The sequence below is a fragment of the Python bivittatus genome, unplaced genomic scaffold (genome assembly GCF_059951505.1).
Source record: "Python bivittatus isolate LINGU-HERP-01145 unplaced genomic scaffold, Pbiv_v1 ctg000310_np1212, whole genome shotgun sequence".
NCBI lineage: Eukaryota > Metazoa > Chordata > Lepidosauria > Squamata > Pythonidae > Python > Python bivittatus.
In genome coordinates, this window is record NW_028277054.1 from 573,018 (window position 1) to 678,692 (window position 105,675).

A 105,675-nucleotide genomic window follows, 5' to 3' on the forward strand; every position below is an offset into this window, starting at 1 on the left:
GTCCTTCCAGGAACCGGGCTCCCTTTCGCAGAAAGGCGGTCATTCCGTCCTGGGGCAGCGAGTTCCCACGTTAATGGCCCCGTCGGGGCACAGTGTTTACTTCTGCCACGGGATGGGGCGGCGTCGGGGAGGCGAAGGGCGCCTCCGTGGGCCGTGGAGAGGATCCCCACTCGCGCCTTGCAGCGCTTGTCCGCTGCGGGCAGAGAACGGTTTCGGGTTTTGAACGCTTACCCCTCTCCTTCTTCCCCTGCCCGCTGCGTGCCCGAGCTTTCATGCCATTTCTAGAATTATAGTAAAAGTTTCTATTAATAATCCAACAAAAGCAGCCGAGGCATCAGGGGGCGGATCAGCGCCGCCGCCGCCGCCGCCGCCGCAGCGCGGCTTAGGAGAAAGGGATTCCCTCTGACGTATTGCTAAGGATACCAAACAAACACAGCACAAGACCAAATATGGCTAATTGCGTCACAGGAAAAGCCGCGGGGCGGAGCGAGGGATCCCCTGCTTTCCCGCTAGAAAAGCTTGAAAAAGACCCCCTTGCCCGGGCCGCCGGGAGACCCTTCTGGGCTGGGGGAGCCGCCGGGACGGGAGGCAGTCGCCGCTCGAGTTTGGGGCGCGGGGACGGCCCGAGAGCCTCGCTTCGGGCAGCCGAACGGATCTCTCCCGGTGACGTTATCAGGGACCCGCCCCCCCTTGGATAAATAAGCCACGCTGCCGAGCGCGCTTCATTCATAAGATTTTGACCCGCGGAGGGAGACGGAGCTGGAAGGGACCACCGGCGGACTCCGCTTTCGCCCGCACCCCGTTGCCGCCCGGCCGCCCCGCCGGCGCTGCGGCCATCGGCAGGAGCAGCGGACTTGACCGGGCGCTCCGCCGGCGCTGCCTCGCCGGCGCAACACGTGGCTGGAGGACGGGGCGAGCCCCCTGCCGCTCGGGGCACCGTCTCCCCCCGGGCGCTGACAGCCGCAGGGGGAGGAAGGACGAGCGCGCCGGCCAGCAGTCCGAGGCGACTTCGCCAGCCCGACCTCGCGGCGGCGGCGGCGGCGGCGGCGGCATCCCGGCCGGCCGCTCGCTGGCCCTGCTCGCCCCTCACCTTGGCTTCCAGGCGACCCCCGCGCGGCCGCGGCCTTCTCCCTGCGCCCCCGAGGGAAATGTATCAGGGCTTCCCCGGAGACTACGACTCCACCTCCCGGTGCAGCTCGTCCCCGTCGGCCGAGTCCCAGTACCTCTCCTCGGTGGATTCCTTCGGGAGCCCTACGGCTGCCGCTGCCGCCTCCTCGCAGGTAAGGGACGGGCGGGACCGCCGGCTGCCGGCGCGCCCGCGGCTCTGCGGGTCGGGGCTCCGCTGCGGGATGCGGGATGCGGGATGCGGGATGCGGGCGGCCGCTTTCGGGACGGGCGCGGCGCGGCGCGGCGCGGCGGGGCGGCTGCGAGCCCGGCTCGCCTGCCCGACTCCTGCCTTCCCTTCGCTCCCCCCAGTTCTTTTCCTGCCAGACTTGGGGGATCCACTCGCTTTCTCCTCGGCGTCCCCCATCCCGGCGCAGCCAGTCGGCCCGCGCGGAGCCCCTCCTCCCGACCTCTGGCCACCGTTCAACGCGTTAAAGAGGGGGGTCGCAGCCCCCTCCCCAAGTCCTCCCCACGGTCCGCTTCCAACTCTTTCCCTTCCCTCCACGCATGCGCGCTGGAGGAGAGGCAAGAACACGAGCGAGACAGGGGGCGGGGTTGTGCGTAACGCATGACGTACTGGAACGCTCCGTGCTGACGTGAGGCACGTACGGCGCGTTTTCCTCCCCCTCCTCCTCCCCGAGGCGCGCGGGTTATTTTGGAATGCTGGCCCGCCCCCGTTGCTAAGGGGAGGGGCAGGGCCGAGGACCGCGCGGATTGGTCGAGCGGCAGCCGAGGTCGCGCCCCCTCCGGTCCGGTCCTGTGGCGGCTGAGCGCGCCGCGGCTGACCGGGGACGGACGGGATGCTGCCCTCACGGGGCTCGAGGCGGCGGGCGGGAGCCTCCCGAGGGGCCGCGGGGCCTCCGGGGCGTCCCGGGCGGGCGTCTGCGAGGCCGCCCCTGCCCGGGGGGCGCCCGAGGGCCCCTGCCGTCTCCCTGCGGGGCCCCGGGGCGGCGGGGGGGGGCTGTGCGGCTTGCCTCCCCCGCGGGCGCCGGGCTGCCTGCTCGCTGGGGATGATGGGCCTCGAGGTGCAGCCCGGCGCGGGAGCCGGGCCGCCTCCAGGCTGCGCTCCCGTCCCTGCCCGGGGAGGCTCCCCCTGCGGCTCGCGGCCCGGGGCTGGAGAACGGGGCCCCGAGGGGTCCCCGCCTCCCCGTCCGGGCGCGGGGGCTCCTGCATCGCGAGGGCGGCTGGCCCCCCGGGATGGTCCATCGCTGCCCAGAGCCCCGGCGGGCAGTCCCGGGCTGCAGCGGAGGCAGGGGGCCGCGGCGGCCGCCCGGGGGATGCGTCGGCGAGGGTCGCCCGCGGGCCAAGGTGACTGAGCCCTCGCCAGGCGCGGTTCGGGGTCTTGGGGGACCCCGGGGGCTGGACCTGTGCCCCGGGCCGTGGCTTGATCCAGCCTGCTGAGCTTTCTGGCTTCCGTAGCTGGCGGTGAGCTCTGGTCTGCAGAGCCCCGGGCATGGCGGTGTGGCCTGCGAGACAGGTGGCGGTCTCCGGAGGTCAGCCTTCCCTGAGAGGGTGCCCCCCGCGGGTGGAGGACTCCCCCAGCCACCGCCTTTCCCGGCCCGGTGGCTAGGACAACGCGCAGGACTGGAGGGGTGCGTTCTGCTTGGCCAAATAGCCCCTGACCAGCCGCCTCTGGCCGGGTTTGGGATCCTGCTGGGCCCGGGGAGCTGTTTGGGTGTTGAATGGGCGCTGAACCTGCTTGGAGGGGAGGGCTGGTACCCGACACCCATAGCTGAGTATGTGACCCCTTCGTTTCCCTCCAGGAGTGCAGCGGCCTTGGGGAAATGCCCGGATCTTTTGTGCCAACAGTGACCGCTATATCCACAAGCCAAGACCTCCAGTGGCTGGTGCAGCCTACCTTGATTTCATCCATGGCTCAGTCTCAGCAGCCTTCGGGGCAGCAGCCGCCCCCCCAGCAGCAGCCGCCTCCTCCACCCACAGTGGACCCCTATGACTTGCCTGGCCCCAGTTATGCTGCCCCTGGAATGAGCGCCTACGCTGCCGGTCCTTCAGCAGCCCCCATGGCTCCGGCCACCCCGCCACGTTCCACCAGGGCCCGGGCCCGAAGGACGCGGGAAGAAACGGTGAGTGGGGGGCTTCCTTTCCTGTGGGGCTTCCTCTGGGGACTTGGGCAGAAGGTCATTGACTCCATTCATTTTGCTTCCTAAAACTACTTGAGATCTCCCAGCATGCTGGAGTTTCAGAGAGGAGACCCCGGCCTCTTAACTGCTGTCTTGGGCCTGGGATGGCCCTCAGTGGGCTTCTGGTGTTCTGTAGCTAAAAGAAGCAGGGCTTCCTGGGGGACTTTCCTCCACTACCCCAACCACAACAGGTCCATTCACCATTGAGAACGTGTTGTGAGCGCTCTCACAAATTGGATGCCGTGGCACATGCCACTGGTCACAAAAACGTGCATTTACCTGAAGGAAAATATAGCGCCTGAAAGGCAGCCCCCACCATTCTATTCTCTGAGAATGTCTTTGAGGTCTGGAGGAAAATACAAACTATGGCAGTGGCTGGTGCTTTGCAATTTGCTAAGTTTCCTTTTTTTTTTAATTTAAAAAATCTGGAAAACACAACTTCCTAGGGCAATAAATTTGGTGGGTGCCAAGGATCATCTCAATGGGTCCTTTATTGCTTCCAAATGCTACTTTGAGGAACCAGGAAATGCAGAGGGCAGGGCCTGCTGGACCCAAATCTTGGGCCAAAGAGAAGCTGGTTCTGGTGACACTGAGCCAAACACTGGAGTAGCCAACACTGGCTATTGGGCAAGTTGCACGCGGCTATATTATTTTGATTTGATATGCCTTGAGGAAGAGACGTGTATCGTAAGGCATGCAGACATTCTTGAGATCTCTCCCCCTCCCCGTCCGTCACAGAGGAGGTGCCTTTAGCTTGCCCTCCAATTCTAAGGAGATGCCAGGAGCCCCAGAAGCCCCAGTGCTTGTGATGGCAGCCGCTGCCCTCTGAGGCCTGACCTCTCTCTTCCCCTCTGCTCTCCCACAGCTGACCCCTGAGGAGGAAGAGAAGCGCCGAGTCCGCAGGGAGAGGAACAAGCTGGCAGCCGCCAAGTGCCGGAATCGCCGCCGAGAACTGACAGATCGGCTTCAAGCGGTGAGTTTGGGTGCAAACGGGGATGGGAGTGTGAGTTAGTGGCGCCGTGGTTCTGTTCTTATGAAGCCCTCGGGGAGGGAACTCCGTGCCCTGTCCCTGCCGTGACTGCAAGGAGGATGCCCCCTGAGGGGGCACATATGAAACCCACCCCGTTTCATTGTGCCGCCTCTGGGCTCCGGGGAGGCCCTGGCTAGGCTAACCTTGACCGCACCCCTCAGATATGATTCCCGCTGTTAAGGCAAAGGCTTCAGCTATTCCCTTCAGGGAGCTGGATGGACGCGTCCTGACACCTGCTCTTGAGGAGGTTAGGGCGCAGCAATTGGAACGACAGATCCTGGTCCCGAAATGCTTTACCTGATGGGACTTGTTCTAGTCTGCTGTGGGCCTCATCTTCAGGAGGGCGGGCATTTTATTTTTGAATTAGAATGGAAGAGCTCATTCTTTTTATTTCAAGTGGGCACTGGTGTCCACAGGGGGCGGTCAAAAAGTCAAGAATGCGGCCCCAATGCTGCAGTTAAAGCTCATAGGAAACCAGCAGAGCTTCCAGCTGAGCTGTTGCAGCTGCCATTTTGACTTTTCTGACCACCCACTGCGGAAGTTCCTGAAAGCGGGGTTTACGGGTGATGCTGCTTTGCCACTTTGCCTGTCCTCTGAACTGGAGTACACCCAGGAGAGAGCGGCTTCTGTTGCACCACTTGGGAGGTGGGGGTTTCCAGCCGGCCCATGGGGATGGCAGAGGAAAGTGTGTCATCGGGTCTTTGGGCTAAGGAGCCTTTTCTTCTTTCTGCTCCTCCTCATGCCATTTTGGAAAAGGAGGAGGAAACAGCTTCCTGGGCTGGAGCAGAAGATGCCAGACATTCTGCCTCTGGCCAAGATTGTGCAGGGTTTGGCAGACCCGCTCCTCCGGCAGGCCAAGCCCCAAGTCAGGTCTACAGATTAGGATCACCAAAGCCCAGTGGGCAGACGGAGGCCTTTTCCTTGGAGAGATGCCTCATGCCTGTAGCCTAAACGGGGAGAACTGCCCAGACCTGGCAGCCTGGGGGAGTGCAGAGGGGTCGCGTCCATTAGCGCCTCCCTGGAGCTGTGTCTCGGATGGGTCGGGGGCAGATGAGATGAGATGGCAGAGCAGGCGGTGCTGCTCGGGGCCAGCTGAGTTGGGCAGCCCCAGTTTCTTGGGCCTCGCTAACTCCTTGGGCTCCCCGGCTGCTCCAGCCCCAGGCTGACTCAGGTGCTCCCCTCTTCCCCAGGAGACGGACCAGCTGGAGGAAGAGAAAGCCGAGCTGGAGTCGGAGATAGCAGAACTGCAGAAGGAAAGAGAGCGCCTGGAATTCGTCCTCGTAGCTCACAAGCCCAGCTGCAAAATTCCGTACCAGGACATAACAGAACTGAGTGGGCAGCCCAGCACCTCGGCAGAGGTGAGCGCCCTGGCCATGCCGGTCAAGGAGGACCCCTTTGGGCCCACAGTCGCCTACTCGTCAGTGCCCCTCCACTACCAGCAGACCCTGGGCGGACTCCCAGCCACAGCCCCAGCGGAGGTAGCGTTTTCTAGTTCTTACTTTACACATGGTGAACAGCTGACCGACCCGTACCCAGTTAACCCTTCATATACATCTTCGTTTGTGTTCACCTACCCAGAGGGAGCCACCTGTGGAGCCAGCCACCAGCGGAACGGCAGCAGCGACCACTCCTCGGACTCTCTGAACTCTCCCTCGCTCCTTGCTTTGTGAAACTCAAAACCCACAACTTACGCCTTTGGGCCTAGCCTGTAAGCCCACCCCTGCCAACACCGGGGTGGGCGAAGGGGGCCAGAGCTCCAATGCGCCTGTGCGCACACCTACCTAACCTGCCAGCTGTCTGGGAGCCTCCAGCCCACTCTGCTGCAGCTGCGGCCGCCACCTCTATAGCCATCGCAATGCGTTCTCATTAACTCATTGGGGGCGCAGCACGTGGTGGGGCGTCTCTGCTGACGGTTGTGGTCCTCCCTGGCCATGGCTGATTCCCAAATCGAGAGGAGAAAAGAGGACGCTTCTGGGCTGTGCGTTGGACCCACCACCCTGGAGAGTTCTGAGCCCACCTTTTTCCCTGGAAACAGGATTTGCCTTCTACTGAATTGAGACGCTTCGTTGATCAGAGCAAGGATGTTTCCTTCCATACCTTACCACTGTTGCTGTAAAAAGCCGAGCAAAGGGGCTGCCCTGCGGAGAGGAAAAATGGAGGAGGAAGGGCCCTCCCCGTGCTCCCCCCCACTCAGCTCTAATTTTGTGGTGGCTTTGTGAATTGTGTTAGTTGCATGGTTTAAAAATGGGCACTTTAATGCTTTTGCTTGTCAGCGTAGCATCCTGAGTTTTGGATCTTCCAGGCTAAGTTTGTACATGATCTCCATTCTGTAGGATGAAAACGTCACATGAAGTGGCCAATCACGCAGATTTTTGGGGATTATTTTGGCACATTCCTGCTGAAAGCTTTTGCCATATTAAAGCGGGCCAGAATATTGCGCCCTTGGTTCTTAAAAGCCCATGGATTTCAGCAAATTGTAAGCTTCTGGACTGAACTTAGGCCTGCTGACTCACTGACCTAGAGGTTGGTGGGTTGCATTTCTTCAGTGGGCATTCGGCTCTCACTGAAATGTACAGTGAAGTAGATTGATTGATTGATTGATTGATTGATTGATTGATGTGTGCCATCAAGTCAGTGTCGACTCTTAAACCCGGTTTCCGCTGATATGTTTTGGAAACAGGAAGGATGGGCGATATAAAAACGCTTCATCTGGGGGGAAATCATAAAACCTGAAACCTTTTAGAAGCCAAAGGAAAGCGATGCCTGCAAAGGCCAAAAGAAGCAGCGGAGTTTTGGTTTTTGTTTTGCTTTGCGGCTGCAGGTGGGCTGACCGCTTCCTGCAGGGCCCCAGGCGGTGCTTTCAATGGGTCCGTCCGTCCTGGAGGGCTTGACCAGTTGCCTTTCTGCATTCCCTGGGCTAAATTCTTTGGGCCACCTCCCTTGCTCGGTTTTACTGAAGGGCGAGGACCGGGAAGTGTCCTGGCGTCCCGGGAGGGGTTGTGTGGTGGGGACTTGGTGACAAATACTGTGAATGGACCTCTGTAAGCGATGATGCTTTCCCTGGAATTACGGGGCTGGGCCTGTCTGCTGCCCTTGGCAAGCTTGATCTCGAACTCCTCGCATTATGCCTCTTGGCCCTCTTAGGACGGCCCGCCTGCCGCCGCTGCTGCTGCTCCCCTTTCCTGGTGGCTTTCAGGCCAGGCCCCTGGGCTGCCCAGCGGTCTGGGAGCGGGCGGCACTTGCAGCCCTCCCCCTCTGCCGCTTTGGACAGGTAGCATCGATTGTGGCCCCTTCAGTCCCTCGCTGCCTTCCCCCTTCCCTGCCTTGGTCTAATCACGCCGCTGCTTTTCCAGGCCTGTGGCATGCAGGCCGGTTATCCTGGCTCCGTGCCCCATTGCTCTTCTTTTCCTGCCCTGCCGCACCCCAAGTCCTCCTGAGTCCCCAGATCCTGGCTGTGCCAAGCGCCTGTTCTCTGAAAAGCACCAGCCCTTCCAAGGAGCTCTGCCCTCCGCCAAGGGCCGCTTTTCCCTCTGTACTTGGGTTCTCAGCTCTGCCACCACTCTGCGTTATTCCTCATTTTTGTGCTAGCTGCTCGCTCTATTCTGCGCCCCTAATTAACCTCCGACTCAAGTGTGTTTATGGACCGGGAAAGCTGCCATGTTGCTTTTCGGATCTCTAGAGCTCGCCATGATGCTATACAGAATGTTTCCAAATTTTTTCTTGTGACCAAGCTTTTGATGTTGTGTGTTTTTTTTATTATTTTATTTTTTTAATCTATGGACCTTTATTTAACCAGCTTTTTTAAAAAAACAAAACAGATCCTTGTTTATTATACACTTGCTGGGGTTGGGGGAATATTTTTATTTTTTTTAATTATTATTATTTAACCCCTTGTGCTGTAATATTTTTTGTGATGTATTTTATTAAGCAATTGGGGGGCCAGTGGAGGGGGGAGGTTAGACTTTGGACCCTGCTACGGCCCTCCTGTCCTGCACTTAACTGGTTAGCAAAACAGCAAATAAAGACAGCTTTGAAAAAAATGCACTTTTTATGATGAATATATGATCTATTTTTTCAAATTCTTGTAAAGAAAAAAATGAGGTGCAATAAAAGATCTCGAGCCGTAGATCTGCCTGGCTTTCTCCACACTGAGACCTGATTGCCCATTGCCTTCACCCTCGGGGTTCCGGGTGGGCAGGCCTGGGTGGTGGGCTTGGGTTGAGTTGATGAGAAGCGCCTGCGGGGGACTCTTCGCCATTGTCCCGAGCTACACAGAGGCCTTGTCACTGCTGTTGAGAACGAGCGCGTTTGTTATTATCTTCTGGTAAGATCTGATGCGCTGCGTCGGGACCAGAAGTGATGTGCTGCGGAATGCGTCCTTCCATCTGGCGTGGAAGTAGAGTCTTGTTCCGTATGGAGGTTGCCTTTAGCAGCCAAGACCCACAGCGAACGTGGGTCTTGCGTAGCTGTTGGGACCTTGTGGAATCGTGGGCTGAAGGGAGCCTGGACCGTCCCAGATGAATGACTTGAAAACCCCCAGGACTCCGCGAGGCAGGCCGTCTACTGCTTAGTAGCTCTCCACCGGATGTGTCCGGCTTTCCTGCTCTGGTGTTTGACTAATGCTTATTTTCCAGGGTCCCTTGGTAATGTTAGTGCTTTTGCAGGTGTCGGCTGGGTTATTTCTTAAATTCCCTCACATCTGGGTTGCCATTTTCGTTGCACAGCTGACGCTGGTTGCTCACTCTGATGTTCTGTTTGCAGAGCCAGCAGGAGGGGCGAGTTCAGCTCTTCTCCCAGGCGACCCTGAAAACCAGCATTTTTCAGACTTGGTAACTTGGTGTGTGGGCTTCAGCTCCCAAAATTGCCCAGCCAGCATGGAGAAACATGGCTGTAAACAGCCACCTCTGGGCTTCAAGCAAGATGCAGGGCTCCTCCATCAGAAAGCCGCTTTGGGCTTTCCCCTCCCCTCCCCTCCCCTCCCCTCCCCTAAGTGTGGAGCTGAGCTGGAGATTCGCTTCAGCACAAGTTGGCCCAAAATGGAAGTGGGGAGAAAGCCCATTTTGCCTCTTCTGAAGGAGAGCTCTGGGAAGGGGTTGGGCAGCACAGAGCTTCCTTTAGCACCATGCCAGCGACCGGCTGGCTGGAGGACTTGGGTCGCCCCTTCCTCCTGCTCCAGGAAACGCTTTGTACCGCCGCGCCAGACCTTCTGCAGGCAGAAAGGCCAGCAGCAGCTTCCCTCTCGAGACGAATCCAACCGCCTCCCTGTGTCCTGGGATGCTTCCTGTCCTCCACCCTCAGGAGGCCACAAGGGGGGGACGGGCCAGCTCAACCCCAGGCCAGCTCCGGGTCACCTTTGGATAGACGGAGCCCTTCCAGAAGGGCTGTTGGCTACTGCGGCTTTTCAAGCTTAGTACCTGGACAGAAGCTCCCATTTTCTAAGCGAGGGAAGAGAGCATCTTCTTTGACTTGAGCCTGGCTTCTCGCGACAGCTTTCTTGGCAGCGTTATGGGAGCGGTCGGCTGTTGCCCCCGCTGCCTCCTTCTGGGACCCCTTTTCCACTGCCCAGCCCAGCCTACAGCCCTGGGAGCGCCTGGAGGTCTCCCGCCCCAGAACCAACCAGGCCTGCCCCCTCCCCACGGTAATTTTGAGCCCGGGCGATGGTGGCCAGCGCTGCCTTGTCCAGCAGCAGGCCGCCCAGCCGATCTGGGTCAGCTCTTCCCTTGCAGCCTTTCGCAAGTCCTGATTAGCCTCCAGTTCCGGCTGACAAGGTGTGTGGTCCTCGGGCTCCCCCTGCTGGCTACGCTCCAGCCAAGCAGCTTTTTACGGGAGGGAGTCGCCCGCGGGGGATGGACTGATGGTGCCATCAAGTCACTTTCGACTCCTAGCGACCACATACGTGGCCTCCAGGAGGATCTGTCCCTCGGCTGATCCTTCGCGTCCTCCAACGGTGCCCCATCGCCACCGTCGCGGAGGGCCTCCACCTGGCGGCGGGTCGCCTTCTCTTTCCTTCCACCCTTCCCAGCATCTGACCTTCTCTAGAGAGCTGGGCCTTCGTGGGAAGGTGGGTGCAATTCGGTGAAAGGTGGATTGTTACGGGCTGCTCCTTTACATCCAAGTGGCACATCCCCTCCTCCTGGTTTTTCCCAGCAACCACCCTGGGAAGTAGCTGGGCTGAGTGCATGGGGGGGCTGACCCAGAATCCCCCCAGGGTCAAGGGGGACTTGCACCAGGGTCTCCCCAGTCCTAGTCTGACACACACCTCAAAGGACCAGGCAAAAGCCGGTGGAGCACAGGAGGTGTGTTGATTCCATGACTGCAGGCAGTGGTTCTTTTACGCACACTCCTGCCATTAATGGCCCATGTGAAGACTTAACCATTTACAGAAGACCAAGACGGGATTTACACTGTTTAGGCAACATGGACAGCCAAAGTGCATTCAGGCCACCAGCGGCTGCAGAGGGGAAAGGGGGCACACTTCACACGAACACCATGACTCGCGTACTTGCATGAGACACTGCAATGAAAGGCCACAGCAGCAGCATTTGTGTGACGTGGCCCCTTGTGGCTTTATGCTGACAAAGATTCACAGGCTGGAATGGCCTCTGGGGGGTGGATCTAAGCCACTGCATTTTTGAAACTAGAGTTTATTACTTGGTGTGGAGGAGGAGCGTAAAAGGAATTTTGGTGAGGGGACACATTCCCCCTCCCCCCGCATGCAACGTGTCCACGAGTGAAGACTCAGGAGACCAAACGTCATGCATATTTTTTTTTCCCACAACTGTTTTTATTAAAGTGTAAATATTCAGGCAAAGTTAAAGAACTGGCTGCACGAAACCCACCACCTGATTAGCCAAGCCGCAGCCAGGCACATGATTAGGGGCAGGGAGTGACAGCTACAACATCCCACAGAAAGGGGGCAGAGGGGATGAGGTGGTCCTGTCCCACCTCGAGGGGCTCCCCCTCAGGAGGAAAGCAGGTTGCTCCAGGTTGGCCAGTGTCAGCTCAGAACCCGGGACGAACACGGCAGGCAGGCAGGCAGGCAGGCAGGCAGGAGCTTGCCGGGACACGGAGGGACCATGGGCTACCAGCCCCTAGGCTTTTGGTTGACAAGTCCTTGGATGTGGGCCTGGGGCAGGAGCTCTCTCAAGACCACCCCCCCAGCCACTTGCTGCAAGGAGGGTCAGAAGCAGCTCCAGAGACGCGTCGCTCAGCCACCATCATCCCACACCAAGCGGCCTGTGCAGACCGCAGGGCTGAGATGCCAAGGGACCGTGTCCCTTTTGCCCCCCGCCCCCCCCACAAGGGTTCTCCAATTTCTCAGACGCCCCAGGGCAGAGGGGAGCTGTATGAAAGGCAGCAGCTGCCTACCCCATCCAGGCCAAGGAGAATGGGAGGGGTGGTACATTTGGATAGGAAGGGTCACTATTGCAATGGCTGGGGAAGAAAAGGGACAAAGCAGGTGTGTGCGTTGGCATCTGTGTGCGCAGGGAAGAGAAGCAATGTCCCTCATTCTGCTTTTGCTTTTGCCGTTGGCAGTTTGGCCAGCATCCTGGGGAAAAAGAGAGAAACTGAGCAAGACAGAGAAAGAATTTGCTTTCTGAAATTTCTTGTCAAGTCTACCTTCAATTCAAGCATTAATTGGTAGAACAGGCCACATTGTTTAGTTGAGTAACCTATTAATATGTGTTAGACCCTTTTGGGTCAATCACTGCTATTTTTAAAATGTTTTATTTCTAAATTACATTCCAGTGTCCTTTCTCCCAACAAATAACAGCAAAAAAACAAACAATGCTTTGAGAAGCATTCTGTGGGCTGGCGTGCTGCATCCAAGAGGGAAATGAAATTTCTTTCACCAATAAACGAAAGAATGCAGCCCAAGCGGGCAATGAAATGGCTTATCCCCCCCACTCGCCCCATTCTATTCTGCTGGAGGAAGAGGAGCAAACAGGAAAAAGTTTCGGCACTCCTGGACTTACTTTGCTCTGAGGTTACTCAACTGATTCCTCACCAGCCCTACATACTGGTCAATCTGTGCCTGAAAGGAGGGAGGAGGAGAAACAGGGATGAGCCCCCCCAGAATAAGAACAGGTACCTAGCTGTTGCTCTGCCCCCAAGCGCTTCTTACTCATGTGCTCCCGAAAACCCGACACTCAGACTCAGGCCCTGAGCAGAGAAAGGTTTGGGGCAGTTCATTTTTGTGCCTTCTATTAATGCAGCTTAAGACTCTATTCGCCTTTTTAGCGGCTGCGTCGCTCTTGCTGGCCTGGCCTTCTTTCCTTGACGAAAAATGAAGGCAAACGTTGCGCTGCTCTTTGCCCTCGTACCGCCCATCCCATCTCCCAGGTGGTCCATCAAGCCAGAAGCTACGTCCAGTCCCACAGCTTCCTACTTTTTAAGTCACTCATTCAGGGAGAGGGTTACAAAAGTGAGTGTGCGGAGGGCCTTTTTCCAGAAGCAAGAAAACATCCATTTTCCAGCTCTCGCATTGGAGAGAAAAGGTACGGCTCCGGTGTGGGGTGCCACATCCAACCACGATGGACTATTCCATTGGCTTTCCACCCACTTCTTTCCTTGAATGCTGATATGCCAAAATGCAGGGCAGCAGGAACAGATTAGGCTCCAGCCCCCTTTTTAATGCCAGTCATGAATTTCAGCTCTTCCCTCCTCCCCCAAAGCCCAGATACACACCTGATGCTGCCTGTACAGCAGAGGGAAGGTAAATGCACTTATTACACCTGCAGAAGAAAAGGAGGGGGTGAGCCTCTTATGCCTGCAGGATCCCACCCCCGCCTGAAAGGCTTTTCCCTCCCAGACCCACGCCTTACCAAGTATAAGCAACGTCAGCCCGTTGAAAACAGCTCCCACGTAGGTGAGGACGTAGAACAAGAAAGCAAACTGAAACAGATAGACGAGGAGGAGGAGGAGGAGGTGAGGGGGGCACCCCCCCAGCCTCGCTTTGCCTCCGTTCTCCTTGAATGCAGTTTGAGTCAGAGAGGGCTGGGACCCCAGGGAGGAAAGACGGAGGGCCCATCCTGCCAGGGGTCTGGCAAGTTTGGAGCCCAGCCTGCGCCCCCCTCAGGAGGAGACATGCTGGGGGCAAGAGCAAGCCATGGGACACAGTCCTGGCACAGTCAGGCTCTTTGGCACTTCCTTGCTGACTCCGAGCCCAGCAAAGCATTTGTGGCAACAGGAATGGACTTTGCCTGCATCTCTGCAACCTTTTATTACAGCGTTTTTCAACCTTGGCAACTTTAAGACGTGTGGACTTCAACTCCCAACTCCCCAGCTCCCCTCACGAGGTTCTCCTGCCAGATGTTTCCCCAGGTGACTTTGGGGCAGTTACCATTAAACAGCCCAATCTACCTTGCGGGGTTGTTGGGGGAAAATCTGGAGGAGGGAATGCCACAGACAGCATCTAGAAAGGTGGCCTATAACGCAAAAAGATCTTAATAGAAGAACCATCCTGGGGGTCCAGCTGGATGTTGGATCCCCAGATTAGCTTGGCCTGATCCAGCAAGATTACATCTTTGTGGTCTGCAAACAAAGTTCTGGAGGAGGTTGGGGCTCCAGGGGGCTCTCGTCACGATACTCAGCCGAGACTGGCGTTCAGGAGTCGGCTCGGTTCGCGAGGCCAGGGCAAGGGGCTTACCTTGAGAGATTCCACCATGTCATCCACCAGGAAAAGGCGCTGCAGGGTCTTTGTGCCCGAAGTGACATGATGCACGACCCGCTCGGTCAGTCGCTCCAGCTGTTCTTTTGACAGCCCAAAGTCAGCATCCAGCTGGGCCCTGGCAGGGAGTTGGGGGGGTGAGGAGGGAAAGGCAAAGCCGTGCCCAGCTGCCTCAGCTTCCCCCTTCAGGACGGGGGTCCATGGCAGCCAGAGAGCCCGGGAGACCAGCCCGTCCCACTTGCACCCCAGACCTCCTGGGAAGGGGGGCAGCATCACTGGTGGCAGAAGGGGCTGCTCTGATTGTGCCCTCCAGTGGGAGCTCCCATAGGGCAGCAAGGCCACGATGCTGGGCAAGAAGAATCCCGCTGGCAGACTGTTCCCCCCAGCCGTCCTGTCGTCCCCAAGCCCCGCAAAGCGCCCCGGGCAGCCGGCTTACTCACTGGAAGGGATGGTGGCCATCTCCCCGGCGAATGAGCTGGAGCGCTTTGCTGTAGCCTCTGAGAGCGATGGTGATGCTGAGGGCGGCCAAGGAGAGGTAGGAGGCCACGCTGACGATGCTGAAGTGGAGCAAACACAGCAGGGCCACCATCAGGGCTGTGAAAACCAACGCGGATCTGCGGGTGTCCCGCCAATACACCAGGTCGGCCACTGCAAGAGAGGCATCGAAGCCAGACAAAGAAAACCTACGTTACTCCCTGGGTAGAATAATTCTGGGCTGGTACAGAATTCGCTTTCAAGGCAGACAGAAGAAAACATCCATGACCCTAGTCCTCATGACCACACAAAGACATTGACGCCACCGGGACTTATCATCTCAGATTCGGCACAGTGATGAATCTGCCACACAAATGCCTTCTTCCCCCAAATTAATGCACACCCTTCGCCTCCAGACCCACAGAACTCAGCTTAGATCCTCTAGAACTAGGACCTGGGTGCAGTGACATTTCAGATTTTTAAAAACGTCTGAACTTCCCCAGGAACTGCTCTCCTTGGAAATGTATCCCATCCTTTTGTCACTGTGTGAGGCTTTGGGGCTTTTTTTACTAGCAGAACTTGCAGACTTCTTCGCACCTGACTTTTTTCCTTCGAGCCTGAACATTCTGTGACATCACATCACCCAGGCGCGAAACTTGGTTTCACACAAGAAGAAATGGTCGGTCTGAACTCAGAACTGTGTGTGTACTGAAAATGGAGGGAGGCCTGAATGCCAAGCCTGCACCCCCCTACCCCACCTGCCCATGTTGAACGTTTAGCCAAATGTGCTCCACCTAAAAACAGGCACAATGGGACCGTGATAAATAGGACAAGGCCGCCATTTCTGTTTGGGCTTCCTGCCCCTTAAATGCCCATGCTTCTAGTCACAAAATGTCCATTTGTGGTCCAAGACACTCGGTTTCCCCTGAAAGATGCCAGTTCTGCTTACCCCCCTCCCGTTCCAGGATGGTGGGGGGGGGCAATTCTTGTCTCCCAGCGGTGTCTCCCCTCCAACCCAACCAAACCACGCAAGTGGAGCTATCTGGTTGCAAAAAGTCTGCTTGGGGGACCCTCCTTCCCCCTGCCAAGCACTAAAACCTACTGCCAATTTCCTAAGAGGGAGATGCCAAGCACTCCTCGCCCCACAGCCACTCCCTCCTGCCATGCACGGCTGCCGATGGTAAGCGTTCTGCACTGGGTGCAACTGCTTGGAGAGGCAGCTCAAGCTGGCTAAGAAGTGGGAGGTGGGCATTTGGTTGGCATCTCCACTTCTGTCCCGAGAGGGAAGTTGGTATCGCTCTGAAGCTGGTCCCAGGCTTTCCTGCTCCGCAAACATGGCGCAAAGGGACCCCACCCATCAGGGGTGGAGGAGGCGGGGATGGCGAGAGGCCAAGAGCCGCTGGTAGCTGTTGCAAAGCTCCCCCCCCCCGTCCCCTTAACTGACAGGCCCAAATGCAGTCCAGCCGCTTAAGGAATCTAGGGAGGCATGGAGGATCCTGGGGGAGGGTGGAGGTCTGAAACAGGCCCAGCCGTGGCAGTTTGGGGGTTTCCGGCATCTGTGCACTGCAAGACTCACGTCCTGCTCCCAAATCCACGTGGTGCCGCCTCACCTCTCTTCCCCCAAATGCTTCCTCCCTTTCAAGCTGGTCCCCCCTCGGCTAAACCCTAAGCTGGGTCACCCACCTCAAGCTGCTCTGCAGCCCTGGCCCCATGGGTTAGCCAAGATCCTCCCCTCCCCACTCCCCAGCCCTCCCTAGCAATGCTCACAGGGCATAATCCTAAGGGGGGGCCCACCTGTGCTCGCCATGGTGATCCCCTTTTCTTGCAGCTCCGAGGCTCCTTGCCGCTCTGCGGAGACCTCTCTGAGCACCAGTCCTGGGCTGGAGGGGGTGCCTGGTTAGGGGAGGGGGATGAGGAAGCGCAGGTGGGGGGGTGCTATTTATAGCTGACGAATCCCAGCTGCCTTCTCCCATCCAGATTCCCCTGCCTGCCTGGTGGACAGAGGCAGCTTTGCATGCTCACAGCCTTGAAGGGAGGGGCTGCCCCACCATCAGCAGGCCCGGGAGCCAGCCGCTGCGGGATGGCGTTCCAAAGAAGGTAGGAAGGTGGAGGAACAAGAGTCAAGACACGCTGGGGCTCAGGAGCTTTAAGCTACCGATTCTGGCTCAATGCTCACGGTAAGAGCTGGTGACCCAAGGAAGCGGGAGGCCCCCTTGCCTGGGTGAGGCCGGGCAGGCTGAGCAGGGGGGTGGGTTTGAGGGCCTCAGGGCCTCTGTCCAACTCAGGATCAGGTCAGGATTCCTGGATCTCAGACCCAGAAGAGCAGGATCAGGCTGGAAGTGGAGCCCAACACCATTTTCAACAGCTCCCCTGGGACTCCACGCAGAGAGCCCCGGAAGGTCTGTGAAACAGGCATCTTTCAAAGGGCTGGCAGACGGACTCGGCGGCTCTTCCTTGCCTTTTTTCCTTAATGTCAGAAATGCCTTTTTCAGATGCAGACCTCAGCGAAACTCCCAAGTTTGACATTGTTGGAGGAGAGCCTCGTTAGTCTACCTTAAAAGACTACGATTTATTATTATAAATAATAATATAAGGCACACCCTTATAAGGCCCCCACCCTTTTGAAAGTCTGCAGAGGTGCTACTAGATTCTTCCCTCGCTTTGCAGATTCTTCTGTAGAGTCTGGAAAGTGCACTATATTCCATTCTCCTTACGTCCATATTGCCTATTGACTACTTCAAGGTGTCAGTTTCTGTCCACTTAAACATAATTCAGAGGATTCCCCTGAGCATGTGCAGAATGCCCTTTCTTCATGGTTGCTGAAAAAGCACCGCTAGCATCTCTCCCATCAGAGATAAGGTGCTTGGATCAAGGGTGCCAGGCATCAAGAGCCGAAGCAGAGATTCTATAACACAATCAATCGTCTGCATGTGCAACTGACTCAGTGCCAGGCGTGCGATTTGGGGGCTGCTCCTTGGTGCTCACATTCCAGCTGTGCATGACTGCTTTCCAGAGTGGCTTTTTCCATATATGATGGGTCATGTAATTTCTTTCATCATCTCCAGGGTTTTGAGAACATGTGCTACTATGCTCTGAAACACAGCCTTGAGGACTTGAAACTTGGAAAACAACGCTCACTCTTTTCCAGATGCCAGTGAGATGGTCTTTGTGGAGTCACAATTTCAAGAAGGAGCCAGAAGGTGCTCTACAGAATTCCTTTTCAGCAGCCCCCCTACCCTTATTTGAGAGGGCAGGTGCCTTCGTTCCCACCCACCCCTTCTTTGGGCAAGGATAACACTGGAGTTGGTGTCTTGCCCTTTACCTGAGGCAGAGCTGCACGCGTGCACCATGCGAGCAGACCCTGCTGTAATGCTGCAAGTTCTCTGGCCCAGGAAAATGTTAGCTCGTGCGCGGCCTCTGAACCAAAGCCGTTGAGGAAGCCTCGGACTACAGCTGCAGTCGAGCCCGGCCAGTGCGGCTCCCGCTGCAATCCAGAGCGTTTGGAGGGCTCCGGGCAGGCTAAGACTGCATTGAGGCAGTGGCACTGGCGAGTCAGAACGTGGATTTCTTTTCAAAAATCCCGCCCAGCCCACCCTGAGCCCTGGAGGGGACACTGACCCCTGGACAGAGAGGCTCCTCTCAGCTCCTTCCTGAAACCACCTCTTGTGCTGGGGGGCGGGGGGCTCTTCAGCCTGTGCAGGCCACGGCTCCTGCAAGAGAAGCCGGGTGTCCTTGGCCTGGCTGGGGAGGCAGGGGCAGGCAAGCGGAAGGCTCGGCCGGCTCCAATTCTGCTCGGCTCAGCACCACAGCTATTTATACCCGCTGACTTGACTCGGCAGCAATTCTGATCCAGGCCGCTTGCCAGAGGCCGTGAATAAGGACCTTTCCTGGGAGAAACAGCCCTACTAGGGCCAGCAGAAGCACACGGCCAGCCCACGGCCCCCGCAGCAGGACAACTATAGCCAGGAATCCTCGACGACGGGGGAAATATGCCAGTGGGAGGCTTCTACGTAGCTCTGCCTCCGTGCTCCCTCCTCGGAGAAGGCGTTCTGGCTGTGCGGCCGAGCTCATCCTCTGTGTGCAGAAGGCTTCAGATCAAGTCCCTGGCGTCTCCGGGGGAGCAGAGGAGGAGCACAACCCCTCCCACAAGCAGGCCTGCCTTCCCCCTCCTGGCCCTGTTAGATGAGCTGGACTACTTCTCCCATCGTCCTCTGCCAATCTGCCGGTGTTGTAGTCTGACATGCCTGGAAGACGGCTGGGGAGAGGGCTGGTTGGGCAGACGGAGCAAGGCCTGACCACCTGTCAGCATGCTCCCCCAGCGAAGGCTGGGGCCAGCATTGCTCCTGGGCCTGCTAATGAGCAGAGCCCCGATACGTCCCACACATCCAGGGAGGGCAGCGGTCGTTAGCCTGGCGGATTCTAAATGCCACTTCTCCCACACCCAGCTTGCTCACCTATGCCGTTCCTCTCCAGAATGTGCTCAGACTGGTCTGGTTCAACGTGAAGCTGCTCAGAATGGGGTTCCTGGCCTGGTCCCTCTTCCTGTTCCTCTTCCTCAGGTGGGGGTGGTTGGCAGAACTCTGCTGAGGTCAGTGCTCGGTCTTGGGGAGTGTCAGCACCGCAGGAGGTGCCTGCTTCAGATTGGGACACTAAGGCAGCAGGCAGAGAGAGGTCCTCTCTGGCATTATCTGGAGCAGAGTTTAAAACCAGGCAAATGCAAAGTCACAGCCATTCTTCTGCCCTGGCCACAAAGATCTGCAATTGCGACCAGCTCCCCATTTGTCCTTCCCAGCCTGGCTGCAGTTCCTGGTTCCCTCCTGGCTGGCAGTCTGATCTTACCCTGAGCACCTGATCACAACTGTGCAGAGGGTTATTTATTTTTCAGAATGAGAAATTCCCTGGCATTTCTATAGCTCATACATTAGGATCCGCTGCTCTGCATTTCCAGCATCTGAGTTTGAGGGTTGATCCCCCACTAGGGACCACCTACAGACATGGAGTGACTCCCTAATGTAGGTTGGTGCCCTCACGGACAGCGCGGAAGGAATGGTGGAGCCCACACGCTGTCCTCAGCCACCTGATTGGGGTAAGCTGTGCCAACCCATCTCATTAATTTAACCAGAATAAAGAGCCAGGAAGTTTCTCTGTGGCTTTTACAGGGACTCTCTGGGCACTTCTTCTTCATATCAGAAAAATCAGAAATTTTGCTTTTCACATTGAAAAAATAAACACACACAGGTCAACTCTCCACACACTGAACAATTTTTGATTGATTTTCCCTTACAAATCCAAACATCCCAAATGACCAAGTCTTGCCACAAATATACATGACCCTGAACCCCACCATGATATTTCAACAGAAGAAATCCCACAAGGATTCCACCATTTACAAAATCCCTCCCCTCTTTTGCAAACAGCTAGCAGCCAGGAAGATGCTGGCCTCACTTTCTTCTGGCAAAGCCAAGGATGGATGGTGAGGGCAGAATTCAGCCTCTGCTGCCCTTCTGGGGTGCTCCGTCCCTACCTGTTCCTGAGCAAGCCGTGCTGCTACCTCCTTCCGCCTCCGCTGCCAGCGATGGGGGCACAGGACACCGAGTTGCATGTTCCTCACCTTTGGCTGCATCCAGTTCTCTGCCACAGCCCACGTGGGCATCCCAGTCCAACAGAAAGGCATCTAGTTCGTGGCCACTGCCTGAAGATGAGGCCACCTCTCCTTCTGGAGACGGGCAGAGGCTGGGAATGTTCTCCAAACTGTCCCCCAGCGTGGGCACAAAAGTTTCACACGTCTCCGTGCGGGGCAGTGAAGCCCGGGTCCGGCGGGTCTGGGAGTCACGTCTGCCCCGATGGCCCTGATCTGCTAAATTGGGGCTGCTGCCGGAGGGGGTAGCAATGGTGATATAGGAAAAGGTCAGCTCCCGTGGGGTCCCCCATTCCACGGAGCCCTCTTCCTCCTCCTCCGAAAACTCCCGCGCTGTCTGCAGTTCAGGGAAGTCAGACTCCTCGTTGGCCCCTACAGAAAGGAACAACAGCTTTTGCCGCTGGGGAGGCAAGAGCACCTCCATCTGGAAAGATGGCCAGTCCTCCCCCTGGGCCAGAGGATGCAGGGTGCACGTGGAACGACTCTAGGTCTGCAAATCCAGTCACATGCCCTGAGCCAAAGAACAGCTCGCTCAGCGGGGTCTTCCCCACCTGCGACCCAGTGCCTCCTGCTTCCCACACTGGGTGACATGGCTACAAACGCCAGAACCAGGTTTGGGCAACCGCAGGCCGGGACCTTTGCCCATCCCTTCACATGCACTTTGGACACTCACCATCCGTAGAATCAGGTGTGGTAGAGGCAGTAGAAGGAGACTCTTCTGCAAGAAAGGAAGACAAGAAAGGAGCCATTTCTGGACATGCAGCCAAGTGTGGTCTTCTGCAAGATCACACACAGGACGGCACTTGGCCAGCCTTGGCCTTCTAAGGGGCAGAAGAAGGAGGGCCATCTACTGTAATTCTGTTTGATACAAAACAGGTTGAAGATCAAAGCAAGTCCTGGATGATACAGAAAACTAGATACTAAGTCTTGCAAGTACCGTTACACAGTTCAGCGCTTGGCTGCGGCATGCTGGTTTGGACCAGCTGCATCTCCTGACTGCGCTAGGACACATCGACAACACTTAACGCATCGTCAAAAGCTACACCGTGGCTGATCTGATCCAACTTTCCACCCTTGTTCCTCCTGCTTCCATCAGCACTAGCAGCAGAAATGTCAGGGAATCAGATGCTTGGAAGCAGCCAGAGATGAGGAGGGGGACTTCGCTATGATTTTCCTCCTTCCTTGGTACTCACCAGTAGCCTCCCCAGGCCAAAGAACATTTCGAAAGCAGGATTCTCTCAGAGATCTAATTTGCCAAAGAATATCACTCTTTTGGCAAAGCACACTTTGACCTTCGCTGAGTTATACATCCAACCTGAGGCCAACCACCATCCATTGTACCTACTCTGGCTGGGAGATTAGAGGGTTGTAGTCCAACATTTTTCGAACACTAAGTTGGACAAGGCCAATCTACATATTTTGCTAGTTGTGTGTTTGGTGATTTTATCTACTTTATCCTGTTTTTTGTGCCTCATGAAAAGGGCTGTGTGGAAAATAGGTATTGACCTCAGAGGTCCATACGGGTCTCTGTCCGGGAGGGGGGGTGTCCAAGTGCATAAATGGCTCAAAGGAGGACCAACCTATCCAGGGCCGCAGCAGCTCTGAGTGCCCTCCGCTGCCCACATAGCAGAGCACCCAAGTAGAACAGATCCATACAGAGGCGGGGGGGGGGGGCAGTGGCCAGGGAGCAGTTCCAGGGATCCATACCATAATAGTGCTTCCACAGCCACAGAAGAGCAACGTTGCCCCAAGTGTACCCTTTCTTAAAGATCTGCACCTCAGCCTTTCCATCTCTCTGTCTCTAGACCTTCCCCTAAAGACAGGTGCGGGGCACAAATCTCCCCTCTCATTCCAGTTTTAGGGCAACCCCCTTTGCCCACGCTGCTCATCTGGTACCCCGCTCCAGCCATGGTTCCTCCAAAGTAAGTCTCAATAGGCTAGGAAAAGTAGGACAACCTTCAGCCCAGCGGCGCCGACCTTCCACTTTGGGCAGCCCGCACAACCCAGGCAGGGCCGCTCCCCTCCCGTCCAGACACCCACCGACGGCACTCTTAAGTCACCGGCGGCGCTTCCCGGCCTCGCCGGAGAAGGGCCTGGGAGGGGATTTGTCCCCTTAGCTCGAGCCGCCCCGCTCTGCCCGCGAGGCGGAAAGCAGCCGCCAGTCCCCACCCAGAGTCCGAGCAGCTGCGCTGGATTACACCCCAGCCCCCACAGCCCACTGACAGGGGATGAAGGGAGGTGTAGTCCGATGCACGGGGGGGGGGGGGGCGCCAGGCTGCAAGGGGATCTGCGGAAGCCGCTCCTGCGCTCAGGCCCGCGCAGCCCCTGCAAGCACCTCCGGCTCCTCGGCCCGGGGGCGAGGCAGCTTGGACAGGTCGCGCTCCGCGGGCCTACCCGGCGGGCCGCGGGCTGCCTCTGCCGGAGGGGAAGGCGCCTCGGTGACGGGGCGGGGGAACGGAAAGCGAGGGAGGAGACCCAGGCCCTTTACCCCCGCCCGGCCCGGGCGACACCTACTGCAGTGGGCGAATCCCAGGACTTGCCCCATCGCCCCGGCAGCCGGCCGCCTCGAGGTCCATGCGGAATGCCGCGGCGGTGAGCTCCGACCGCGCTGCTGCCCACCGCCGCCGCCCCCCGCTCATCTCCCCGGCAGCCCCATCCTGCCCGGCAGCGCCAGCGGGACAGGCCCCTGCGGCGCCCGGCCGCCGAGGCCCGGGGGAGGGTCCAGCAAGGCCGGTCGCGGGCAGCGGCGAGGCGAGGCGAGGCGAGGCAGCAGGGACAAAGGAGAGGCAGGGCGGCTGGGATGCGGGCGAGGCTGCAGGGATGGAGAACGGAGGCGGGCGCGGGAGAGCGCGTCGGGCCGCGAGCTGGCCGTCCTCGTGAGCCGGGCGTGCCTGGGAAGGGCCGGAGCGCCCCGGAGCCGCCGGGCGGCGCCCACGACACCTCTTCTCCCCACGGGCAGAGCAGAGACCCCGCCCCGCCCCGCCCGCAGAGGGGCTGCCTGCCTGCCACTCAGCGCGCGGGCCCGCCTCTTTCCCTGCGTCTCCCGCGCTCGGGTGGGGCGGGGGTCGCGCGCCAGCCGCGCGCCCCGCGCCGAGCTCCTCTGCCTGGCTCCGCGGCGGCGCTGCGCCAGGCACCCGGCGAGCTCTTCCGCAGCCGTCCGGTCAGTCGGGCCAGGGCGGGGCGGCGCGTTCGCCGGGATGGGCCTTTCCTCCTCAGCACCTGCTCGGCGCGAGGAAAGGCCTGGAGTCGCCCCGCCCGGCGTTCGTCGGCCGCCGGAGAGGGGCCCGGGCGCCCCCGGGCGCTCTCGTCGGGGCTGGAATCTCGCTTCCCGCGAGGAAGCCAAGGGGCTCCTGCGGTTGCGCGCGCCCTTGCCCGCAACGGCTGCGCGAAAAGCGCCCCGCGTGCCTCTCCGCGGCGGCCTTGCGGAGGTCCCGGCCCGTGGGGCGCCCCGAGAGCCGGGTTGGGGGCTCCCGCAGCTTCACCCTCGCGCCGGCCGGGGGAGAGGAAAGAGAGGGGAAGGGCTTCGAGGGCGCTCCTGCCTCCCCCGCGGGACGGGAGCGCTCAGGGACGTGGGAACCCGGCCCCTCTGCGCGCGAACGCCTTCGGCTCCGTCTGAGGGGCTCCGCTTTCCTGGGAAGAGTCCGTCCCAGGAGGCGCCGCTGGCCGGGAACGGCTGCAGGGCGCCGCGGGCTTGCGCCCACCGCTGGAGCCCGAGGGGCCGAGCAAAGCAGGGCCGAGCCAACGCTGGGCTGGGGGCTGCCAACACAGCCAGGGCGCGGCAGTGCCGGTCCCCTCGCAGGCCCTGCCCTCTTTACCTCGGGCGGGGAGAAATGCCCCGCACCCACGGCAAACAGCAGGGAAACAACGTCGCTGGCAAGACCGAGGTTCCCAAACCGGGGGCAGGTTTCCCAAAGGACCCTCCAAAGTGGGGGACGGCTATCCACAGAGGAAGCACCCTTCAGATGGACGTGGCACAGCTATGCTGTCCTGCTGTTTAAGGGGCTGGTCCTCACCCTGGGAAGCGTTTCTGGGCCGCAGCACTCGGCAGACGGGGGAGGGGTGCACCAAGCCCCCTTGGAATGGCTGCGGCTTTTTGCCTAAGAAGGGGGGGAATCCCCTCCACACCATGTTTGCTTTCCAGCGTGAGTTTTGTGTTTCCTGCCACTCCTGTCCTGCTTGTGGAAGGGAGAAGCAATGATGTCACTTTTGCAGAGTCATCCTGGATTAACTGCAACTTCTCTTTGTTTGATTCTGGTTTAGTATTTATAGTATTCAGGGTCTGAGAAGCAGCAGGCTGTCCTTTTCCTGGCATTATTTTAGTGCTAGGAAGAATCTAAAAGAAAAACTAGAATAGTAATAAAAAACCATCTCTTTATCTCTTAAACCATTGTTCAACCAAGACATTCATCCAGTCATAGTTTATTTCTTACCCAGAGGGAAACTGAAGGAGATGCAGTTGAGGTATAACAGTAAATGGAAAACCTTCAGCAGATCCAGAATCAACAACCTTCGGAGGAGGGTCTTGAGGGCACAACGTGCGCACTGCTCTTCTTCGCCTGAGCTGCAAAGTAGAACTTCCAGACATGGGGCTTTGGAGACCTTGAAGAGGAAAGTCCCTGCCCTGAGGAACTTACCAGTCTAAAATGTGTTGGCTTCACTGCCAGCAACTGTCACAGGCTGAATTGCAACAGATGCAAGAGTGAGAGTTGGATTAGGGAGGGATTGGAAGAAGCAAGCGATGGCTCTGGGGATGAGCTGCTCTGCCTGTTTACAGAGGTTAGTGCAGGGTTTCTCGGACATATGCTGGCTGGGGAATTCTGGGAGTTGCAGTCCACAAGTGTTAAAGTTGCCAAGCTTGAGAAACCTTGGGTTTGTGCCTCACCTAGGCTGGCTGGCTGGGCTGTTTCAGTCTGCACTTTGGATTCAGCCTGGAGATAGAAACGCCACGAGGTGGGAAAAAGATGCTGGGTCTGCGGCTACTTCGCTGGCCAAATATTGTCAGAAGGCCGCTAATGGCTCATAAAGTTCTGGTGATCTTGCCCCCACCCCTCACGGAATGCGAAAGGTTGGGGTGGGAAGAGACTTCAGCTGCCCCCTTCCTATCAGGCCACGGGGGCGGAGAAATAAGGAACACCCCCTGCTTTGCACCCAGGCCAGCACCTCTTCCAACCACCTTTCAGACCTTGGCAGGTGGAGATCCAGGCAGAAGGCAAGGTAAGGGGGGGGGCGCGGTTGGGGAAAACAGTGCAACAGCAACGCTTAGAATTTAGGCAGGGCTGACAAGTAGAAATCCTGACTGTCTGGTTTTGTGTTATTTCTGCACTGGAAAGGAAAAGGGGCTGAAGATTGAGAGGCAGCAAATTGTCCTGAAAACCTTTCAGTGAATGCTCCTGGTCTGGCCTTTCCCAGAATCCCCGTTGCTGCTTATAGCTTGCATTGCTCATAGTGGCATGACAGTTCTTCTCTGGCGGGATGGCGATCACGTTTTCCCAGTGCTCAAAGCTTTGTCACGGTGATTTTTGCCACACTCCCAATGCATGCGCCATTCAGAAGAGCCATTGGGGCTAATTCAGATATTCTACAATTAATTATTCCTTTATGTGGGAACAGCCAGCCAGCTTCTCAGCTGTTGACTTCGGTAACAGACGTGACTAGCCCACAAGTATTTTTACTCCCCAATTGGCCCGTGCAGCATAGAATGTCCTTGCCCCAAAGTGGGAGAAGACCGTTGCGTGGGCAAAGGTGTCTCTGCCAGCAGGGGGGCAGAAGGCTTGCTATGCTCAGTCGCCCTCAGGTTCAGCGGCAGGCAACTTCCAAGTGAGGAGGAGCGAAGGTGCTTCTCTAAAAAGTGTGTTTTAAAATCACAAGGCTGATCTGCCTTGTGCACATCACTGCCACTTTGTGAATTTCCTTGAGGATGGAGAAGTGAACAGAGATCCGTGCCGAGCCTTCGCTGGCCATAGAAGGTGGGCGCCATGCAGCCTTTGCAAACTGCCCTTAGCACAGCCACTAGTAAAAATACCCCCTGCTGTGACAGTCACGAACAAACAAGTCGGTGCCAGAATGTGGGGCATCCGGCAGGGATGAACTCTGAAACCTCCTTATCTTAAGGCTGCAACCCTTGTGCAAGCGTACGCCTCTCTCTGCCCAGACTTCACAAATACCTGAGGAATGTATCACTTTCTGGCAATCCTCTGGCATGGGAGCTGAAGGAGGGGGGTGTCCCCCTACAGCAGCGCAACCAATGGTGGCTGCTGACTCCTTGCTTGCGCAAGCAAACAACAAACAATTATTGCCTGTCCCGGTCCCTCCTTCGAAGCCCATCCCAGAGCCAGATGTGTCTGCTGAAGCTTTGGTAATGCGTGGGGGCCCGGCGTCACTAAGGCTGAGGGGCCAGCAGCTCAGTTCTCCCGGCTGGGGCTTGAGGGGCAGGGAGACAAACAGGGCCTGGGATCTTTGGCTTCCCTTGAAGAACAGGAGGCGATTCCGTCCCATTCTCCCTCCCCAAAAGGACTTCACTGCTAGCGAACCAATAAGGCACTCTTGGTGGGGGTAGCTGGAGGCGGGGATTCCGCATTACGATGACCCAAAATGTAGCCCTTTTCATCTGGACCTGCAGTGCAGTGGGAATCCAGCCTTCTGAACACGCCATGCCTAAGCAAACCATGATTTAGCTTGTTTGAACTCAGCTCCCCCCCCCCATTTTAATGGGGCTTGTGCAGAACGTCCCACTGGATCGTGCCCAGAGTGGTTCAGAGAGTTCATGCATTTCAGCGTCTGCATCGGTTGTCTCTGAGCTTCTCCGTCCTTGAAGGCAACATTCCGGTTCTTCCGACTCTCCCCTGCACTCGACAGCTTCGCGCGCCAAGGAGTGAACGATGGGCAAAGCGGAAGACAGCGCCACCCTCGGGCCCAGCGAGCACCGGCCCCTGCTGGGCAAAGCAGACCTCAGCACCACTTACCTGAGCCAGGAGGAAGTGGCAGAGCAGGGCAGTGCCGCTCCCTGGCCGGGACTCCGCCAAGCCTTGATCGGCCTGTGGGGAGGCCTTTTTGCCTGCATGCTCGCCCTGGCGGTTGTCCTGCTCCTCACGCTGCCCTGGCCTCGCCCTCCCCTGGGCTGGTGGCAAAAGGCGACCTTCTATCACCTGCCCCCCTCCTCGTTCCCAGACTCCAACGGTGATGGGTGGGGAGACCTGGCAGGTAAGGAAGGAAAGGAATGGCTTTAGAGTAACTCTGCTCAAAACCACTGGTGCCCCCTCTACCGTGAATGCCCCCTTCCATCCATCCCTCCCTCCACACAGGTGTGAGACAGGAGCTGGACCAGCTGGTGGCCCTATCCATCCAGGCCTTGGTGCTGGGCCCCATCCTTGCAGGCAGAGGGGCCAACCTGAGCCAGATTGTCCCTGCCCACGGATCCCTGGCACAGCTGCAAGCTCTGGCAATTGACGGGCACAAGAGAGGTACTGGGGCAGGTGGGCAGAACTGCTTGGGTGGGGGCCAGACACACCGCATGCTTTGCTTTCGGTCACCCCAGATCCAAGGCACTTAGAGGGGGCTGATCCCCCAAAAGGGGCTGGGCTGGGCAATAGCCAGAAGAGGGCTGTTGTGGCCTCTGCTTCGTGCCAGGTCTGGCCTGCTTAGGCGGTAAAAAGTGGGCAGTCCTGGAGAGGCAACATCACCAGGCCAGACTCGGCAGACGGAAACAGGATATTGATGCCCGGGGTGAGGAAAGGTGGGGCCTGGCTGGAGAAGAGGCAGGGCAGCGCGAGACCCCCTCGTCTGTTGCTCTCCAACACGGGGGCTTCTCTTCTCAGAAGATCCTGCAGCCAAGTCAAGCCAAAGGCCATTCCACTCATGCTGGCTGGGGAACTCTGGGAGTTGAAGTCCACACAGCTTAAAGTTGCCAAGGTTGAAAAAAGTGGATTTAACTGACTGCTCCGCTTCCCCAAAGGGCTAGCCAGGTTCCTTAGGAAGCCCCCACGCAATGCAAAGAAAAGGTCCTTTCCACTTTTGTGTCCTCCGTATCTCTTACTCTGAGGTAGACCTTAGAGGCTCCATTTAGTTGTTTTATATATCTATTTATTTCCATTTATTTATATGGCTGCCCATCTCAGCGTCATCATGACCCTGGGCAGTGAACAGTAGTTAAAAACAAAACAGTGACACCCCGATTTTGGCTAATAGCCGTGAATAAACCTATCCTTTACTTTGCATGATCCGTGTGCACAATCAGTGGTACAGCTGTTAGCTCAACTTTTAGCAGCAATGGCTTCCAGAAATTAACCTTAAGCCAACGGCTGCATGTTTTGCCACCCATATTCCTCCCTCCGTGACCATCCAGGAATCCGAATCCTGCTGGAACTTCCAATTTGGGAAGAAGAGATGGGTGTAACAGCTGTGAGCAATCAAACAGTCCAGCACCTCAAGGTATATTATCATTGGCATTTGCAGCCTATGATTTTGAATGTTCCCCCAGTTTCAGAGAGGGGCTGGGGGTGGCATTCATTCTCCATGTCAATTAACCCTGGCTTGGAATCGGGCCCTGCTAAAGCACACAACACTATGATAATAGATGGGCAGATCCATCACGTTGATTTGCTCAGTTCTGCATTTTGCCACCCTTAAGGTGGTTCTTTTCCATTTCCCCGTCCTGTTCTTTGCCGATGAACACAAGCCTTACCCAGAAGTAAGTCCAGCTGTATTCAGTTACTTCTAGGCAGGGAACCTAGAAGGGCTCTGCTGCAAAAGAAGCCTCCGTTCCCTCTTTTGGCCATATCCTGCAGGAAGCCCTACAGTTTTGGCAGTCAGAAGGCGTGCACGGATTTTTGGTGGCCAAGGATCCTGCCTGGCGCCTCGTCACAGTGAGTTTCACTGCTGAAATGCGGTCTCTTTGCAGTGACCACTTCAGTGGGATGGGAGTGGAACAAGATGCCCATGATCACGCAAAATCATAATGTGGCTTGTTTTGTTTGGGCTTAACATACTCTAAGAACCCACTGTGCTTTGTAAACCGTGATCTATGGTTTGATGTTATGTGGGATCCCAGCCTGCTGTGGCTTACTCAATAAACCCCAAAGAAAAACAGGTGCAAGGTATAAACCTAACTCCACACCTCGCTGGAATACAGACATCTACGTAAGGGCATCGAAAATTTTGCACACCACAGGCGTAATCACTTAGAGTTTTTATACCTCCTTTTATCCTCCTCCTGCATTTAGGTGCTTCTGAACACACTTTTATAAAACATAAAATAACATTTTATAGGGTCCAAGCAAGGGACATCATCCTCTTGTGGTACCTGCTTGTTTTTATGCTACTTCCAGCTGTTTTTTCTTTCTGCAGTATATCAGTAAAGGAGAAAAAACGTGGAATAGCTGCACAGGTATCTCATGGGAACAAAACACAAACTTTTATTTAAAAAAAATCTGTTTACATTTTATTTTATTGCCGAGAAAATTGATTGGAAATGTGGAAGTAAAGAGGCTCTTTCCAGATGGGCAGCTTTTGGTGTGAAGCTCCTGCTCTTCACTGACTTTCTGTGCTGCCGGAGATTCCGTTTTCCTTCAGTGCAAGTGCGTGCGCACGCGCGCACGCACACTGCATCCCCCCAGATCTGGGCTCTTTGGTGTGGGGCTGGGGAGAGAAGGGGTAATCCTTCCAAGCAAAAGTCTATTTAATTAATGCAGAGCATGTATTCTTTTGAGCTTCATTACACATGACTGATCGTGACATATAAAAAAGAGATCGCTTCATTTTTATTTCAATCAGAAGTATAGATTGGAAGGGTTTAATTTAAGAAACCGTACTGCTAAAATGACAGCCCAGTAGCTGGAAGGTTTTTTTATTTTTAATGATCCTTAAAGTACTGTGCTGTCTTTCATGTCAGCAGTTTTAAAAAATATTTTAATTCTTAGCTGAGAGAGCATTTTAAGGCAAATGAAGTATCGTTTTTTAACGGAGATACAAAATGCTAACCCCTGCAAATGTTGCAGTGAGTAAGGGTGAAAATGGGACCAATTTACTGTCCGATATTTTGCTGCCACGATTAAACTCTGAAAAAAGAGGACAGCAGCCCGGAAGACAATGACCTCCTCGTGAAAGCGATGCTAGGGTGAAGAGAGGAGACGCGGGGTCCCAGCCAAGGATGCCTGAGTTACTCCACCTTAAGCCGCGACGGACGCTCACGAACTCTGCCTGCAGGTGCTGAAGGCCTGGAGCGCGCTGGGCGGCCAGAGGCGGCCCGATCCGCGGGAGGAGCGGTGAGCGGGGCGATTCCGAGTTCCCCTTAGTTGGAGGGGAGCAGGGCCCCCTGGTGGCGGCACCCAGGGGTGCAGGTCCGGGCGCGGGTCTGAGGCGTCGGTCCGCTGCTTTTCCCCTTTCAGGGCCCTGATGGTCTGGGACCAGAGCGGGAGCTGCCGCGCTTCTCACGGGATGCCCAGCAGGGTCCTCCTGACCTGCCACCTGCCGGGAGCGCAGACAAACCTCTCTGCCCGGGCTCTGCTGCGTTTGGTGCAGGGATCCCAGCAGCTTTCTGGCGCGCCGTGGCCCAGCTGGGCAGTAAGGAAGGGATTTCAGGGCAAGCCCTGCCGCAGCACCAAAATTCGGTGGCTTGCCGGAAGCTGGAGCTGTTTGTATGAAGGGGGTGGGTGGGGTGGAATCCGCTTCTCACCACCAATGCGGAGTCCTGGATGGTGAGGCATCAGGACCCCGGTGGGTGGGGTGGGGACTGCCCATTCTGCTAAGCCAGCGACAACTTCTGAGAGGCCCCGGGACCTGCCCTGCTGGGTAAGGGCATCCAGGTAACTGTGCCAATGCAGGGGATCAAATGGATGAAGAAATGCCCCTTTCGTGCTCTCTTTCAGGTGCCCAGAGGGCTCTCACCCATTGGCGGCTTGGGGGAAATGCTTGGGGTGCTGCTCTTCACCCTTCCAGGAGCGCCACTGGTGCAAGGGGGAGCGAGATCGCCACTTCCGCTGGAATACGGGCTGATGGTGAGAAACTCTCCCCCCCGCCCAAGCCTGGCCCATCCTCAGCCTTTGTTCTTGGACAACTCCAGGGCAGGCCAACTGCGCAGAAAAGCATAGCCCTGTGGGAGGGGAGGGGAGGGGAGGGGAGGGGAGGGGAGGGGAGGAAGGCCTGCCTTTATCTTCAATCATCCCAAGAGAACCCAGGGTCCCTGGGTGTCGGGCAGCATATACATTTATTAGCACCACCACCGCCACCATCACCATCATCTTGGATTAGGGGCAGCTTCAGATGCTGACAACAGCAGTGAAATCGTGAACTGAAACCCGCTTCACACAAAATGAAAACTAATCGGATTCACTTGCTTTTGCCTTAGCAGGAATCTAGCCAAGTTTTAAACACTAGTTAAGCAAACTATGCGGGATACTGTTTTACTGAAAGAGGTATTATAATATTTTAGCCTCCTGAACTGAATTTCATAAGAACTCACCACTTTATTACTTGTTTTAGAAGTTTCTTTTTTTTTAATGTTACAGTTTTATGTCAGAAATATTGTTCTAATTTGGCCCAAGTTTTGATTAGCCAGAGTGGAATTAGAAGCTTAATGGGTGGCCATGCACAGTAGATACGACAAGCCACCCACATAGGTATATGAAACAAGTCAGGATAACATCATGCAATTCATGACATCACTGTGCATCTGACGTCACTTGGTCCCCCTTTGTGGATGCCCACGGCCATTGCACCCATCGAAGCCCATGGGCATGGATCCAGTTTCCAGGGAGCACAGATCACCCACTCAGGCTGGTGGCCAAGGACAGGCCTACTCCGATGTCACTCCTGGAGGAAGAATGGGGCTTTATTTCCATAAGAGGGCAAGTGGTTTGCGTTGGTGAAGTTCTCAGCGCAAATCACGCAAACCATTCCTGGGGAGGGGGGAACACTGGCCAGAGGACCACAGGCTCGGTACTTCAGTATCTGCGAGAGTTGAGTTTTGCTTTGTGTGATGTGGGAACCCAGCTGTCATCTGTGCAGAGCAGCCGAAGGAAGGCTGCAATTCCAGATGAGCCCCAGTGTGCTTTCTGGGGCCGAGAGGAGCCATTTCAGCTGCTGTGGGTCCCTCTCTCCCCTCCTCGCAGGAAGGAAAGCCCAGCAGAGCCCCACTGGCAGCCCTGTACCAGTCCCTCCTGGCACTGCGCGCAAAGTCCTTCTCCTTGCATGACCCCGACCTGGCCCTGCTGCCCCTCCCCAGCCACGCCGAGGACCTTGTGGCTTTCCTCCGGCCAGGCGCCTGCTCCAGCCTTCTGGTGATCCTGAACCTGAGGCTGCAGCCCTGCCAGCTCAGCCTGGAAGAACTCGGCTTCCCAGGCCGGGCCAAGGTGGTGCTCAGCACCCACCCCACACCCCAGAAGGGAGCCAGCGTGGAGACGGTAAGGCTGGTGCCACAGCAGGCCGTCCTGCTCCAAGTGCCCCGAGGATACCGGGCGTGATTGCTGCCACGGAATTCAGCTCCACGGGAGGCACCCAGCCGGCGGCCCACAGAATAAGAAAGGAACTCTTGCTGCCCCCCCCCCCACACATTGTGGGGTTTGGGCCAATGTATGTGATGCTCCTGCCCAATTGGCTGCTGTACTTACTCTTCTGCAAATTAGTAAAATCAGCTTGACACAACTGATTTCAAGGGATCTGTGCAGAATTGGGTGAAGGGAGGACGGATATGCCCCCCACATGTGTGCATGTGTAAAGTGTGTGTTCTGTAACGACATGGGAATCAACTGCCCACAAGAACCGGGGGTCCCTGCTGGCACAAAAAGGCCACCGCGCTTACTACTCTGGGGTGCCAACTCCCTGGGCTGGCCATGGCTTCCCTCCCACAATACAAACAGGAGGAGGCAGGTGCCTCTGGCAGGGTGCCCCTTGGACTGAGTTGGCATCTCCCTGCATTTGACTGGCAACTCAGGACTTGCAGTGGCTGAGGACAAGCAGGAGAAAAGCGTCCTCTGAGCATACATAGGCCGGAATCACTCAGGCCAGTCCACACGCAATTTAAGATGGCCCTCTCCTGCAGCCCCAGGAAATGGCGCTGCATATGCACACATGCGCAGGCAGAAAACAGAAGGTGAGGGAGAGCGGGGCAGGGGCTGAACTGTGCTGCAAGACCCCGCCTTGGATGGGACCAGGCCTCTTGCTAGGCAGCTGCGGAGCCAGGAGAGGCATGAGCGCGGGAGGGTGAGAGGACCACCTGGCTCCCCAGCCTCTCCCCCAGGACCAAGGAGCTGCCGCCTGACAGAGCCCCCAAAGCGGGGGGGAGGGGGCTTCAAGAGTGCTCCCAGCAGCTGGTACTGCTCCCCATGCCATAGCATCCACCCCCTCGGGGGTCCTCCTGGCAACTTCTGAGAGCCCATTCCCACTTTGATTCCCAAAGTGAGATGCGTCTTTCAGGCGGACCCAAAGCTCGCCTCGCTCAGCCCCACCGGGCCGTGGGGAGGCTGGCAGGAGAGGGAGGGGGAGGGGGAGGGAGAGGGAGAGCCGCCGCCGCCGCCGGTTGTGCAAGCGCAAGGCCCTTCTGCGCAGTTTCCGGCTCGGAGGCCAGGTGCCGCCAGGACGAGGCCCGGGTGCCTCTCGTTCAGCTTGATTTTGCCCTGGGCACGCCGCTCCAACCGCATCTCCCGAAGTAAAAACTAGCCCTGCCCACAATGAAGCTCCCAGTCGACGCAGAACGAGTGGAGCGGCACGTGTTTCGCGCCGCCCTGAAGGAGCCTGTCCTACCTCACAAGGCTGTTTTGCGGATTACAAGGAGGCTCTGTGCGAAGCCTTGGGAAGAGCTGCACGCCGGAGGGGTGGCCCCGCAACGCAGAGCCGGCGGCCCGCGCTGTCCCGCCCGGCGGAGAGCCCTAAGCCGACCAGCGGCGGCACGCGCGGTGGCCCTTTTAAGGCGCCGCCGCGCCTCGCCCCCTTTAAGACGGCCGGAGCGGTGCATTGTGGAAAGAGGGAGCGGAAGGTTGGAATGAAATGTAGCGCAGGAAGAAAGGGGGGAAGCCAGTTGGCAACACTGCCGCCAGATCAAAGCGCGCGGAGGGCGGGCGAGCGAGCGAGAGCGCGCGCGCGGCGCGGCTGGCCTGCCTGCGGGCGCGCGCCCGCCTGCCCGCCTGGCTGCCGTCCCCGCCCGCCCCCCGGCTGTGCGGCGCGGGATCGGGGCCATGAGCCCCCGGCGGCGCCGCGCCGGGCCGGGACCGCCGAAGTAGCCTCGGGCGAAGGGGCGGAAGGAAGCGGCCGGCGGGGGCGGTCGATGGGATTCCCGGCGGGGGCTGCCGCCGCCACCGCCACCGCCGCCGCCTGAGCCTGCTGCCCGCGGCGACGGAGCGGTGAGGCTGCCCAGCCGAGGTGGGGGAGCAGCCGAGCGCCGGCCCCACCCACGTCCCCACCCAGCCAGGTCTGGGAAGCGGAAGCGGCGGCGGCGGCGGCGGCGGGAGCAGCAGCAGCAGCAGCAGCCACAGCGGGAGCAGCCGCGGAGGCTGCAGCGCCGCGCACAAAGCCAGCAGACATGAGGTCAGTACCTGCCGGGCGCCGGCCTTTGTTGTCTGAGCCCGCGCCGGGCCGCGGCTGTCCGAGCCCGCCAGGAAGGGCTTCCCCGGGGAGGCGAGGCGGCGCGGCCGAGGCTCCCGGGTTGTCTCCGCCCCGAAGCAGCAGCAAGTTTCAGGTTGAATCGTCGCCCTCGAGCCGTGCCTGGCGGGGGGCGGCGGGACAGAGGAAGGGATCGCCTCCCCCCGCCTCGCTCGCAGCTTCGAGCGGCGGCGAGGGGGCTGTGGCCGCCCGCCCTGGAAAGTTAGCGAATGATTTCTGGGAGACCCTCCTCGGGCCGGAAATGGGGCGACTTTTCCGTCCCCGGCAAGGGAGGCCCTGGGGAAGGGGTTCGTAGGGCGGAGGGGGTGCGCCCTCCGCCCCCCTGCCCCAAGCGAGGAAGCAGAAACGGTCGTAGGTGCTGCCCCCCCGCAAGGAAAAATCCTGCCCGCTTTCCGGAATGTGCTCGCTCTGCACGCCCCTTCCTCCGGAAACGAGAAGTTGGGTAGCCCCTTCCCTCAGGGGCGATAGGACAGCGAGGGCTGCCTTCTGCAATCCGGCCCCCCTTGCCCCCCGCAAGAGGCACCCGGAAGCCCCGGATGACCGGCAGAATGAAAGCGCCCCCCTTGCATGGGGGAGCTCAGGACACGCCGGCTGATGTCCTACCAAGTGTTTCCTTTTGGCGTCGGTTCCCTTCTCTTCCGCCCCCCGCCCCCCGCCCCCCGCCCCCCGATCGGAGGGGCACCGGAAAGTTTATTGGGCTTGCTGGAGCGCAGCCGCTGGGACTGTGGCCGGAGCACCCTGGCAGAGGGATGCCCTGCGGGGCCGCGGGTCTCCCACGGGGAGCGCGCGCGCGCGCGGCGGGAGGTTGTCCTGCTCTCGACTTGGAGGTGGAAACCGGAGGTCCCCCTGGGGCGGCATGGCTCCTCGGCCGGGGGGCGCGCAGGAGATGCGAGGCTTCGGTGGCAGCCCAGCTCTCGTCTGGGGACGGCGCTGGCTCTCCTGACAGACGCCTCGTCACGCTCAGCCTGCTGCTCCTCTCCTGCCCGACCTGCGCCCGGGCTCGGCTTTGCTTGGCCTTTGTAGGTGAGTGGCGTCTGCCCTCCCTGCTTGGTTTCTCCCCCACCTGCGGCATTGCCCTTGCTTCTCTGCAAATGGGGGAGGCACCTGGCGGCCCCACCCCGCTCTGTTTCCGGGGGTGGGACAAGGGGCTGCTTCTTCACCTGGGTGTCCTAGGTCCTGTGTGTGGGCCTGTGGGGATTTGAGCATGTGCAGAGTGCTTTGGGTAGGCACCTCTTGTTGCAAGTGCAGCCTGTGGCCGAAGAACAAAGGCCCGCCTGCCTGCCTGCCTTTCCTGACTGGCGATCCCGGGCAGCAGGTCTGGAGCACTTCGGCCTCAGGCCCTCGCTCACTTCCTGCCTGCCTTCTGAGTCATCCGAGGCTGCCCGGTAGCCCTCCTCTGCCCCTCCCCCGCTTCAGCATCAGCTGTTCTCTGGGTTGCTCCAGCTGCAGCCTCCCAGCGCCCGCTCTCCGGAAGGCGACCCAGGTTGCAGCCTTTGGAAGTTCAGCCCAGGTACCAGCGGGCAATAAAGTGCGTTCTTCATGGCTGATCAAGGGGTTATCATGATTCGATTCACAGAAGAACTGTGACCAGAAACCTTGCAATTTGACCAGGTGGGGAGGAGCATTTGCATTATAGCCTCCCCCCCCACCCTGCATCAGGTTTGTCATGTCTGCAGCCCGCGGAGGCACCTTAGAGGTTGACCCGCTTAGAGGGTTTTTATAAGCAGCAGCCAGGAAGTTTATCACTGGGCATGATTCTTTGCGCTCCTGGTGCAGCAAATTTAGTTCTGATGATGGCCTGAGATTCCTGTCTGTTAGGAAAAGGGGGGTTGTCAGAAAAATTGGGCTTGCCTGCCCCCTGTTTTGCAGTGTGTCCTGAGACCCATCTTTTCTTTTAAATGGAACCACACAACTGGGTCAAAGGGAAGGTTGATATCGAGCAGCTTTGGACCTGAGTTTTCATTATCTCCAGTAAGAAAGCCCACAGACTTTCTTGTAGACAGGGAATTATGGAAGTCCGGGGCCACCTGAGAGTCCTAGTTTGGGAAGACTGACCTGCCAAACATCCTGGGTCCAGGGTGACCAACCACACGCTCTTAGGAAGCCTGTGAGCAGAGCATGAGGAGGAAACCAGCCCTTGCTCCTACTTTTGCTACTGGGTTCTAGAGTATACAATATTTGTACATGGAGGCTCTTATCAGCAGTTGCTGAAAATGGACGGTAGCCTTTCATGAACTTGTCTGATCACATTCTTGAATCGCATCTTGTACCAGTGTTTATCAAAAGTTTATGAGGAAATGTGAAAGGCCCTCTTTTCTTTTCACTTTTCTCTTTTCTTGACTTCAATGCGTGTCTGAGAAAAACACATGTCTTAGGAGGACTTGGCTGTTAGTCCACAATTGTTAAGTTTATTCTGTAGTTTTGGATGATAGGCTTGGTTCAAAGTTTTTGGGGAAGGCAGGTCTACAGTGCCAGCTGGATCACTTTTCATCCCATGTCACAGAAGGTTCCCTTGGTGGGAGCCATGTTGAATCAAACTTGCTACGGCTTTTTCTTTTGGCTGCTAAATAATTCTGTTTTCAATCATGCTTTCATCTGAATGGGTATTCCGATGATTGTCCAGAGGTTTCCCTCCCTTCACCACCTTCACCTGCCAGTCTTCTGGGAAGGAAGCCGATTTCAATGAAAAAATTATATATTTTTATTTAAAGGTTTGCAGTGTCACATTTTGTGTTCATTCTCTAAGCTTTGCTTTCCCAAGTTGTTCCTGAATGTGGATAGACCAGCCTTCCTCCTTCTGAGGCTGGCGGGGGGCGGCGGGTGCAGAGAAAGGAGTGATGGGGCTGGAAGCAGCCAATATGCAGAAACTCACAAGAAGGATATGGCTGGAGTTTCAGGGAAAGCAGAAATTGGTTATGTGTCGGTGTGCATAATGCAGTCAGAGTTGTTCCTCATTAGAGCAGCCTATAAGCCCAATGTATAAATAAAATAATACAGTACTTTTCTGCAACTTCTGTAAGGCTAGGTGTGCAGGCCAGCTCAGAGGCCTATAGCAGTGTTTGTCAACCTTGGCCACTTTAAGATGGGTGGACTTCAACTCCCAGAATTCCCCAGCCAGCAGGTGACCAAACTATACTCCCTCCCTTGTGGTCTCCAGCCTCCATGCTGGAGGAGAATTCTGGGAGATGAAGTCCACCCACCTTAAAGTGGCCAAGGTTGACAAACACTGGCCTATAGAAACTCAAAAGAGGTTTTGAAGCTGGCCCTGCAGGACCAGCTTTATTACAGATATTATCACACATCTTGCAGACAGATTAGAGAGGAAAGGTTTTACCCTTTTCTGTAGCTGCAGTACTGAGGCTACAGCAGTGAGCCACAACCCTTTAGACCGGTGTTTTTCAAACTTGGCTATTTTATGATAGGCGGACTTCAACTCCCAGAATTCCCCAGCCAGCATGGAGGCTGGAGACCACAAGGGAGGGAGTATAGTTTGGTCACCTGCTTTGTGTCCACTGACTTTCTGCCTCTCCAGCCAAAAAGTTCACTCATCCCTCGCTTATCAAAGAGTGAAGCAGAAAACCTTGGCCATTATCAAATCCATTTCCCCTCTCCCCCCTCCACCCCCCTGCAACTGGATGCCCAAGCAAACACACCGTGGAAGGAAAGGCTTGTCGTCCTGTGGAAGAAAGAAAGAGCTGTCGAAGCCTCTTTGCAGACTGACAAGCGATGGGGGGGGGATGAAAAACAGAGAATCCTGACTGCCCACGCGTGGGGAGGGAGAAGCGCAGCTTTCGTGACATGCACACCTCTGCTTTGTGGTCTGCATCTGAAGCAGAAGTTGTGGCTGCGAGCAGTTCCACCAATGGCCTCGGGTCTTGCAGCAGCCTTCTGTGGTTAGACTTCTGGGGAAGGAGGACACGTCTCTTCCCCGCCCCCCCCCCCCGGGCATGCAGAGCTCCTTTAGTGTCCCTCCACACCTGTTCCAGCTGTCTCGATCTACGTGGAAAGGGTTATACTGTGGTCTACTTTCCTGTTTTCTCTCCCCCCACTGGCTCTCTTCCTTCCCCCAAAAGGCCCAGCTGGCTAGGGAGGATGGAAATTGGAGTCCAACACGTTAGGAGAGGTTGCCCTGGGACATTTGGCAAGCTTGCTACTGGTTGGGGGGGAGAAATGGTGGCATTCGTGCTGAAAAAAGGAAGCCCAACTCAAGTTCTACGTACTATGCTAGGGTACGCACAGCCTTGTTTTCGGTTTGGTTTTTCCATTCTGCCTTACTTTTCCATTTGTCAAACCTCAGCAAGTGGGGAGGCTGGGCTGAGGGGCACTTCTGGCCGGCCGGGGTTTGGTGTGCTGGCTCTCGAGCCGCGAAGTCTGCTCCTTCCCGAAGAGCAGGAAGCGAGCCCTGGCAACTTCCCCCAGCTTCCCTTTTTCTCTCTGGTCTGGGTGCACTGTGTGGGGGGGAGCACCTTAACCCTTGGGCTTCCAGGGAGCCATGCTGTGATGGGGAGGGTTCAGCAAAGAACTAGCCTGCCATTGCTGATATATCTTAAAGCAACGTGCAGGGGCGTAAACTGGGCTCTTTAAAAGATTCCTGCTTCTCGGCGGCTGAGTTGGTGAGGCAGCGGCATGAAACCCAAAGGAAGGCTGCAGCATGCTGCTTCCCTGCCCGAGCAGAAGCTCAGCCAAGCAGCTCTGGTTCTGGATGCCACCTGGATGAAGCCCGCGTGCACAGAGCCTTGTGCCCCTTTGAACGAGAGGGTGAAAGACACAGGAGGCAAAGAGGTCTGTCAGTGGCGCTGGCGGTGGCAGCAGCAGACTCAGGGTGCCTTAATGGTGCCTTCCTATTTGGCGGTCATCTCCCCCCGAGGTTCAGAGAGCTGTTGCCCTCACGTCCCCCAGGAACCCCCCAAGCAGAGGCTGAAGAAGCTGGGTGGGAAGCAGGACTACTGGAGGGATCCAGCCGGGTGGGCAGACCATCCAACATCAGCAGGAGAGATGGAGACCCAGCACTCAGGCCAGGAACCGGGATGGGGGGTGACTTCACGTCAGGAAGGTAAGCAAAAGTCACGTAGGTTTACCTAAAGAGGGCCACGGCTTCAGTCACAGCCACCATCTTGACCTTTCTGGCCCCGCGGAAGCCCTTGGTCCAGACGTTGTGCTGAGCCATCCGTGGCCGATTAGACCTCAGGTGTGAATTCCTCGCGTGACTCTACCTGCCAATCCAATCATAGATTCAGAGAACGACAACCAAATGGTGGGTCAGCGAAAGGGCCAATGGAGGCAGCCTGGGGCTCCTTCTCCCCGCAATAAAGGGGGCCTGTTGCCGAGGCTGCAGGATGAAGCCCCCTCCCCGCCCTTCTGCTTCCGGGATGCTGCATTGTGACTTCATACTTGCTTCTTTGGCACCTCTCAAGCGGGTGGCGAGCAGGAGGACAGTCGGGCTCTGCCAACCATGGTTGCCACAAAAATGGGTCACTCTCAAAGGTTTGGGGGAGCCCGGGGGACAAGTGGGGGCTGGCCTCTCTCTCCAGGGCCAAGGGGGCTCTTCTCCCAATCCCCTTCCTTGCTCTCCTGGCTAGGCTGGGCGACCCTGTGGCACCCGGGCTCCCTCGTTGGCCCAGAAAGGGCGGCTCCCCAGGCCGCTGGGCCAGAAGCCCTTGTTCTTCTCCTCTCTTTCTCTCTGGGTGACTGACTGGTGGCCCTTTCCCTGGACAGCCCTCTGCCCCTTAGTTTAATGGGTCCCCCACTCCCAGAGAAGCGCAGGATCCCTTCCCTCCCTTGTAGGAGGGAGCCAGGGTGGCCCGTGGTGGCGAGGAGTCGGGAGGAGCGTCTTTTCCAGCTTCATTCAGAGGCAGAAGCTCCCGTGAGCTGCCCTTTAATGAAGTTCATTAGTCAGAAAGGTGCTCCCAGACTCCTCATTTCTCTCCTGGCTCCTTATCCTCCCCCCCACCACCATAAAGAGAGGCAACGCCTCCGGCCCGGCCCCTCCCCCCTTTTCCTAAAAAGTCCCAAGTTGAAGAAGCCGGAAAGCGCCTCTCAGGAAGTGACTCAGCGTCTCAGCGGCCGCTGGATGAGAGTGCCTGGAGGAGCCTGTTGTGGGATGGGGCGCTGCCCCCCATCGCCGCCTGCTGCCCCCTTGCTTCCCCCCATCAGAATTCCTTACCCTTCTTTGCCCCAGCGGGGCTCTCCAGGTTGTTGGGCTGCTCACGTGTGGACCCTGAGCCACAGCCGGCCCTGCCCCCCGCCTTCCGGCGCATCCTGGGTGCTGGCCCTGCCCCGGGGCAGCCCCTTGCTCTGCCCCTGCCCCTTGGCTCCTCAGTAGCATCCCTTCCCCGCCCCCTGCTGGGGCGTTTGGGGCTGCTCTGAGGAAGGGGTGGGGGGAGGTGTCCCAGCACCCTCCCCTGGGGCCCTCCTGGGAAGCCTGGCCCCCAGGGGCCTCCACGCCCTTCTGTGCCAGGCTGCTCTGCCACTGGCAGGGGTCGCGGGCTGGAGACCAGTGCTGCTTCTTTCCTGCAGATCAGCTCCAGCTCCTCTGAAGGAGAACAAGCAGGCCACGCAGCTCAGGTGTGGACGGGGTTGGGGGGGGAAGAGGACCACTGCTTTGCACTCCCAGCCCACCTGTGCCCCTCCCAGGGCTTCTGGCTCTCCCCAGAAGCTTACATGGGGGGGGGCGTAGGGAATGTCTTTCTTCCACTGGCCCTGAAGTTGGGGGCCAGGGAGGGAGCAGGCGGCCCTGCCCCGGGGCTCCAGCTCCGATGCCTCCTTCTACAACCCTGAAAACTCAGCCCCTGGCAGAACGGAGTGGGCATGTTTGCTTCCCTTTGGCAGGATCACGCTGGGCAAGCCAAAGGCCCCTGTGCCTGACCCCCCGAAGAAAACAGGGGCAAAGCAGCCGGAGAAATCCCTGGGCAGGTGAATGTGGCGCAGGAGGAGGAGCGGAGATGCCTCTGCCAGGCAGTGGGAACTGTAGCCCAAACCTCAGGAGAACCCGGGCTGTCTGTGGCTTCCTGGAGGGCTTTGGGTGGTGGGAGCCACATTCCCCCTCCCTCTTGGCTCTGCCCTCCGAGGGGCCTCTGGCAAGGAATCCCTGGGGCCCCTGCCCTGGCTCAGCTTTGCCATTCTTCCCAGTGCCTGATGGTGCGGGAGGGCAGTGGGCAGAGTCCCCTCTGATGGGCATTGTGGTCTTGGAGCCGACCTGGGCTGGTGATGCAGAGATGGAATCGCCCTGGGTGCAGCAAAATGTCTGGGCAGGCATGTCTGTGCAACAGGTTACCTGAACCCCAAACTGGGGGGGGGGAGTCTGGTTCAACCCCCCAAAGGAACCTGAATAGCTTTCCAGCTGGGGAAGACTCCTGTGGAAAGAGCTTTGGGGGGGGGCTGCGCATCTATTGAGCTCCTGCATGGTCCCTTTTATACAACCCCCCCTTGCACCCCTCACACCTCCAAGTCAGAGTCTGGGATCTAGGGATGATGTGTGTGAGAAAGAGGGTCCGTCTCCTATGTAAGACCGATTTGAGGGGCCAAAGAGCAGAGTGCTTTGATGTTGGGGCCACCCTGCTCGCTACCCTTGGGGACAGAAGCAGGAGGTCTGCGGGCCTTCCCAGCTGCCCCCTGGCATTCCCACATTCTCCACTGATCTGTCCAGGCCCTCCAACATACCCTTATAAGGGCAAGGCTGCTGTTTCTCTGCCTCCACCCACCGCCCGCTTCCCTTCCCTTCCCTTCCCTTCCCTTCCCTTCCCTTCCCTTCCCTTCCCTTCCCTTCCCTTCCCTTCCCTTCCCTTCCCTTCCCTTCCCTTCCCTTCCCTTCCCTTCCCTCTTCCTGCGCCTTCTGGCTGTTTCGTGCTCCCTTCCACCCTGTCCAGGTGCCCCTGCCTTGTTCCTTGCCTTCCTTCCTTCTTCCCCTAGCAAGAGGGGGCCAGGCCCCCCATCTTTGGGGGGAGAGACAAATCCCATTGTGTGTGTGCGCGCACATGTTTCCCTTCCACCTAGAAGGCTCTCTTTGGAGGGGCCTCCTCCAGCAGAGTCCCAGGGTTATAGGTGCACTGGGGGGCAGCATTGTGGTCCTCTGGCCTGAAATTGGCTTCAGGAGCCGTTTCCCTGCTCTGCAGAAGACTGGCAAGCTGTCTCCTGCTCCCCCAAGACGCAGCACCAATATCCCACTGCAGGTCAGTTCCACGCCCCCTGGAAGGGAAGCAGAGGGGTGCCCCCAAAGCGGCCAGGATCCAGGAGGGGGCGATCCCCCTTCCTTCCCTTTCCTTTCTCCCCAGCCCGCCCGCCCCCTTCTCCCGGAGAAGTCCCCGCAGGAGGGTGGCTCGGCGGTTTGCGTTGTCATCTCCGCGTCAAGCATTTCAAGATCGGGCGCATCCTTCCTTCCCTTGCGCTTGGTGGGCTTGGGCCTGCGGGAGAGCGTGGCCCGCCCACCAACCTTTGATCGGCTCTGCCCCTTTCGCATCCCTCGCCCGCAGGCAAACAAGCTTTCGCAAGGGCGTGAGGGGAGCCCGAGTAGAGTCCAAGAGATAAAGCGGCGGCGGCCGCCGCCGCCCTGCTGCTTCCCCCAGAGCGGGGGCTGGGACGCATCTCCACCCCGCTGGAAGTGCAGCCGGGGGCGCTTCTCGAGGCCGTGGGCTGCCTCCAAGTTTCTGGGGTGCTGGGGTCTGCAACTGAGGCAGCAGCGGGCTCGCGTGGGAGCACGCCTCCAGCCCCTCTGGAACCAGACCGAGAGATCAGCCCCGCCCGGCTGCAGGTGGGGGGAGGGGCTGCGTGGTTTCTGCTCAGTGGGCAGCTCTGCTTCACACAGTCGCTCACGAAGTACGTAAAGTGAGGTTGGGGCTTTTTCCCTTGTGCAACGTCCGGGAAGTAGGCTGGCTTGTGTCAGAGTGAGGCAGCAATAGAAGGGTTCCTCCTTTGCATCACTGCGGCTGTGGCTAGATGGCCCTTGGACCAGGCAGCGCAAGAACGGAGCATGGGATGCAAACTCAGATGGGTGCAGCGCTTAATCAACCGGGTGGGGCTGGGGGGGGGAGACGTTGCTGAACTGCCACTGTTGGGCAAGTTCGTGGCCTCTCTGCACCAGATGCACTCAAGCATAACATGTTTTCTGAGCTGGGCTTGGCCAAATGGGTTCACACAGCCAGTTCTAGCTTACGGGATGGAAGCGTGGCTTCGCACGATACATGAGCGCAGTGATTCCATGGAAAAGGGAGCCTCCGCCTAGGTCTGTCCAGCTTCACACACCCTGTATTTAGAACTGTACGTGGCGGTATTACTTTCAAAGAAGCCAGGTGTTTCTGGAGTGCATCATTCATGCAGAGCAGACAACATGTGTGTGGAATGGAACTGTGCATGATGCACTGGCTTTGGGAGTGGAAAGGCAAGGAATAGTGTTGGGAGCCGCAGCCTCACCTCTCGCTGCCAGAAATCCTTGCTCTTGCCTGCCCTCTCTCACCCTTCAGGTATTGCCACATACAGCCAGGGCTGTGTTTTTTCCTGGGGCTTAGAAACTTGCTCAATCTCTCTGAACGAACACTGCTGCTGTTTTCAGGAAGCTAAATTTTCTCAGTACCTCATTTTGGACTATTCTTTTTTTGTTTTTTAACCTTTGTGGAGCCCTGCAATATTTTTGGACAAATTCCTGTCTGCACCTTCTTCTTCTTCTTCTTCTTCTTCTTCTTCTTTTTTAAATGCCGTCTCCTCAGCGTGTTTAGGCTGCGCTGCTCTCTCGCTGGACCTGCTGACAAGGTTCAAAAGCTTAAGGCTTCCCTGGTGTTTGCGTTTTCAACCTGCCTTTCTTGCTGGACGAAAACCTTCAAGCCTTGAGTAGCACAGGAGCCACAGGAAATAAAAGTCCAGGTGCCCTGTCTGCCCCTCCCCCTTCTCTAGCGAGGCAGCTGTTGGCAGCTGGGCTGGGCTCTGCCTCCACCCGCCTGGAGGTCTGGCTGTCCCAGTTCAGGGGAGGGAGCGGCTGCCATTCCCACTTCACCTTTCGGGGCCTGGAGAGCAACTGCTTGGCGGGGAGGAGCTCTGCTGTGGCTGGGGGGGGGGCTTGGAGTGCCCCAGGAAGAGGGATGTGCCCTCCTGGGGGGGGCTCCTGTTTTTGGGCTGGCGAGAGCTGCTTTCACTGGAGGCAAAGGTGAAATGGCCCGGACAGCTGGGATTCCCCTCCTTCCCGTGTGTGGCTGTGGCTGTGATTGGCAGTTTAGACTTCATCTGTGGGCATTTCTTTCTGTGCCATGCTTTTGCCACCATCACCACCACCAAGGTTTCTTCTCTCCCAGCCCTCCTTGTCTGCGCCTTCTGTTTTTCCTGTTTTGCAAGTTACTACAATCCTTCCAGCTCCCGTGTCCTTTGAGGAGAAATTAGAAACTCGCCAGGCAGCTGGCTTGCCTGCCTGCCTGCCTGCCTGCCTCCCTCCCTGCATTTTGTCTCTGAGAAACCTTTCCATATTCCTCCTTTACCCCATAACACCAAAACAAGGAAGAAGAGGAAATGTTGGGGGAAAAATGGTTCTCTTTATTCAAATTTCAGATGGGGGGCAGGGCCACAAACTGTTCTTGTTTTTGCAAACAAGGCTGCACACAAAAATGCCTTTTTGCATACTTCATATTGAATCCTTTTTCTGCATAGACCACAAAGAGCCCCTCCCTCTTTGACAATGTAAATGTGGCCCAGACGATTATGGGGGACTTTTTCTACCCGGGAAGTGCTTTTATTGAGAGCTGCTGCATCTTCCGGACCTAATTCACCCCCTGGAACGGGGGACAGTTGCGTGGCTGTGCGCAGGCCCTGAGATCCAACTTGGCACTTTCTGACAGTCCTGCACTCTCCGGGGGGGCGGGGGGTATATCAGACGGTATTACACCCTGGCTTGGAGAAGCCAGTGGTCTGTCTGTGGCTCCCAGCTTAAGTTAATCGGGGGGGGGGGCTTGTGGGACAGTGAGCTCCCAAGACTCGCAGCTGGCGGGGCCAGTGCTGTGGCCCCTCGAGGACGATGGAGCTCCCTTACAGACGTCTGTGCCTTCGCCAAGGGAGCAGAACGCATCTCTGCTGCTGGGGCTGGGAGGACTCCTGGATGTTTTTCTGGGGTATTAATCCTGGATCATAAACAGGGAGAAAGCCCATTTGCATCTGACCGTTTCCTTCCTGCTCCCCCCAAAGTTCCCTTTGCTGTTTTGCGCTGCAGCTGTAAATCCAGCCCAGGGCCTTGCAAAGCCAGCTGGCCGATCTAGCCCGGGATGGGAAAGGGAGGCAACCGAGGTGGTCCCTCTGTGCTGATCTTCGGGGGGGGGAGAGCAGGAGAGTGGTCACTTTCCCCTGCAGTCTTTGCAACAACCTGAGCGGTAGGTTAGACAAGAAGGGGAGAGAACCCTGGATGAAGCTGGGAGAGCAAGCTTCCTTGCTGCGTACGATCTCCCTGCTCTGCCTCGCTGGCTCTGCTGCGCCCCTGCGCCAAGCCTAGTGGCTGCATTTGTGTTGGTTTTAATCGCAGTTAGTTTTTCAGGAGGGCCTGGCTTAATGTGTTGTGTGAACCCAGTCGGGTTGGCTAATTTGTGGTTCAGCATATTGTGCAAATTCAGAAGACGGGTGAATACAGCAAGCCCTTCGAGCGTGTTGTGCGAAGGCGGTCAGTATACACGGGCCTAAAGGTTAATCACATCGGCATTCCCCCCTCCCCCCCGCAGCCATACATTATCTTCCCAGAAGCTATGGGGACGATCCAGGCAACGTTCCTGCCTGCCCCCAGGAACCCCAGAACAACGGCACTCGTCTTACTGACCATGAGCTGCTGCGATTCGTGTGTCGGGGCGGCTGTGTAACTCTCCGTAATAAATACACAAACAAATCAATAAACGGGGCTGCAGGTTCTCCTCTGCCGAGCAGTTTTCTCTGGCAGCGCCTGCGATTCCTTGGACGAGGTTTTACAGCTGCGGAGTGTCCGTCGGGTGGCTTTGCAAGGGGAGTCGCGGGGCACGTCTGCAAGCTAGGTGGCAGGAAGGCTGAGGAGCGGGGGCCGGTATTTGGGTCAGGGGCTGTTCCTCAACTTTTGAGCGCACTGCAGAGCACGTTTTCCAGAGGGGCAAGAGCTGCTTGACTGTTCGTGGGGTGTCTTGTTTTATTGTCCCCCCCCTTGGCACAGTCTCCCCGTACACGCTTAATCTCACCCTCTCCTCTTGGTGTTGCTTCCATTTCTCCGGCCAGCGAGTCTGTGGTCTGCAGCACGCGGGCAACTGTTATGCTGTATGACGATGCCAATAAAAAATGGGTTCCGGCAGGAAGTGGTCCCCAGACCTTCAGCCGCATCCAGATCTACCACAGTCCTGCCAACAACACCTTCCGGGTGGTGGGTCGCAAGATGCAGCCGGACCAGCAGGTAACTCTCCTCTGGCCCCCCACCCCACATGAGCTGCATGTAATTGGGAGGCCTGTCCATCCAGCAGCTGGTCTCAAGGCTGTAATGCAATGTTTCTCAACCTTGGCCACTTTAAGATATGTGGACTTCAACTCCCAGAATTCCTCAGCCAGCCATGCTGGCTGGGGAATTCTGGGAGTTGAAGTCCACATATCTTAAAGTGGCCAAGGTTGAGAAACACTGCTGTAATGCTTCTCCACAGCACCAGCCTGAGGTTGAGTCCACTTTTGGGGAAAGGGAAAGTGTAGTTTTGTGCCTCCCCATTCTTGCCTTGGCCCACCCCTTAGATTACCCCCTAAGTTGATGGAGAAATTCCCAGATTACTTTTGCATCCTCTGATTTAAAATCCCGTTCTTACATTTCTTGAAAAGTAGCGTGTTTCCAAGTTGTTATTACATTCTGTCGTTAACAAAAATATGAATTCCCAAATCTGAGCAAAATATCGTGGGAATGCTCCAGAGCTTTACCTCCAGGCCTGGAGCTCCAAAAGCTTTCGCTGTGCTGTGGAAGGAGATGAGACCGGTGTGCCTGCTGGGGGGTGAGGGTGGGAGGGCTCTGCAGTGGGGCAGCCCCCCAAGGTGCCAACAGCCCTCCTGAGCTTGTGCACTGTCCGGCTCAGCCTCTTCTGCTCCTCTTCCCACGTCTCCAGGTGGTCATCAACAGTCCAATCGTGAAGGGGCTGAAATATAACCAGGCCACGCCGAACTTCCACCAGTGGCGGGATGCCCGCCAAGTCTGGGGTCTCAACTTCAGCAGTAAAGAGGATGCCAGCCAGTTTGCCAGCGGAATGATGCACGCCTTGGAGGCCCTGGATTCGGGTGAGTCCAGATGGACTGCTTCTGCCCCGGAGAACAGGGTGGGCACTGTGGTTGGGGGGCAGGGGGGATGGCCCTGCAGGGGGCCAGAGGCTGAGCCAGCTCCGGGGATACAGGGAAACGGCTGGGGTACAGATACTGGGAACTCCCCCAGGAGAAGCCATCCATGGCACGTGAGAGAGCGCGGCCTCCCCATTGGAAGCCCTTTCTGTGCCTCTCCCCAACAGGTGGGGTTGAGCAGTTTCCCTCTGGAGGGGACTGGTGGGGGGCCCAGTCAGGTGGGCCTCAGTGCTGGGGGGGGAGGTGCTTGGTCTGTTTTTTGCGTGAGAGGGAGAAGAGCTGAACTGCTGATTTGACTCAACAATGTGCTATAAACCTGTTTTTTGTCTGTTCTGTCTCTCAAGGAAACTCAGCACCCCCCCTGCGCCCAGTCCAGAATGGACCCACTGCTGATGAAGTCGCAGAGCAGCAGAAAAGGTACAGGAAGTACTGCAAGGTTTAAAGGTCTTGGGGGGGAGCAAGCGCTCTCCCAAAGACACTCACTGCAACAGGGAGGAAGTTTATTTTTCTCCTACTTCATCAAATATTTTCAGATACGAGAGAGAGAAAGGGGAAGAATAGGATTATTGTTCTCATTATACTCCCTCTTGTTTGAACAGTCCACACATTGAAAAACTTTCCCTTTCTCCAACCCCCAGTGTAGAAGGTGCCGTGGCTCCCATTTTGTGGCGGGGGAAGCTGTGGCTAGAAGGGAGCCACTGCCCCAGTTCTCGGCTCTGAGCCTCTCGGCGTTGGGCCAGATCTTGCACCCAGGAGGGTCCCCCCTTGGCCCCCCCTTCCTAGGAGCTACCATTCTTTGCAGCCAGAGTTGCCCAGAGCAGAAGGGAAGGGGTGCACGTGTGTGTGAAAGGCCTCCTTGATCAGATTAGCGGCTAATCGGCTTGCAGAGCTACCCGGGCAGGGGCTAGGCACTGCCCCTTTCAGATGAGCTCAGCTTCGTCGCCTCTCACAATGTGTGGCTTTGCAGTTTCTAGCCTCTTGCCCAAGCCACCGCAGAAGTGAGTGGGGGGGCTGAGCGCCTGCCGGGGGGGCTTGGGAACGGGATCCCTCGGTCCTCCCACTGGGGACTGAGGCCTCTTTCTGCCTCCCCTCCCTTCCGCACCCTTCAATCCAGGCACCAGCAGCAGCTGGAGAAGGAGCAGCAGGAGCAGGCTGAGCGGGAACGACGGGTGACGATCGGAGGTGGGTGCCTGGGCGGGTGACGACATCACCCCTTGCCTCCCCCCTCCCCCCAGGGTTCTGGGCTGGAAGTTGGGGAAGCCCGTGCCAGCTCTGCATTTGGGGCCCTTGGATGGCCTCCGCCTGGCTGGGTGAGGGCCCCAACACTGCGGGGGGTAACCACGCACCCGGGGATGGGAGGCCAGCTGCTGGGGAGGGCCCAAAGAAAAACCATTTGTGCCACTCCCCCATTTGGCGCTTGCCAGATGTCAGCTGCAAGACATGTTAGGGAAGAGGGTCCTCGGCACAGGGGTGGGTGCGGATAGGTGGAGGATCTCCTGATCAACTTCCAGCTTTTGGGAAGGGGGCGAGGCTGCTGGCAGCTGGGGGCCGCCCATCCTTCCCTCTCTCCTTCTCTTGCTGCAGCACCTTTGGTCGCCTCTCCAGGGGGAGGCCCTCCGCCACCCCCAGGACCACCTCCGGCCCCCCCCGGGCCTCCACCAGGACCTCCGGGGCCACTGCCAGGAGCCCTCACCGGCCCGCCCCCTCCTCCCGGGCCACCCCCTCCTCCGGGGCCACCGCCTGGCCTTCCATCCGTAGGAGGGGGGCCACCCCCAGCCCCGCCCCTCCCTGCTTCCCTGGGCCCAGGTGGAGGGGCCGGGCCACCCACCGGCTTGGCCGCCGCACTGGCAGGAGCAAAGCTCAAGAAAGCGGGCAGGGTGAGTCGGGTGCGGTGGGAAGTGCCTGCAGAAAGGTCTCCCCTGGCCCCCTGCGCACGGGACCCAGCAGGCCACGGGGGAGCAGAGGTGTGGGGGGGAAGGCTCTGCCTCTTCCTGGGATGAGAGCAGCCCCTTGATGCAGCTTCCCCGCCAGTGTCCTCCGGCACTCTGTCTGTGGGAGAGAAGGGGTGCCGCATGTCAGGAGGGCACTGGGCTGGGGGAGGCTGCCTCACCCCCGTCTTCTCCTGCAGGAGGAAGGAGCAAAGGCCACCCCTGGCAGTGGAGCTCCCCCCAGCGGTTCTGGCGGAGGAGGACTCATGGAAGAAATGAGTGCCAAGTTAGCCAGGCGGTGAGTGGGCACAGCCCTGGTGGAGTTTGCCCATTTTTGGAGGGCAGCCTGGCTTTGGTGACCTCTCAGGCTGTGGGACCTTGCCCCTCCCTGGCATCAAAAGGGCCTGTAGGGGATGGGGGAGCCCTGGCTTTGCCGGCCAGAAATGCCCTGTTTGGCCCTCCCAGCGTCGTGAAATGGTTTTGCCAAGCAGGGGCTGGAAACGCTGCTGTCAGGAGGGGGCGCTGGGCAGGACCCCCCTAGCTGGTCTGGTACAGCGCAGCCTTTGTGTTGTGGGGGGAGGTCTTTTTGCAGCTGGAAGAGTAGTGCTCTTGTGAAGGTCGTTGGCTGGCAGGACGGCGGGGGGGTGTCAAAGGGTGAGGGAGCTGCTTTAAGAGCCAGAAAAGGTTACCTAGTTTGCATCTTACTTTTACAAAAAAAAAAGGGGGGGCGAGAAATTGTGTCCCTGAAAATCAGTGATTTTGCTGCTGAGTTTCAGCTGCTTGGTCTGGATGGTCCAGTGGAGGCTGAGGTGTCACATGTGGCTGATGGCACACAGGATGCCTTAACCAGTGGCACCCATGTTGTCTTTGGAATAGTTCTTGGGCATGTGGCTCCCTGGCATTCCCCCATCCCTCCCTTTTGGGAGCAATTTAGGGTTCCCCCCACCCCGCATACTTTTAAACAAGCCAGCTGGCCAAGAACAGTTCTTCTGCTTGCTTCAAGCACTCGGGGCGCAAGCTTAGCCTCTTTCTCTCTCTTCCCCCAGAAGGAAAGTTGCAGAGCAAAGCGAGAAGTCCATTCCAAAGAAGGAGGAAGGCCCTGCGCCCGTGAGTGTGGGCGGTGCCCCTGAATGCAGGGCTAGCAGAACATTTCCCACCCTGGCAGCCCCAGATGCATTGGACTCCGAAGCCCGTCGCCAGCACGTTAGCTGGTGTGGGAGGGAGGGGGAATTCTTTCATCACAGCCCCCGTCCCTGCCTTTTCAAAACAGCGCTAAGCCCCTTTGCTCCCTTGGCTTGGCTTTGTGGCTGCAGAGTGCCAGGTGCCAAACAGAATCCAGCAAAAGGACACCCCCCCCCCGTGCCCTTTTGGTTAGGCTGCTCCTGCCAAAGGGGTCGCTGTGGGAAGGAGGAAGCAGTGAGTGGGCACAGCAGGCGAGTTGGCAGCCCCCTGACCATTTGCCCGTCTCTTTTGCCCCCAGCAAGAGGACGCTGAAGCCACTGGTGCCAAGCCCACAGGTAGGTGCAAGATGGACGTTTGCCTTGGCTGCTGCAAGACACCCTCCAGGGGACCCTCTGGTACCTGGGCTGCCCGAGAGGCTTCCTTCTGCTCACCCCGGACAGGCACAGGCAGAAAGGTTACGAACCAGCTGTATTCACACTACTTGCTTAGCCTGGTTATGGAATTGGCCCATTTGCTGGGTTGCCCGACCCATTAACCCAAGTAGCCTGGATTCATGCGACACACCAGAAACATAACCAGGATTAAAACTAGCTACACTTGGCAAGTTGTGTGAACACAGCCACTATGTTTGTAACTGGTTAAGTCAACACCGCCACTGTGGTTTGGCCCTAGGCTGGGACAAAGGATCCTTCGCCCCCCTCAGAGCAAATGGCCAGAACTCCCCAGAACATAGTAAATTTCAGCCTTCTATCTGGGTGGGATGCTCCCATTTTAAGACCCCCCCCCCTCCAAAAACAGCGGAATGCTTTCCATCGTTTCCTCCCTCTCACAGAATACGGTTATGGAGAATCTCTGCTTTCTTTTCTTTACAAAAAAGTTCTAGTCCCCGTGACTGAGAGAGAATAAAAGGGTGTGAAAGGACCTTCTAAATGTAACCCCATCACACTTTGACCTGGGTCATATATGAGAAGGTGAGAGCAGGTGCAGTGACGACAGGAAATAGCTGGAGTCAGCTCGGCAAGCGAGCCAAGCTCCGTGGAAGATATAAGTGAAATGTACGTGCTGGAATCCTGGAAATGGGGGAAGAGCTAAAGAGGACGTCAGTGGCGAGGGGCTGGGTGTTTCCCCTTCTGTTAGTCCCTTGTGGCTAGCAAAGTGAGAGAGTGGTATATGGGGGTTTCTGAGTGAAGAATCTGGATTGGAGCACGAATGGGGGAGACCTTGCACCCCCAGCACGCTCCCCACAGCCTTGCCTCTCTCGATTCCTGCAGATGCCTTCCGGAGGCCTTGGGAGAAGACCAGTACGACATTACCCAGGTGAGCAGCACGCCCCCGTTGCTCCTGAGAGCCCTGCAGCGGGAGGGGGCTCTTCTCCTGCCCCCCACAAGCCCGTTCCTCGGAAGCAGCCTCAGAGAGAGCAGGGACAAGCCGAGCCTTCTTGTGCACGCACGAAACCACCTGCTCCTCCCCACTCCCGCCCCCAGGCCATGTCTCAGTCTCTCTCTTCCCCCCCTCAGGACAGCTGTGACTCAGAAGATCTCTGCGCCCCCCGCCCCAGCCCGGCCTCAGGTCGGCCACTTTAGGTATCAGGCAGGAGGGCTGGGGAGGCTAGGACCCCCAGGACTATGGAGCGTAGTTGCGTTTCCTGCCGAAAGCGGGGGAGCCGCTTTCGCCAGCCGGGTGCCCCAAAGGCCCCTTCATCCAGGGAGGGGAGTGGGGGCCGGCAGGGCTCCACTGGGAGGGCTGGGTGCGGGGTCTCCCTTGGCTCGCTCTGCCCACCGGAAGGTCCAGCTCCAGGGTGAGAACGGGGCCGAGACGTTTCCAGGCCCTGCTGCCGTCCAGGCCGTGGCGTTTCGCAGCCAAGAAGGCTCAGACCGCCCTGCGGGACGTTGTGTGTCTCCCCCAGCAAGCCGGAGGAGGAGGAGGGCCTGCAGAAGGGGCTCTTTCCTCCTACCTGCCCAAACCAGCCCTCCCTCCGGGGGAAAATCGGGGGCCTGGAAGAGGCTCCCTGCCCCTTCACCCCACCAGGGCTCGCTTCTGCCAGAGCCTGTTAGTTTGGGAGCAGCCAATGGCCCTTGACATGGGCCAGATCCCCAGGAGGTAGAATGCCAGGCTGGAAATTGTGCCAGTTTGCTTCTGAATCTGTGTTCCTCGACTCCCACCCCATCCCCAAAGGGCAGTCCCCGGAAGGCACCTGGATCGGCCTTCCGCAAGGGTGACTGGCTGTAGCTCAATGCACGGAGGGCCCCTCCGCCATTGCCAACCTCTGTGGCAAACAAACCATTCATTGCCCCCCTCCCAGTACCGGACCACCCTAGACCTGGCCTGGGTGCTGCCCGTAACCCTCAAGGCTTTGCTCTGCGGAGCTCGGCGGGGGACAGCGGGACCCTCTTTCTCCCCTGCCTGGGTTCCAGTAAGTCGCCACTCAGCCTTGACAAGCTCCAGCCCTGAGAGCTGCACCCCGAGGAGAAAGGCATTGGAACAGCCCTGTTTCGGGGGTCTCGGGGGGGTCTGGAAAGATGGCCCTTCCCTGATCCTGGCTTTTTTTCTCACCCTCCCAGGATGAAATCTGCCGGAGCGATTACTGGCGGGGAGCCCACGGGTGGTGCAGGGGATGAATCCGAGTTGGAGCGGGTGAAACAGGTAACCCCCGCCCACCTCTGGCACCTTTCTGCCCTGCTTTGATGCTGCTGGAGACGCTCGTGCAGCCCAGTCCACACATCCGTGCACCGCGGGGCCATTGCATCACCTGGATGCTCAGGATTCAGGGCTAGCCAGGCAGGGGAGGGAAGGTGTGGCAAGGAGAAGGGGGCTCTCAGTTGAGCCTGCTGGTGGGACCCTCGTGGTTTCAGAAAGTCGTGGCTTAAGTGCCGGAGGAATCCAGCCTTGCAGCTTCCCCCCTGGTTTGCTTGCTGCAAGTCCCCCCTGGCTCCTTCCCCTAAACGTACGTTCTTCTCCCAGGAACTTCTGCAGGAGGTTCGGCGTGAACTACAGAAGGTGAAAGAGGAGATCATTCAAGGTGGGTTGGAGGGAGAGGAGGGCGGTGGGCAGGACAGCCCAAGGGCCCAGACAGGGATCAGAAAAAGGGAAAGCAAATTCGCAGCTGCCAGACCTGGCAAAGGGCTCCCCCGGCCTTGTTTCCAGATGAGCAGGACTGCTGCTCTGCTCCCGGGGCCAAGGGGCGCGGTGGGCTTTGACGACAAGAAGAGCCGTGTTAGGGAAACCTAACCTGTGGGGTCTGGCAGGTGGGCCCCAAGGCCGTCCCCTAGGTAGTGTCAGTGGAAAAGTACGGAGGGATAGCCCAGCCAGCTCTGCTCAGCTGGTGCCCTCTAGCCAGGGGGTGATTTGAGGGCACCCACACAGAGAAAGCCGACCGGCCCGCCAAGTCATCCGAAACGGGCACCGGAGCGTTTCTCCTCATCTCGGCCTCGTCTCTCTCTCTCTCTGCAGCGTTCATCACGGAACTTCGGAAGCGGGGATCCCCGTAGCCTCCAGACCCTGCCGGTGCCACTCGGAGCCAGCAGCTTCTTTCTCCCTCATGTGCAGAAGAGAATAAAAAGAAAAAACGCAAAGGCCCCCATCACCTTTCCGGCCCCCTCACGCACCAGACAGCTCCACGCGCCCCCTTCCCTGTCGGCTCCCCGGCCTTTGGCTCCCACCGTGCAATTTTGGGGTGGGGGAGAGGGACAATCTGTGCTAGCCCCCCACCCCAGGAAGGGCAGGACCCCCACCTGTGCCTTACCCAGAGCAATAGCAGGATCCTCCTTCCTCCCCCCCAGCCCCCCGCAAGGAAGGAAGCAGGCCTCTTTCCTGGAGGATGGGGCTCCTCCTCCCCCTTCTCTGGGCCAGCCCCAGTCCCAGGGCTAGGGTTAGTCCCTCTGCCCCCCCGCCCCCCGCATTTGTTGGCTGTCTAACAAGAACTGTGTTTGGTTTCCTCCCTTCCTCCCCCCGCCTCAGAAGGGTGTGTGCAGCCCAGCCAAAGGAGGGGATGGGGAAGCGCCACCAGGAGATGCCCTGGATTAAAGTCACCCCTCCTGCTTAAGCCAACAGGAGGAGGCTCCATTCTTGCAGCCACAGTTGCAAGGGTCAGACCGGGCATTTGTCCTGGGGTTGGGGTGCATCTCCCCCCCCCACCCTCCTGGGAGCATTTCTGAGCACCCTCCATTTTCCTTCGGCAGAAGAGGCTGCATGAAGTGACGGAGCAGAGCAGAGGCATGGAGAGCAAGGTCCCGAGGCTGCAAACAGGGTGGCCTGTTGCAGCTGGCAGGGAGCCCTTGGCCCCGGGGTGCTCCTTGCCAGCACCCAAATTTGTGAGCGCTGCTCCTGCGGAGTGTGCCCCCGCTTCCAAAGATGGAGCTCTTCTGGGCGAGGAAAGGGCCCTGTCAGTCCCTCCACACGCTTCCCAAGATCCTTTCCTCATTTCACGTATTCTGCTGGTTTCACTTGGTTTTGTAACTTTTAATTTTATGCAAGGGGAGAGGGCAGTTTTTAGAATATTTTATCAAATGCCCCCACCCCTCTGGGTATTTTTTTTAAATAAACATGTTTTCACCCTTCTACCTCCTTCAGGCCATGGAGGGGAAACAGGGCGGGCTCTTCGCTTTTCTACTGAGCTGTAATTTTTTGACTTTGTTTTTGTCAAGCTGGATAGAATATTATATTTTGATTTTATTATTATTATTGTTATTACTGATCTGCTGGGTATATTTGCCCGACTTCTTTCCACCCTTCCGCCACACAGCACGCGCTCGCCTGCAGATGGGCACTAGGATCTCGGGCACGTCCACCAGACTTCTCTTACGAATAAAACTTTTCCTTTTTGTAAAATTACAAAACGGTTTGCGTGTGCATTTCCTCGAGCTTTGGGGAACAGATGGCCAAGGTGGGAAGAGGCAAGTGCAAAATTCCTCTAGGTTTAAATTGTGAGAACTTGGAAGATCCTAAACCTATCTGGGGGCAGCATTAAAAGCAACTAAGTCACCCTCTGGGGGAGAAGGGCAGCATACAAATTTAATAAATAAACTAAGGGGCCAGTAGCCAGGCAGAATGCAGCATTGGAGACCTGTAGGACAACTCACTGGTGGCTGTGCTCACGATATGCTAAGTCACAGTTTAATACACTTTCTCAACCTTGGGAACTTTAAGATGTGTGGACTTCAATTCCCAGAATTCCCCAGCCAGCCATGCTGGCTGGAGAATTCTGGGAGTTGAAGTCCACACATCTTAAAAGTGCCCAAGGTTGAGAAACACTGGTTTAACAGTTGAAGATACAAACCACAAGAGGCTACATTTACACATTAAGCCGTAACCAAATCTAATGCATTAGAATAATGAAATATAAGGGGTGGAGCATGGCTTGATTGTCTAGTCCAACCCTCTGCCCAATGCAGGAATAATCCACTATTCTGCCAGCCAACTATTCTGCCTCCCTGTTTTTTTTTCCAGGCAAGATGTACCCACCTCCATTTCTGATAGCCAGGGCCCTTGTCACCTTATGCAGTCCTCAGTTTCCTTCCTAAAATGTGTCCAGAATATTCTAGGTGCAGTCTGACTGATGCACAATAGAGGAAACCCCCATGCTTCACTCATCCAGCAGAGTTAGGAAGATTAATTAATTAAATCTTCAGGCTGTTTGTTGTGACGCTGTCTCCCTTTTGGGGGAAAGTGGGTAGTGGGGCTACAGGAAAGGGAGGAATAGGAACTCAAGAATCCAGGGGTTTTCTATAGCCAGGTTGATACCGGAGATGGCCGGGGGGGTGCTGGAAGAGGGAGAATAGAAGTTGGTCAGAAGGGGGAGTGGCACTAGTCCTGGGCATTCAAACACTCTCCAGTCTGGCTAGATTTTGCCCTTTTCAGGGAGTGTTTGCTAAGATGCACCCATTGGCTACCTTCCAGCAGTCTGGAGAACTGTCCCAAGGGCTGTGAACAGCCCAGGCCTACTGATCGCAGGAGTCCTGTGAAGGAAACTGGCCAGGTGCTGCCCCTCTTGGAGAGGGCTTGGGGGCAAAACCAAAGGCAGAGCATGCCAAGGCAAGACGGCCTCTGTAATAGGAAACATACAGAAACATAAGAGGGAAGCCGGTGTCCCCACAACAGCAGCAAAGTGGGAAAAGCAGCTGTCCTCGGTTTGGATGCTTTTCAGAAACTGCTTTTGGTTGGCACAGATCCATTCCTTCCCCTCTTGCCCAAATGGCCTATCTTCCAGCCCCTGCCCCTTCAGCCTGTTTGGGCACCAATCCAGACCCTGCATTTGCTTATTCAATGCCCTGATTTCACCTGAAGTTTATTGCCACAGAGAATCCTAAATCCAAAAATAAATATTGAGGTTTGAAAAGGATGAAGCACAAATCAAAGGATTTCCCCCCTCCCCACCACCCATTTAAATCCTCTTTTGCACTGTTTTGTCTTGCTGTGCAGATTCTCATTTCTGTCTCCTCTAAGCAAAAGCAGTCAATAGAAGTGCTTTCAAAGAAGTTAATAATTCAGAGGGCTCAGTCAGAACAGTCCTGGAGAGAGATGCTGCACCAGGATATTGGAATCACAGGCAGAAGCTTCATGCTAAGTAATAGGGCTGTATAAGGCTGGGCTACTGGTTATTACCCCAAAAGAGGGCACAAACTACTAAAATTGTGGCTAGTCCACAATCCTGTCTTATGCTTGCCAATAGTAACACATGCCCTCTTCACCACCAGGACAGGCTACTGTAGCATGCTGTATAGGGGGCTACCGTTGAGGACTACTCCGAAACTACAATGGGTGCAAAATGCAGCTGCTGGCAGGGGAGAGCTGCTCCTTACCCATTACTCCAATACTGCAGGTGCTGAACTGGTCACCCACAGACTTCTGGGGTGTCAGTTTTGATCTTTAAAGCCTTCAACCATATTTTGCAAAGCAAGGAAAAAAGAGCTGCTCCCTGCAGCTTTTGGTACTTAAGGCTACCCATTTCACGGCATCCGTAGATGGGGTATACAGGTGTGAAAGTTTTTTACTGACTTTTAAAATGATACAATTTTTTTATTGTGCACTGTTCTGTTTTGCTATCATAAACCACCATGAATTGTTATGATTAGGGAGTGTAGCAATCCAATCAATCTGCCAGGGGCCTGATTTCTTTAGGATAAGGAAAATACTTGATATGGAAGCTTTTCTTCATAGCAAGAGAAAGCAAACTTCTTAGACCCTTTTGTTTGTTATAATCCCAAATCTGTCAACCAGGATTAGGTGTCAAAAGACACATTCTTAGCTTTAAAAAACAAGGCCATCCTTGAGTACTTTCTGAACCCCAGAATTAATTCCTAGGACACACCTGTGGCTTTGGTTCTTTCTTAGGGCCACGGCTGCTGCTCACCCTACTTTGTCGAGTAACTGAATTAAGGTGGGAAGAGTTGTTTTTGCTGTTGTAACCTGAGATAGAACACCTTTCCCCACTGCCCTGAGCTTCTCAGCTCAACTCAGGAAGCAGCAAACATGACTGCCATGCTGACGCCCTCCTGAGAAAGGCCGCTTAGATGGGTTTGCTCACCTCCACAGCGTCCCTGCACTTTGGCATGATATCATGATGATAAAATAGGCGCCTCAGTCAAACAAACGACTAGATGGAGAATACTGAGCCTGCGAAGACGCCCAGCCCCAAACTCTAAACTGAAGGAGGATGCCTCGTGGCTCTTCAGATGCTGCTGTACCCACAGCGCCCCGCCACAGCCAGCATGGCCAATGGTGAGGGATGCTGAAGCTGTGGTTGACCAACAGGACCTGTCCCTGCAGCCTGGATTTAAGAACAAGGAATGACAGTCAACTATCTGATGGGCATGATTGTAGTGGCGGAGTACACCATTGAGAGACCTGAAAGGATATCTATGGAGGAAAGTCTATCCAGGCGGCTGCTAAGAGTCGACGTTGCATAATCAACCCAGAGTCCTCGTTTGGTTTCCAGATCTCCACCGTGCACAGCGCTTTTCATGATTCCTGATAAATCCAGTTCCCCTCCCCAGCTCCGGCATCAGCAGGCCTCGCTTGCCGTAGGAACTTGCCAGAGAAGTATCTGCCAAACCACCGCGGAACAGTTCTGTCCCGCGGCTAAAACCGGGGCTTCCTCCCAGAGCGTGGGGAGGCAGCCGTTGCAGCTCCTCCCCTGGAGGTTATTAAAGGAAGGGAACCTGGTCTTTCTCTCTCTTTTTAATCGATCAGTATTTACACTCGAGGAAAAGGCTGAGCAATTCAGCTTGGGGCACCCATCACAGCACCCCAAACCCTAACCTTCCTGTGTGTGGAAGACCCCCAGCTCTCCCCGCTGGTCTGGACCAGCCTGCGAGACCCGCACCAGGAACCGCGCCGCTCTAAGCGGCGACAGGCTGCTACTTCTTGGGGGCGGTGGAGACCTCCACCAGCACCCTGTTCATCTCCCGCAGCTGTGCGTCCAGAGTCTCCACAGTCAACGTGAGCTCCATCACCTGCGCCTGCAGGCCCAGCAGGGTGCTGCTCAGCTCGTCTTCCTTCTTCTTGCTGTTGCTGCTCTGGCGCGAGTACTCCAGGAAGATGCACAGCCCCCCCACCCCGAAGACAATGGCTTCGCCCAGCAGTTCGGCGCCCAGTTCTGCGGCCGCCTCCTCGTTCAGCGGCTTGATGGCAGCGCCCCGAAACCCCATGATCCGCATCTTCGCCCGCATCTCGACCCAGTGGTAAACTGCGAGAGAAAAGGCAAACGTGCGTCGGCACCGGGGGGCGCGCGAGGGGCAGCTGCGGGAAGGAAGAGGCGGCTTCGCCGACGGGGCGGCACGGCCCGCCGGCGAAGCCGCCGTCCAGCGGGAGACCCCGGGCAGAGCCGACCGTGGGTCGCCGCCCTCGTATACGGACCCCAGATTCCGAGACCCATCCTCCCCGCCGGCGGGAAGGGAGGCGCTCCGAGGACGCTGGGCCAGGCCTGCGGGTGGGCAGCGGGCATCGGCCTCCGCCAAGGAGCACCCCTTCCCCCGCCCCGCGGGGCGCGCGAGGAACGGGCGGTCGGGAGAAGCCCGCGGAGGGACGTCGCGGGCAGGGCACGGCAGGCCCCAAGCCCGGGCCAGGCGAGAAGGCAACTTGGGCGCGCCTCTTCGGGCGTGCTGAACGCCCAAAAGCCCGAACCTCTTTCCGCCCCGGAAGGACGGCCAGTCGAGAGGCGCTCCGCCCGCCACCCTCCCAGGTAGACTGCTCTGGAAGCGGGAAGCGCAACGCTCGCTCCACGTGCCGCGCAGTGTCACCTTTCTCGCCCGGCGCCTGCGCCTCCCGCGCTGCCCCATTGGCCACCGGCGTCGCGGGCCCGCCCCCTCCCGCTTCCCATTGGCCGCCCAAGGGCGGCGCGGTGCTCCCCGAGCGCTTACTCACGCTGCGCGGGGGGCCCGCAGATGTACTGGCGGAAGAAGGGGCTGGCGCGCGCCCCGTCCTTGATGCGCGCCGCCAGGGGCTTCGAGAGCTGCCGGACGCCCAGGTAGAGCAACTTGGCGATCGGGAAGGCGCCGGCCACCATCCTCGCGCTCCCAGCGGCCCCCGCGCGGAGCGGCCCGCCGACGCCGAGCGCGGTGACGCCAGCACGCCCCGCCCCGCCCCACCCCACCCCACCCCTTACGTAGGCCTCTGGCATCGGCTCGCGTATGGAAATAGACCTCATGAATACGCAAGCAGCCCCGCCCACACAAGTATGCGGCCGCCCCGATTCCCGCCAAACACGGCAGGAGCGCGAGGGGAAGGGGCGAGGCCCGCGCTCAGGAGGCGTCATCTTCTCGTGAATACTCAAGTTATTGCGCCCTTTCAAGCGTCGAGGCGCATCGCGCTTTCTTCCCTTGCTACAAGAGCCTTCCTTGCCCCTCCCCCCAAACCTGAGGGGGAATTGTGCCGGCGAGCTTCCGGTGTAAGCCGGAAGCCGCTCGGGTCATAGAGACGGCGGGGAGTCCGGCTGTGGCCTTCGATGGCGTTGACTCCTCCCCTTTCTGTCTCCCCCGAGAGGGGTCCCCCGAGGCCCCGCGCGGCTGCCCGTCCTCCGCTGTCCAAGGGCGAGCGCCGCCGGCTGGGTTCCGCGGCGGCGGGGCCGCAGGAGAGCTCGGCTTGAGCGGCCAGGCGGGACTACAGGGGTCATCATCCGCAGCCCGGGATGCGGCCCCGCCGCGGCTGGTTCGGTCCGGCCCGGCCCGGCCCCTCCAAAAGCGGGCCCTCCTTCGCCCCAGCGCTGCGGCGCCTCCCTTCTGCCGGTCGAGCCCGGCCCGGCCGCGCTCTCGGCGGTCTGTCCGGCCGCGGGGCTGGCCGCGAGCCCCTCCGCCCCACGGGGCCGCGCCAGGCCCCGTGAACGCAGGTGCGACCGCGGCGGTCGCGAGCGGGGAGAAGCGGGGGTCGGAGCAGGGCACGTCGAGTCCGCGCCCCTTCGCCCCGCTTTGCCCGAGCAGCTGGGGGCGTCCTCCGAGGGCGGAGCTGGCGAGCGACGCCCAGCGGCAGAGGAGGCGCTCGTCGCTCCGCGCTTTGCCCCGCGGGCCTGGGGACCCGCGACGTCCGCCGCGCGGCCCAGAGTGGAAACCGGGCCGAGGCGCCTGGGGACGTCGAGGGCCCGGCCGTGCCCCGCTCTGCCCCCAGCCGCGGCTGCTGCAGACATTCCGGCGGGGAGGGAAGCGGGAGGAGGGCAGCCAAGGAAACAGAAGCAGCGGCCCCGCTCCGCGTTCGCCCTCAGGCCATCTGCGGAGCCGCGGGGCCGGAGGCCTCTGGGAGGCGGCGAACCATCCCTTGCCAGCAGCGACGATGCTCCCTTCCTGTCCCTGCGGGGAAGGCGGTATTTTGGGCTATCTAGCGGATGCGAAAGCACGGCCTCGGCGTGCTGGGATTCGTGGACGCCTCCTCCCCTGGAGGGCCATGTCCACTGGGCCTCGCCTTTGGCCTCTGGTGCTTATTCCCAGGAAACCTCTCCATGCCGCGGCCCTCGGTCAGAGACTAAGATTAGGCTGTTCCCATCTTGGAATGCTGCTGATGGTAATCTTTCTTTGTGTCGTCGTCGTCATGCGTTCCTGGAACGGAGAGTCGTCAGTGGGGTAAGAAGAGTCCTAGGCCGCTCGCCAAAAGTCCACACTGATTTTGGAGGGAGGGAATTTTTGGAAGCCATGGACATATCTTACATCTTATCCCATACAAAGGGCTGATTTGGAAGGTCATAGCAGCAAATTTAGGTATTCTGGGGGAAAAGCTATTCTTACATCATATTTGCTGACATAAGTTAATATCAATCCAGCACTCATTCATAAACATGCATTGAAGGGATGATTAAAATCCCCCTGTGAATATAACAGGGAGTCATTAAAGAAGGTCAGCTGCCTTGTCTCAGGCAAACTGGAATACAGACCCCCACCCAGAAGGAAAAGCCTGCAGCTGGGAACGTGCGTTGGTGTCTTCCTGCATATTCAAGAGTAGTTCCAGGTACGCAGCAGGCCAACCCTTTGAGCCTTGGCATCTCCTCAGTTTTAAGAATTAGTACGCACTGAGAGATGACCAACGTTTGGAAGGAAGACAGATTCCTCCCCCTCTACTCTTTGGATGACGGAACGGACCAGGCTGAGACTTAATTGACGTGGCACCCATCATGGCCTCTGAAGATGTTCTATTAATTAGGCTTCCAGAAACTCCATGTGTTTGGCTTCCTGTTCTAACTAGGAGATGGGAAGCTATAATGAGCTAAGGAGAAACAGACCTGGGTTATTGTTTTCCTTTTGCACTTCTGATGTTTGAAGGAACCCTGGAGAAGCATCTGTGTATTGAGAACTGCTAGTCCTGGCTTGATGCTTGCGCTTGTTTCAGCTGAACAGTGTTGGCTACTCTTGTTTAAAGAAGCAAGCATAAATTGGACAAGTTATTCAAGAGAGAAAGATCAGGAAGTTCCCAGCTTTGCTTCTCAGGAATAGAACCAGTATGCTGTTACTCGTGGCTCATACCATATGGTTGCTTGTTCTCTAGATAACAGAAGTGATCCACTATCTTTAGAAACCTTTACTTGATGCTGCCCAGATCTCATGGGATGGCAGCTTCCAAAGACATACAGCTTTTTGGCCTGGCTGTCTGGAAATTTGGGGAGGCTGAGGAAGGCTGGCATAATGGAAAAGGGACTTGCTGTTTTGGAGCCATGCAAAAATGATGAAGGTGAGGACCAGAGAGGGCCCAGTGCAAAGACATTGTTACTCCTTTCTCAGATAAGGGGAACTTGTGGAGCAGATTATGACAATAGGTTCAGGATGGTTTTTACACCAAGCAAATAGTAACTTGTGGGATGTCCTGCCACATGGTGTCACACAGCCCACACGGTACACCTATGGGAACCAACACGGTTTTACTATCAGTGTCCATCATGTGAGTTTACAGGGATCGTCTGCCTGCCCTCTGCTGGTGTCAGCCTGTGGAATTAGGTGGAGCTTTGGCCTTACCCCCAGGTTCAATTTTTATGTGACACAATATGGCATCACTGGTGATGTGCTGTTGTGCCACCTGACAATATGAGGGAAATAATGCCCTCCTTGCTGTAGTATGGATGATAAGGGAATATATGTGAAGTCTTTGGATGCTTGAAAGTGTTATAGGAACGCTATGTATTATCATCAATTGTCTTACTGTATGGAACAAGTGATAAAAATGTACTAAGACTCAGGAATGTTTTTAAATTGTAATATTATTATTAGATCTTCAAGAATCAGTTCATTGCATCCTCGAGATGCTGCATGGAATAGCACCAGGTGCTTCCAAGGGAACGTTCACTGGTTAAAAGTCAGTATCTTCATGTGGAGATCCTCATCTCTCATCCCCAACCCAACCTGTGAGGGGGGCAGTGGGAAGGCCAAGGGCTGCCGGCAGAAGATGCTTTTCTTGGAGGAAAGAGGGGTGTCAAGGGTAAGTGAGGCACTAGCCATCTCCTGGGGTTTGGAGCTGGTGAGGAAGCGCACCAAGGTGGAGAGGGCCTTGGCTACATCACTTCGAGCACCTTCATTGGCAAAGCAGTAGAGGATAGGATCTGCTACACAGTTCAAGCTAGTGAAAGCCAGGGAGGTATGGTAGGCCACAAATATCTTTTCCTCAAAACTACAGTCACAAGGCTTGCTCAGGTATACAGTGCTGCGGGAGAGCAGGATAACATGATAGGGGGCAAAACAGAAGAGGAGGATAACTATCAGACTGAGGGAGAGACGCTTGATCTTAGCCTTCTCCTGCTTCTCGGTGGAGATGTTGCCACGCACAGCCCGCAGAATTCCCTGGTAGGAGAAGAGCATCAGCATCCATGGGAAGAGGAAGCCTATGAAGATCCGATAGAGGTTCATCCATGCTACCCATTCTTCCATGGGATACTTCTCAAAGCAGAAAGTATGGTTATAGCGATCATGGAAGAGTTCATTGTGAAACAGTGGAGCTGAGTTGGCACCAATCTCAATTGTCCACACCACAACACTGATGGTCACTGCAGTCTTCACCGTCCGGAACTTGGCAAAGCGCAAAGGATGTGCCACGGCCAGATAGCGATCCACAGAGATGCAACAGAGGAAAGCAATGCTGATGTAGATATTGGTGTAAAAGATGAACCCAAACAGCTTACAGGACTCCTGCCCGTGGATCCAGTTGTCATAGTGAAGGAAGTAATCAATCCAGAGGGGCAGAGTGGCAATGTAGAGCAGATCTGCAATGGAGAGGTTCATCAGGTAGATGCCCAGCTCGTTCTTCTGCCTGACCTGCAGGTAGGCAGCCCAGAGTGCCATGCAGTTGGTGGGGAGCCCCATGGTGATGACAATGATGTACAACGTGGGAGGGAAGAGGTGATCTATCTTGGAGTCTACAGGGCAGCTCCAGCTGACTTGGCTTGTGTTGCACATCCTGGGGGGTTTCTTCCCAGGTCCTAGCTCAGAACAGGAGCTCGTGTGCCTGGACGTCGTGTGTCCACAGAACCGCACAAGCTGTTGAAAGGAAGTTCCTGAAGCCGTCATGAAGCAAGATCTTCGTCATGCTTTAAATGGTGCCATGTGCCTTTTCCTACCCATCTCTCTGATCTGCATGATTGGGCTGTCGCCCAGCAGTGTTTCCTGGCTTTTCAGACCTGGGGAGAAAATGAGACGTGCATTGACACTTGCTGCCTTTAGTGACAAAACCACATGGTATTCTTCCTCACCCAGTTCAGTGAACGTAACTCACAAAGAAGTTACACTATGCAAGGTTTTGGGCTAGGGAGCAGGGGACGGTGGAAGCTGTGCCAGAGCATGGGTTTGTACAAGAAAAATGTGGTTTTTTTCCTGGATTTAGATTCTTAAAATAATTTTAAAAACAGATTTGGAAGGGGCCATCAAGTCCAGCCCTTGCTCATTCAGTGCAGGAACCCAAATTGTAGCTCTCTTGCCAAATGGCTGTTCGGCGTCTGCTTGAGCACCAGCTGCAGAGGAGACCTCAACCTCCCTTGGCCGTTGGTTCCACTGTCAGATTGCTCATACTCTTAGGAAACCTGCCTTTGTGTTTTTGGGAAGGTAAAGAAAATGTGTGGCCCTGTTCTACAGTATTCTATCCCTCTCAGTTCTCTTTCTTCAAGGCTAAACATATCCTTAGTGTCTCCTGGTGGAATTTGGTTTCCCGCCCTGATGTTACATACATACATATATATGCATTTGAAAAGGATTGTGCAACTTCTGATGAATGCCGAGAAGCCAAGAAGTGCTCTTTCTCAGGGCAGGGGAAGGAGGCTTTGGGACCTCCACAGCTGCTGAGAACAGAGGGCGGTCAATGTCCTAGACTAAGTGTCTCAAGACTCTTCCCTACTTTTACTACAACAAACAAACATGTCTGCGCAGCATGCCTGCCTCTGAAAGCGCATCTCTTTTACCATTAAGATTGGTGGCCCGAAGCCGAACTGCTGCCAGGAATGAAACCAGCACTGATGCTCACCCAGGCGAGCAGCCAAAACACTCCCAATCTGTGATCGTCTGCGTGGCAGTTCTGGGAAGCAGGGACTGTATGGAGGGGGCGCCCTCCCCCTTGTCAATACAACATGGCCCCTTGGAAAGGGGATGACCTGCACGGAGGAGACCTGTGGGCTGGTATGGCAAGTTTGGAAGAGGAAGCACAAATAAAGCTGCAGTTGAAATGCCAGGTTCTAAGAACATCAACCCCCAATGTAGGAGTTTGCAGATGAGAACTCTGCAGTCTGGACTTAGAAGGAGACAAGAGGTGTGTTGGGGCAGCCCAAAAGGCAGTTGGTCCACTGACTGCTAACATTTAGGTGGCTCCTGCTTTGTGCAGGCTTCCCACCCCCTTGCCCACCAGGGGAGCAAAAAGATTGCAACCACCGCTTCCAGTTGCGGTGAACAGCAGAACTAGGGCAAGGTTTCTGAAAATGCTCACCTCCCATCACCTCGAGCTCCCTCCCTCTCTCCTTCCCTTGCACTGCAGCCCTTTTTCTGGCTCATGGATGAGACACCCAGACACTTGGTTTAGAGTCTGATGAGCAACATAGATTTTTCTCTGAATGCTTTTTTCCCCCCTTTCAAATGGGTGTTTTTCAACCTTGGCAACTTTAAGATGTGTGGATGCTGGCTGGGGAATTCGGAGAGTTGAAGTCCACATCTTAAAGTTGCCAAGGTTGAAAAACACTGTTTTAAATATTTTATACAGATCTCCCAATGAAAAGCAGGGGAATTACTCCAGGTCCCACTTTCTTGCCCTTCCCCCACTTCAACGGAAGTGACAAAGTTCTAGGATCCTATGAATCGCCTTAAAGAAGCCAGTCGTTACCTCAGGACCAAACAGCCCACAGTCCATGAGCTGTGTGGTCCCCCAGGTTCTCGTGGCAGCCCCTCAGCATCGTGAGATTGTGCCACGGCAATTCAGTTTTGTTGCTGCTGTTATCGTAAAGTGTGAGAATGGGAGTCAGAGACTTCGCAAAGTCAAACTACTCCCACCTCCGCTCTCCTACTGTGTACAACCCCTCAAAGGCCCCCCAATTATTCCAACTTTCTAAATTGCCAAGTGGTGCATATTTAAGGCAACACATTCAAGCAGTTGCGAGCGCTTATATTTTCAAGGATGGCCGCAGTTGTTGCGAAGTGTATACAGATTAAAAAGTGTAAGCCAACCCAACTTAGCCTCATCGGGTCCCCGTGGCCCTCGGCATCGCAGAGTGCACACGTGACGGGGAGGCTTCTGGGCTAGGCTACAGTTCTCTGCCGTGCCACTTTGGGTGGCGTTGCTCTACGCCCAGCCTGAAGTAAAAGCCTTCCCTATCACCACTTCGTAACATTTTATTTGACCCTCCTAAAGTTCCTTTGGAATTCAAGCATTTCTCAACTGTCCTGCTCCGGTCTGGTCAGCAATAGGGTGCTCCCATTTTGATCATACTGTGGGTGTCACTAGAGATGATTAGACTCTTAATTAGTTGCATACTGCATGGTGATTCTTTGTCATTCTCACTTTATGTCAAGAGATTTCTGTTTTGTCTTTCAATAGGGACGCTTACATTGTCTAAAAACTGCATTATAACCAAAACTGAAACTTAAAAAAAGGAGTAGCAAATCCTTATTAATAAAGAATGTGCCAAGAAGGCTTGCTGCTTTCCCAGAGTGAGTAGTAGCACAGCTGGACAGTAGTTTTTGAAGGCTATTCCAGGATGTGGGTCCCATGACGAAAAAGTTCCTCTGCAGCTAAGTCGGGTAGGGCGCAAAGGAAGGTCTTGGAAGAGCAGCAAGCTTTCCACGCGTGACTCAGATGTGTGGATGGATTTTTGAAGTCCTCTGCTTTAAAAGGGGAAAATAGTGCAAATTGGGCATCCGTCAGTGGAGCTGAGAGTGTTTGTGTGTTGTGTCCACACACTGATCCAGACAGAAGCCAGCAGCAGCAGACAATGGTGGTGGTTCCCAGACTCGGCTACCTCCGTGCTCCCTGCTGATCTTTCACACATGTACAGCCGGAATCTGCATCCCTGCGGATAGATCCAGAGCTCTGTTCTAGGACTCTTAGAGCGCACTGAGCATTAAGTCTGCTGCTGTTAATCATTTTTCAAGGAATGGCAGGTTGACTCTCCTCTCTACAGAAAAGCCTCCTGAAAAATTAACGTTGACCTTTTGGGGATGCTTAATCCTTCTGGCTGGAACTGAAGGTCACGAGGACCCCCTTCCCTGCTAGGAGGGTTCCCAGAAGCTCTCCTGCCAAGTTCTAAAGGGCAAAGAATAAAGCCGAGCGAGACAGGCTGGTGCTACAAGAGCAGGGCTCCCACCAGCCCAGCCAGGATGTGGAAAGGAGCAACCACGCTCCATCTTCTCCAAATTAAAAGTGACGTCATTGACAGGCTGCACCTGCCAGGAACCCTGGGCTCCCTGGATCCCAGTCCTCTCTCGCCCTTCAACCATGTTTCTTTCACCAGTGATGTTTTCAGACATGAGTAAATATAGCTTCATCCTGTTGACAGCAAACGCACACCAAAATGGCCATGTGCATGCCAGGTCACTCTGATGTGGTGCAGTTACCTTCAGTGCACTCTGACAAGACTCCAGCAGAGAAGTTAATGGACCTGAAATCTCCAGGGAAAAAAAGGAGGGGAGGGGGTTCTTGAAAAAGGACAAATCCTGCCTAATGTAGTCTCCATCAGCTTCCCCCAACTTCCATGATCCTCAGCTAGCAGGGGGTGTTGGGTCGGAGGCCAAACTAATTCTTTTCTGCTCTGTAAAACATGGGGGGCATTGGGAATAGAGCAGGATGTGGCTAAGAATGTGGCTAGGAGTCCCAGTTGGCACTGGGGGTATGTCTGGGCTGGGCTGGAGATATGACACCAGAGGAAGGGAAAGACCAAGGACTTCCTCTCCTTTTCCAAATCGAGGGAGTGCAATTAATCCTCAAAATAATTTATCTTTTGAAGAAAGGGAAAGCAAAGTTTCACTTCCACCAGAAGTGTGGCATGAAGCCTTTTAAGTAAGACAGTCCAGAGCCACGGAGAATTCCTGCAACTGCAGATGTTTCCAGCCCTCCGACCTTTTAGCGCCTCCTGGTGCTGCTGTCCTTGGGATCCAGCAATTCAGCCGCTTGCAGCTCCGATAGCCTTCCTAGAAACAAAGGTCCTGCCTTGGGGGGAGAGCTTTTCACCCCCTCGAGTAACAGCTAACTGCTGGAGGATAAGAAGGTCAGAAGGAGGTGGGGCAGGAACTGCCAAAGACCTGTTGTGGGCGCATCAAGGTGAGAACCCAGCATTATCCAGGACCCACAGGAGGAATTAGGCTGCAGCTACCAGAGCTTTCTGAGTAAACATGGGCCGGGGGGGAGGGGTTCTGTGGATTTGGTGAAAAAGTCCAGTGGCTCAAATCTTGCTGCCAAATGTGTATCTTCTATTTGTTAAAGCAGTAAAACAATGTTAGGATTGATAAGAAACGTGCCTTGCAGATATTTAACATTTCCCCAACATCTATAATTCCGACAACATTCCCCAGCCCAACCCCCGGACTTAACTTCAGCATCCATCTTTAAGACCCTGGGCATTGCCTCCCTCGACCACCTTGGGTCTTGCCCCTCGAGAAGAAATGAGGCCATAAAAGAGGCTTGTTGGAGGGCCAGGTCTGAGGCTGTCTCCTTGATTGCCCAAGCAGTTACGCAGTGGCGTCTTTGGCAGGCGATCCAAGCAGAGGAGGGTAAAACCCAGGAGCCGGGCACCTAGCAAGCAGCCCGGGCCTGACTGCTCTCTGCTCTGAGCCGCCGTGAAATGGAAATGGAGGAGAAGCCGAGGCGGAGGCCGTTAATCATTGTCCCAGGGTGGTTAGGGGTGGGGCAAGGTGCAGGAGGGGGCAGATCCCAGCACAAAGGAAAAGTGCGGCTATTGTGTAACCAGGTGGCTTGGCTGAATGAGGGCCAGCGACAACAGCAAGTTCCAGACTGACCTCCTCGGTTGGTTGAAACCAGACGCCCCCATAGAGAGGTTTCTGAGGTCTCCCAAAATTGGGACAAAACAGGCATAAAATGATGAGTGTGCAGACTCCCTGACACCCACAATGGAGATCGTCCTTCCCGCAATCCCTCAGACTGTTCACAAACACTGGTGACAGGTGGTCCAAATTCAGCATCGTCACAAGCCCTCCTGAATATATACGGAGCATCTTCTGGAAGGAAGCTCTGAATTGTGAGGGTTGAGCCAGGGAGTCAATGTCATGCAGTTAATACCATCTGTTCGTTGGAATGGGACGCATTTTAAAAGAAATGGGAGCATGTTGTTAACAATTAATGAATTAAAACTCCAGAACTCATATATGGCGAGTGGCCGAAGGGCTGCCCTAGAGACAGGGCAAGGAGAGACAAAGGGAATGGGGGAACAGGAGCTGCGTCCCTCCTCGAAGGACATTGGGTTCTTCTATTACCAGCCCAAATGAGATTAAGACAGGACTGGATTACGGTTTCCACCTGCTTCTAAATGGGCTCAGGAGGCAGCAGCTGGCAGATGTGCTCTGCTGCCTGGAAAGAAAATTGCCAGCTCTGCCCCTGGCCTGCCATCCCTACAAATGTGCTGGCCCAGCCCTTCAGAAGCAGTATCCTGAACAAATTCCCCTGTCACCCCTCATCATAGACAGGCTGGGCGACATTTCAAGACAGGAAACGAGTTGTGAGGTGAGACTGGAGTCGTGCTCCTACAGAACGCCTTCCCCTCTCCGGAGAAAAGATAGCCCACCCAAGAAAGATGTCTTCCGAGGACTTACAGGACAGACGTGCCAAGCAGAAGCCAGACATCCCTGTGGGGAACCTCATAACAGTCACAGGGGAGCAGGAAGAGTTTGGACAGGGAAAATTCCCCCTCCTGCAGAATCATTTAAATGAAGCCAAGTCTAAGAGGAATGAAACGGAGAAAAGGGCCCTCTGTCAGGTATGCCATCTCAGCTGCTTTCCCCCTCCCTCTATTCCTATTATTTGGTCTGTACAATGCCTAGATCGAAGTCCCTGCTTGTTCACACTAGTACCGTTAATAGCATCTGGATTCAAACCTCCCAGACCTTCCTTCTGGCTTTGTTGCAAAGGTGACATAGAACGGGCCCCAACCAGTGCTCCTTGCAGGGACAAAGGGGGTCAGTCCACAGTGTTCTTTCTCACATGGAATCTCAGCTTGCTCGACTGGGGCTCTCCTTGTGGAGCTCAGTCACTCCAAGGATGATAGTGAACCCCATGGACTTAATATTGCATCCCTGGCGCTTCCTCCTTTCTTTTTCTACCTACAAATGCGAAACAGAAAAGTTTCTGGGCCCCTCAAATTCACAGATGCAGGTAGTCTTCACTTAACAACCACAATAGGGACCAGAAAATTCATCGTTAAGCGGGGCGGTTGTTAGGGATCAGGTGACCACATCCAATTTTATGGCATTTTTGCAGTGGTCATTAAGTGAATCACCATGGTTAAGTGAATCACGCACTCGTTAAGCGAATCACACAGTTCCCCATTGATTTTGCTTGCCAGAAGCCAGCTGGGAAGGTTGCAAATGGTGATCACATGACCCCAGGATGCCGCAACCGCCATAAGTGTGGGCTGGTTGCCAAGCTCCCAGATTGCAATCACATGACCGTGGGGGCACTGCGATGGTTGTAAGTGTGAGGACTGGTCATAAGTAGCTTTTTTCAACATTGTCATTTCAAACGGTTGTTAAACTAATGGTTGTTAAGCGAGAACTATCTGTATATGATGGTAGGAGGACCGGTGGCCTAGAAGGTCATCTGGGGGCATTGTTCTCAGCTGGGCATAGATAGCATTCAGATGAAGAGGGAGAAGAAGGGAGAAAATGTGAAGCCCAAGGGCCACATGGCCATGAAGTAAAAAACAAAAAGGTTTATGACAGCAATATTGACTGTTAGAGGAGCACAGAAATAAGTGGCGTGCTTTTCCTGAATGCATGGAGGCTTCTGTGGAGGGGTCACAAAGGCTGCTGTGTTTGCATAACACACTTCACCTGAGCAGTTAAAAACCTAACAGCTTTGTTAATTGCTCGGCTTCTCTGAGGCTTAACGTGTGTGAACCGAGCCCCATTTGTTTATTTTGTGATTCAATGTGTTTTGCAAATTCAAAAAGAAAAAAAAAGAATATTAATTCAACTTAAGTGTCTTGTGCAAATGTAGCCAAACTGGACTTTTTAAATTCATCACCATTTGATGTCAGTATTTAAGATTTTCCTCTCTTTTTGTGTGCATGTCTGAGATTTGTGGGCCTGTGGTAGAAGCACGAAAGGAAAACTGGGCTGAGAAAGCTGCCTCAGTTCCTGGAGAGTCAAATGAAGTGCGCTGACACATGGTGCTTCCTCTATTCCTAAGTGCCCCCTAAAGCTGCAACTAAAGGTAATCCTCAGACAGCTGAACATTTTCTGCCATGTTAAACACGCTGGATTCCTTCCAAACAGACAAGCTACTGCTCCCAACCGGACATTTTGCAATGAGTTCTTTTTCTCAGTGGATATTGTAGGAAAAAAAGAGACTGTAAGACACTGGAGGATGAGAGTGGGGAAGACAGCACATCTGGGTGGCCTCGTCACATTCCATAAATGAAGCCGAGCAATTGCATAAGAAAAGCTTTACCTCTGGGCATCTAGAGGGGGTTGGCTATGATGGCTCCCCTTTGGGGGAGGGAGGCCCCCAAGCATATGGATGCTGCTTTGCAAAGTTGGAGGGCCTGGCGAGTTTGGTCCCCCCCATCTCTCACCCATCAGGTACCTCTCCCTGCCCTCCACCTGCCGGCAACAGCCTGTGGTCAGACCCCAATTTGATTATTGTGCCACAGTCCTATTTATGTCCCAGACATGCATGCGCTGGCTTCGCTTCCGATGGCAGCTTCAGAAGCAGCTGCTGGGGGGTGGACAGATGGGGTCAGGAGAACCCAAATTTCCCTCTGGGCTCTCAGCAATGTGCCCAGGAGTGGGGGAGAGTGTGCTGGGGGTCCCTTGCTGCTGCTTCACCAGAGGGAGTAAAGGATGGCCTGTGGGGGGGGCACCAACTGTGGAGGTGCAGCAGGGGAATCTTTGGTCCCGGGCTGGTCTACTTTCAAGAGCGGAGCGTCTGTTTTTTGCGTTTGGCGGAGAGTTTTGGTGTCTGTAATAACTAGATGGAGAGGGTTATAAAGAAAATCTTACAGAAGGCAGACCCCTGTTTCTTAGGCAGCTCTTAAAGGCCCTATTTTCAGTTTCAAAATTAGGCACAGAACAAGAGGAACTTACATTCGTACAAATCTGGAGAGCCAGTTCTGAATCGATTTTATTGGTAGGTTTTGTTTTTTGAGCAGGGAACTATACGGGCTTCACGGAGAACAGGAGGTGTTTTGCACAGCTTCCTCCGCAAGACAGTGAGCTTTGGGAAGCGGGCGGAGGAATTACCTGCTATTGGTTTCCCAGATGCCAGCCTCCCTCCCACAATCCCCAGCCCAGCCGCCAGTTCCCTGTGTCAGGGATTTTCAGCCCCCGGACCTGTTTGGGTGAGTCTGACAAGCACCTACCCGGCTAATCTCTGGTCTGGGTAAATAACCACGTCTAGGAGTTCGTGCAGGCCTGAGCTTGACCATGCTCCAGGCCTATGGTGCTCCTCTTCGTGGAGCGCGTGGGGAGGGGGGCTTGATGCAATGCATTCATTAATTGATGGGCTAATTGTTCCTGCTTTGCTCAGTTGGTTGATTGGTGGGAGACAGGAGTTTTGATCACTTAAGCTACAGCAGGGGACACAGCCTCACTCTTCTATCCATAAAGGAAGTTTGGGGATAGGAATGTTAATTTAAGACGAATCTATTACAATCTCTTACTCTGTAAAAAATAGTTCCGTTAAACTTTGTAAACTTAAATAAGATTAGCTTATAGAGATTCAGGTAATCTGAGTACATGAAGGTGGCCAAAAGGTGTTACAGGTCCTACGTGAAGAGGAACTGAGGCAGACTTCCAGCCACTAAGCAGAGTTCCCCCTTTACCTCTAGCCGAGTTCAAGCCAAATGGCTGCCAGCGGGTGTGCACACAACTCCCCCTCCACACACACACAGCTGGGACTCTCTGCTGAGCCAGGCCCTTGGTCCGTGTACCGAGTCTTGCCTCCGTGGCAGGCAGCAGCTCAGCCTTCTCCAGACCTGGACCTTCCTGCTCTTCCCGCTGAGCTGGGTGCCGGGTCTCCTCTTTAGAGTCAGCCCTTGTGCTCCTGGACCAGCCCCTGATTCGGGGGGGGGGGGCGGTATTTATTTACTTTATTTATATTTCAAATATTTTAAATTTGTCACCACCCACCTCACTGCAGAGTGACTCTGGGTGGTTTACAGTAAAAAAAAACACATGGCTCTAGAGCAGTGAGCCGCATTGGGCCAAGGGGCTGCAAGTTCTCATTTCACAGTGAAAGGTTGGGGTGAAATTTCTGGTCTTTCTCCCACCTGCCCCCTGCCGAAATGCCTTGTCCGAGCACAGCAGCCCTTCCTGCTCTGTGCGAAGAGTCTGGCTTGAAGTGCTCCATCTTGCCTCAAGCCCACTTCCTGGCTCCAGACTCCGCCTGATCTTCCGCCTGCCTGCCTGCCTCTTGGTCCCGTCCCCCTCAGGCTCGGCTGGGTTCTCACCCACCCTGTTCTTCCCTGAGCAGGGTTTGGCTGGACGGCCCTATTCCCCCACACTCCTTGCCGTGCTCCTGGTAGCGGAGTAGGGAGTGCTTGCCCACGGAGCCTCTGGGGTGTCCCTGGGACCTCTCGGCCAAGAGAAAAAGCCCCTGGCTGTGTTCACACGAGGTGTACCCAGATCTGTTCAAGCTTAGCGACTTGCCTATGCACAAAATGCCGGGCTTGGTTACTCTTAACCAGCTACTGAAGTCTCTGGCCAGACGGCTTATGTTTTGCTTACAAGGCCTGCCCAGCCAGTGAGCTAATACAATAACCAAGTTAACTGTGTTGTGTGAACACTGAGAGTCCGGGCATCCTAGACGGGAGACGCTCATGATTTCCAGCCATCGCTTGATGGAGTTTTCATTGATTTCACCTAAAAATATGAACAGATTGGAAATCTACTGCCAACTCCTTCACGAGGCTCTTGTTCTGCAGAACAATTGGAGGGGAGAGATGTCCACTGCCTGGAGCAAAGCCAGGATATCAATCAGAGAAACACACAAATAACTACTGTTGGGGTGGGAGGAGAGTTTTAATCCCTTCATCCAAGTAATTCTGACAACTAATCTGCCATTTCTAGCTAAAACGATCATGTAGCCCTGTTGCCTTCTGGACGATCATGGATTACTTGTATCTGTACCATGTTCTGGAGCCTCATAAAGCAGGTTATATCATATTTTGAAAAGGTCGAGGATAAACTTAATATTAAATATATAAGTAGTTGCAATAATAAACAAACAACAATAAGTTAGCACTAGCCGGTAAAACCTTAGCTAGAAGCATAAGAAAACCAAATACCGCCTGGAATAAAGCCTCCAAAAGGCCCACAAAGAGAGGAGCATCCTCAAAATGTGGAGCCACTCCAGAAAAGGCTCTGTCCGTAGGACTCAGCCAAGGTTGGTTGATGGCGTTAAAAGCCAAGGAAAGATCCGGTGGAGCAAGGCCCCTCTCCCCACCCCGTTCCCCTGCAAAAGTCACCCTCCAAGGCTGCCGACGTCCCAAACCCAGCTCGGAACAGATGCAAGAGTCCAGGTCTTCCCACGCAGCAGGCTTATGGCAGGGGAGCCAGTTCAGCTTGAAGGAGGCAGAAATGTGTGGTGGCTGTCTCTGCTCCCACCACCGTGCGCGCTGTGATTTTAAAATCGCATTTGTACGATTTCATTATTGCCTTAAACTCCATTATTTGTTTGTATTATTGCCACAATTTTGTTAGCCATACTGCGAGTCAGTAAAAATGAAAATATAAATACATTTGGAAGGGTCAGAGTGACGGAGGAGAGCTGTCTTCCTTCTCAGCATGCTGGAAATATGCCGTTTCCTGCTCCCCTCCCTGCATTTTTCAAGATCTCCTGAGTTACGTGGGGTGTTCGAACACTGAGCGGAAGTCTCTTTTAACGCATGCCAGTGTGGGGAGAAGACCCACAGTTAAGAGTCAGCAACTTAGGGGTTGCCTTAACACGCCTGGACTCCTTGGCCCCAAGTGCCTGCATTTCCTGACTTCCCACATCTTTCCACAGGGGGTCCAGGGAGGGAGCTTTCTGACTGGCATGAGGGGGCAAGGCAGGCTGGGGTGCCAGTCAGGGTGGCAGAGCTGGAGCAGATGGGTCTGGCCTTGTGCCCAGTCAGCCAGGATGCGTCTGCAAGAGCCTCACAGGCCTGGGTTGGTTTGGGTGGAGGGGACACCAGAACCAGAGTGGGGGCCGGATCCAGCTTCTGCCTTGAGGGCCCTTATCTGACGACAGTGGTTAAGAGAGCCAAAAGTCAAAGGAACTCGGGTGGGTGGAGCCGCCCCCTCCCAAGCCAGGACGTCTCCATCTTGCCCTTCTACTGCTGGGTACTCCCAGCGGGACTGGGAGCCCAGCTAGTCCAGGCTCCCTCTGAGACCCTGGTTACAGCGAGGGCTGGGAAACTGTTCTTTTGTTGAAGAGGGAAAACCTCTTCCATGCCTGCCCCAGCCCCCCTCTGATCAGCTGCAGGGTAGAAGGTTCTTCACTCTGCCCAGGAATGTCTTGTGTGCCCCCCCATCTCACCCCCCAGCTGCCCGAAGAATTCTGGCGCACCCGGAGCCTTACTTGTTTCTGCCAGGAGTTGAGTTCACCTCAAGGGCTGCTTCTCCTGAACTGGCTCTATGAAAGATGCTCCAGGATGGCTGCTGGAGGCATCATTCCCGCCCGGTTGCAGCGCCAGGGCCTTTCTGCAGCCAGCCTCTGGGGATACGCAGAGTGCCCTTTCCTCTGCACTGAGCAAACCAACCACTAAGCTCGAGTTGCTATCTGGGCAGAGGGCAGAGCGCGGCCCGGCAGGCTCGGGCCCCAGGGCCAGCCTTGGTATTTATTCACGCAGGCTCCAGGAACCCCTGACGGGCCAAGGGAAGTGCCTTTCCAAGAGGATTTGGAGGGGAAACGCTCTCATCCCAAAACCCCACGGTCAAGACCCCACTCAACAGTGTTCAGTGGATCCCTGGGGCGGCAGCAGCCTCCTCTACCTCACAGGACCGTTGTGAAGGCAAGATCGAGAGGAGCAGCTCTAGAGGAATGGCAGGCAGGGAAGCCACCCAGAGGATGCCTTGCCTCTCCAAGCCCTTTCCGACACTCAGGTGGTGAAGGAGAAGCACTTGGTACATGCTCAGAAGACCCTCTTTAGTCTCTCATGGCGCAGCTAGTGCTCAGCTCCTGCAAAGCCCCCTGGAAGTGCCCGGCTTCCCTTTAGCCCTGGGGGGAAGCCCCCCTTTAGCCCCCTCCTCCTCCAGAACCAAGCGGTCCCCCATTCCTCCCGCCTCCCCGGCCCTGGCTGTGCCCGCGGGCAGGCAGATGCTCACGGTTGAGGCTTCCCTGGGAAGGTCGCTGCCGCCGCTGCCGCCGCCGCCTCCACCAGTGGGGTCGGGGGGCTTCTCCCAGGCGGCGGCGCTACGGAGGGGGCGCGGGGCTGCCGCTCACGCCGCTGGCGGGGCATCCTGCCCGGCTTCCATCGGGATCGCCTCTCCGGCAGGGCAGGGCAGGTGGGGTCCTGCTCGCCGCCGGGCTCAGCCTGGAGTGAGCGGCGGCGCGGCTGCCCGAGGACTTTCTCGGCGCGGTGCCTTCCCTGGAGCCAGCCTCTGGGGCGGGGAGCTGCTTAACCCGCTCGCTGCCGGGCTCCCCTGGGGCGCCCCGCCGGTCCGGCTTCTCTCCTGCCGGTTAACCCTTCAGGGGCCGACCGGAGCGAGGAAGGCAGCCCTGCCTGAGGACCAGCCGCCTGCTGGAACCGCTGGGCGTACCCCAAAGGGGCCGGGGTGCTCTGGGAGGGGGTTGATCCAGAGGGGAGAGGTTAACCTGTGGCTGGCGGGGGCGGGGAGGCCGAGCTGGAAGAAACCTTTCTTGCCGGCGGAGCGGGAGAGGAGCTGAACCCTGGGATCCTCCGCGCACACGCGCCCCTCGCGTCCGGACGACCTCGTGAACCGGGCCAGGGTCTGCGCCCTGCCTCGCCTGGCCCCTTCCCGGATTCACCGGCACCGGGAAGCCCCGCAGGAGCCCCGCCAGCGACCTGCTGCGGCGGGGAGGCGAGGGCAGGACTGGCCTCCGGGGAGCCGTCTTTCACGCGCCCCCGGAGCGCCTCGGCCGGCTGCGAGGGCGCTGGGCGCCCCTCCCCGCCCTCGGAAAAGAGCTGCTGCGGCTGCTCAGGAGCCTTTCTTCCCCAGCGAAGGGTTCGACCTGCTGAGTTTCTGTCTGCATGCCAGAGAGAAAGGCCACTCTGGTGGGTGGCAGCTGCTTGGGGGTCAGGGAGAGCCGGAGTGCCCACCCCCATCATTATTTGACCCTTTAGTGCAAGGGATTCAGATGAGGACAGCCTCTGACCACAGATACTTCCCTTAGGCCAGCGCTTCTCAGCCTCGGCGGCTTTCAGTTGTGGACTCCAGCTCCCAGAATCCCCCAGCCAGCATGTCTGGACTGAACAGTTGGAGTCCACACATCTGCAAGCTGCCGAGGCTGAGAAGCGCTGACAGGCGCTGGAGCTGATGCCGGGAGAGAGCGCTCTTCCCGTGGCCCCTGTGTTCCCAATCCCCTTCGTGGCCTTCAAGGCTGAGCGGCCGTGGCCCCATCTTGTGGCAGCAACGTGCGCGGAGGAGCGGTGCCACAGGGAGGCATTACAGGCCTGGCCCTCCTCGGCCCTCCCAGTGTCAAAGCGGCTGCTTCTCAGGGAGGCCAGTCCACACCCCACAGCCCCTTTTAAAGGGCCGGCAGCTGCTGGGCCACCTGCACTGGGAGGCTCCTGGCTAAGGAGAGAGAGCACTGGTGAGGCTGGACCTGTCTGGGGAACCTGCCTGGCTCCTTTTCTTCCTCCCCACAAGGGGCGCATTTGGAAAGGCAAGGAGGGTCAGCCTCGGCCTTGTGCAGGAAGGGTGTTCCCGCTGCCGGGCAGACACGCTGTTGGACAGCGAAGGGCCCCCATCCCAGCAGAAGGCAGGAAGAGCCTCCTTCCTTTATGAGCAAGTTCCTGCCTTGTCCTTGCCCTCGTCCGCTTCTCAAAATAAGGCTGCATTCCTTCCCGGCGTCCTGCCCCAATCCTCACCCTTTCTTTAGCTCTCCTTCCTCCAGATGGATGTCCCCTTTCAACTGACGCTCCCCCCTCGGCCAGTGGCAACAGGAGGGGTCTGCTGTGCAAAGGACTGAGAGACTCACAAGAGCCCCCGAGTTGCCTGTGCGAAAAAAGGCCCAGGCTCCCAGCCAGAGAAGGGAAGGAAGGCAGAGCAGCCGGGCCGGGAAAGGCAGGAACCTTCTGGCTTCCTTTGGTGCCTGGACTCGGTGATGAAGGAGCGGCCAGAGAGTCAGGAGATAATCCTGTTTGGGTGCCGTGGCTTCTGAGCTGTAATATTTTAATGGTAGAGTGGCCTGCAAGACTTACCTGGGCCTATTTAAAGATGTTCCTGTGATTCAGCCTAAGCCCTTGAAGAGCAGTGGAATAAAAATGCAAACAGAGATAAACAAGAGAGAACAACCCCACACCCTTCTCCTGCATTGTGTGTGTGTGTGTGCACGCACACACACACACACACACACGCAGACTGCATCTACATTTATAACCCCCACTTCATTTGCATTCTAGGGACACATCCGCTTAAAGAAAGACCCCCTGCCCACCCCCATTTTATCCTCATTAAAAACCTGTGAAGTAGGTCATACTGAGAAAGGTTTCAACCCAGGTTTCCTTAGTCCATGTCTGAGAGTGGTTGTCTTTGCACCGTGTGCTTACCCATGGTTCATTCAACCACAGCTTCCAAGTGGATCCAACCAGCCACATGCCTGGATTTCTGCAAGACACAAGGTCAGCAGGAGACGGGTCATCTGTAGTTCAGTGGGTTGGTGAACACAGCCATGGAGACTTCCTGCCTTCTGATGTTGCTCAGCGCTGCCCCTGGAGTCTCTTGGGGCTTTCTGCCTTTGCAGTGAAACTGGAATAAGGATACCCCCGGGGGTGTCTGAGCCCCCTCTGGAATTTAAGCTCTCACCCCGGTTTTGTGCTTCGGGCAGTGGCAGCTGACCTTCTCGGGGCTCAGCAGGTAAGCAGGGCAGCTCTGGGTGGCATTGGGAGGGTGACCACAGGAGGCTGCCGGCATAGAGTGGGAAGTGGAAGCCACCCAGGGCCAAACCCGTTCGGTGTGCGTGGATGAATCCGGAGTCAAACCTTAATCAAAGGAGACTTTATGGTTCAGTTACTTATTGGATGTGTAGGTCCCCTTTCCTTCAGGAGCTGAAGATGGCAGACATAACACTCTCTTCTCCAGGTTTTCTCCACAACAACCATCCTGTGAGGGAGGTTGGGCTGCCTCAAAGACACTGGTGGTTTCCTTTTATTTGTTTATTTATTTATGCATACATGCATACATACATACATAAATATAATTTTTATTAAAGATTTTTAAGAAGGAAGATAAAAACTAATACAAACTAATATAAAGTAAGAAAAAGAAAAAGAAAGAAAGAAATCAAAGAGAACGCTAAAAGTTCAAGCAAGGGAAAAAAGAAAGAAAAATAGAAAAGAAAGAAAAAGATACAAAAAGTAGCTTCCAATCTTCTTTACAGCAGTTATAGGTACAATCATAAATTTACCTCTTACTCTATGGTTACAACTTAACTTTCTTCTTTCTATAATCTATCCTGTCTAATAACCAAAAGTTCATTTTTTTTGTTTTACGCAAGAAGTCCATGAGGGGTTTCCAGTGCGCAATAGACATAAATACTATTTTTTTTTTCTGATCAAAGAAGCCAATTTAGCCATCTCGAGACACCAGTGGTTTCCACGGCCAAGGGAGGCCTTGGACCTGGTCTTCCCAGCCGTCATCCGTCACCACGATCGCATGGGCTTTTATCCACTTGCTGTCAGCTGGAAGTAGCCAGCTTTTCTGGCCTCCTCCTTCAGAGCGGTTAGCTGCAGCTTCCATGCTTTCCCTCACAGAGGAAATGGAAATAAACACGCTCATGCAAAGCGCACCCTTGGGTGATTTGGTCCACGGGAATTGTAACCGCTTGAAGAGCTTTCTGGATTTGGAATTGCAGGAGCGCGCAAGTCATCCCTCGACCTGCCCTTTGCAAGAGGAGCTGAATGAGGGGAGCTTCCCAGAAGTGAAACCAGATTCTAGTCCTATTCTTGCCCTGGCCAGGAAAGCAACTCTTATCCGCTAGGATTGAATGTGAGTGTCTCTGCCCCAGAACAGTTTTCTGCATCAGTGCTCACCTTTGGAACATTTGCAATGAACCCTCTCAGTCAGGCCTGGGAGCTCGTCGTCTTTCCAAACCTGATGCCCTCCAGCTGCATGGCAAATGCCGTTCCCAGAATTCTGCAACTTGTGGCACAAGAAGGCCAGAGGGCGTCAGGTTGAGGCGTGCTGATTGTGCAATGACCATCTTAAGCGTGCCCGGCCGCAATTTTGCTGAAGCTCAGCAGGTCTGCCTGTAGATCCCAGAGGATCCTTCTCAAGCCATTCAGCACTGGATGGAGCAACGACGGGCCATGAATGCAATGTACAGTAGGACAGGTGAGGCCCACGTTTGGAGGAGGAGTGACGAACTCTGAGCGTATTCAGGGCGCATTTTCAAGACCCTCCCGCTTGCCCTAGCTGGGGCTAGGGACAAGCTCTCCAACCCAAACACTCTTGCCCGTGTGGCTCTGCTCAGGCCAAGGAGCGTCCCAGGCTAAACCGGGATCGGGGCTGCTCTTCATTCCCCTTCTGCAGCATCTTCAGGAAGGCATGACGTGATATCAGCCCAGCCGCAGGGCCCGAGCCAGCTCAGTGTCCGGATGCTGCGTTCAGCAGCTCCTCATTAATAAGTCAGAGGGTAACGAAAATAAAAGAGCAGAAGACAGGATGGCTTGCAGGGATCCCAGAGCAGCTTAAGATCAAATTTGGCACTCTGTAAAACCTGCTGCTGCAGCAAAGAAAACTGGAGACTCGGGGCGAAGGAGCAGACGGCGGGGCCCTCCGTCCAGGAGGCTCCTTGGCCAGCACCAGAGGCCGCAGGTAGGAAGGCCGAGCTGGCCGGCCCCTCCCTTCCAAGCCGCCAGGTTCTAACTGGTGGGAAGCGTCTCCCGTTCACTGAAGTGAAGCCAAAGGTCTTGGAAGCCTGCTTCAAAGCGGGGGGGGGGGGGGAGAACCTGCCTCCTTGAGGATGATGTCCCACGGGAGGGGGACCACTGCCCCAAAGGGCCTGTCCCTGTGTCCCCTGGCCTCACCAGTTGGAATAGCAGCCTCTTCAGGCCGCTCAGGCTACTCAAAGGCTGGGGGTGGGGGGTCCTGGGTGAGCCCCTCTGGCTCCATGTGGACTGGAGCGTGTCCTGTTACTCGATGCGCGGAGCGCCAGCGCAGCCCCAGAGACTTTATGCCCGGGACTCTTCAAGAGCCCTCTCACTCCTGGGGGAGGGTCAGTCACGGAGGGCTCCGAATCCGTTCCTGAATAGAAGAGCCGGAGCCGGAGCAGCAGCTTTACCGCTTTGCTGGATGAGACCCATTTTGTTCTGAATTGTTCCCCAAAGGTGCCAGCTTGCGAGTCCCGCTGCGGGAAATGTAGATCATTATTTCCCAAAGTGTCTGCGGAGTTCCCTTTCTAGCTACGGCGGAGCCCCTGGCGAGATGCAGGAATCTGGTCGCTCCTGAGCCGCACAGCTCGTTCCTCTCCTAGCCAAGCATCTCCAGGTTTGGGGCTTCAGCCCCATCCGGTCCAGCCGCCAGGCTGCTGGGCAATGCTGGGTGGGGGTGACGGGAGCTGTAGTCCAAGTGGCTGGAAGCTCGGGAAAGACAGAGCTGGACTAGGGGCATGCACTGTTCTGGCTGGAAGCAGTTCCCCAAGATCTCGGTGAGAGGGAGTGTAATTTTTTCCTGTGTTCCTTCAAACCTTCACCAGGGAGGTTGGTGGAAACAGGGCCTTAATGTTTGCAGAGCAGGCACTCTTTCCCTGAGCTTCGGCCCCAGTAAAGTCGTCTATAACTCTTACAAGAGCCCAGGTAAAGTGCCAGCGGCCACTGCCTCAGGGGCTAATGAACTTCTAAGTTCATTACAAGGAGTGATGTAATGTTCATAACAAGGAGGAGTTCATAACAAGGAGTGAGTTCACCTGCTTGCTTTTTCCTGGAAAAGCCCAGGATGGTGACAGTAAAAGGAGAAGCTGTGGAGGAATCCATGTTACCTTTCGGGATGAGGCAAAGAGGGAACAAAAGGCGTGGACTTTCCCTTGTGCAGTAATTCTGGACAGGGTTATATGAGAGCACTGAGGCTAGAAATCTGAAATGCCAGGAGGGAGGAATCCCAAACAGACAAATATGGTTTTGTCTTACTGCAGTGCTTCTCAACCTCGGCAACTTTAAGATGTGTGGACTTCAGCTCCCAGAATTCCCCAGCCAGCAGCTGGCTGGGGAATTCTGGAAGTTGAAGTCCGTACATCTTAAAGTTACCAAGGTTGAGGAACACTGTCCTACTGAGAAGCATCCATGGCAAGCCAAGGATTAAGGGAACAGGATTTGCTGAGAGAAGGCAGCCCACCCAACTCCTCATTGCAGCAGGCTTAGCCACCGAAAGTCCACCTTTACAGACACAGCCTCTATGAAGCTGCTCCTTGAGCCTTGAGTTCAAGTCTCCAGTGGAAGGAGACACCTGGGATGTGCTGGAGGGTCCCAGAAGAAGCCTCTCTGCAGGTGTCTGTAATTCAGATGCAGTCGGCTTAGGGAAGTGCTCCGGGAGGTCGTGGGAATAGCTGGGCTCAGGGCCTGAGTGAAGGAGGCCAGGGAGCCTGGTGTGACAGCTGTGCTGTTCTCCTTGGTTGCATGAAAACGACAGTTGAAGGCTTGCTTTCTCTCCAGACGCTTAATGGCTGGCATTTTTTTTGCCGATGGTAACCCGTGCTCTGCTGCACGAGGCTATTTGGAACTTTAATCCCACCCTTTAAAACATCTGCTGTTCCTAGCAGTTGTTTCATTTTAATTTTTCTTGTTGACATCTCTGATTCCACACTTTCTCCCTGCATTAGCCCCAGGGCTAGGGCTAGGCAGAGAGAGATTGATTCCTGGCCAGTGTGATGGGTGAATTGGCACCTCTGATCCACCATTGCCCCACAGCCCATCTGAGATCTCCTTCTCTGCCTGCCTTATGAGCCCATCAGCAAGGCTGGCTGGGGAATTCTGGGAGTTGAAGCGCACCCATCTTAATGTTGCCGAGGCTAAGAAACACTGGGCTAGAGCGCTGCAACAGAAGCGAAGCCTGGAGTTATGTTTAAGTGCAGCTTTACAATGAACCAAATACCATCTCTTTCACAGCCAGCCTTGTTCATCTGTTTTGGAAACAAAATGCTGATTTACCCGCTTTAAAACAGCCTGCTTTTTCCCACCTCGTCCATCCCCTGCAATTACGTTACCAGGAGGCGAGCTGAAGGCGACTTTGCTCTACTTTACTTATTTTGAACGGCAGTTAAATTGGCCAACCGGTTCCAGGGCAGTTTGCTTGAGAAAACGCAGCAACCCAGGAAGAAGTGGGAGGGCGGGCGGGCGGAAGGGGGCCGCCTGCCACTCGAGCAATCCCTTTCCGCCACAAACTCTTCCAAACTTTTTTTCCCTCCAGTTGCTTGGAAACCCAGTGGGCACTTCTGCGGTGCCAATAAGAGCATGGCTATTAATCTAGGCTACAGCTGGGACACCTCCCCCCCTCCGCGCCCAAATGGCCTGAGGGCCTTCCAGCAAGTCCCCCCCCCCCCGCCTGCTACGGCTTGCGGTCAGTAAGGAGGAGCTGGATCCAGCGCTTGGGTGAGATTCAGCTCCCTGCAGTGGATTTAGGCAGTGACCTTTGCATCTCCTCGGAGCGCTTCCCCTTTTAATAGGAAACTAGCAGAAAGGACGCCCGAGTGAGCAGAACCGTCGTGGCACTGGCGCAGATGGCCAACCAGAAAGCACTCAAGCAGCCGCTGCCGGGCAGAGGGTTTTAATGTCACATGTCGGCCTGGTGCAGGAAGCATCCACTTAGCACCACATTTCTCAACCACAGCAACTTCAAAATGCGTGGACTTCCACGCCCAGAATTCCCCAGCCAGCCATGCTGGGAATGGAAGTCCACACATCTTAAAGCGGGCAAGGTTGACGAACACTGACTTAGGATACGAGGTGACCCCGATCTCCACCTTCCGTACTAGATTCCCTTCAAGCGGCCAAGGCGTTGCGGTCACACAGTCCTGTGGAAAAGGAAGCTTAGAAGGGTCCTCGGAGCATCCTGAGAGCACAGCGCTTGCCAGGAAATGCCACTTCCCGTGCACAAAACTTTCCCATAACGTTCAGAGCGACTCTTTTTCAGAAAAAGTCCCTTTGTCCTCTCAGCGCTCCTTTACTTCATTCTGGTTTTCAAGGGCAACTTGTAATCTTGGGTTACTTATGTTTGCTTGGATTCGAAACAAGTTAGAAGCACCCACAGAAAAGGAGGGGCACGTTGGATGTCAAATACGGGAATGAACACTCCAGCCAATTTTTGATGGGGCTGGTTCAAGTTAGCCTTCCCCGACTATCTGCCCTCAAGATGTTTTGGACTACAATTCCTGTAATTCTCTGCCAGTGCACCCCAGTGGGGAATGATGAACCTTGTCCAAGAAACACCCCAGAAAGCAAGGGCAAACCGTTTTCATGCGGCTGCTTCAAAAGCAGCATGAACGTACCCACGAAATTGCCAGTGGACATCAACTGAAATGAGACTTTCTTCATTCAACGACCCCTTGAAGGCACCAAGCTGGGGAAGACAGACTCAGGTACCTTGGAAGGAGCTACTGACAGCAATTCACCTTTGCAACTGTCCCTACAAGCCAGCTGCAGCCTCCCTCCTCCAAACTCCGTCTCTGGCTGGTCTCATCCTCACAGGTCTATGCCGAAGCTCCCCCCGTCAGGCACTTGCATCTGGGACATTGTGTAATTTTAAAACCTTCCAGGTGCCCTTTGCTTTCTATCTATCTTGGACCCCTGAAATGTCATCTCTTGAACTGCAGCAAAGCAGAAGCATTAACCCAGCCAATGCAGCAATGAAGGGCAGGGCAAGTGGTTGGCACAGGTTGCCCTAGGTTGCCCTTATGTACACATTCCTCTTCAGGGCCTGAAGCGTGTGGAAAGCTGTGTCTCCCGGGTAGGGCCAGGGGGATCGCAAGCTCTTCTGCGGAGGGAGATGCACCAGTTCAGCCACGCTGGGTTGCTGGGAGACGAGGCCCTGGGCACAATGGTGCCCTAAGCTCTGCCTTGGCCAGCTGCTCCCACACTTCATGCCCAGGGTCTGGTTTATCGGCACCCGCTTCCAGCGGGGCCCCTGCAGTCACACTTCTCCTGGACCCAACTTACACGTGAGCCTTGGCATACGTTTGACTGCAACCCTCAGTCAGGGAGCTGCCGAGCTGAGCCTTGCGTGCCCGCTCAACCTTCTCCAAAGCCGCTTGTTTAAATGCTCCCTGTGAAGTTTGCTTAAGGTTCAAAAGTTGCCCCTGACAATGACATTTATTCACAAGAGGTAGCACGTGTTCTTCTACCGCTTTTATTGGACTGTATTCTTATTAAACAGCTTCCTAGACCCCCAGCACCTTTTCTTTGGAAAACACAGAAGACAGTCATGCTACGGCCACTCTGAGCCCCCCTCGGCTCCCAGCTGATGTGTCTGAAGTCACCAGTGGCCTGCAAGCCCCCCCAGCCAAAGGGCGCAAATCACCAGGACGTCCGGCGCAGACCCTGTCACCCTGGGCTGAAATGGCGACTGCCGATGCGACAAGGCAGGAAGGAGGCGTCCTCAGCTTCTCCCCACCCGGCCAGCACTCGGTTCCTCCTTCCCCTGCACAGACACTATCCTTTTTCCCAGCATCAGCCATGAAGCGGAGCTGCCCAGCTTCGCATCGCCACCGCCCAAGAGGAAGGGGCTTTGGTCCACCTTCTGCATGGAGAGGGGCTGGTTTGGACAGAGGACCCAAGTCCTGGCCTCTCCCCACTTGGCCTCCCTCCCTGTTGCGTCTCTGCCCTCAGAGACGGTGAGGTGAGAGAAGCAGACCCTCCTGAAGCAGGCACGTAACGAGGGAGGGAGGGAGGAATGGTGGTTACTCGCTTAGGTGGCTTTACAGCTGGGGGGCATTCATGGAGGCGACAGGGAGAGATGTAAACACAAGCAATGACAGCTAGGGAGCCCGCCCTGCTTTCTCCGCTGGCCCTCGTGGAAGGCTGGCGCTCCGTTGGACCCGAGACGCTTGTGTCGTCTGGCCAGGGGGCATCAGTCTACATTCTAAGATGGGAGGCAGGTTGGAGAAGGGAAAGGTGAGGGGGAATGCCAGGAGGGGCTCCCTGCCTGACCAAGCACCTCTTTTCATGCAGAAACTGGACCCTGCCAAGCGCAAACAGGGCAGCCACCAGAGCACCGGGGGCGGGGTGGTGTGCATGTGCCTGCAAGGCTGCCATCACAACCAGGGCAAACTAAGCAGCCTCAGGATGCAAAGACGCCGACGCCAGGCCTTGCTGTCTCTGCTCCTGCCTGTGCTGGTCAACGCTGGGGGGGGAGCCAACCTCCTCCCACTAGGTTGCTCAGCAGCCCAGGAAATGTCTCCCAGAGCTGCCATCCCATTTAGCATCAAAGCCATGGGAGGTGGCCAGGGGCAGGAGGGGCAGAGACCCTCCTCTCTCTCGCCCACAAGGCAGCTTTTGCCCTGCCTCCAGGAAGCCGGATTCTGACCAGGCAGCCCGGGCAGGAGGCGGAGCAGGGGAAGGACATGCGCCAGGTACCGGCGGGTGAAGGGGCCCCCGGGGAAGGGCCGCCTCCTGCCGCTCACCGAAGGAGGCTGCTGGGCTGTTCGGCTGCGGGATCCTGCCCCCCGCCCCCAGGGAAGGCGAGGAAGGGCAGTCCCGGCGCAGGTCAGGCTTCAGTAAAGCCGCCTTTGGCCCCCCTCCCGGGTGCCGCGGAGCAGCCGCCTCTCCGGGTTCCGGGGCGGAGAAAAAGCCAGGAGTGCGGGGAAGACAAACAGAACGACAACAGAGAACCAGGGATCCAACCGGGTTACATTCATAGTGCAAACATGCCCCGGAGCGTCTGAGGAGCTGGAAGGAGCGCAGAGGCTTCCGCTGTTCTGCCAGGGCCGCCCGAACCCCAGCGCCCGGGAGAGAACCAGGCCTCTGCCGTGGCCGGGGCAGCCGTCCTCCCCTCAGCTCTTCCTCGACTCCATCGCATCCTCAGCCTGTGCAACCTTCTGCCTTTAAATATAGATATATAGAGATAGATCTAGATATATATTATCGTTATTCATATAGGGATTTTTGTAAATATAGCTGCCCACATTCTCTCTCAGTGCCTCTTTCCACCTCCCGCGCCTCAGCCGTTAGTTCCCTCCTCCCCTTCCCCTGAGTACTAAACCCCCAAAGTGTTCAATAGGATGCAAGCCCCCCCGCCCCTCGCCTGCCTTTGCACCATCTGCCCCCCAGCCCCCCCCCGGCAGTCCCGTTTGCTGTCCCACGCCTCCATCCCTACACGAGGCGCCACTGGAGGACACTGGTGTCAACCCCGCCGGTGGAGAGCAGCAGGCTGTCATCGTGGAGGAAGGCGATGTTGGTGACGTGGCTGCTGTGGCCGCTGTAAGTATGGCTGGGGGCCTGCAGAAAGAGAAGGGGCATCAGAGAGGGAGGAGGAGGCCGGAGGCTGGTCGGGCTTGCTGGAGCTCGCTAGCCATCGCCTGTGGAAAAGGCAGCAGTTGGTTGGCTTCGCGCCACCCTCGGAGCCGAAGCCCTGAAGCACAGAGAGGCGTGCTTCGCTCCGGCTGGGCTTCTCTTTCTTCCCCCACGGCTCGCAGGGGCGGCTTTCTCATCCTCTCAAAATCCAATGATACGGGCCCCCTCCTCCAGAGCGGGACGTCGCCGCAGGCACCGGGAGCGCCTGGGCAGCTCCCTGCCCAGAAGCCGCTTCGTGGCATTAGACTTCCGGGACGGGCAATTTTTAGGTTTCTGGGTGACCCCCCTCCCTCCACACCTGCGAGCCCCAGGCAGCCGGGTGAACGTGACCACCCCCAGAGCGAGGGGGAAGAGAGGGGTCAGGCAAAGGGCGGAGAGAGGCCCCGAAGAGCTGCTTACCCGCGGCTGGCAACAGGGGTAGGAGAACAAGTGCACTTTGCCAAAGTCATCGGCAGATGCCAGGAGCTTCCCCTCATGGGAGCGGCACACGGCGTTGATATCAGTGCCATCCGCGCCCTCTGGCCAGATCCCTGCAAGGGCAGGAAAAACGGTCCAGAAGGGCCAGCAAGAGGCTGAAGCTTCTGTGCCACCCGGCCCCCTCTTGTCACCTGCCCCCCGCCCTGGGAAACCAAACTGCACCGCCAGGGCCTCCAATGGCACGCAACCACAGAGGAGGAAAAAGATGGGGCAGAGGTGGGGCTTTCAGTTGGTGCCTCTGGGCGAAGCTGGGATCCCAATCACGGGACACGTTGGCTGTGTCTGAGCCAAATCCCCGTGCAGGCGGGTTTCCGAAGTTCAACGCTGCTCTTAAAAAAGCGCCCTGGGAAAGGTGCGGGTGGGCAGCGCAGCACGCCCAGGCCTTCCGGGCATGCCCAGGCCTGTGCTGCCCCCTTCTGGCCCGGCTCAGGCATCCTCCTGGCCCCCGAGCCCGTTCAGCCAAGGGCACTCACCAAAAACCCCAAAGCCCAGCACGCAGGTGGCCGTAGCCCAGTCCAGATTGCGCACAGCCTCGGCGCTGGTGATCTGCCGGCACGTGGAGGGGTCCCCTGGGTCGGGGAAGGACAGGCAGGAAGGCAGGTTAGAGGCCTGCACCTACACTAGCTGCACCCCGAGAGGAAGGAAGCTCGGTGCTTTCAGCCTGGGGTTTTCTGAGTGACTCTGCCAGCAGCGGTTCAGAGACAGCAACCGGGGGGAGCAGCCACAGGGACCACCTCGAGAGGGCTGTGCCCAGACCCGGCCCTTCTGCGCACAGAGGTGGGTGCCAGTTGGCTCTGCAACCTGCTCGGACGAAGCGGGAAGAGGCCACTAACAGAAGGGCTCCGTGCACACTCCAGGCTGCCAGAGACGGCCCCGGCCCATAACGAGAGCTCCTCCGTTCTCTGGAGCCAACAAGCGCAGAGGACAGTCTGGCTCCGCCTTAACGTGATTCCCTCCATCGGGGAGGAGAAGCGGGGGCCGTGCACCCCTGAAGTGCACAGGAACCCAACCCTGGGCAGGAAAGGAACAAAACCATCCTCCAGCTCCAATGGACTGAAGAAGCTGACTTAAAAGCTAAAGGGGGGGATCCCCTCCCCAAACAGGGACACGGCAGCGATGACAAGCCCTCTTCAGGGTCTTCTACTCACAATACAGAATCTCATAATCCCCCGAATTGGTGACCAAACAGCTGCTGTCAAAGGCCCAGTCAAGATGGGTGATGAAACTGGAGTGACCCTGAAGCAAGGAGGACGTTCAAGGTCATTCTTTAAAAATGCCTACGGGGGAATACTCTCACACACGCATGCTTGCTTGCTTTCTTCTTTTGAACTCCCAGAAGAATCGGGGGCTTGCAGGCCCCTCCCCCAAGGAATTTCACAGCTCCATGAGAACTCGGAGACCCAGCGGGTGACGCCTGGCAGCCGTGGACTATCCAGCCGAGCCTGGCTCGCTGCTCGAATGTATGCTAGGCCGCCCTGGGGGCCCTCCCTGACGATCCCACTCAGAAATGCCCGCTCTCCCCAGGGACCCTCCACTCACGGAGCATTTGCCAACCCGTCCGTATTTCCTGCCACCCTCAGAAACCAGGTAGATGTAGACAAAGTTATCGTGGGACCCCAAAGCCAGATACTTCCCATCTGCAAAGCATAAAAGGAGAGTCAAGTGAAAGGGCTCGTGTGAGGCAACAGGGCAGAGACAATGTTGGGGGGTGGGGGGAATCCCCCGGGCAGCATCTATTGCTCAGACCCCGAGAAATCGCCGTTGACGGTTTTTGTGTCTTTTGCGTCCTCTTCACAGAAGGACGTGGACATGAGCTGCTAGGAGGGCACTGTGCTGGCTTCCCTTTTGCAAACCCAAACCAGCTTGAAACACCAAAATCCAAGATGCCACAGCCTGGATTTTGCGAATTCTTTTAACCCCCGCCTGTACGTAGCTCCCCACTTTTCCAACCTGGGGAAAAGCTGACAACAGAAATGGGCTCTCCTCCATCCGTGTGAATGGCCACCAGATCTCGGGTCTCCGTGTCCAGCGCTAGCCACCTGGTTGAAAGCAGAAGGGGAGGGAGAGACGTGATGGCAGGCCAGAACACCCCAGGGGACTGCAGAAGTCTCTGCTCCTCTGCACCTTCCCCAATTCCATGATCGAAAGCAAAGCAAGCATGCAGTGTCAAGGAGATAAGAGAGTGAGCAAGAACAGGGTAGCAGGTCTACTCTGTGCCAGGAGCATGAAGTTTGGCTCAACGGCTGCACTTGAGTCTTTCTGCACCCAGAGGCCCCAGGCAATTGGGCCAAGGGGATCCTCTGCCCTTCCCCAAGATTCCCAAGACCCCTCCGCAGTTCACTTCCATTTTGCTCCCTCTTTGGGCAGCCATTCTAGCCATCCCAGACCCCTCAGAGGGGCAGCAGAGTGCCAGAGCATTACAGTGAGAGGATTCCAGAGACTGTCTTCCACCCCCCCTCCCAGCTCCAGTGCTCGCTGCCCCCATTACCTGCCCGTGACAGTGCCCACCACCAGTACCGAACCATTGGGGTGGAAGCCAGCTGAGCGAGCCGCATCCTGGAAGAGGGAAAAACATTCAGACAGTATACTTGGAGCCCTGGAGGTGGTCTGCGTTACCGCTGATTGGGAAGGAACCCCGTCAGTTCTGGCAGAAGATCCTGTGCTCACCTCAATTCCCTTGCTCCACAGAGGCTGGTGGGTGGCCACACTCCACAGATGAACCTGCTTATCTTGCCCGCAGGTCAGGAACTGGTCCAGGGTAGGATGGGTGGCCAGACCCCAAAGTTCTTCTGTGTGTCCCTGGTAGGAGGGGTGGGGGGTCAGCTGGCCCTGGACCCTGTTACTGGGTCTGGCCTCTTCATGAGGGTAGCCCGGGTCCCACAGGCCCTCCTAGCAGACCCCGTTACCTGCACCAGCAGAGAGAAGCCGGTAGACAAGGACCCGTGGAGCACAGAGTTACGGGTGGTGCCCACAAAAAGAGAATCGCCCTTTCCTTCAGCAATGGTGCGCACAGGCCCAAAGCCCTCGGGGACCTGCAGAGGGAGAGGCAGACAGAAACAGCCCCCTCAGGGAAGAGTGACCCAGAGTACGTTAACAACTCACAGGCACGTAGTGATGGGAACTGGGTTGTTTAAACGGGGATACAACATATTTTGGGTTGGAAAGATGTTCACATGTAGAGCAAGCGCTTTCCTCTGTTTAAAGACTAATAGCCAAGTTTCTCTTGCTGTTTCGGGCATCCTTGTAATTAACCTCGGTTCAGTAAGCAGGTTGTTTGAACCCAGTTCTTACCTCATTCTCCTGCAGCTTCTGGTAATCCCGTCCCCAGAGCACAACCCTGCGATCCCTGCCGCCTCCTGTAAGGATGGTCCCGTTCCGCAGCACACACAAGCCGAAGATGCCACCCTCATGGGCTCCTGGCACAGCATGACAAATCCGGTTCCCCCCTGTCAGCGAGGGACAACTATTGATAAACAGCAGGCATACAGGCATATCCTGCCCACCCTGAGCCACCAGGTCTGGGATGCTGACTCCTGTCCCAGACAGAACGGACATGCAGGTTTACAGTCTTCATCACGTTTGCCTGCGGAAAGCACGAAATCACCAGGCGTTGCTCCAAAGTAAAAACAGATTGGCTTGTATGATTTAGTGGTTCGATTTGCACATTGTGGGTTGTATAAACTAAGCCAGCAGAGATTTAATCAACAAACCCCGGCTTACTGCAAAGCTAATACACCTGACCCTGGGTGTCCAGAGAGCCATTTGGGGTCCCGCCCCTCAATTACACTCTGCCTTGCCCTCCACCCAACAGACCTTTCCCCCAGATGTAGAGGTTCCCTCCAGAGTCGCCGGTCACCGTGTCCCCGTTCTCTGTAAAAGCCACACACAGAACATACTTGGGTTTCTCGTGTTTCTGCAAAGAAAGTAGGGGGGAGAACAAAGGGATGAGTCCCAAACGGTCTCCGTGCAAGGCACGTTTAGAGCACTGCCCTTCACCCTAACGTCACCACTGGGGCTTTGTGCAGGTATAAAACTTCGCTGCATAAAATCGCAGGAAACAGTCCGTCTTCACGCATAACGATCACACGCCGCTGAACTAATACACCCGAAACATAACGTGTAAAATCTAAATCTCTTTCTTATCCTACTTCTGAGAAACAGAAGGCAAGAGGGAAGCTCTTCTGAGATCCCAAGCCCCTGAAAAAGAGGGCGGGGGGCTGTCCGGAGCCTGCATTGTGCAGAGTTCTGTGCTCTGCCAGAATTTACAACCTGCAACTAGTTTAGGCAAAGGGCCGGTGTATTTCTGGACACCGGTAAGGTCTCCTGCGCAAGGCCCGTGGACACCCATGGACAAGGAGGTGGCCCACCTGCAAGCAGACTGGGCAGGGAAACCCCCCAAGCTGCTCCCCCGGCCACCGCTTCCCCCTCCTCCCTTTGTTGATCCTGCTCTCACCTCAAAGATGCCCTGCCTTTTGCTGAGGTTGCCTCCTTCCAGGGTCCAGAAGTGGATGTGGGATTTTCCACAAGTGATGAGGAGGGTTGGCTCCGTGGGGTGGAAAGTGGCGGCCAGAACAGACTCGTTGGAACACTTGGGAAGGAAGGCGAGCATGTCAGACGCGGAACGCGCGGGTGGGATTTGGAGAAGCGACGCGGCTCTGGTGGGAAGAACCTGGACAGCCAGGCGGTTACCTTCACGTCAGCCAACTTCTGCTCCTTCTGCCAATCCCAGACGGAGAGCACGTGGTCGTTCGAGTCATCCACGGCACACAGGAGGCCGCCCCCATTCTGGGCAGAGGACAGGGAGGGCTGAGTCTGGCAGGAAAACGCTCGCCCCCAAAGAGTCGTTCAGCCTGGGCAAGTCGCTCCTAGCACAGATCTATTCCGTTTTGTTCAATGGTTAAGCAAAGGTTGGTGGCAGGGATGATTTAAAAGCTTGCGCCATCCTCTCTTCATTTTTTAAAAACTGTGTCCTATCAGAGACTAACTACAGCAGCACCGTGAAGAGCTAAGAAAATGAAATCACGCTCGGCTACAAATTTCACTTCAGACTGAATCTCTGGGAGGTGTGAGTTCTGGCACACAGACGGCTCAGTCTGCTCCTTCAACCGGCACACCCAGAATTTTTCTAAAGTCTCAACAGAAGAATCTCTTCTGTACAACACCCGCTGTGGCCCAGCAAGAAGAGGCAAAGATCACAGAGCATTCCTATCTTACTTCTCACCCTGCATGTGCCTTGCAAGGTTCAAATGCTCCAAACCAAGACCGGCCCACGTTCTAATCTGGCCACAACTTGGGGGATCCCAGAAGGTCCCTCAAAATTGTCCGTTTGCGGCCAGGGAAGGAAAGAGATTCCAGGAGGCAAGTAGGAGAGGGTCTCACGCACAGACTTGGAGAATCCCACGCAGGTCACGGCTCGGTCAAAGGGTCCCGGTCCCAGGACGTGAAGCGTGTTCAGGCTCACAGAATCCCAGATACGCACGTGGGGAGGCAGCGCCTACGGGGGGTGCAGGAAGCAGCCTTACGATAAGGGATTTCCGCAGAGAACGCAAAATCAACTTGGGCAACTTGTTGCCACTGGCTGTGTTAGCAAAAGGAAAGGCAAGCGGGCACGTTCACGGAGGAGAAGAGGTTCACGATCGGCTACTAGCCACGGCAGGAATAAACAGTAAGATCCTCTGGGCTGTGGGACCTTCGTATCCAGGCGGTGAACATCCTGAAGGCGTCGGGGAGGAAGGGGGGCCGCGCCATTTTGGTCTATTAGCAGGTCAGCTCCTACCTGACCCTCCGCACCCAGCACCCAAAGCAGCTAGCGCAGCGATGCAACCCAACCGCCAGCCTCCTCAGTCAGCATCGTTTCAGCTCTGAACTGAGGGGGATTTTCTCCGGCCAATCTCCTTCCCCACATTTACAGCTGCCCTTTTGTCTCTGGTGCTCGTCTCCCCTAGGCCCCGTCCCTCACCTTGCCGTCTTTTGACGTCCCGGCCACCTGTCCGGTTGCTATGGTCACCATGTCCGGATGCACAGCCAGGCTAAGGGGGACAGGAGAGGACAGGGCCCAGGTTGCAGGTCTGCAGGGCACCCCACGGAGCTCCCCGTTCATCCCTTACTAGGACCGTGGTTGTACCATTTTCCCAAGCGATTCCTCAATTCTGGCAAGCTGCCACCTTCTGCTGAGGGCGGTGCCCTCTGCTAAACTGGCAGCACATCTTTCTTTCGCCCGACTTGCGCCCCTCCCCAGCTAATGGAGCAAAGAGGGGAAGGGCAACACGACCACTGTCCCATGCGGCCTTACCACTTGATATCGTCGGTGTGGCCCAGGTAGTGGCGCTGCCGCTGCTCCTCCACATTGTAGAGAACTGCCACAGCAGCCACAAAATACACAATCTCTCCCGTGGGCAGCAGGAAAAGATTGGCCCGGCAGTCCCGGCCCCGATACCCATATCTGCAGCAGATGCCCGCGGGTCAAGGGAAAACGCAAGACGGATTTGCAGCCCCGGCAACCAGCCTCGGAGCCAAGGAAGTTGGAAGCCAGGAGTCCGGGTCCCGGCGCCCCTCCCTCCCTCCCCGAGGGACGCTGCTTTGAGCAGGATACACCCAGTCCAGTTTTAGCTTCTTGTGCGGCAGCTCCAGCTTGGCATCCAGGCTGTAGGTGGCAACCACGGCATCAGGGACAAACATGGGGATGGGGCGCCCCCGCAGGAACATTTTTACGTAACCATCCTCTGCAGGAAAGAAGGGGAGGGAGGCCACTCAGGTAGGATAGCTGCCTGTGGCCTCGCCTGCCCCCCAACGGGCCTGGTGCCAGTCTCTAAGTGCCCAGCTCTCGGTACACTCCCACCCCACAGGAGGGCTGCGCGCAGGGCAAGCAAGAAGCTCATCCTTGTGCGGTGCCACAGAGGGACACTCTGCAAAGGAGGAGGCCCAATGCCATCTCAGGTCCTCTTCTTGGACTGGTCTGCGCCCTGCCCTTTGGCAAACTTCTGGCTGCACCCTTGGCTCTCAGATACACTCCCATGTCGGTTTCCTTCCTCTGGGCTGCCCCCAGTTTGCATTAAATGAGCTAGACGCCCCCCTGCACCATGGCTGCATCCACTCACCAGCGTTGAAGGTGGCTTCTTTCGGTTTGCTATGAGGAGAGAGAGAAACTCGGTTGGGATGGAGTATGAAAAGTGGGGAGGTGGGGGGGAAGAAGCCCCCCTCCTCACACTCATCTCCCCAAAAGGAAGGCCTGTTCTCCGCTGAAAGACACGCAGACGCTTGCCTGAAAGACATTCCTCAGCTCTAGCCACCATCTCTGTGGGCCCTGGTTTCCCTGCCAATCCTTGCCTCCCGCCTGCCCCTCTTATTCCCAAGTCCTGGGCCCATCCTGATACTGGGATGTCACCGCCTCTTCCCCTGCCGTGCCCCCACCCGAGTGACTCATCAGAACAGGTCAGCCCACTGCAGGAGAGGCCAGCTTGCAGCTCCTTGTAGAAGATCACAACTCAGCATGATGCGCAATGGAAATGCTGCCAAAGCATATGGGTGGGGAGCAGCTCTGGCAGGTTTGGGACCCCTGGGGCTGGGAAACAGGCCTCCCCCTCCTCGCCCCGGAAGTGGCTAGAGCTGCATGCAGGAAAGGTATTAGTGCTTACCTGCTGCTCAGTCTTTGAGCCTTCAGGCTAAAGTATAGCAGGACTAATTGCAAAACCGAAAACGTGCAGACTGTTCGGGAGGGGGAGGGTGGCCGGATGCCCCAGTAAAAGGCTGCAAGCGTTACCCGAACAACAAGGGGAGCAGCCGGAGCCCCCCCAGGAGGTCGCAGCCCCCTTCTCTGCTCGCAGCTCTTCTTCTTCCCCCGAAGTTTTGAGTTGAAGCAGCAGAAGAGAAAGTCCCGCAGGCAGGACCGTCCGGCCACCAAGCTGGACAGCCCAGGGAGGCTGGGCAGAGTTGCCCCTCCGCCCTTTTGCAGAAAGCCCCGCGCGGAGGCTGCCCTCGCCCTGCCGCCGAGGCGCAGGCCCTCGCCGCCCCCGGCCCCGAGGCAGCCTCTCGGGGACGCAGCGCGGGCCTTGCATCGGCCAGCCCCGCCCTCCACCCCAGGGGCTCCGCGCCTTCACGGCCGCCAGAAGCCGCCCCCCAAGGAAGCCGCCCCCAGCCCGGGGCCCCCGGAGCTCCCGCCCCACCCTAGCGCGCCCCCTCGGCCAGCGGGGTCTTCGCGGCCAGCCCGGAGGAGCCGCCCGCAGCTCCGGCTCCGGCTCCGGGAGCGAGTCGGCGCCCGGGGGGAACCCTTCACCAGCGGGCTCTCCGCGCTATCCTGCGCCCAACCCGGAAGGCCGACCAGCCTCGGGCCGGGAAGCGAGCGCGGAGCCGGGCCGGGCTTCCGAGGCGGCTGCTTCGGAACCTCCCGCCCGCCTGGAGGACGCGCGCTCAGAGACGCTCTTCTCCGGCTGAGCGCTGCCGTACCTGGGGCTGCTGCTCCCCGCCGCCTTCCGCATGGTGGCTGCTCGGCTCTGGCCCGGCGCTCGGGAGGGAGAGGCGGCGCTGCTTGGGCGAGGCGCGCGGGGCGGCTCCGCCCGGGAGCCAGCTGCAGGAGGCCCGAGGGGCGCCGCTGACTGGAGCCGAGCGGGGCTCGGGGCGTCCCGGGGGGCCGAGGCGCCGCCCTCCCGGCTCCCGGGGCGCGCTGCGCTCCTCGGCTGGGCTTCGCCCTCTGGGGCGCCGGAGCGCCTGTCCCGGAGGAGCGGGAAGGCCGCGCCTGGAAGCCCAAAGCTGCAGCTCCGCCTCGGCCCGACGCCGAGCCAAAGCAAACGTTCGGCCGAGCACCTGCCGCCGGCGGCCGGTCTGAATTGGAACCCCACCTGAAGGCCTTTGAGGGTCGCAGTGCGCGAGTTTAATTCCGTTCCGGCCCCGTAGGACCAACCTCGGGTTGCGGGGAGCGCGTTTGTGTCCGGGAAGGGCACCAATGCTCGGCAGCAAGCAACCCGCATTATTTCCCAAGGCTGTGCACGCCGACGCGCAGCCCCGCTGGCCCCCGGCTGCCCTGATCCGCTAATGGATGAAGTTCCCCTGGAGAAATTATGGGGGCACCTAACACACGCGAGACTCACAACTTGTGTGAATTTGGCTGCTGCTCGGTGGGGCTGCGCGGTCTTGCGTGGAGATGGTAAACTTTTGGAGAGGAATTGCCTGCTTATGTGAGACTGAATCGCTCGCCTCCCTCCCCTTGCTTGAACACCTGCCTACCCGGTTATCTGCACACTTTCTTGGCCCGAGTTGTTGCCGGTTGTAAGCATTAAGATGACTCTTGTTGACCGGAGCTGGCTTGGACTAAAGGAAGGCCTGCCTTGCAAGGTCGCAGCTGCCCTGCAAAGCGGGATGGGCGGGTCGTGCCAAGGCTGCCCCGCTACAGCCCCCGAGCCGAGTAAAGAGCCTGAGACTCTGAGCCGAGAACGGCTAGCTGGCTCTGTAGCCCAGAATGCTGTTCCGCGCGTCTTAGCATTGGCTCCACCTTGGCTCGGCAGCGGAGGGGCAGGATAAGCGCGGGGCTCGGCTGGAGCTTCTGGGAGAGCGGCCTGTGCAGACATACCCTTCGCGTTGCCCACTGCAGGAGCTGCTGGAGGACGTTGTCCGGCTCCTCTGGTCCTTGAGACTCTCGCGCTTGAGCGAGGCGGGGTGCTCCGGAGAGGGGCAGCTACTGTGCCCGCTGTAGGAGAGAGAGCCTGAGCGAGATAGCCAGACAAGGTGCGGGGCGGGAGGAAGGGCGAGATAGCCGGGGAGATGGGCGATGCGGAAAGAGCGGGGGCGGGGGCGGAAGCAAGCGAGGAGTTTGCTGAGAAGCCTGGAAGCTCCTTTCGAGCTGGAGCGCTAGAGCTGGAGCAGAGGCCCTGGGAAAGCTGCTGGCAGCAGCCAAAGGCAAAAGAGCCAAGCGCTGAGAGGGGCTGCAGCCGCAGCCGCAGCGGCCTTCGGTCGTGGGTCTGGCCCTCTTCCCCTGGTGGGGGTGGAAGAGGAGAGAGTTGGCCTGGCAGAGCTCTGATGTCTCCTAACGGGCCGGCGGGCCACGAGGGGTTGCTCCCTTTCCTCCCCCAACCCAGGGAGCCCTACGCTCCAAGCCTGTTGCAGAACAGGACTCTGTGCACACCGCGTTCTCCCCGGCGGGGCTGGAAGTGGGAGCGAGGACGTGGCTCTGCAGTGACACAACTAAGGCCCGCGGAGCTGATCAGTCCAGCGGACTCAGGCGAGGCAAGCAGCCCTTGCTGTTGGCTCCCTGAGCTCAGAGCAAGGCCTGCCTGCCTGCCTCCCCTGCAACTGGAGAGCGCCTTCGGTTCACCCCGGTACCCTTCGGGGAAGAAGCCCAGCGATCAGTCTCACGTATGCCCTGCGCCATCGAGGAGGGGTTACAGTATTCCCCCTGCTACCCAGCCCCTGGAGAGGTTAGCGTCACAGCAGCAGCAGCAGGCAGGGAGGGGCGTCACAGGAAGCAGAGTGGCGGGTGGGCGAAATGCGGGTCAAAAGCCACTTCACGATTCCATGGAGAGTCAAGGGGAGTCCCCTCTGATTCACCTAACCACCCTGCTGTCCCCCGCCCCACACTTGGTGTGAAGAGGTAAATGTATGATTGCTACCCTGCCCCCCAAAAAGACAAAGGCTTGCCCCAAGTCTAACAAGAGCCACCATGGATGGCCACATTTTCTTCTCGAATAAAAACGTTATTCTTTAAACTGCTAACTTTATGGCAGGTGGCATCTCTTCAGTTTAGTGTGGTGTTTCTCAACCTTGGCCACTTTAAGGTGGGTGGACTTCCACGCCCAGAATTCCCCAGCTGGCCATGCTGGGAGTTGAAGTCCATACATCTTAAAGGGCCAAGGTTGAAAAAACTGGTCTAGTGCTTCCTGGAAGCACAGAATCTTCCTCTAAAACAGTGTTTCCCAAACTTTTTCCTTCATTACCCAAAGCCTGGTGGGTGGGTGCGTGCGAGGGAGCAAAGCAGGGAAGGAGGGCACAGTGCGTGCGAGCGAAGAAAGGCCAGGGTGGGTGGGGAGACTTACCCAAGTGACTTGCAACCTCCCCTGCCGGCTTCTCCATTGACTTTGCTTGTGGGAAAACAGCAGGGAAGGTTTCAAAAGGTGATCACATGACCGCAGGACGTTGCAACCGCTCATAAGTGCAAGCTGGTTGCCAAGTACCCAAATTTTGTTCACGTGACCATGGGGGTGCTGCAACGGCCGTAACTTCGGGGACCACTTGTAAGTCCATTTTTTTCAGCACCGTTGTAACTTCGAACGGTTACTGAATGAATGGTTGTAACTCGAGGACTACCTGCATTATAAAAACAATATCATTGAATGTTCCTTGTCATTTCAACAAATTACCATTGGTAATTTCATTGATTTTCATCTTAATAGGAACACTTTGGGAGATTTTTGAATATATTTTAGTATACGTTGTGGTAATCTCCCTGTTGTGATTGGGCAAGGATTCATGTGTTGTTACCCAAAGAAAAACCACTTTTACCCAATTTTGGGTAATTCACCCAGATTTGGGAAGCGCTGCTTTCAAAATAACAAGGCATGCTTATAACCATAATAACCCATTTAAACGTATTAAGAAAAGTATTTTAAACAAGGCACGTCCTTCAAATGGAGCCTCTCTGCCTCTGAATTCTAGCTGCTGTCTGGCAACTGTCTGGCTGACCCCCCATGGCTGGGAAAAGGTGCCAAGGGACAGGACCTTGTGCTGGCTCGGTACAAGCTGTCTCATTCCGAGGGACTTTAAAAACCAGCATCTTGAGTGTCTGTTCTATTGTTTGCACCCCTTGTTTTTAGTGAGCAAAAGTACAGAGGTGGGGAACCTGAAAGCAAATCTCTTTCTCCATCAAGTACAGGTCTTTCAAGAAAAAAAAAATCCTACCTTTTTTTTCGACTGAGTGAAAAGGCAAGAGTTTAGGAACTGCTTTTGAATAGGAAGATTCAGCAGCAGTGTTTGTTTACGGCTCTGCTGATCCCCAGAGCCCCTGCTGCTGGAAACCCTCTCTTGTGAGACAAAGACAGAGATGGAAACGCATCAGTCTGTCTCTAAGATACGGCCAGGTTGGATGAGACGCCAGCATGACTTGTAGGAAAGTTTCTGGGTTTTTGTGACTTCCAAGTGCGTTGTGCAAACCTCTTGTACTCTCGCAGAGTGCTTAGATCTCTTCAAATTGGAAAAAGGAATGTTCCTTAACCCCGTTCATCTGCGTGGGAAACCCAAATTGCATTCGCTAACCCCAATTCCTCTTCCTTGTTTTTTTTTCCTTAAGAAATAATGTTCCCAGTGACAGAGACTATTGAGGAGTTAGAACATTTTTTTGCATATTGAAGGTAACAATATTGCATTTGGCGACTTACAACTCAGCTATGTTGCCTTAACTTTCATCAGAAAGGAATACAGTAAAGCCTGATTCTACGTAGATTATATTTCTGCTGCATTTCAACTTCTTGGGAGGAATTTATACCCTTCAAAATGTTTTTCAAAACTGAAAAACATTAAAAACATTGATCAGTTCAACCCTTAGGAAGAGGGCTCTAAGAAAAGTCAAAGTGCTGACAACCCCCCTCAGACTTTAAATTTCTACCTGAAACTAGAAATCCCACCAAGTCTAGTGATTTACACACACACACACACACAATTTATGCCATGCATTTTTGACTCAGGAACTTCCTGTGTTGCAAAAGACTAATGGTGCATTCAAAACAGCAGCAACCATCACTCTGAAACTTGTGGACGTGATTCCGCGCCCCCCTTGCTATTTCCTAAAAGGGGCAGCGCCCCCTGGTGGACCAGTGCATCACCTTTTTCCAGGTAGGAGCTCCCTCTTGGGGGATGAGGGGGAGGTGGCGTAGCCTCTCCTGTGTGGGACGACCCCATTGCTCAGGCTGGGCCTGGAGGGCAGCCCCCGCAGCAGCTGGTAAACTGCAGGAGAGACAGGACATTGGCTGTGGGTCAGATCGTGACTGGGCTGCGTGACCCCCGCCTCCCTGTTCTCCTGCCCCCCCCCGCTGCACGGGACTCCATTGTGGCCGGACTGCTGGCGGCCCCGGGACTTGCAGGCGGTCTGGCCCGCGGCCCTTCCGCCACCCAGATACCTTTGTCTGGTCTCTTCTTTGACAGGTTGAGCCCGTTCTCCTCGCAGGCGCTCAGGCGTCGAAGGACGTCGGCCAGCGCTGCCTTCAGTACTTGGATCTCGTCCTCTTGCAGCTGGAGGCGCTGCTCCAGGTAGGAGATGCGGTCGTCCACCTCCATGCTGCTGAGGCCGGACAGGTTGTCATCTGGGGAAACAAAGTCAGGAAGGAGCACGGAGCCGGCACCCAAGAGAGGCCCTGGAGTCTCCCCTCCAGTGGCTTTTGCGTTTATCCCACTTTCCCTCAGGAGCTCAAGGCTCCCAGGGGGAGGGAAATGGGTCCTCCTCCCCAGTTTTTCCTTCCAGGAACCTGGCAAGAGCCTGAGGCCCCCAGAGGCCACCTTCTCGGCCAGGTGAAGATTCAAGCCAGGCGGTCCAGGCTGAGACCAGCATCCCTGGAGGATTCGCTCTAACAGGGTTGATCGTCAGTCTGGGTGGAACTCAGCCTCCCTCTTTGATCTAGGCCATCCCTTTGGCACAGAGGCACTCTGACCCCCGAAAAGAGCAGCCCCCATCCCAGACTGGCCAGGGACCGTGGGGAGGTGGCCTGAGCCAATCCCAACCCCGTCTAAGACCACTTTGGACTGCACACTCAAGGACAAGTGACCCTGCCACATTTTCGCACTCAGCGACGTGCGAGGCCAGTCTGGGTAATAATTCTTTTATGGGCTAATGGCCAGGTGAGGGGGAAGTGAACCACGGGTGCCTTTATGTGAACACGGGTGAAGGGTTGGGAAGTGGACTTCCCTGCCCGCACAGCTGCAGGGAGGTGTTTTTCTCGCACTTGGTCAGCAGTGGGTTGGGAGTCAGAATCGCCCAGGACCGGAGCTTGGCACATGCTGCCTCCTCCTCCTCCCTGCTAGCGTTTCCAGAGCAAGAAGGATAGCCCATTCAGAGATGCCTGTGACTGGCCTGTGCCCACCTGCCTGCCCACAGGTGTGTTGCCACCTCCTCCACTGGAGGGGGGCATCTGCCAGCAGGCATAGTCAGCTGCAGGACTGGCAGCCTTGAGCTGGGACTCCCCTGGTTCTGCTGCACTGTCTGCCCACTTCCCTGATCTTTTCTGCAGTGGCAAGGGCTGGTGCCTGTCCTGCCTGCCCATTCCTGCATTCATTGGCTCGCTTGCCTGGCACTGCCGCCCATTGCACGCTGGCCCCTCCCTCCGCCTCCTCGCAGCATCCCTTCGCTGCTGCGTCCAATCACAGGCACTGGGTCTTGCAGCCAGGCAGAGTACCAGCGATGGCGGGGCTGAGGATGGGTGGTGGGGCAGCCACTGGCCAGCCTGATGCTTCTGGTGGAGGTGGGGGGGCACCTCATTGGAGAGAGGCTCAGAGCAGCCCTGCTGGGCTCAGATATGTGTGAGGCCTCCGGCCTGCGCCTGCTCTCTTGCTGGCTGGTCTACCTCCCAGGGCTGTGAGGAGGGGGCTGGGTGAGTCCCAAAGTGACCCTCCCTAACCCCTGGAGGCTGACTTGGACCCAAAGCCTGCTTGGCACGTGTTGGAAGAACAGGTCCCCTCTGAGCATGCGAAAAAGGCAGATGGTCGCAGAGGCGGGGGGCCGGCCGGGGCCAGGTGCCGCGAACGCCCCTCCCGCGAGCCGAGGACCCAGGTGGGCGCCCGCGCCTTCCTGCCCCTCCCGGCCCGTGGTCCCCCCTGGCGCGCCTCGGAAGCCTCTGCCCGGCCGTCGCGGCTGCTACGGTGAGTCGCCCGAAGTTGGGCGCCACCGTCCGGCCCAGACGGCCGCCTCGCCTCGCCTCGCCGCCTGGGCCTTTCCGAAACCCGGGAGGGGCGCTCCGAAGGAGGGGCGGCGGGGCGAGGTCCGGGCTGCCCTTTCGGGCGCGGAGCTCGGCGAGCGGGCGGGCCGGCCGGCCGGCCGGCTCTGTCCCCCTGCCTGGGCGGCGCCTGCAGCAGGACGGGCGGTCGCGCCTACCCGGCCCGTTTGCCCCGCTGCCCTCTGGCTCCGCCCAGGCGCCCGCGGTGTTGCCCCCTCGGCCAGGCTGGGGAGACTCCGCCCGCGCGAAGCCCACGCCCGATGCCCGCGTCTCGCGGAGCGGGGACTCTCCTGGTCGGGCGGGAAGGAATCGGGCCGGCGTCCCTCCCCGGGGAGCCCGGGGCGGGGGCAGGGGCGGCCGGGTGACTGACTGCGGAACTGGCGCTGCTGCAGCAGCAGAGCGGCCGCTGCAGGGGCGCTTCCACTCACCGTTGCAGAACTGCAGCGGCGAGGAGGCGTCGCAGAGGACCCCGCAGCCGGGGTCCCCCGGCCATGCCGGCCCCCGCGCCCCCCGACGCAGGGCCCCCCGCCCGCTCCCCCCTCGGCTCCTCTCCCGGCGCCTGTCCTCCCCCGCCGGTCCCCTGCCCGCCTGCCTCTTGTTGCTATGGCAACCCACCTCTCTCTTGCATCCTCCTGGCCGGGGATCCCAACGGCTCCGGCAAAGACCCCGCTGCTGGGCTCCCCTCTTTCCGGGTCCCCGTCAAACCAGCCGAACACCCCACCCACCGACCCGCACGCCTAGGGCAGCCCTACCTTCAGCTCCTTCCGAGCCCCACCCACAAGCCACGGAGCTCCTCCTGCTTTCCTTCCCCATCTTCACCCCTCAATCCTCCCGCCAGCTCCCTGCACTAAGCCGCACCCCCTGCTGAAGGCTGTAGAGGGCTCACGCCAGCGCCGCCGAAGCTCGGTTTGAGCGCGAGATACCGCCTTGCTCCCCATCTCTCGTGGCCCTCCCGCTCGGCTCCATCTCTCCGGCTACCAACTTCCTCCTCCCCGCCGTCCTCGTTCCTTCCCTGCTTCTTCTGCACCTCGTTCCCTCGAAATCTGACTTCAAGCATTTGAAGTGTCCTCCAGCCTCTCAGCCCTGAACCATTTTTCTCTTTCCTTCCTTTGCACAGATTCAGAGCAGCATAACTTCTCCGTTCTCAGTTTCTAGTTGTGTCTCTTCCAGTTCTCTCCCTGCTCCCAAATCTGCTTTCTAAAACCTAGGAGGCAAGATTCTGAAGCCAAGCCCAGGGGTGTGCAAGCCTTTCTGAGCATGTGCAGAGTGCCCAGCCACTGAGAACTGCTTAGCCTTAGCAGGTGCAGGAGTTTATCCATTTCTGCTGGCTTGGTCCCTGGGCCCTGTATAGTTATAGCTCACAGTATTGTATTTATTTGCTTAATCTTAGATCAGGTCTTTCTGGAAATGCGGAACATTTAACACTAAAGTCA

At 56.7% G+C, this 105,675-nt stretch overlaps 9 protein-coding genes and 2 long non-coding RNA genes across 22 annotated transcripts; 5 read left to right on the plus strand and 6 right to left on the minus strand.

Moving 5' to 3' along the window:
• Nucleotides 1–553: 553 nt before the first annotated feature.
• Nucleotides 554–9,143, plus strand: FOSB (FosB proto-oncogene, AP-1 transcription factor subunit). Of its 3 annotated transcripts, XM_088139706.1 has the most exons (5): nt 554–1,280; nt 2,928–3,248; nt 4,171–4,278; nt 5,526–5,813; nt 5,914–9,143. In XM_088139706.1, the coding sequence occupies exons 1-5, from the start codon at nt 1,149–1,151 to the stop codon at nt 5,977–5,979; spliced, it is 915 nt and encodes a 304-aa protein (XP_087995832.1). In that variant the 5' UTR covers nt 554–1,148; the 3' UTR covers nt 5,980–9,143. The 3 variants fall into 3 exon arrangements, with proteins under 3 accessions (XP_087995832.1, XP_087995830.1, XP_087995831.1); XM_088139704.1 differs by having other exon boundaries at nt 5,526–9,143; XM_088139705.1 differs by lacking the exon at nt 554–1,280 and adding an exon at nt 1,307–2,472 and having other exon boundaries at nt 5,526–9,143.
• A 1,954-nt stretch (nt 9,144–11,097) lies between these two features.
• On the minus strand, nt 11,098–22,799 carry RTN2 (reticulon 2). Of its 3 annotated transcripts, none has more exons than XM_088139698.1 (10): nt 22,632–22,799; nt 20,791–20,835; nt 20,004–20,489; nt 18,934–19,128; nt 14,446–14,653; nt 13,985–14,123; nt 13,161–13,230; nt 13,024–13,070; nt 12,312–12,370; nt 11,098–11,884 (listed from the first exon to the last, which is right to left on the minus strand). In XM_088139698.1, the coding sequence occupies exons 1-10, from the start codon at nt 22,660–22,662 to the stop codon at nt 11,842–11,844; spliced, it is 1,323 nt and encodes a 440-aa protein (XP_087995824.1). In that variant the 5' UTR covers nt 22,663–22,799; the 3' UTR covers nt 11,098–11,841. The 3 variants fall into 3 exon arrangements, with proteins under 3 accessions (XP_087995824.1, XP_087995823.1, XP_025024075.2); XM_088139697.1 differs by having other exon boundaries at nt 18,934–19,167; XM_025168307.2 differs by lacking the exons at nt 18,934–19,128; nt 20,004–20,489; nt 20,791–20,835; nt 22,632–22,799 and adding an exon at nt 16,274–16,425.
• A 358-nt stretch (nt 22,800–23,157) lies between these two features.
• LOC112540950 (amino acid transporter heavy chain SLC3A2-like) lies at nt 23,158–32,750 on the plus strand. 4 transcript variants are annotated; one of them, XM_088139695.1, is made up of 10 exons: nt 23,158–23,277; nt 24,552–24,893; nt 26,892–27,317; nt 27,419–27,589; nt 28,459–28,544; nt 28,901–28,978; nt 30,318–30,376; nt 30,500–30,674; nt 30,980–31,108; nt 32,222–32,750. In XM_088139695.1, the coding sequence occupies exons 3-10, from the start codon at nt 26,996–26,998 to the stop codon at nt 32,570–32,572; spliced, it is 1,371 nt and encodes a 456-aa protein (XP_087995821.1). In that variant the 5' UTR covers nt 23,158–23,277; nt 24,552–24,893; nt 26,892–26,995; the 3' UTR covers nt 32,573–32,750. The 4 variants fall into 4 exon arrangements, with proteins under 4 accessions (XP_087995821.1, XP_087995820.1, XP_025024088.1 ...); XM_088139694.1 differs by lacking the exon at nt 23,158–23,277 and having other exon boundaries at nt 23,738–25,331; XM_025168320.2 differs by lacking the exon at nt 23,158–23,277 and having other exon boundaries at nt 23,738–24,893; nt 27,419–27,577.
• Nucleotides 32,751–34,092: 1,342 nt separating this feature from the next.
• On the plus strand, nt 34,093–55,935 carry VASP (vasodilator stimulated phosphoprotein). 2 transcript variants are annotated; one of them, XM_088139700.1, is made up of 13 exons: nt 34,093–34,631; nt 46,905–47,076; nt 47,765–47,933; nt 48,335–48,407; nt 49,105–49,172; nt 49,575–49,867; nt 50,119–50,216; nt 50,965–51,025; nt 51,399–51,435; nt 52,372–52,417; nt 53,662–53,743; nt 54,062–54,119; nt 54,551–55,935. In XM_088139700.1, the coding sequence occupies exons 1-13, from the start codon at nt 34,627–34,629 to the stop codon at nt 54,586–54,588; spliced, it is 1,200 nt and encodes a 399-aa protein (XP_087995826.1). In that variant the 5' UTR covers nt 34,093–34,626; the 3' UTR covers nt 54,589–55,935. The 2 variants fall into 2 exon arrangements, with proteins under 2 accessions (XP_087995826.1, XP_087995827.1); XM_088139701.1 differs by lacking the exon at nt 34,093–34,631 and adding an exon at nt 42,531–42,874.
• LOC148216087 (uncharacterized) lies at nt 37,255–40,969 on the minus strand. Its single transcript, XR_015795949.1, has 3 exons — nt 40,870–40,969; nt 39,785–39,919; nt 37,255–37,591 (listed from the first exon to the last, which is right to left on the minus strand). It is a non-coding gene; the product is annotated as an uncharacterized LOC148216087 (long non-coding RNA).
• LOC148216088 (uncharacterized) lies at nt 40,836–41,611 on the plus strand. Its single transcript, XR_015795950.1, has 3 exons — nt 40,836–40,897; nt 41,223–41,270; nt 41,535–41,611. It is a non-coding gene; the product is annotated as an uncharacterized LOC148216088 (long non-coding RNA).
• A 3,325-nt stretch (nt 55,936–59,260) lies between the features above and the next one.
• OPA3 (outer mitochondrial membrane lipid metabolism regulator OPA3) lies at nt 59,261–60,673 on the minus strand. Its single transcript, XM_088139711.1, has 2 exons — nt 60,461–60,673; nt 59,261–59,783 (listed from the first exon to the last, which is right to left on the minus strand). The coding sequence occupies exons 1-2, from the start codon at nt 60,600–60,602 to the stop codon at nt 59,455–59,457; spliced, it is 471 nt and encodes a 156-aa protein (XP_087995837.1). The 5' UTR covers nt 60,603–60,673; the 3' UTR covers nt 59,261–59,454.
• Nucleotides 60,674–60,726: 53 nt separating this feature from the next.
• LOC148216089 (uncharacterized) lies at nt 60,727–77,587 on the plus strand. Its single transcript, XM_088140197.1, has 3 exons — nt 60,727–60,829; nt 60,957–62,145; nt 67,571–77,587. Exons 1-3 carry the CDS (start codon nt 60,727–60,729, stop codon nt 67,587–67,589), a joined length of 1,311 nt encoding a protein of 436 aa, XP_087996323.1. The 3' UTR covers nt 67,590–77,587.
• Nucleotides 63,760–77,656, minus strand: GPR4 (G protein-coupled receptor 4). Its single transcript, XM_007430795.4, has 2 exons — nt 77,506–77,656; nt 63,760–65,177 (listed from the first exon to the last, which is right to left on the minus strand). The coding sequence occupies exon 2, from the start codon at nt 65,065–65,067 to the stop codon at nt 63,850–63,852; it is 1,218 nt and encodes a 405-aa protein (XP_007430857.1). The 5' UTR covers nt 65,068–65,177; nt 77,506–77,656; the 3' UTR covers nt 63,760–63,849.
• Nucleotides 77,657–86,684: 9,028 nt separating this feature from the next.
• EML2 (EMAP like 2) lies at nt 86,685–99,070 on the minus strand. 4 transcript variants are annotated; one of them, XM_088139664.1, is made up of 20 exons: nt 97,782–98,868; nt 96,437–96,465; nt 95,932–96,061; nt 95,632–95,781; nt 95,299–95,368; nt 94,723–94,833; nt 94,029–94,124; nt 93,793–93,927; nt 93,153–93,252; nt 92,631–92,785; nt 92,246–92,371; nt 92,007–92,138; nt 91,828–91,895; nt 91,290–91,378; nt 90,879–90,976; nt 90,488–90,575; nt 89,813–89,908; nt 89,262–89,392; nt 88,666–88,787; nt 86,685–88,391 (listed from the first exon to the last, which is right to left on the minus strand). In XM_088139664.1, the coding sequence occupies exons 1-20, from the start codon at nt 98,300–98,302 to the stop codon at nt 88,343–88,345; spliced, it is 2,496 nt and encodes an 831-aa protein (XP_087995790.1). In that variant the 5' UTR covers nt 98,303–98,868; the 3' UTR covers nt 86,685–88,342. The 4 variants fall into 4 exon arrangements, with proteins under 4 accessions (XP_087995790.1, XP_025024074.2, XP_087995792.1 ...); XM_025168306.2 differs by lacking the exon at nt 97,782–98,868 and adding an exon at nt 98,902–99,070 and having other exon boundaries at nt 86,685–88,787; XM_088139666.1 differs by lacking the exon at nt 89,813–89,908 and having other exon boundaries at nt 97,782–98,871.
• Nucleotides 99,071–102,125: 3,055 nt separating this feature from the next.
• LOC148216090 (echinoderm microtubule-associated protein-like 1) lies at nt 102,126–104,995 on the minus strand. The gene is made up of 3 exons (XM_088139717.1): nt 104,858–104,995; nt 102,437–102,619; nt 102,126–102,263 (listed from the first exon to the last, which is right to left on the minus strand). Exons 1-3 carry the CDS (start codon nt 104,868–104,870, stop codon nt 102,139–102,141), a joined length of 321 nt encoding a protein of 106 aa, XP_087995843.1. The 5' UTR covers nt 104,871–104,995; the 3' UTR covers nt 102,126–102,138.
• Nucleotides 104,996–105,675: the final 680 nt, after the last annotated feature.

Coding starts and splice junctions, on each gene's coding strand:
- FOSB (XM_088139704.1), top strand. CDS start 1,149: ATGTATCAGGGCTTCCCCGGAGACTACGACTCCACCTCCCGGTGCAGC. Junction 3,249..4,170: donor GAAGGACGCGGGAAGAAACG/GTGAGTGGGGGG, acceptor GCTCTCCCACAG/CTGACCCCTGAGGAGGAAGA. Junction 4,279..5,525: donor TGACAGATCGGCTTCAAGCG/GTGAGTTTGGGT, acceptor CCTCTTCCCCAG/GAGACGGACCAGCTGGAGGA.
- RTN2 (XM_088139697.1), bottom strand. CDS start 22,662: ATGGGGCAAGTCCTGGGATTCGCCCACTGCA. Junction 20,490..20,790: donor CACACCTGATTCTACGGATG/GTGAGTGTCCAA, acceptor TCCTTTCTGTAG/GGGCCAACGAGGAGTCTGAC. Junction 12,371..13,023: donor TGCTGTACAGGCAGCATCAG/GTGTGTATCTGG, acceptor CCCTCCTTTCAG/GCACAGATTGACCAGTATGT.
- LOC112540950 (XM_088139695.1), top strand. CDS start 26,996: ATGGGCAAAGCGGAAGACAGCGCCACCCTCGGGCCCAGCGAGCACCGG. Junction 27,590..28,458: donor CAAGAGAGGTACTGGGGCAG/GTGGGCAGAACT, acceptor GTGACCATCCAG/GAATCCGAATCCTGCTGGAA. Junction 28,979..30,317: donor CTGCCTGGCGCCTCGTCACA/GTGAGTTTCACT, acceptor CTCTGCCTGCAG/GTGCTGAAGGCCTGGAGCGC.
- VASP (XM_088139700.1), top strand. Junction 49,173..49,574: donor ACGACGGGTGACGATCGGAG/GTGGGTGCCTGG, acceptor CTCTTGCTGCAG/CACCTTTGGTCGCCTCTCCA. Junction 51,026..51,398: donor AGGAGGAAGGCCCTGCGCCC/GTGAGTGTGGGC, acceptor TTTTGCCCCCAG/CAAGAGGACGCTGAAGCCAC.
- OPA3 (XM_088139711.1), bottom strand. CDS start 60,602: ATGGTGGCCGGCGCCTTCCCGATCGCCAAGTTGCTCTACCTGGGCGTC. Junction 59,784..60,460: donor CTGCGGGCCCCCCGCGCAGC/GTGAGTAAGCGC, acceptor TTTCTCTCGCAG/TTTACCACTGGGTCGAGATG.
- LOC148216089 (XM_088140197.1), top strand. CDS start 60,727: ATGGAAATAGACCTCATGAATACGCAAGCAGCCCCGCCCACACAAGTA. Junction 60,830..60,956: donor GCGCGAGGGGAAGGGGCGAG/GCCCGCGCTCAG, acceptor CCCAAACCTGAG/GGGGAATTGTGCCGGCGAGC.
- GPR4 (XM_007430795.4), bottom strand. CDS start 65,067: ATGACGGCTTCAGGAACTTCCTTTCAACAGCTTGTGCGGTTCTGTGGA.
- EML2 (XM_088139664.1), bottom strand. CDS start 98,302: ATGCGGGTTGCTTGCTGCCGAGCATTGGTGCCCTTCCCGGACACAAAC. Junction 92,372..92,630: donor AGAAGCTGCAGGAGAATGAG/GTAAGAACTGGG, acceptor CTCCCTCTGCAG/GTCCCCGAGGGCTTTGGGCC. Junction 90,977..91,289: donor TGTTGTCAGCTTTTCCCCAG/GTTGGAAAAGTG, acceptor TATGCTTTGCAG/ATGGGAAGTATCTGGCTTTG.
- LOC148216090 (XM_088139717.1), bottom strand. Junction 102,264..102,436: donor AAAGAAGAGACCAGACAAAG/GTATCTGGGTGG, acceptor TCTCTCCTGCAG/TTTACCAGCTGCTGCGGGGG.